The sequence below is a fragment of the Mercenaria mercenaria genome, chromosome 3 (assembly GCF_021730395.1).
Source record: "Mercenaria mercenaria strain notata chromosome 3, MADL_Memer_1, whole genome shotgun sequence".
In the NCBI taxonomy this organism is placed as follows: Eukaryota; Metazoa; Mollusca; class Bivalvia; order Venerida; family Veneridae; genus Mercenaria; species Mercenaria mercenaria.
In genome coordinates this window covers 48,084,689-48,218,048 of record NC_069363.1, presented here as the reverse complement: position 1 = coordinate 48,218,048, position 133,360 = coordinate 48,084,689, and the positions used below count along the sequence as shown (strand labels likewise).

Below are 133,360 nucleotides of genomic sequence, written 5' to 3'. Positions count from 1 at the left end.
TTGCTTGAAAAGTTGTAGTATTGGTTCTACACCGTTGCTATGTAAATTGTAGGAAGTAGAAGATAAAATAGTTACACATCACATGTATACAGTATCGGCCGAGTCACAGTTGCATCAAACGTTGCAAATTACTATCCTGCTGAAGCTGTCATCGGTCAAATTGGTTATATCTGGGTAAAGGTTTGTTTGAGAGAAAAATATAACGGACACTGTAGCTTTAAAAACAAAGTTCTTGAAATGTTATTAGTTTCGACTGACTAAGCAATTCCAGCAATAATTGCGATATTTTTGAGTTGCCAAAATGGGGAAAATAGGAACTTGATAGTTTAGTTCTTATATTTGAAAACATTGTGCAACGATAATAAAAAGGTAGTTACATTACTGTAATAAAGAAATGCAATAACAATAGTTTTGGATCTGCATCTGATTAATGTGGACTAGGAATATCGGTATTCTTACATGTAGGGAAGTGGTTAGGTCCTACTTGCAAAACTAAAATATCAAGACAACATGCAAGTGTATCAGAAATGGACCCTACAAGGTATAAACTTGCTAAAACAAGGACACAACCCGTGGACGTTGTAAGTGGCTTGACAGCCCTCCTCAATGCCCCAACCTCTAGATTTTCCTCTTTGGGTGTACAGAGTCAGTCACATCCCCGCTTTTCTTAATTTGGTTTCATTTGAAAGAAAGAAGAGGTTCAGTGCAACAGAGACCCTCTAATTTCAGCAAGTAAAAATCTTGGCAATGATACCTAAAACTGGGTAATTATACACCAAAACATTGGATAAGCCTCAACTGTTCATCAAATTTTGATCAAACTTGACAGAATTATATCCATCAAATACCATAACACCAAATAATGTAAGAAACAAAGTCTTTAGATATCATTGATGTCTAAATAACAGAAAATTTTCCGTTCAGAACATGTATACATATAGGACTCCTTTCCATACGTACGGCAAATTTACATACGTATATGAATATATTCATATTTTCCAGTCCACGTTTTCGGTACTATAAATGAGCAAACACTAGTCTATACAGACTCTCATAAAGGCAAGAATGCTCCTGGACAGAATATCCAGAGACCAATTAAACAACGTACCTAGAAAAGGAACTGACCGTCGTAAAACTTTCACATTGTTGGAAATTATTTTAAGGCAGTATTTTGCCGGAGAAAAAGCTCAGTCATTTGCACACATGCGAAAAATGTGCATACTGGCATACTGGTATGACTAATAGTACCTATAAATCATATATATGCCAAATACCATTACACCTGCACAACGGTTCGACTCAAAAAGTTGCAGGGAACATACTGGCGATAATAAAGCTTAGATCCCTTGTAATTGCCTGGCTGTTTAACCCCAACCCTCCCTCATTCTACATACACGCAAAATAAACAAGGCGGTCGGTTACACCAATAGATGCTTCCCGACATTCTTGCATAAAAACTATACTTTTTTTCACTGGATCTGCCCATGTATTAACGGGAGAAAAATCGTGTGCAAACAAGGCAATTCACGTGCTGTTAATACCCGATTCTTAGCTCGACTTTTCGAAGAAAAAGTAGAGCTATTGCACTCGCCCCGGCTTCGGTGTCGGCGTCGCCGTTGGTTAAAGTTTTTGATAAAATCAAATATCTCTGTTACTATCAAAGCTATTGACTTGAAACTTTAAATACTTATTTATCATCAAAGTCTACACCAGAAGAAACATTCCCCATAACTCTGATTTGAATTTTGACAGAATTACGCCCCTTTTTAACTTAAAAATGTTTGTTAAAATTTTTGATAAAGTCAAGTATCTCTGTTACTATTAAAGCTTTTGACTTGAAACTCAAAATAGTTATTGACTATCAAAGTCTACACCAGGAGACACTATTCCGATAACTTTGATTTGAATTTTGACAGAAATATGCCCCATTTTAACTTAGAATTTTTGGTTAAAGTTTTTGATAAAGTCAAGTATCTCTGTTACTATCAAAGCTTTTGACTTGAAACTTAAAATACTTATTTATCATCAAAGTCTCCACCAGGAGAAACAATCGCCATAACTCTGATTTGAATTTTGACAGAATTATGCCCTTTTTTAACTTAGAATTTTTTTTGTTAAATTTTTTGATAGTGAAATATCTCTGTTACTATTAAAGCTTTTGACTTGAAACTCAAAAGAGTTATTTACAATCAAAGTCTACACCAGGAGACACAATTCCCATAACTCTGATTTGAATTTTGACAGAGTTTAGTCCCTTTTTAACTTGGATTATTTTTACTGGCATAGCTTTAATTCAGAGTCAAGCACTGAGAAAAGTCGAGCACGCTGTCTTACGGACAGCTCTTGTTATTTTTGAAATGCTTTCCCAGTGACGTATATGTATTTTATGCGCAGATTGACATTTGGTATCTGCGTCTTTCTTTCATAAAAACCTCTTTTTGAAGCATAAAAGATGCAATCTAAACCATAGAATGTTTTGCTGTATCAGTAACTAACGCCAAATGCGCTGCCCCCAACAATGTTCGTACTCGTTTCTTCCCTTGTTTACTCCCCTTTTAGAACTCGGCGTCGAATCAGTTTTTGTAGACAACCGTGAATGTTAAAGAATCGCATGTAACCTGTGTGATTCTTTGTTTTTAGGAATCATATTTATGATTTTGGTAAGTATCAGTCGGTATGTTTTTTATCTAATTCCTGGAAGAATTTATATAAACAGCTTGGAAGCTTGACACTACGTTTGTACTCATTCGTTACTAATCCACCTGTATCCATACTCAATATAACTCGAATGTAAAGTTATTATTCTTGAAATTGTGCTCGAGTCCACCAATTTGTGAAGTGATATGAACAGTTATTGGTAATTTTATGTTTGTAATAACGAGAGATAAAAAAAATCGTTTAGAAACCTTCAGGAAACATGTGCTTTTGATAGTGTTGTTTATTTCTTGGCCCTATTTAAAACATGTTTACCGTTTCCAAGAACAACAGAATGGTAAATAAATAATGTACCGGAATCGTCAAGTCATCACATACGAAAACAATACATAAAGTCGCCGTGTAAGGTTTTCTTTATGCAAGAATAGCGGCAATACACGTTTGTTTTGTGTATTAACGTCCGCAGAAGCTCTTGTGATATGTTTGTGACCTCGTACCTCGGTCTCGGTCACAAACAATCCCGCGAGCTTCTTCAGACGTTAATACACAAAAAACGTGTATTATCCCTACATTACTATAGCATAAGGGGCTTTGCAGTCACGGAGGTTGTACCTGTGAGGTGGGAATATAAACAAATGAAGAACGTGTGGTTTATTTGATAAACGAATTTATTTATTGCAAAATAAAGCAGTACATTTGGTAATCGAGATAAAAGTGGGTATAATGTAATATATAAATGTCTCAAGTAAATTTAAAGCAAATATATACACTATCGAAAAAGAAATTTGATTTGTACCGTGAATAAAATCCATCAATTTGAAAGTGTAGTCAGGATAAGAGTCATGCTCTTAACAAAAAGTGAGATAATTCAAAGATGGGATCAGCAAGAGTTGTGGTTCTTTGATACCGCATCTTTGAATATGTAAAGTATCAAGTCAATACCTTACACAGTATTCGAGTTATGCTTTCAAAAAGGGAGATAACTAAAAAGTGGGACCACCTATAGAGTTATGTTTTTTGTCACTGCACTCCCTTTCACTGACCTCTACCAACATGTAAAGTATCAAGCCAATACCTCAATAGTAAGTCATGGCCCGGACAAGGTTTTCAAGAAAGGGAGATAATTCAAAAACGGGACCACCTAGAGTTATGGTTCCTTGTCACAGAACTCCTCTCACTGACCATGATTAACATATTAAGTATCAAGTCGATACATTACATAATATTCAGGTTATGCCCTGGACAAGGTTTTCAAAAAAGGGAGAAAATTCAAAAATGGGACCACCTAGAATTGTGGTTCTTTGTCACTATACTTCCTCTTACTGACCTCTATCAATGTGTAAAGTACCAAGTCAATATCTTGCATAGTATTCGAGTTATGTCCCGAACAAGGCTTTCAAAAAAGGGAAATAATAAAGAATGGAACCACATAGAGTTCCTGTCACTGCACTTAGCTTCCTCTCAATGAGCTCTATTATTGCATAAAGTTACAACTTGGTATCTTCAATACTTTTTGAGTTATCACCCGAACAAAGTGTGACAGACGGACGGACAAGGTGGCGACTAGCATGAAAAGAGTTTGACCTTTCCTCAAGTAAGAAGGAATACATGTATATTTTGACCAAGTTTGCTAAGCATTGAAAGATCGAAGCCGTATCCTACAAGATGATAAATGGAGGTCATGCCAGCCACTCAAAAATTAAAAACTGAAAAATTAATTTGCGTCCTACAGTATTGGCATATCACAGAAAACCTGCATCCTGGCATTGAACTTAAGAAATAGTTAAATATTGTGACATAACTTTTCACGTACACACATCCATATTATTGATTATTGCGATTTTTTTTTGTTTTCATAAAACATAATTATTTTTGTTTTAGAAAATTTAAGTTAAAAATGAAAATTCACCAGCAGCACGTGATCTAGTGATATCAAAGAAAACATGACATGGATGTTTATAAGAAATAGTATGAAGTTATTTTACGAGTCCCCAATAAAGTGGAGCAAGTCTAACATTTTTTTTTTTTTCAAATCACTTTGTATACCAAGGTTACAATGAATCTACGATCACAAATAGAAATCTACATCCATTACTGAATGAAAAAAGTTGCGGTCTCTTCGAAAATATCAGAACAGAACAGAACAGAACAGAACAGATAATGTGATTAGTAGGTGTCCACATACATCCGGCGGATCGCTGTGAAAACATTTTCATGATCACATACCAGCAGCACTGTAAATTTAAGTTATATCCAGCTTTTTATGTTATACACCAGAACTTTCTGTAATACTTTTGTAACTAACACTGACTGGAATATCTCTGTCAGTTAAGTAACTTGGAAGATTTGCTCGATTTTTGCCCGTGTGTATGTCCGAATTTTCTTCTCTTTTCCTAGAATTTCAAAATGAAGAAAAATGTTTTATAGCATTACAATAGTGATGTTGAAATAGACAAGCTACAATTTTTAATCACTTTCACATTACTTTTTTTAAATCTACATTTTTACATATTTTGTTATATTTTTAAGTAGCTATTTCAAAGCTACATGCCTCGCGTTTCCCTAAGGAACGAAACTTACAATAGTATTTAAAACAAAGATATCAATATCGGTAAAGATTATTTCGCTACGTCTTACCTAAGTTTGTCATGTATGGCTTGTTTAAGTTCCTTTCTCCGAGTTTCATTTATTGGGTAAGCCCACAGTGCTACCAGCGCTATGAGAGTAAATATAACAGGACCGGGTACCACCAACATCTGCAAAGCTAATGCCACGGATGCCGGTTGATTACATTCCCCAGTCTCGTAGCCACCAAATCTGAAAATAAAATCAACGCGTCAATGCAAGTTCCCCCTCGACAATGCGGCCAAGATTGGTTAAGAAGGATTAGGCCGTGCCATCATTCATGGTCGTTTGGGCCAGGTAACCATGACAGGGATGTTATGATCATTTTTGCCGTGTAATAATGACATGACTGTTATGGTCATTGAGGCCGTGTGGGCAATTATTACAGCTTAGTTATATTCGTTGAGGCAGTCCGGGCAGTCATGACATCGCGGTTATGGTCGTTGAGACAGTACGGGCAGTGATGACAGCGCGGTTATGGCCGTTGAGACAGTACGGGCAGTTATGACAGCGCTGTTATGGTCGTTGAGGCCGTCCGAGCAATCATGACAGCGCGGTTATGGCCGTTGAGACAGTACGGGCAGTCATGACAGCGCGGTTATGACCGTTGAGACAGTACGGGCAGTCATGACAGCGCGGTTATGGTCATTGAGACAGTGCGGGCAGTCATGACAGCGCGGTTGTGGCCGTTGAGACAGTACGGGCAGTCATGAATGCGCGGTTATGGTCGTTGGGGCTATGCAGGCAATTATGTTATTGAGGTTGGAAACGTACGGACAATCAATGGACAACGCGGTAAAGGTTGTTCACGCTGTAGGGACAATCGTGCCCTGTCGCTGAGACCTCGCAGGCAATTATTACAGCAAAGTTAAGGTTGTTAGGGTAGCACATAGAGGTCGCGCGGACAGTCAAGACAGCGCGGTTACTGAGGTTAATGTGGTAATGCGGGCAATTATGATAGCGCGGTTGAGGTTCTGGAAAGCATGTGGGCAGTCATGACAGCGTGGTTAAGATCGCCGAAAGCGATTAGATATCAATACTAAGATACAATGTATGTTTTTTTGGAATCAAAGAAAGTACAAGAATACGACAGTAAGCAGTTTTTCTTTTCAATTTTCTTTCCTTATCAAGTGTCTCGTGGAATACTGATTAATCCATTAGAAAAAGTCATAACCATCATCATCATCTTCTTCAAAAAAAGAATTAACACGATCCTACATCAACAACAATAGACATGAAAATCTTTCTCATCATCATCATCATCATCATTCTCATCACCTTCATCACCACCAAAACAACATTATAGCAACAACAACAAATATGAAAATCTTACTTACGCTAAAACCGCTTGAGATACACCAAGACCTACTCCCACTGCAAGTTTACTAAAGAACACATAAAATGAATAGAAGATAGATTCCTTCCTTGTCCCATATTTCAGAACAAATTCGTCTATGACATCTGGTAACATCGACCTGGAAAATTTATACATATTTCGTCAAAGTTCTATAGACAGAACTGAATAGGCAATTTATCCATTTAAGAATACTCTTTGCACATGTATAACAAGCAATCTAGAATATACATTCCTTTGTTTTGCTAATACAAGTAGGCCTAAGACTTTTTCAAGTGTGAAGCAAGGAAATTGTAGAATCATGATCAAGAATGGTAATTTTCTTCTTTTATTGTTGAACATGATGTCGTCTCCTACAGATATCGAAGCAATTTACGTACAACTCCATCTCTGATTAGAATCCAAACAGCTTCTAAGGTAACACCAGCTATTTGCAAAACACATATGCCCCCATGATGGCCTGTCGGAGGCAAGCTGGTAGGTAATTTTGTATTTTGTGACCTTTGACCAGATGACCTCAAAAACAAGAGGATTCATCTGCTGACTACAGACAACCGTATCCTATGAAGACATAAAGTTAAAGCATTCTTTAATTATTGAGCAGAAACTGTTTTCAGATTAAACGTCACTGTGACCTTGTCATTTTATATTGACCAAGCATTCTTTGGTTATTAATCAGCAACCAAATAGTCTACCGACCGTCGGACCAACGGCGACGCAGTTTTGAGGACATATGAACCTAACTTTGTCTCTACTGACTCATCTACTGATCACAGGCGATCATTCTATGAAGATCTACGACTGTAAGCCAAATCGTTCTACAGTTATTGAGCGGTTACCTTTTTTGTCTCGACGTCACTGCCATTTTGACCTCTGACCTATCCAGGAATGATTCAAAATGACAGCTTTCGATAGAAAGTACGGCTAAAGAACATCTGCCGAGGGAGAGTCACATCCATTTCTTCCAAGCAGAAGGATAGTCTTAATGGTTTCCCTCGTCACAAAAATTGGGGACCCTTTCATAATCATAATACAAACAGGCTAAATCATGTCCAGTGCCTAGATTCCCCTACTTACCACGGTAAAAGTAAGGCTACTGATATGCCAAGGCCAGCAACAACAACTACTGGATAATAAACATACACTTCTCCTTCTGGTATATACAGCTGAACAATCAACACTGGCACAAAAACCTAGAGTCAAAAGCCAAGAGTATTCAGTTAAAACTTGATAGGTAAAAACAGTTTATTCATATTTCTCGGAGTAATTACAATTACTAGTAATGCATTACACATTGATCAGTAGGTAAAACGGTTTGCCTGAGGTCCGACTACAGTTTTGACTATAAACCGGAAAGTCATTCTGTATATCAAATGACATCAGAGTTAAATTTAAATGTTTTTTCTCAAGCTGTGACTTTAGCAAGCAAATAATTAACGTAATAACTATACGTATCAACAAAGAACAAATAAAAAAAAAAAAAGTGTTTTTACACGAATTAGCATACGATTAAAATTCGCTATTTTTTATAACTATTATTAGCAAATATTTTATGATATGATATATAGTAACATACGATCATCCCGGTAGCAAATGTTGACTTTTTGCCGAACTTGACTATACATTTTTGCCAAAATGGCATGGCTAATATTGTTGACACCTGAAATATACAATGATCTAGACGTTACTCAGGTGAAGAAATAGTAAATAGATCGAGTTCAACATGAGTGGCATGAATTTTCTCCCAAACTTTAATTTTCATGACTTTAGAATAATTTACTGTAAGTGATATGTTTATTGTGTTATCAGCAGCTTCTTTAAACCTTTTCTCTGCTAAATTTCTGAAATGGACTGGTCCATCATTCAATTTGGGCAGCACCACTTATTATTCAAATATTCAAACATTAATATTCAAAGGGGTGTTCACTGACAATTTACTGTCTAAATAGCGAACAGTACACATTATGATCAGTCTGGTTGGATGTGCAGGTTGATCTTGGTCTGCAATGGTAGCAAAGACAAAATCACTAGGACCGCCAGTAGGCTATAGGTTAATACTGCCAACGGACGAAAATTATTACGAGTAACCTAAAATTCAGCTGTTGACGTGAGCACAACTTACCAGTAAAACTAATATAAAATATGAGAAGTCGTCCCCCATTTTCAAAGTATGTGTGCAAAATAAAGCCAGGTTTCCTTGTACAATCTGAAACCGAAAAAGAAAAGTTTTGAAATACGTTTTACGTATTGGAGCATTCTTAAACATACTAAATCAAATGATAATAAAAGAATGACACGGATTTCCTCACTGATATTTTAGTATAGGATAGACAACGAGTGCCGTTGTCTACGGGATATATACAACGAGCAAAGCGAGTTGTATATATCCCGTAGACAACGGCACGAGTTGTCTATCCGATTTAGACCACCAAGCGTTCTATAGAAATTAGGATTAACGTGTTTTTATAAGAGTGATATTATCTTTGTACCGTTAGCGCTTATTTGTCAGTAGGGCATATGAAAGAATGCAGGTTATTTGTATAAATTCAGTTTTACTCAAATACCGGTTTTACTAAGATTTAACGTTCATTAACACTTTGAGTCATCTGCAGTCACAAATGCTAAACAGTTAAATATGGATTTCTCAAAAATACTCAAAACTGAACTGCATGCTGAACAATTAGTTTTTGTGAGGAGCATGTTGGCGAAACACGATGACAGATACGTTGATTCAAGAAGATAGCCAGGTTCCGAAACTACAAAAAAAGGCTGACAGCAAATCGGAGGTAAACATGTTGGATAAAAAAAATATTGTTGTTTGAAGTAATCTGGTATTTTAAGTATGGACTAGTGCTTACTGGTAATATACATAATCACATACAAATTATCAGATTCTATTAGAAATCACTTTTCAACAATCGGTGTAAAGTGACAAAATAATTATGGTTATATTAATTTTTTGTTCTTATTTAAACAGAAACCAGTGACGGTGTTTATTTATCTATTTATTTAGTAAGTTAGTTAGATAGTTATTTAGTTATTTTTTTTTATTTATTCATTCTGTTTATCAGGATATAGTTTGTGTTCGTAGGACTACGAACACCTTTTACTATATCGTGCCCTTCTTGTAAGAATGATGTAGTTGTTCTACTTTCTAACTGGGCCAAGTTGTTCGAAACTTTAACGGGCTGTAATTTAGGTTAGTTTAGTTTATACTAATTTGTTTTAGCTCGATTGTGATTAAAGCTTTAAGCTTATTGTAACCACTCTCGAGTTCGTTTCCTATGAAAACCAGTACTGGGGTCATATGAGAAGTCATGGTCGTGACCCCAATGATGCTCGAACCCACGACCACTGCATTAAGCTGTTAAACAACCGCCTGCTAAATTTCTATTCAAGATACTGGTCTTGGTGGGTAGGAAACACTATGTATTATGTTTTAATTTTACTGTAAAGATGATTTAGTGTTTATAATCCTTAACAAGTACATTTGATTTTCTAAGTTTTCTAACTGCCGAAGTCTACTGATAAAGTTAATCGACCGTTAACTCAATCGCCTGTAAGGATCGTGCTGACATGTCTATTTTATAACAAGTGAACATAAAAAGTTACAACTGCTGGAAACGTTTCAGTGAATGTGTAAATTACGTTTTTACCCAATTGGTTCTACACTACAAATATGTAGTTTATTGTAATTCAACTTTATTGATATCCAATTTCATGGGGTCATTTTTACGATATTAATATTTAGACGTTGTCAACTGAATTTTCCTCCAAGTCAGTCATATTTTTTATCCCATTGATAACTGGTGAGAATATTGCAAGGTCATTTAACTCCGGCGTTAGCCTGTATTGTTAGATTGTAAATTGGCACGAAATTCACGCGTTTTTTGCCCAAGTTTCCCCCGATATATATACAACGCTACTGTTGTATATGAAATATAGACGGGTACAAGTCTGCTTTGCGATTGGCTATTTACGGATTATCGTGGTCTAATTTTCAGAAAGAGTTGACGTTACTATAGAGTTTATAACCCTGTATTGATACATAATTACATGTTTAGCGTAATACTGATTGTTGAACCAGTTTTCAACACGGCACAAATGCCGTTAGTCTAGTATTCATGACGACTGCAACAAAGTGCCATACCACTCGTATCACCAAATCTCAATTTAACTGAATCCGCAAAACTGTACGGTGCCCCGATGTGACAAGTTGCGTTTTTCATGCAATGGCGAAGAATGCATACTTATATGATGGATAACAGTTAAAAAGTCAGAACTATTGGCCCTCAGTCTGAAGGAGAAGAGTATGATGGTAATGGTATGTATACACTTAATAAACGACTTGCTGGTCAACAGTCAAAACAATTTGCCCGAGGTCCGAATGAACGTAAAGCCATTCAGAAGCGTTTTACATGGCATCACTGATAAATTTATAAGTTTTTCTCTCATCTTTTTTTTCAGTTTAGACCAGCAAACCTGTGTTTGAGCTATTGACCGGTCAACAGTACGATTTATGAACCGCCGACTTATATAATGAGAGTTATGCAATATAAACTTTATGATTAACAAGATCACAATTATAATAATTAAAAGTATATACGAAATCCTATATCGTAACGTCTACAAACTGACACACTCCTTCATGTTTCGACTTCCAGTTGCTAGTAGAACAAGAGGGCCAAGATGGCCCTAGGTCGCTCACCTGAGAAACACACCATAACACTACATAACAGTGTAAACATGTTTGACCTAGTGATTTCATGGAAAAAAAAATATTCTGACCAATTATCATTAAAATTGGAGCAAAACTCTTGAGTATAAGTAAGTATTTTCTTTAATTTGACCTAGTGACCTAGTTTTTGACCCCAGATGATCCATATTCGAACTTGACCTAGATTTCATCAAGGGTATCATTCTGACCAAATTTCATGAAGATCAATTGCAAAATACAGCCTCTATCGCATACACAAGGTTTTTCTTTGATTTGACCTAGTGACTTAGTTTTTGACCCCAGACTACTCATAATCGAACTTGACCTAGATTTCATCAAGGCAACCATTCTGACCATATTTTATGAAAATCCAGTGTAAAATGCAGCCCCTATTGCATACACAAGGTTTTTCCTTGATTTGACCTAGTGACCTAGTTTTTAACCCCAGATGACCCATATTCGAACTTGACCTAGATTTTATCAAGGCTATCATTCTGACAAAATTTCATGAAGATCAGTTGGAAAAAAAATAGCCTCTATCGCATACACAAGGTTTTCCTTTGATTTGACCTAGTGACCTACTTTTTGACCCAGATGACCCATATTCATAACTGACCTAGATTTCATCAAGGCAATCATTTTGACCAAATTTCATGAAGATCAATTGAAAAATACAGCCTCTATTGCATACAGAATGGTTTTCTTTGATTTGACTTAGTGACCTACTTTTAGACCCAAGATGACCCATAATCAAACTTAACGTAGATTTTATCAAGGCAATCATTTTGACCAAATTTCATGAAGATCAATTGAAAAATACAGCCTCTATCGCATACTCAAGGTTTTTCTTTGATTTGACCTAGTGACCTACTTTTTGACCCAAGATTTTCAAATTCCGCCTACATTTTATTAAGGTTATCATTTTGACTTAATTTCAGGAAGATCAATTGAAAAATACAGCCTCTATCGCATATACAAGCTTTTTCTTTGATTTGACCTAGTGACCTACTTTTGACCCCAGATAACCATATTCAATCTTGACCTAGATTTCATCAAGGCAATCATTCTGACCAAAATTCATGAAGATTAATTGAAAAATACAGCCTCTATCGCATACACAAGGTTTTTCTTTGATTTGACCTACTGACCTAGTTTTTAAACCCAGATAACCCATTTTCAAATTCGACCTAGATTTCATCAAGGTAATCATTCTGACTAAAATTCATGAAGATTAATTGAAAAATACAGCCTCTATCGCATACACAAGGTTTTGATTTGATTTGACCTACTGACCTAGTTTTTGACTCCAGACGACCCATTTTCGAATTCGGCCTAGATTTTATTAAAGTAATTATTCTGACCAAATGTCATGAAGATCAGTTGAAAAGTACAGCCTCTATCGCATACACAAGCTAAATATTGACAGACGACAGACGGACACCGGACATCGAGCGATCAGAAAAACTCACCTGAGCTAAAAATTAAATGATTCATACCGTCTGGGTAGCATTTATTTATAATATGTATAAGGTAGCTCTCTTATACGTTAGTCTAGCAGTAGAACATTGATATACATGTATATTCATGAATTATCACGTTGAACAATAATGACTGATGATATATTATATTTTATTACCATTTAGGCTATATATTTATTTTAGAAATGTAGATACATGATCATGCATAGAGGTTTGACCTTTTAAATGTTATGGAATAATGAAAAGTGGAATTACCGCGATGGCGAGTGACAAAAACAAGAATGAAGTACTCAGCAACACATATGGTCGGAACGTCAGAACTTGCTTGGCTCCAGAGAAAAATCCAACAGAGTCGACAGTTGTGAATCCTGAAGACAGCAGGATAAAACGATCCAAAATATTATTTAAAAAGAGCCGACTGAAGTAAGCCGTGCGTTCATTTACCATGGCCTATATAAAAAGTTGTTCGTAACTTTTGTGAAAACATGTGCTTACAAAATTTTATTTCAACAGAAATCAAAATGTTACGCTTTCTGATAATTGCAACTATGACAAAAACTGAAACGTATTCTTATTGTACAAATGTTAATTCGTTAAGTCTAAACACAAGGACTTTGGCTGAAGCATTTGGCTTGTCGGTCTTACAAGCATGTTCATTTGTAATGTTGCACACTTGAAATAAATATAAAAAAGTAGTCCGATATTATTCTGTTGAGCAAAGTAAACTACGAACGCTTGAAGTCCAGACGGATATGATATAAAGATAGTAATAATAATGATGATACAGCCATGCTTGGGCAACATTCCAATACGTGCAAAATTCGACATAATTATATGCTATTAAAGCTTACCATGTTTTTCTTTCGATCCGAAGAAAACTGTAAATGCACAAATCATGTAGGCACTCACAACAATTACCGCCCCCAAAATATAGGCGCCTTTCTATAATACAAAATAAAGTCAACATATACTCAAATGAAAGCTCTGAAGTCGTACTGTGCGCAAACATTTCTTCATGATGATAATTTAATTTCTCACTGGATTTTTTTTTATAAATCATTATACTAAAGTATCAGTTGGCATGCATTTAATGAAATGTCGATTATGTCTACAAAACATTTCTAACACCACTCTTGTTTTTTGTTGTTGTTGTTATCTTAACTAAGATTCAACGAAAATTAGACTTCATTGTAATATAAATAAACATATCATGATGTATACCACCTACACTTAGTTCATTTATGAATATTACAGTTACGACAGCAGGCATCTACGATCACATGATAGTCATACATTTATTAATGCTCGAACTGAGTTAGTGTGCACTAGTTACTTGGTTTCTGTTTGCAATACTTACGAATCTGTTTCTCAAGCATTCGTCTACAAATAAGACAGACAGTTATGTATAGTAACACAATGTAGTTAACGAACTAAATGAAAAGTTAATACAAAAAAACTGGCCAACCAACCTCTTTGGGAAAAATGATTTTACCTCGTTTTCAATTTGGTCGTCGGAGACTTCTCCATTGTCGGCACAGTCTCCAGTCTTTCTATATTTACCGACCAATTGTCCTTCAACAACAACTGCTAGCAACACACCAAACGCCTCAGACACCATTCCTGTAATGATAGTGGAATACCTGAATGCTATATGGTGGCTGATTTCTGCCATTTCGTTTGTTCGTGTCGGCGAGGCGAAATGGCGAAGTAACGTAAACACGAAAGGTCGAAATAATGCTTATTTGTTCGTGTCGGTGGGTCGAGATGTCGAAGACACGAAAACACGAAAGGTCGAAAACTGCTTATCTGTCGTGTGTTCGCCTTTCAACTTTCGAGGCGAACACACGACGACACGAAATAATGAAGGCGAAATAACGAAAATTCAAGGTCGAACACACGAACTTTCGAATCTTTCACTTTTCGTGTCGACGGGTGTTAAAACTTCGTGTTGTCGCCCTTCGTTTGTCGGAAGGCGAACACACGACAAATAAGCAGTTTTCGTGTTTTTGTGTCTTCGACCCGCCGACACGAACACACGACAAATGTGCAATTTCGTCCTTTCGTGTATTCGCCTTCCGGTAGACATGCGCATAACAATTACACAAAAGTCATATGCTGCTGAAATGAAATTTGCTATAAACAATGTCCGTAGAGGGAAGAGTTACATCCTTACTTGGTAATACGACCGCTGATAATATCCTTAAATTTTCTCTCAGCAGAATTAGATTTTTATGACGGACTTTTTCATAACTTCTTATACATTTATTTTGTGTGCAACCTACACGAAACATTTGTCGTGTGTTCGTGTCGGCGGGTCAAAGTAACGAAAGGTCGAAAACAGCTCAATTGTCGTGTGTTCGCCTTTCGCCTTTCGAGGCGAATACACGAAGACACGACAAAAGAAGGGCGACAACACGAAGTTTTAATACCCGCCGACACGAAAAGTGATTAATACAAAAGTTCGTGTGTTCGCCTCTGAAATTTCGTTATTTCGCCTTCAATGTTTCGTTACTTCGTGTATTCGCTTCGAAAGTCGAAAGGCAAACACACGAGAAATAAGCATTATTTCGACCTTTCGTGTTTTCGTTACTTCGGTGTTTCGCCTCGCCGACACGAACACACGATATGGCAGAAATCAGCCACCATGGTGGCTGATTTTGTTTAAGGTATCCGATCCACAAATAAACAAGTTTTATATAGCAATGCTATTAAAATATATCGAATATTGATGCCTGGTAAGCTAATAAAATGTTGGTATCATTTGAAAGTGAATTGTCTACTGAAAAAAAAATTATATGACAAAAATATGTCACATAGTATAGAAATTCTATTTTTTTACTTTATAGTTTTCAGTGATACTTCAATAGAAATCCAGTTATTACAGCGTAAGATTTACCATTTTGCGGTCAAAAACAGGACTGTAGATCTAGTAATTTGTGCATATTATTTATGGTCATCTTATTTTCTAATTCTTGTTCAGCAGGCACAACTTTTTAATGATACCAAAAAACATGGGGTCACCTGAGGCATCAAAATTTACCTATTTGTGGATCGGATACCATAAATATGAGTGTAGTTGTGCTACCATTTCGCTTTTACCAAATTAAATGACAATAGCATAGTTTGATCATACAGCCTACATTAAATTATAGATATCATCTTCAACTTGAAAAAAAAAATCTAAAACTGATCGTGCAGTCGTTAGTGAACGTTATGTAAATATTAGAAAGGATCCTGTATTGTGTATAGAGAAAGTGAATTTTCCATACTATATTTATATTCACTTACTGTAAGCTGTGACGGAATCCCTGTCTTTTTGTGAATTAGTGACCGTCATTGTCATAGAAGTATATGGTACGTGTAGACCCTTAAATAGATTTGAAATAAGTTCTCCACTGTAATTTAAACTGCGACGATAAAATTCAAATTTTCCAAAATGTTAAAAACAATATTCCAAAAGAGTATTTTTTCAGTCCGCATTAACTTTCAAAAGACTGTTATTTTCATAGTCAATTATTTAAAGTCATCAATCAAACATTACTGGAAATCAAGATATAATAATATTACCACTCAATCTTAAAGTATAGACATAGGTCAACGTGTTTGTGATTATTCCCAAAAAATCTTTGAACAGTTTTAAAACGTTTTTTGTTTTGAAATGATAAATACAAAAGTTTGAATGTTATTTTTTATCAAAACTATTTCACAGCAGATTTTATTTCTTTCGCCAATGGAGTTCAGATACGCATTTTATATTGCGTTTTCTAGTAAATACAGATACCAATATGTGAATGGTATCTTTAATTCTATTACTTAAAATGTCTCTGAAGCGCCACAATATCTCTATCATTGTTAGGACATTTTTCAATGTTTTATAAGCTTATTTAAAATATCATAACGCAACATTATAACATGAAAAGGGAATGGTCACTTACCGACAATAACATCTGAAACCCGCAGTAGAAACAGAAATACCAAACGAATTTTCCAGCATCTGAAATATCTGGCACATACCACAGGCAAAAGTATGCCCCGCATGCAAATGGTGCTGACAGTAATATCCTGGTGAATAATGAACAGTTGATATCTATATTTGTCTTAGATCTTGTACAAACTGTATCTGTTTTGCACACAAAACAAGCTTTCAAACCAGTCCAAATCGGATACAGTACAAGTGACATTGGATCAATTGTTTATGTTTTATACTTGTTTCTATCTAAGACGTGAGTAACGATTCTTTCCTGAGGGCAAGTGTGGGCTTGACTAGCTGTAAACTAGATAAAACCTCCAAGAAACAAGCTAATATTGTAATATTGACATTTGTTTTGCTGCGGATTCCTGCTTACAAGTTTATGTGCCATGTCCTTGGTGTATTCAAGGCCAACATGTTAAATGGTAATAAATATTAAAATAGATCTAGTGGTGATTTCAGAGAAAGTTTCATTAAAAGTGAAGTCGACGTAAAAGATTTTACTGAAAATGTTGTCAGAAGAGACCTTTTCACTAGAGATTATGTAGCCTTATTACAGAAACACCAGCCACGAAGATCTTACCATGGTCTAAACTTTCCAAATCTGGAATCAGTTTTGTGCACGAGATATCCGCACGTTGGGTCTGTGATGGCGTCCCAAGCCTTGCCAGCAAACAGAATAACAGATGCATACTCTGGTGGTATCTGGAAATAAGATATCATATGTACATGGGTTTAAAGATATTTATGTGTTTAAACATTTACCGGCGCATTTAGTTCCATATTGTCAATTCATCATATGAACTCAAATGATACAGAAGATAAATCGGAACATATTTTCACGTGAGTATCATATGCGCAGATGTTGCTAATGTGTTGACGATTTTTGACACATCTTCAAGTATATGTTATAAACCTACCTTTGCAACTTCCAGAAGAAATATCGATATAAAGAAATTGATGACTGTATTAGTCGTCTGGTAAGGAGCGCCACCTACGGCGAAACATATTTTCCTCCAAACTGGAAGTGGTTTAACTGCCTCATCACTAACTACGGACTGGTCGATTTCCACCAATGGGTTTTTGTCGTCATCATCTGCAGTGTCAGCCTAGACAAAAAGATCGAACTGATTCATAGTCTGTAAGACAACCCTTCCGAAGCATAGAACTCAACCAATGGTAGACACGGTTTGACTGAGTCTATTCATGAAAGGTAATTAAATGTGCAACACCCCTCACTAACCCCCCCCCCCCCCCCCCCCCCCCCCCACACACACACACTCCCCCTTCCCAAGCACCGTTTTAAGCGGAACTCCATTACTATAAAAAGAAACACGGAATGTAATCAATGGTCCCAAAAGCTTAAGCGGAATTCTTTAAAGAAATAAAGTAAAATTAAATAGGCTTCATCATTGAAAAGGTCGAGAAAACATAACAACACTGAACGGTCTCTTTTATAAATTTAAGGATTACCTATTATTGATTCAGTCGATGTGCAAGATCCATGCGTCTAAAAGTATTACAATGTGGAAATATCGGCCCTCCCAAAAGGAAAAGACAATATGGTTCATAAGAAACATCGTATATTTTAAGCAAATTATGCAATGAAGGGAACGCAAATGTCTTAAATGACTGGTATTCTATTCAACTGACCTTTGTAAATTATTATACATTTTTCTTCCATTCGAAATGCTGATCAATACCCAATTATCAACAAAATTTTGTATTCTACATTTTTTTTCATATTGCTGTATCACAATAATTAGAAAACGCCCTGTATAAATGAACTTAAATCGCGTAAACAAAGTAAAAGTATAAAGAGAAAAACTATATAAGTTTTCTTTCGTTCTAATCCCTTTCGTATTTGTAATGTTTTCCTATTTGTGAAATATAATTGTAATGCCATTTTCGAAATAAATACATGTATGCTTAAATTAAAGTAAACCTCACAGTCTGAAATGTTCACTTACCGATTCATAATGAGCAGCCATTTCTTTTTCAGAATTCCATGCTTGTAATATTCATTTTTTTCTAACTGATACAAATTTATACTTCCGTAATAATGTTGATGTACATGTATATAAATTGTGTTTGTAAATCTGTATTATTGTGTACATACACATGAACAATAATGAGGACTAAGTTTTTGATTATATATCGTAATTGTTATCATGTTCAAATAATCATTGCATACCTGTTGATAAACATCGGGCAAAACTGCATTTGTATCAATGCTGCTATCTAAACATATCGACATGTAATAAAGAAGTTTCAGTGCGGTTGAATTTAGAAAATGGGGGTTTCATTTTTTCCCAGTTACAGTCAAACTTGTGTGTTAAACGCACTTGTGAACTGAGAGGACCAGTAGCCCTACTTGCACTCCTATGTGGACCGTAAACTGGTCCACCAAGTATGTCGTTCTCTCAAAATAAAGTGGTTACCTATTTATTTACATGTATACTTTGACATGTAAATAAAGACCATTATGACAATAGAAACAACCGTCTGTCCATCCCGCACGTGCTCCTCGTACACAGGTTAGACTGTACACAATGTCCAAAGAGGTTTTCCGTATATATGCTGATGAAAGGATTTTTTACAATTTAACATTGAATATAAGCTACATACATATTTTTATGTGAAAGGCATGCAAACTTACAATTATTATTATTAAGTGTTTATATACACGCTCTGACCCTATCAAAGTTCACTGACGTGCAGTCATAAAATGATATATTAAGCCGTTCATAAAAAGACTAATTCAGAAGTGTTTTTTTGTGTGTAGTTTTGAAAGTTGACTTTGAAAAATACAACGGGAAAACCCTGGTTTAAAGCAATGCTTCTTGTCCATCGATTTTTGAAAAGCTGCACGTAAAAAATACATTGTGCTGAGACAACTGCATAGTCTTGAACGGTTACATTCCTCAACAAGCTGTAGTTTGTATCTTTCATTATGAAGTCATTCATGCCAATTTGCAAACACGCGGCTTGAATTCTGGACCAAGTCGTGCAAATCCCACAGTGCAGTTACAGCTACACGGTATCACTATGATGAACAAAAGCCATTTTATAGTTAACAAGTATAAACATCCAGCTACAAGATATTTTCAAATTTTTGACACTATCTCACTGGTTTATTGTGCTAGGTTACGAAATAGATCTACCTATAAAGTGAACCATTTAGTTGGCATATACGGGGGTTGCTCATGATTACCCTCAGTTGTACTTGTTAAACTAAAGATCACTCAATGACCTTCTAACGAATTAAGTTACTGTTTTCACTTCGCGGCGTTTCTTCACCGCAAAACTTAACTTCAGTAGGTCAATAAATGATTTATCATCTATATACTTATGTTACAGATCACTTATTGACCTTCTGATGAACACAAATGAACTAAGTGATAAGGCTTTGTGATTGAAACAAAGTGAAAACACGTACAATCAGAACCGGAATAAACACTACCACTTAATAAAAGGACCTTCATAATTTTCTGTAATATCTTCTACCTATATACCAAGTTTCATGATAAAATATATCATCACAGTTGGATAGATGAATAGTGGGGCAACTAAAATACTGTTAGCAGTCTGGCTTCAGCAGAGTCTTTGATCTTAGACTGGTGTGATAGAAACACTATGCAAGTTGTGATGAGAAGTGGGGTTAAGAAGATAAGGGCCAGACAGAAATCACAAGCTCAAATAAATGACCTTTAGTAGTAACCTTGACCTACATCAAATATTGACCTGCAGTTATGACCTTGAACTTTGGATGGCAAAATCAGAACACAAGATTTCTGCAAGTCTTCTTGATGAGTGGACCATTCTTACAACGTTGTATAAATATTCTTCAAGGGATTTGTTAGATATTGACTGGACTGACATCCACGGCTCAAGCATTTTGACCTTAAGTTTGGCTGGTGCAATTACAAAATAGGGTTGGCACTATCTGAACTTGACATGTTTCAAAAGATTTGACTTAAATTCAATAAGTATCCTTCACGGGGCTTAGAAGATATGGACTTTACAAGAATATATGGTTCAATCTTTTGATTTTTGACTTTTAGTGGCGACCTTATAACCTTGGATTGGTACAATCTGAATAAAACCTTCTGCACATCGTTTTTGTGAGATTAGCATTCATCAACAGGTTTTTCCATAACAGTGTTTTGAAGATGGACACAACTGGACACAACAGCTGGCACAACTTGAAAAACATTTTCATAAATATTTTTCGAGGGATACAGACTGGAAACAAGTTGAGTGACATGAACTGAGGGATAAACATTGTGAAAACTATATCTCCCTGTCTTTGACGAAAAGAGTTCTAGGGTAGGACTTATTTTGTTTTGGCTAATGGTTGTGTAAAAATTTGAATTATTGCTCCTAAAACATGTAAAAGGTCCTAATATAATGTAAGATTATCTGGTCAGACATGATTCTCTGTTTTAATTGCTTCTAAGTCACAACAACACACTGCAGGTAATATAGATATTCAAGGTAGAGAAATTTCCAAGGTTCCGCTTTGGGCTTCATTTCAGACTGGTTCAAACCACCAACTTTCTGCAAGTCAAATGGATGGCTTCCACAAAAGGCTAAAATTCTTAAAAGTGCTCAAGTGGCAAGTGATTCAGAGTCGAAAACCCTTTAAACCTTTTCTTCCATGAAGGTCTCCTGAGAGGGTTTTGCACAACTTACATTGGAATTTGCCTTTATGTTTATTTTTTAAATGACTCTTTGAATTTCATTTAAAAGGGTGGCAAGAAAAAAAAAGAGAGAGTGTATCACATAACTAAAGCAAATTTTTAAAATCAATCAAAACAAGCCAATATTAGACGAAAGTTTTTTACATCAATCGATTTTTCTGTAAAAAATGAAAAAATACAAAAAATTTATTAATTGTCAAATACTTTGTCCCAAAAATTTAACCAAAATTTTAAATGCAAGTGAGGCAAAAAAAGGTCTAAATCTTTTAAAACTCGTCAACTGTTATGCATGTATTTAATAGGGAATCAGATTCCTGAAGTAATACATTTCACAGTAAGTTTAGAACATTTTCAAACCAGAGCCTAATATTCAATCTATAATGTAAAATCCTGAATTCTAATCTGGTAATACATGCTCTTTCCTATACAAGCCAACTGTGTTGGATGACTTAAAACTATAAATGTACGGAATTTTTTTTCATTTTTAAAAAAGCATACCCTTTTAATTCCTTGAAAGTTATAAAGAAAAACAGTCAAAAAAATTAAAAAAAAAAAACAAAGTATAATCATATGGCTTTTGGCAGTTTAAATTAAAATTTCCTGCAAAAAACAATAGTAAATTTTCACTAAAAATAAAAATAAAAAAAATGCAAGTAAAATTTTTAAAAATCACCCTTCTATGATCAAGATAAGCAAAGGAATTAAAAATATTTGAAATAAAAAAACAATGTACCCCCTTTAATATACATAAGGCCCCCAAATAAAAGGAAAAAAAAACACAGTACTGTGTTAATTGACCAAAAATTTAAAAAATTTGCTACAAAGACCAAACTTTTACAAGAAAACTAAGTTGTGAACTGGGCTTTTTTTGTTAATACAAAATTTTTATTATTTAAAGTATTTTATTAATATTTCAATGGGGTTTATACAAATACTGATGGTCACTGGAGGTAATTCCGCAGTGCTATCTGCCTATAAAATAGTATAAAAAGAGGGACATGGTTTTCCAACTTCCCGCACTGCTTTTTTGGGGCAAGTCAAGGGCCTAACTCTGGTTGGCTGTGTAAAATCCAAATTAAAAAAAACCGGGGGCCACAGTTTCACAGGGTAAATTAACAATCCTATGAGGGCTGGTGGCTTAGGTTAAAAAAACTTTTGGGGGTGCACGAACAAAAAAACAGATGTAATTTTCTCCCTAGAAAAATTCGGTGGGGTGGGGGAGGGGGGTTGGGGGACACAAAAATGCAATTTATATTATAAATAGTGACATCAAAAGTCAGTTCCTAACTGTGTGAAAGTATCTCCATAGTGAGAAAGCTCAATCATGGGAAAGCATTTTATAATTGTGTATAAACACATCTTTATTGTGATAACACAAATTAATGCAACTATTTTTCAATTGATATGCAATTTCAACAACTAGTGATGAATTAAACCCCCACAATACAGGCTTGTCACAGAAGTAAGCCAATGGCAAAGTCGTACCTCAAAATCAATAAGGGTCATCTGCTGGTAATGATCAACCTCCCTATTAAGTTTAGTGATCCTAGGCCCAAACATTCTCACTTTATCGTCCATCAATGGTTTAACTGTTCAAGGTCACTGTGACCTTGACCTTTGACCTACTGACCTCAAAACCAATAGGTGTCATCTGCTGGTCATAACCAACCTTCCTATCAACTTTCATATCATAGGCCCATGCGTTCTCAAGTTATCATCCTGAAATTTTTTAACTGTTCCAGATCACTGTGACCTTGACCTTTGACCTACTGACCTCAAAATAAATAAGGGTCATCTGCTGGTCATGACCAACCTCCCTATCAACTTTCGTGATCATAGGTCCAAGTGTTCTCAAGTTATCATCCGGAAACTGTTTAACTGTTCTAAGTTATTGTGACCTTGACCCTTGATCTACGGACCTTAAAGTCGAATTTAACCTGTAATTTATAATGTTACACCTGTGTACCAAAATTTATGATCCTAAGCCCATGCATTCTCAAGTTATCATCCGGAAACTGTTCAACTGTTCTGGTTCATTGTGACCTTGACCTTTGACTTCAAAGTCGTACTTGACCTGTATTTTATGATGTTACACTGTGTACCAAAATTTATGATCTTGGCCCAAGTGTTTTCAAGTTATCATCCTGAAACCGTTTTAACTGTTTTGGGGTCATTGTGACCTTGACCTTTGACCTAAAAGTCAAACCTGACCTGTATTTTATGACGTTACACCTGTGTACCAAAATTTATTTAAATCTGTCAAGCCTTTCAGGGGTTATTGTCTGGAAATCATGAAAACCAATGGACCAACAGACCGACAAACTCACTCCTATATACCCCCTCAAACTTTGTTTGTGGGGGTATAATAAAGTTATCTTGTCTCCTTTCAAAATTTTTTATGAATATTTAAACACTTGCACATTCAAGTCTTTGACTACTTTGTAGCAAGATACACATAAACAAGTACCCTGAAATTGTTGCCAAGTTATCCCTAACACAGCTAAAACCCAGTTGTGTAATTTCTTGTAAAATATGACAAACTTAAAACTGGGTAATGTATCAGACTCCAAATTTCGACACCTTTGTTGTCACCTTTTTTTGAGTAAAATATCACACTTCACAGTGGCTTAAATAAACTTAACAACTAACAGTAATTGTAACTTTAACTAGAATCTCTGCATTCTAGCACCATTTTTCTAAACCTCTGTGCTGACCCAGGTCTCGGTGTTGTGGGTTTTGCTGAGGGTGGAGGGGAAGGTATAACATGAACATCAGTGGCATCACCTGTCTTTCCTTTTGATAATGTTACAACAGCCTCCAGCTTGGGCTTTGAATGACTCTGTTCAGTGTTAGACACTTTTCTATTGTTATCTCCACTAATATGCTCATTATGTTTTGTGATGCCTGAACTTGCACGATATTGCCGTAAACTTGAGCTAGCACTTCCACTTCCTGATCGTCTAGTGTTAACTGAACTTTCATTTGTTGTTTCTGGTGATTTTAGTCTGTCATTAATTTGATGCAGATGACGATGATTTTGAATTCCCTGCTGAGGCAAAGTTTTAGGCTTGCCTGCAGAGTCTGTTCTGATTGGTCCAAATTTTGGAGGTTCTGGAGAAACAAAAGCTTTCATTGGTCCAGATTTCACTGGCACTGAAAGCCCTGTTGATTGACTTGATGGAGTTTTCAGTTTACTACTAGGAGTGACACCTGAACCAAGTTTCCTGTAATAACAATACATTATGTAAATTAGACATACTGGTAACACAAAACAAAGATCTTTGATTGGCTCCACATTTATCATTATATATTTTGGATATTTATACTAACATAGAAGACCATGCAGCACTCAGGCTCCAGCATTTATCATTAATATATTTTGGATATTTATAAAAACATAGAAGACCAGGCAGCAATGGCTCCAACATTTATCATAATATATTTTGGATATTTATACTAACGTGCACTGGCTTCAAGTCTGTATATATATCAATATTATTAGGGTTAAATTAGAAATTATACTAGCATAGAAAAACTACACAAAAGCACCAAGTCTGAAAGTGTATTTTAAATGAAAATGTGACATCACTTGATGTGATATTAGACATGAAAACCAAAGAAGTAGAAGATCATTTAGTTTTAGCTATTACTGACAGGAAAAGACATGACAGATTATTTCAGTCAAACCTATGCTCACGACAACCAGGTTGTGTACAGAGAACAACTGGATTCAAAGACCAAGAGTTTCAATAATTTCATATCTAATATTAACCTTTACAGTATATTTCAACCATCTGAACAGTGTACTTTTCTCTCTTGCAAGCACAGTTCTGTATATACCAATATTGACAAATTTTACTGAAATTTACAAACTTTTTTTGTACAGGAACTTTTATCTGATATCATTGATAAGTGTAGTACTACAGGGCAGTGTATTATGGCAACTTCATTCTTAAGCTCTAATTTCTCTCACAAAACCCAACTTACTTGATCATAGATGCCGGAGTAAATGCAGGTTTCAGTAGTGGTGGTGAAGACTGAGATGTCATATTGGACAATAAATCTTTCTCCAGGGTACTCCGTTCTTCCTTCAATTCTAGATTAGTGAATAGATTAATATATTTTTCAGTTTCAGTGAGTCACTATTTCATGTAAAACAAACAGGGTCTTGATAAAGAACTGCATTTATACTGTGAAAATGTTAGCTTCAGATATGACTGATTAATGAAACTAGTTTGGGACCACCCTAAAAGTTGGTCCAATACCTATCAAATTCTTTCATATCATGAAACCATCTAGCTGACTTTACAATTATCATTGCTTCAACACAGTGTTTGATGTGTCTTCATCTACAGGAACTGACAAAAAGTCACTGTTTTGTGTGACTACAAATTCAACAAGAGGGCTAAGTTGGCCCTAAATCACACACCTGAATACCATTGCTCTTTATAACAACCTAAAGATCCCCCAAGACCAAATTTAAATACACCAGGGTCAAACACATCTTCAAGGGTTCTAGAAACATCAGTTTTCCACTTTGACATAGTCTTGTATGCAACTACTGTAAAATCATTTAATTTCGTGGGCATGAAATTTCATGGTTTTGGTCAAAATGGCAGTTTCATGGGGATATGAATTTGTGGATTTCAACTTTTCCACATAAAATGAATGGGAATTTTGCTTGTTCATTTGGATTAAATTTTGTGGATTGACTCAACCACGAAATCCACAAAAATGAGTCCCCAACGAATATTAATGATTTCACAGTATTGTCCTGTTTAGGTGAATGCTTGTGCAAAGTTATCTGAATATACATCCATGCAAAAAGAATGTTTTAAACGGACAAGAAATGTCTCTGTGAATGTGAATACTGTTGACATTTTCTGGTTTGATGATTTTCAGAAGTTATGGCCCTTGATTCATAGATTTTATGATGTTTTGTCCACTTCTCTTCTATTGTTAGGCAGATTTCCACCAAACCTTACAGAAGTTATCAGTGCCAAGCCTAGTTGTACATATTGTTGGCATATTCTGGTTCAGTGATTTTCAACAGAGTTATGGCCATTAATTTGACATATTTTACCTAGTTTGGGCAAGTGCTCATTGACAAGTACAACCTGGAGGAATTACAGTGAACTTCATATAGGTGATCACTGCCGAGCCTAGTTGTGCATATCTCGTGCATGTTCTGGCTCAGCATTTTTTCAGCAGAGTTACGGCCCTTTATTCATCAAAATTTATGATGTTTTAGTGATTTCTCTTTCATGATAGGATGGATTTCTACCTAACTTTACAGGAGTGATCAGTGCAATGTCCTATGATGCATATTTTCAGCATACTCTGGCTCACTGATTTTCAGGAGAGTTATGTGAGGAAGTTGTCAAGGTACTTGAAGAGACCAGGTTAGTACTGGTAAGAAATACAACACTGATAAGTCAACTGACAACTGTATATAAATAAAATATTAAATGGTGTAATAATGTGATCTCTTTAAAAATGATCATAATAATGTTGAATTGTTTCAAAATGAATGTACCTGAAAGAGTAGGCTCCCTTGATAGAGTACCAGTCGATTCAGCTCTAAACGTGGCTTCATCATCTAGACAACTTTGCAGGAAATTAATATCCCGTAATAACGTCTCAATTTCTTCCTCCATAGTGCTCCTGAAACATGCAAGTAATGCATAAATCTTGTACATTCTTGAAAGACTTTAACTAGTTTTGCTGCATTTCTTCCATTATATATTTTAGTTTTAGACAAATCATCCATGTCATTTACAAATGATCTTAATCAAAGGGTAACTGTGGTTATTATAAATAATAAACAACAGTTCAGTAAATAAGTAAATGTTTTCAAACTTCCAAAAGTGCAGTGGTCATAGTGATATAAAAATTTAATATAAAGTATATATTTCACTTCGCATTAACTATTTATCATATATAGTTACATGACAAACATAAGTTCACAAATTGACTTTTTCCATGTAATTTACATAATAACAGTAAATACTACAGCGATTTCTATATTTTACCAGTATTCAGAAAATCACATGTATATTAATTTTTCTATCTATACAAATAGCTTTATGTTACTATCTGTAAAAAAACACAACAAATTCTGATATGCTGATATTCTATCAATACAAAATGGTAAACTGAAGGAAATATTAATGAAATTATTCTTTGAAACAACACTTCAATCCAAAGGTGTATCAGTCTGAAGTGTGTGTCATATTTCATAGTACTTTGATGAAACATACTTTAATTAAGAAAATTTATATAACAGAACCATGTTTTAATATATTTAAACACGATGAAGAGGTTATACCCCTGTAGATTCGTTTCATGAGGGTGTAGCTCGTGAATTTTCTACCTGGCATAAAACAAAATTGGATGTTTAGATATATTAAAACATGCTTCTACTATTATATACTATTTAGATTTTCATATGTCATTGTGTAAACAAAAACGAATAGGGAAGTATAAACAATATGTCAATCTGAAAATGTTTAAAACTATTAGTTATTAAACACAGCTAAGACATAACACTTTCAGTGGAATAACTTACATACTACACAGACATCTAGTGAAATTATTCTGCCTAATTTTTCATATCAGAGCAGTATGTAATCTTGAAAGAATACATGTTACGAAAGTCTGATAAATGACTGTTTTACAGAAGGTAGAATTGCAAGAAAGTCTATGAGAAACTTTGTGTGATGAGTGTCATCACTTTGAAATCTATAGCCTTGCGGAACAAGGTTTTCATGCAGAACAAATGAGCCACACCATTAGAAAACCAACATAGTGCATTTGCGACCAGCATGGATCCAGACCAGCCTGCGCATCTGCGCAGTCTGGTCAGGATCCATGCTGTTCACTAACAGTTTCTCTAATTACAATAGGCTTTTGAAAGCGAACAGCATGGATCCTGACTGGACTGTGCGGATGCGCAGGCTGGTCTGGATCCATGCAGGTCGCAAATGCACTATGTTGGTTTTCTCATGGTGTGGCTCAAATATTCTCCTGAAAGAGGAATAAATTAAGATAGAATAAAAAACAAAAATTACACCAGTCAGTTCCTCTCTAACTAACCAGAATGCATAACTAACCTTAAGTGTGCCACTACCTCATCAAACTTGAGAATGTTGAGTTTTTCATTCATAGCTTCTACCTCTTCACTCAGAATAGACGCTTCGGATGTCCTGAAAAGAAATGTTACCCAATTTTTCCTCCATCTGGTATGCTATTACGTTGTTAATCAAGTATTTTTGTATTCATGCAATGTGAGTTTATTATCACTATCTGACCTACGATCCAGTTTGTTTAATCTATGCAGTTCAACAAGTTCAACAAAGTTCAGTTCATTAAATCTGACACTTCATCAATACCAGTTATCTATCATGATTTATAGCATGTTTGATACATACACATGCATTCTGATGTTATGTGCAGAGAAAACATAAACTATCAAAACTATATCCTTAATTAGGACTGATATAATTATAGAGAAAAACACTGTTGCTTTCAATCTGTTCATACTTTACCTTGTCTCAAAAAGTTTCAGGTTTGTAGAACTTAAACATAATGTTTTGGAAACTTATTTCCAAAGTAAGAATACTGATATCATTGATGGTCGATCTGGTTGAATAATCAGGATTAAAGAAGAGTATTTGTAGATTCTTGTGTGTCCCACATGTCAGTATTGTTGTATGACAGATAACAGATATAACATTAAATTTATATCACATGTTTGACGTGCAGGAGCATAATAAAGCCATTACATAAAAATGATAATACACTAGTGTAATAAAGCTTTGACGTCGGTCATTTACAATATAGGAGACGTTGGTCATACTGACTTGTTTACAATAGTTAAAGAAAGTAGAATTTTTGATGTTTTTACATGAAAAGCTAACATGTGATAAAAAGAATATTACATTTGTGATTTTCCACATCAAATTTATTAAACTTGTTGAATTTTATTCAACTCATTTAAAAAATTCAATATGGAAAGGCACTCATGTAATATCCTCTATGTAAGTAATGAACTATTATACTGACATGAAAGTACAGAATATTAGTCACATGTTAACCCTTATTCTGCTAAATTTCTATAATGAATTTGTCCATCTTTCAATCTGGACAGTACCACTGACTGTTAAAAGGGGTGCTTACCAAAAAGATATTGACTGAATAGAGAACAGTGCAGATCTTGATCAGACTGCATGGATGTGCAGGCTAATCAAGATCTACACTGGTTGCAAAGGCAGACTCTATCGAGTCCAGCATGATAAAGGTTAATTATGTATGCTAGGTGATATGTACCTGTCGCTACATGTTGGACTACAAATCATCGGAGTTTCTCTACCATCGTTCCCTCGTGCAGTCAGTCTGGAGGAAGGGCGGGCGCTATCAGGTCCTAGAAAATGTAAAAACTAGAGATGCTTTTGAGAAAAGCGCATGTCTCCCACAACTGCCCCTATGAAAAACGTTAGTTTCTCTAGATGTTTTAGACGAGTGGATCCAATTAGATGGTCTGGATGAGTGGATCCAATCAGTAATTCAAGGGCCATAAATCAAAAGTGCCTCGGCGGATTTGGCTAGTTATCGAACCTGGGTAAGGTCTTATGGCCAAACACATTTTGTTCAAGTTTGGTGAACATCGGATGAGAAATGTTCGACTTAGAGAGCGGACAAGAGTAAAAAGGCCGATTTTTCGATAATTCAAGGGCCGTAACTCTAAAATGCCTGGACCGACTTGGCTAGTTATCGAACTTGGCCGAGGTCTCATGGTCAAACACATTTTGTTCAAGTTTGGTGAAGATCGGATGAGAAATGTTCGACTTAGAGTGCAGACAAGAGTAAAAAGGCTGATTTTTGGATAATTCAAGGGCCGTAACTCCAAAATGCCTGGACCGATTTGGCTAGTTATAGAACTTGGCCAAGGTCTCATGGTCAAACACATTTTGTTCAAGTTTGGTGAAGATCGGATGAGAAATGTTTGACTAAGAGTGCAGACATGAGTAAAAAGGCCGATTTTTCGATAATTCAAGGGCTGTAACTCCAAAATGCCTGGACCGATTTGGCTAGTTATCGAACTTGGCCAAGGTCTTATGGTCAAACACATTTTGTTTAAGTTTGGTGAAAATCGGATGAGAAATGTTCGACTTAGAGTGCGGAAAAGCTTTGTGACAGACAGACACACACACACACACACACAGACAGACTGGAGTAAATCAATATGTCTCCCACACCACTGTGTGGTGGGAGACATAATAATGTATTGATAAGAAAAATGCTTAGTCTTGGCTTGTTTCAGTACAATCTTGGAATCAGCTACGACAACTGTGTAGATAAATTTATGTTTATCAGTTTCAGCAAGACCTATGTTTTGAACCTACACTACAAAGTGAACTTATATATATACATAATCAACATGAGCCTTAGACAGAAATATAGCCTGTAAATCTTCAAAAAAATGTTCCAAGTGGACTGGAATTTTAACATATTTCAACTAGAGTGATTGAACTTATGGGTGAACACATAAAAAATAAAAATGGGCCATGTAATCTCAATCTGAAACTATTCCAGCTTTTTAATCAAAGGCCTGAATGGCCTGAGTCGGCTAATGATTGATGTACTGACAGTATAGTCTACCAGTTTCAGTTTGTTTTTAGTTTTTTTCTTAAAATTTCATAACACAGCTCGATATTTACCCAAAATATTATATCCGGATACGATTACACTTTTCTCCAGTTTGAACAATATATTTTACAAATTGTGATGATACGAAGACATTTAGCAGCAATTGGCAGTATCTGATATTGAAGTTTACGGTTAAATTACCTCTTATTTAAATCTTTTCATAAAAAAGTTGTTTCGTTTCGCCAAACATAGACGATCTACTTTCGATTTCAAAAACTACAAAAAAATACAATTTAATGTTTCGCCGATTTGTTTATTTCTCGAAAAATAAGAATTAAAATCATTTTTAATATCAGTAGTAACTAAACAAACCAGTAAGAGCTTCTTCTTCCGATAATTTATCCGTTTACTGACTGCAAAATTCAACCCACGCAAAGTTTATAGAAATCATACGATGCGTGTTTACGTTCAATGTGGGAGAATTAAGGCTGATCGGCTATGTTACCTAACGCATCCAGATGATTCAGATTTTGTTTTTAAAAAAGCACTGTGTGCGTTTCTGTAATTTTATATACGTTTTTATACGCTTAGAAATTATTAGACATGCGTATTTGCATTATTTCTATACGTAATTTACGCTAATACGCATCTTATCTGGAGCCCTGCTGGAACTATTTTTTGTCTTTCGCTGGATGTTACCCAAGCTTTGTAAGCCTGCGCAATTCTTAAAATGCACATTTATGCTTAATGAGTTACATTCGAGAATTGCACAATTACAAGTCATAAATATGAAAGATTACATCGCATATTGGTCATAGCAAAGGGAATTGACACAACTTAACTTCATTCATGCAGTGAACTGTTTGAAGTTTGAGAAATCTAATGGAACTACATCCCTTCACTGTGTTATTTGGTCCATTTAGAGAATCGTTGGATAGCAAGGACTCGTCAAAAGGCTTTCAGCCTTTAGCCGACTCAAAAATGTTTTGTTTACTTTCACTTACTTAAGTTTTCTTAGCATTCCAGAAACTACAGTAAAAATGTTTAAATTCTTATTCAGGTTAACAAAATCAATTTTGAATATACCCGTGTTACCAAAAAAAATATTAAACTTTCGTAGCCATAATACAGCCCCATATCTTCAAGTGAACTCAAGAAGAAAACAACTGACATGCTTATACGATTTTAAATCAAATATAAATTATAAAACCACACTTACTGTAAGTGTCCAATGCATAATCAAGGATATCAGTATTGTGTCTCGATAATATCTTATCAGCATTTCTGAAATTAAGAGTAAGAAAACATAATCAAGACTACTTTTGCTGGAATATTAAAAACAAATCAGTGAGAATACTTAAACTTTCACGTAGGTTAATTTACTGCTTGTCATTGCTCACTTAACCATTTAAACTTACATTGTACCAACTTGCCATTATTTCTTCGCAAGGGAATTTATCTGGTGATATGTCAGGGGAATCCTTCAGACCACTGATGTGCATGTTGTCGGGCTGTGTTGATACATGATGCATGAGAGTGATTATGTTTTTACTTTCGAATAATCAAGAAATTATCCAAACTCCTTTTGAACGTTAGGACACGATGAATTGTGCTTGCATTAAAATTGGAATATTTTAATAGCACTTTTCTGTGTGCAAGTTCATTCATTTCATTATATACAACTTGATGTTGCGTCACTCTTGGATAGAGCGGCAAAGAACACTTTTTATAAGTTCCACGCCAACCAGTACACATACATACAATTTGTGTAATTTGTGTTGTTTGGTGACTTAAAAGTCTGTGGCTTAAATTTCCAAAAATTTAATAAATTTATCGATAAAATTAAGGTTATATTTAAAACTGTTAACCCATTTCTCTAATTTAATTGCAAAAACAGAACACAGCCATTGTTATGTGACCTATATATACTTACACCCCTTGATATTTAGCTTTTTCCTTCACACTATCTACAAAGAACTGTATTTCTTGAATTAATCTGTCCCTCAGACCAGGGGGCTCAGGAAGTTTAGACATAGGTTTAGCATGTTCCGTCTCCTCCCTATAGTCCCTCCAAATCTCCAGCAAGGTGTCAATCTGAAACATGAGTATGAAAGCTAATTATATACATGAGGGCCATGATGGCCCTATATTGCTCACCTGTTAAACTTGGCCTCATAATGGAATCTGGCCAGTTCAAGAAAGGAACCAAGATCTTGTGGTGATACAAGTTAATTGTGTGCAAAGTTTGGTTAAAATCAAATCATAAATGAAGCTGTTATTGTGCAGACAAGATCAAAATAGCTAATTTTGGCCCTTTCAGGGGCCATAACTCTGGAACCCATTATGGGATCTGGCCGGTTCAAGGAAAGAACTGAGATCTTATGGTGACACAAGTTTTGTGGAAGTTTGATTAAATTCAAATCAAAAAAGAAGCTGCTATTGTGCAGACAAGGTCAAAATAGCTAATTCTGGCCCTTTCAGGGGCCATCACTCTGGAACCCATAACGGAATCTGGCCAGTTAAAGAAAGGAACCAAGATCTTATGGTGATACAAGTTGTGTGCAAGTTTGGTTTAAATAAAATCATAAATGAAGCTGCTGTTGTGCAGACAAGGTCAAAATAGCTAATTCTGGCCCTTTAAGGGGCCATAACTCTGGAACCCATAAAGGAATCTGGCCAGTTCAAGAAAGAAACCAAGATCTTATGATGATACAAGTTGTGTGCAAGTTTGGTAAAATCAAATCATAAATAAAGCTGCTATTGTGCAGACAAGGTCAAAATAGCTAATTCTGGCCCTTTTAGGGGCCATAACTCTGGAACCCATAATGGGATCTGGCCAGTTCAAGAAAGGAACCAAGATCTTATGGTGATACAAGTTGTGTGCAAGTTTGGTAAAAATAAAATTATAAATGAAACCACTATCGTGCAGACAAGAAATTGTTGACGGATGGACAGACTGACGACGGATGATCACAAAAGCTCACCTTGTCACTATGTGACAGGTGAGCTAAAAAGACATCAAACCAACCTATTTCTACCAAAGAATGGACTCGTTGCCCAGTTATAATGTTCGATGATGTCAAGTGATAAAGACACTGGACTATGGAACTTGGATGCTAGGTTTGCTTCTAACACTAACAAGAGCTGTCACAGGAGACAGCGCGCTCGACTATTTCGATGCTGGATAGTGAAACTGGGCACATCTGAGGAAACTGCAGCTGTCACTGGAGTGTTTAATGACCCCAATGGTGGATGAAGATATTGCACAATAGCTCGAGTCTGTGTCAAAAATATTAAGTAATAAGAGAGGTAAAGATAAAGTGTATCAAAACACTATATAAGTATAATTCTAAGCAAAAAGGCGGCATAATTCATAAAATATTGGTGCAAGAGTTATGCACCTTGTGTCATAAGATGTGGGTGATGATGTGGAACAACTTCTTCAAGTTTGAATCAAATGCATTTCATAACAACTGAGATATAGTGAAAATGCATCAAAATTAATAACTGAGACATAGTGAAAGTGCATCAAAACTTTAACCTGAAATTCTAAGTAAAAGAGGGGGGGTGGGGGGTAATTCATTAAATATTGGTACCAGAGTTATGGGCCTTGTGTCATATGATGTGGGAGATGATGTGGAACAACTACTTTCAGTCTGAATCAAATCCATTTAGGAATAACTGAGATAGAGTGAAAGTGCATCAAAACTTTAACCAGAAATTCTAAGTAAAAAGGGGGGATAATTCATGAAATATTGGTGTGAGAGTTATGGCCCTTGTGCCATATGATGTGGGTGATGATGAGGACCAACTATTTTAAGTTTAAAGCAAATCCATCAAGTAATTACAGAGATAAGGAGAAAAAAGAGAAAGTGTAAAAAAACTTTAACCAAGGTGGGGTCGCGGAAAGACGCCGAAGCCGGGTTGAGTAGGATAGCTCTCCATATACTTCGTATAGTCGAGCTAAAAACGTACCTTTTTCGAGAGTCCTGGATGCTTTGCATATAAAAGAACCTGGGTGGCCTCTGCCCCATATGTAAATACCTACAACTACCTGCTACTAAAATTCTGAACTTATCCATACAGATCTATTACTTGTGACAACTATAAATATATAATCTTGAATACACACAAATGAAGGTACATGTACATGTACTTATGGTTCATATAAGCTCATTCCCAAAAGCCAAGTGAGTGGTTGACTCCTTAACAATATTTCACAACTGATATAATTATAAGGTTATTTCTCTCTTTAAGTCCATCCCAATATACTTATCTATAGGAGGATATCAAACATCAGAGCTTAACTATGATGTCTTTTTCAAATTATTCCTTTTTTTCTGTTATAAAGAAGTCACCTCTTCATGGAGCTCCATGCTCTGATCTATGAGAGATTCTCCCAGCATGCTCTTGATTTCCTCCCTCTCATGATCTGGTACATACTGTTTCACCAGTTTCCATAGTGATATTGGAGGCTGGTATGCCTGAAGATCAAATGGAGGGGATTCCATAGTTTGTACCATTCTTCCACTTCCAAAACACTGTTAGTGAGGAATTTTTGGTCAGTCAACTTCTCATCACATTTTCACTGTACTTTAGCCTAGAAATACAGAGACAGAACATTTCACTTTATATGATGTTGGATATAAAATTAAAATGAATGAATAAACAATTCATAATTTTAACATGTCCGAAACATTGCTAAACGATATTAATTTCACTCGGGTAAAGGTTACATTTTATGCAGACTTAAATATTATTCAATTTATTGACCCTCTATTTATAATCTCAAACTTTCAATTAAAACCAAAACATTAAATCAATATAACATTTAAATGAATCTTTGAAAGTTTTGTAGCATCCACTAGGGCAAGTGTGGTTAAAAACCTTAATTTGATTTCTGAGCTAGTGTGATATTTATTTCTAAAGTAACTTTAATATTATGTTCATTGTAAAAATGCTTCATTTTACCCAAGTTGAAATAGCTGGTACATGAAAATGCAGCTCCAGTCAGTTAGAATTCCTGATGTCATACCAAAATTATGAATAAACAAGCAAATCTAATGAACTGGTATCCCCCGCCGAATGGATTTGTGGTGAGGAATGGCAAAGAAATATATCCGGCAAAAAGTTAAGGATGTTACTAAGAAGCAAATAATTTCATTACATTTAAACTTAAAAGGAATGTCCTTAAGAGAGCACAATCAAGTAAGAAATCTAAGAATGTGGGTGGTGACAGGGAGTGGGGGTTACAACTTCACATGTTGATAAATATTCATGGAAGGTTTTGAAAAATTAAAACAAGAGGGCCATGAAGGCCCTGTATCGCTCACCTGACCTACTGACCTAAAGATCATCAAGATTAACATTCTGACCAAGTTTCATTAAAATATGGTCATAAATGTGGCCTCTAAAGTGTTAACTAGCTATTCCTTTGATTTGACCCCGTGACCTAGTTTTTGATCCGACATGACCCAGATTCGAACTTGATCTAAAGATCATCAAGTTTAACATTCTGACTAAGTTTCATGAAGATACAGTCATAAATGTGGCCTCTAGAGTGTTAACAAGCTTTTCCTTTGATATGACCTAGTTTTTGACCCCACCTGACCCAGATTTAAACTTGACCTAAAGATCATCAAGATTAACATTCTGACCAAGTTTCATTAAGATATGGTCATAATGTGGCCTCTAAAGTGTTAACTAGCTTTTTCCTTTGATTTGACCTGGTGACCTAGTTTTTGACCCGACATGACCCATATTCGAACCTGACCTAAAGATCATCAAGATTAACATTCTGACCAAGTTTCATGAAGATACAGTCATAAATATGGCCTCTAGAGTGTTAACAAGCTTTTCCTTTGATTTGACCTGGTGACCTAGTTTTTGACCCCGGATTACCCAATATCGAACTCGTCCAAGATTTTATTGAGGATAACACTCTGATCAAGTTTCATTAAGATTGGGCCAAAATTGTGACCTCTAGAGTGTTAAAAAGCTTTTCCTTTGATTTGACCTGGTGACCTAGTTTTTGACCCCAGATGACCCAATATCGAAGTTGTCTAAGATTTTATTAAGGGTAACATTCTGACCAAATTTCATTAAGATTGGGCCAAAATTGTGACCTCTAGAGTGTTAACAAGCTTTTCCTTTGATTTGATCTGGTGACCTAGTTTTTGACCCCAGATGACCCAATATCGAACTCGTCCAAAATTTTATTGAGGGTAACATTCTGACCAAGTTTCATTAAGATTGGGCCAAAATTGTGACCTCTAGAGTGTTAACAAGCTTTTCCTTTGATTTGACCTGGTGACCTAGTTTTTGACCCAAGATGACCCAATATCGAACTCGTCCAAGATTTTATTGCGGGTAACATTCTGACCAAGTTTCATTAAGATTGGGCCAAAATTGTGACCTCTAGGGTGTTAACAAGCTTTTCCATTGATTTGATCTGGTGACCTAGTTTTTGACCCCAGATGACCCAATATCAAACTAGTCCAAGATTTTATTGAGGGTAACATTCTGACCAAGTTTCATTATGATTGGGCCAAAATTGTGACCTCTAGAGTGTTAACAAGCTTTTCCTTTGATTTGACCTGGTGACCTAGTTTTTGATCCCAGATGACCCAATATCAAACTCGTCCAAGATTTTATTGAGGGTAACATTCTGACCAAGTTTCATTATGATTGGGCCAAAATTGTGACCTCTAGAGTGTTAACAAGCTTTTCCTTTGATTTGACCTGGTGACCTAGTTTTTGACCCCAGATGACCCAATATCGAACTCGTCCAAGATTTTATTGAGGGTAACATTCTGACCAAGTTTCATTAAGATTGGACCAAAAATGTGACCTCTAGAGTGTTAACAGTCAAATTGTTGACGACAGACGGACAGACGGACGACGGACACAGGGCGATCACTAAAGCTCACCTTTGAGCACTTTGTGCTCAGGTGAGCTAAAAAAGGAATGAATAAAAAAAAAATTTATGGTGGGGGAGGGGTGACCAGGTGAGGGTACAAAACTTCACATGCTGATAATAAATATTGATGGAAAATAAACAAGAGCTGTCCGTAAGACAGCATGCCCAACTTCTCTCAGTACCTGGCTCTGAATTAGAGTTTTGCCAGTAAAAACTTTATATAAAACTTTAACCGAAAAAATTCTAAGTTAAAAAGGGACATAACTCTGTCAAAATTCAAATCACAGTTATGTTGATTGTTTCTCTTGGTGTAGACTTTGATAGTTAATAACTGATTTAAGTTTCAAGTCAAAAGCTTTAAAAGTAACAGAGATATTTAGTTTAAACAAATTTTTATTCCGAAAAGCATGAAATATTTACAATACAACATTTCAGGAATTGGACAGAAAGCTATATTAGCTTACAGTTGTCCTCTCCTTAAACAGTGATATTTGACTTTACCAAAAACTTTAACCAAAAAATTCTAGATTAAAAAGAAGCATAACTCTGTCAAAATTAAAATCAGAGTTATGGGGATTGTTTCTTCTGGTGTAGACTTTGATAGTTAATAACTATTTTAAGTTTCAAGTCAAAAGCTTTGGTAGTAACAGAGATATTTGACTTTATCAAAACTTTAACCAACGTTGACGCCAAGGCGAGTGCAATAGCTGTACTATTTCTTTGAAAAGTCGAGCTAAAAATGAAAAAAAAAATTGTAGGGGGGGGGGGGGGGGGGGGGGGGGGGGGTACATGATGGGGGTGGGGGTGACTGGATGGAGAAGCGAGGTGAGGGAATGGTACAACTTTGCATGTTGATAAATATTCAGGGAAGGTTTAAGGTTTAAAAAAAAATGAGTGGGGTGACCAGGTGTGGGTACACAAGTTCACATGTTGATAATAAATGTTCATGAAAAAAAACGAAAGAAGTTTAATGAAATTTAAGTACAACTGGTTAGTTTTTTATGTACAAATATGTGGATTTTTAAACAATTAAAGGGCAATAACTCTGAAGTTACTAAAGAGATCCTTACAAAATTGTGTGTGTTCAATTTAAGTTTCATATATAAGCAGAAATTGCCATATTTATAGTACCCTATATAGTTTACGCTAGAAATTACTAACGGCCATAATTCTGGAGTTAATTGGGCAATCTGACTGAAACTTGATGGGCCACATTTCCCTAGTATAGTGGTGAACATGTATATGATTTTTTATTTAAATATTCAAAACCACTTCCTAGATATGGCTCCGGACGGACAGACAATGCCAAAATTATATCCCTCCACCTTTGCGGGGGATAACAAACTGATTACTGAAGGGATGAAAACCCTTTTTGGACATGCTACTGGCATCCAGTTACTAGACGGCTAGAATGCCTACTATATATAGGCATCCAGTAGTAACTTCCCAGCTATTAATGATTGGGTAGTCCCTAGTTTCCCAGATGTAAATGAAAAATGTTTGTCTGTAGTGCCATTTTCTGAAAGTGGGAGTATGCGCGGCAGTCTGCACTGGAGGCATATGCCTCCAACGGAGTCAATCTGTAGTTGGATAGTTGGAGTTATGGATATTTTGATAATACGAGATTATAACTGCACCCAGTAATTAAACTAGAAAAAGCAACAAGCCAACAAAAAATTGTGCATTGCTGCTGTAGTGATAGTAGGTTTATAGGTCACTCCCAACAGTCTTGCTGTTAGGTTACCCCTTTACTGACATTGTTAGAGTGCCCACCTAAGGTTTGGGGTTCGAAACAGCCCAACCACAACGCTGTTAAGTGGGATGACAATGAAAATTTCATAATGCAGGCCATTCTAATATGACAAAAGAATAAAGGTTCTAATCATTAGTTACCAATACAGTTTACTTTACCAAATTTAGCCGAACACGATGACCATATCCGAAATTAAAATCTGCCGCCATTTGTTTACATTGTTGTTAAGACAACAGAAACACTTAATTCCAATTTTAGCTCAGTATCAATTGTACAATTACACAAACCATCAATTAACTTAATATTAACGCACATTCAGTTGTTTAACTCACCGCCTTTTCTTTTGCAATGAACGCTGAAACATGAAAAAATGTCCTGGCAAAATTTCAACAATTTTTTTGTAAACGGTGCGAGTATAAATTTAAGCTTGTGAAATAAATCCAGGTGACGCACAGTAAATCCCCGAAGTTTATACAATTTATTTTTATAGCTCTTTGGTTTATATTACTAATTCTGTTATAAATACAAAAGTGTTATTCACGTAAAAACAACATTTTTTTCTCATATGTGGGATGGCGTTTGAGACTGGGGTCATCAATTACAAAACATTTTACAAATTAACCTAGCCATTCTGTAGGCCTACCATCTCCAACTCGGTTTCCGAGAAAAGATCCTGTGCTTGTAAATGACATTGTCAAATAAATGTACAACAACAACAGGTTGACCTGGTACTATTAGATTTTGGTAAAGTGAGCCATGAGAAAGTCCTGTTTAAAATGCATAAATTTTATGGTAGGCCCTATAGATCTAGGCCTACGTGGTGAAACCCTGAAATGGATTAAGAGCTTTCTCGACAACCGCGGCTTCAGTCATAATCATAAACGGTTCAAGCTCAGAGCCCATACCTGTCACTTCTGAAGTTATACAGGGGTCCGTGCTTGGGTCCCTGCTCTTCCTTGCGTATATAAATTACCTCCACCAAAATATCCATTCTAAAGTGCGTCTATTCGCAGATGACACTGCAATATACGTCACTTAACCTCTGTCAGGCAATCAAATACCTTCCAAAATGATCTTAAAACTCTAGAAAAGTGGGAGTTGGACTGGGATATGGAATTCAATCCATACAAGTGTCAAGTTACCCACGTCACAAGAAGGAAACATCATATTCCCTCACAATAGCCTAATACTTGCATAATACAGCTAACACCTTAAATTTGCATGGATATCTCAAATGATCTCTCGTGGGAGACATAAATAGGTCAATCAAAAAGGCAAATCAAACTCTAGGTTTTCTTCGCAGGAATATAAAGGTTAACTCCAAATCCCTGAAGTCCATGGCATATCAGACCCTCGTCAGACCTCGGCTGGATTAGGCTATAGCTCCGAAGTCTCCATACACACAAACCCAAATAGACCAAACAGAAGCTGTCAAAAGACGGGCAACGCGTTTGGCTATATCCGACTTTGGCCGCACCTCCATGCAGTGTCACTGACATGTTATACAGACTAAAATGGCACAGGCTAGATCTCAGGCGCATTGACTCCCGACTCTCTCTTACGTATAAAATTTCAAATCAACTAGTTGCAACCCCGTTGGAAGATTATCTCATCCCCCTAACAAGGCAATCACGCCATTATCATCCACTGTCTTACAAGTTAATCTCCACAACCACGTACTGACTACTACAAATATTCCTTTTTCCCCAGGACTAAAGTCCTATGGAATAATCTTCCACCTGACATTCCATTTCTTCCAACCCTTGAGCAGTTCAATGCCGCTGTTTGCAACATTGAACACACTTCACTAACACAATTTCCTTTCCCTTTTATTTTGGCCCGATTTTCTTTTTTTTTTCTACTAACAATCTTTGTGGCTTTACGCGCACGAAAGTGTGTACGTCCCTGTAACTGGAAGATAGATAGATAGATAGATAGATAGAAGAGGACTGACTTCCTAGTACGGTCTACTCCCGCGTCTACACTTGGGTATTCCGAATCGGCCACTCCAAACGTTTTACTGCTGATAACAAATTACTTCAGCGAAATTTAGAAAACGGTTATGTTTGTAACATTAAATAACCGTAGGTTATATAATTGATCTATTTTCTTTTCAAGCGATAAACATATAGTTTTTGCCAGCTGGTCTCTTCAAGAGTCAAGAGACTAATATTTTATTGTCAGGTGATGTACACAGATAAATATATAGAAATGATGTACAATATATATATATATATATATATCACACTATAGATATGTAAATATTTTAACCTGGTTATATTGAACAAATCACTATATGTTCTGTCTGTTCTGTTCTATAGCAAATAGTTGTTTATAGATCTATAAAATAAACTATTTACCAGTGTTACCTCATTCATTCAAAATTGCCTTGAACTCATGTCAATAGTTTACATGCTACTGTGTTTGTCTCCATGATGAAATCGGAACAATAAATATATACAGCTTTAATTACATGTCCTTTTTTTTTAATTCAAAACATTATTTTTGTGATCTACCGATCATAAAGTTTTTCAGATAAAAATGAGTAACGGCAATAGTGATTCGCATACACTAGTCATAGCTTTCGCAGAAGCAAGCGGTGGAAGCGGATTCGTCGCAGACAAGGTGGATAAATATGGCCGGGTGAGTGTATTTCCGCTGTCATCGGTAAGTTCTAATCAGTTTATCTTATCTTTTCACATTTGGCTGGAAACAACAAATGAGACAGGAGCCCACATATGTACTCTTCAAGCCCAAAAGACTTGTTCAGTGTAATTCTTTGCCATTAATGTAAACACTTCTGTACAGTTTGATGAGAGTCTAGTGATTTTGTAGAATTTCGATTTTTGTACAAAACGACAACTGATTACGGCATAATAGCGTAAGTATGGCACTATCAGACAACACTCATTTCCTTGTAATCGGTGAATTTCCAATGCAGGTATACTAGTATAAAAAAATCGACCAAAAATGGAAGCAACGCAGTTGGCGGTGGAAACAACTGCAACGCAGTACGGTGTGTCCGATTTTTTAAATGTCCGTTCTTGGCTTTAAACTTAAATAAACTGCTCCTTTCCGGGATTTGACTTGGTTACGACCATTACAATACTCCGACACTAGAAAGCCACAATAACATAACGTTTAGAAATGGTATATACTATAGATCAGGCGTGTCTGTACTTTTAGCTCATAACAATACTGGGTAAACGTCGAGGATAGCGGATAAGTCGAGCCTCACTAATTGTCATTGAATTATACATGTCCCTTTTTATAAATCACCGATCCATAGTTTATGCTATATGATCGGTCTATTTTCAACACATGTTTACTGGATAGATAAGTACAAAATTTAGATATTATACTATGCAGAGTAACTGGTAAGTTTTCAGAGCTAGTTGTGTAATACCTAATCATTTTAGTTTGAATTGGTTATTGCCTAAACTGAATTAAATAGGTATTCTAAAAATAAGTTACTCCATGATTTTTGCTTTAGAATTGGTATCCCTGTATTTTAGTGGGAATTTATTTTTTAAAAATATGCTTTCATCACGGTTGAAACTGTAGAACAAAGAAATAAACAGAGTAAAAGACATTCGATCACTATGGGTATTACGTACATAGTTTTTGAGCAGCCGTGGATACTTGCTTGTCCATTCGCTTAAAACCTTCGTGAAATTTCTTTCCGACACAGAGCATAGAGCAGTCTTTTAGTGCATTATTTATATAAGATCAATAAACTTTGATATTTTCGGACTGCATCGCGGTTAGCGACTGTCCGACCTGTTAAATTCTGTGGGGGACATAAACAATATTATTCTGTCAAATAAAAACGCTCAAAACCTTTTGAAAATTGGTATTTTTCAACTATTTTTATTTCTGAATTTAACGAGTTAATGTAGAATCAATGTGAAAGTGTCATACTTTCGCTATGATGCAAACGTAATCAAGGGTCGTTTTGTACAAAATCTATAATTTTAATTGAAATTCTACAGAAAACGGTAGTCCCTCATACAACTGTTCAGAAGTGTTTACATTAATGGCAAGGAATTGCACTGAACAAGTGTTTGTGACTGGAAGAGTACATATGTGGGCTCCTGTCTCACTTGTTGTTTCCAGGTAAACGTGAAAAAATCAGGCAAAACTCATAAAAATACTTACCGATTACATTCACTCGGCCATATTTATCCACCGTTTCTGCGATGAATCCTCCACCGTTGCGGCGTTGGAACCACTACATCTGCGAAAACTATGACCAGTACAAGCGAACACCGTCGTTTATAAGACCTAAAATTGTTGAAATAGACGCTAAACCCTAACACACACACATGCACACGCACACGCACGCACGCGCGTGCGCGCACACAGCAAATTGTTTTACCAAACAAGTATTATGTTTCAGGCAACACGGAAATATATATCCTCATTTGCGAAGCACTGTTTTTTGGGGAAACAAATGATTATCGAAAGCTGCTATAATATTAGTATTTTTGGAAGTGTAAATGTGTACGAAGGACAACAAACGTTTTGAGAATTAAAGTCTACATACAAATATATCGTGTCTTGTGAATATCTGAAATATGAATTCTATTTGTCTTTTTACAAAAAAGCCCAGTAAATTGCAGTTAAGGATGCACGAGTTTTTTAAGGATATCAGCCGTTTTGAAAAAATGTTTCTTCGAATGTTTCTTTCTAACAAAATTTATGCAAAAAACAAATGCTTAATAATTTAAATACGACTAATAATGCACCATTTTTAAAAGCAAACATGCAGATTCTACTTGTTGCGAAAAAAAAATCACCCTTAGTTTTGGTCGACCTCTGCCTTAAATTGATGTAAGATGTACAATAGGGTAGGGGTTAGTAATTTCAAAGATCAGGTGTGGTTCTGATATTTATTTTTTTGACTGATATATGTATTATCTAGGATCTAAATATATCTCTTAGATACACGGTGACCCAAACTTTTTGTCTTTCCGTTTTGAAGCATGTTGTGTATTTAACGCAGCAAACACTTTTTTTTAAATCTTAACTACAGAACTTGTTTTTGTAGATGCAAATACGTTTTCTCCATTGAAAACAGTGGGTGGGGTAATCATCTCAACGTGGAAAAAAGAGATTTTTAGTGACACTTATGCTTATATAATACTAATATCACATTATATTCATTGTAACCTGTAAGACCTGAAATCCCAAATAAATTAAGTGGAATATAATATGTTTTATAATGTACCATCATTATTTAATTTTACTTTATTTCATAAATGCTTAAACAGTGGATGAAGAAAATGCCCCTAAATGAAAACGATCGAGTTTGGTGACCTGTGCTATTTTCTGCTCTAATTTGTCTTAAAAACTAATGTTCGTCAAGCTCACAGAGTATGAAATTATTCTTAATCGTAGAAAAAATCACTGTACATCCTAAATCAACATAGATCAAATTAAGATCATAGAAGGTTCGAAATATTGCTGCCTGATAAATATATACCGTAAAATCATTTCGCGTGACCTTTAATTATCGGTTGCATCAATCCACGAAATCAAATTCAATCTAACAGATAAAATTTTCATTCATTTTATCTTTAAAAGTGTAAACCATAAATTCATGTATCGATGCATTTTCATGGTAACAACCAAGCATTTTAAAAAGTATAATTCTCGCGCAACTTGCTGAGTTCTTTGTGTGAATGGGAAATCCCTCCACAGGTTATTATTATCCAATGAGAAATGAAATTTGTAAGACACATTATATCTGTACAATATGTATCAAAATGCGTCCAACTGTGCGAGGGCTAAGCAAAATAGACTTCTCGTTTCGCTGGATTTCTATTCCGCTTAGACGAACCAATTCATGATCTATCCTATAGATACGTAATGAAAGTAGAAGCTGGAAGCCATGCACTTCCTGCAGTGGTTTTGGAAATATTCGGAGTTGTAAAATCCTATCGTATAAAATTTAGGCGAGGCGTATTACCAGTGTTATAATTTATTACAGGACAGCGATGACTATTTTTGATATCGCCGCATGTGACTACAAATCGCCCGATTGCATGATTTTTCAGTGTGCTTTTTATTGACCTATATACTGTGCCAATTTATGACCTAAAATTTACATTTATATACTGTGATTTCTGCAACGAAGTAAGGTTTTATGTTTCTACGTTTTATCTGCTGAAAACATGGGAAAAGGAAGGGACATTTCCATAAAGGATCTAACAGAAGATGACATTAAACAGGTAAGGTTTTACTTGAATACCAGCTATTGTCATTGTATATCATCGGGGGTTTTCTCAAATGCATTTATATATGCGTAATCTAGATACAGGGCAGTAGCAAGCGGTTACTTATTTGCGGGGAACAGAAAGATTCGTTACTATATCTAATTGAAAACATAGCATTATTTCTCTTCTTCTAATTATTTGCGTCTGCAAACTAGAGAAACATGCATTTTACTGTTTCTAAGGTGCCTCAAAACATGTCATATGTTTTAATAACTTTGTATAAGAACATCCGTATGTTTTAATGACCTTTCACCTTTTGTATTATTATCTTCCCTTAAGAATTGAAATATTTGTAAGTCGAATTCATTTTTTTTAAATTTCAACATATTGTATGTTCTACTCTTTTATTTGACAGTGATTAGGCTACTGAAATAATTCACATTTTCATATACATTTTGTAACAGCTTCTGATTTCAAAGTTAAGTTTTATTCTATCTTTCTTAGTTCAGCGCAACCAAGATAGCCTAAAGGAGGCATTAGAATATTAAGCTATTCTTATTTTCTTTTATAAGTACTGAGAAATATATTCTTTATTATATTCGGGAAGTTTGTAATCAGACCGAAGAGCAAACTAGAAAATTCATTTACTCCAAAGTCCGAGTAACTTTAGACTTACTGAATTCAAATTTCGACTTAATATCTCGAAATTTCTTCGTTTATTAAAACTTCAACCACTTAGATTCTTCTCGAATTTTCTACTTACGAAATTCGAAATTTTGCCTTACTTACTCGAAATGTTGAGTTACTTGTCTAAGTTTTGACTTACTAACAATTGAATATCAAGATATAAAGATTGACAGAGATATGGTGTGTGATTTTTGCTTTTCAGTTTATTTCGTTCTGTTGCAGCGACAAACGTCGTCAAGGCGCCTCACCGAACGTCGTTATGTCATCCCGCCAAACTGCCCCGACAAACGCCACCCCGCTGAACGTCGTCCCGCCAAACGTCGTCTTTTCGCCTTCCGGAATGACATGATACTCATAGTATATATTAAATTCGAGATATAAGGAAGTAACATTTTAATATTGATGGAATACCGGTATTTGTAAGCCGAATAATTGTAAGTCCCTAATGAAATGTTATCGGAGAATATCGCTCACTCTCACCCCTATCGCCTTACATACACACCCCACCCCGAGATCTAAAATACACGATATAGATAGAGGGCAATGCGTATGCGTCTGTGGCTGCGTGCATGCGTGAGTGCGTGCTTTCTCCGTCCGTCCGCACACTCTCCCGTCTAGTGTTTATAGCCAGATAACAAATGTGTCGAACATTAGAAAAAGCACCTTATCATTGCGTCAGTGAGATAGACTGTCGTGCGAGCAAACACAGATCCCTATCTGAAAGGTCCATACCACACTTGGGTGAGGGGGTTGACTTGGGTGAGGGGGTTGGGCAAGTGTTCGTCATAAAAGATCTTATCTCAGCAGGAATTTAACACTCATAGAGAAATCTGTTTTAACTTCCTCGATTATGCGGCTAGTGCCATGCAAATACAGGTCCAAAAGTCAGACTAGGCGACGTTTTATAGGGCGATGTTCGGCGGGGAGACACCCGGCAGGCGACATTCAGCGGGGCGCCATAACGACGCTTGGCGGGGCGACATTCAGCGAGACACATTTGGCCGGGCGACATTCGGTGGGGCGACGTTTGTCGGGGCGACGTTCGGCGAGGCGACATTTGGTGGAGCGCCATAACGACTTTCGGCGGGGAGACATTTGGCGGGGTGCCATAACGACTACAACTAGTGCTAGACTATTGGTTTTTACAAATAGTCGAATAGAAAACGAAACCTATGCTTTGGTTGCATTCATTCATTGATAAATGAAGCATTCGTTGATAAATAATCTCACAGAGTAGTAGGTGAGACTTTTCAGCACGAGAGAAAACACCTGAAAGTTCCATACACATGAAAAATGATTCTGTCAAGATTTATTTTAACTCGTTTACTACTGATATTTCAATAAAAAGTAACTCATTATATATTGTTGTATGAGCTACTTACTCTCTATTACAGGCATTATCTTAACACATCCTACGAAGGGCAAATAGCCAGACTTATATTTAAAATTTTGCATGAAATTTTGTGTTCACATTTTATTTTCCAGGCATTTGAAAAGACACAAAGCAAGTTTGAGAAGATTCAAGGCTTTAAGTTGATAAGAATTACTGAAGAATACTACGATAAAGCATTGCAGTTGTGTCGAGAACATTTCGTACCTCAAGAGCCTCTAATGAAATCCGTAGGTGCCCCATGGTGCGAGGTAATAGAATCGTTCTGGTTAGATGCTTTGAAACTCAACCTTTCGCTGATGCTTATAGACGAAGAGACGGACGAAGCTGTTGGTTTTCGGACGATACGATACGCTTTCAAAGATGAGAAGTTAGATCTTAAAGGTACCATACCAGAACCATTACAAGTGCTCATGCAGTACCTTCTTTACTGTGAAGAAAAAGCTAGTTTCTTTGATCACTATGGTATTCAAGAGACAATACATTTTCTGTCGCTTGTGGTTGCTGCCAAATACCAGAGGCGTGGTTATGCTACAAAAATATTCCATGCAGCGACAGATATGGTGCGAAACCTTGGTTTAGACCAAGTTTATATCAAAGGTGAAGGCACGTCCAATTTTTCCAAGAAGATTTATGAAAAAGAGGGTTTTGACATTTTGTACGAACATGTGTATAACGACTGGGAGGTCGACGGAGAGAAACCGTTTAGTAATACGGGTGAACACAAATCAATAAAAATATATGGACGGAAAATTACACAGAGTTAATAAAATAAATATTGTGAAGCAGGCAGTAAATATATCTTAATTATCTTAGACAGAAGGATATCCATATAATCACCGTTTTACATTTACTTCTGCATGAATAAGAATAATTATACGGGAAATCTTATTTTTTTTTCGTTTTTAGTTTGCCTTATTGCCACAATGCCGTAGGTCTATTTTTGGGCAAAATTGAGATTTTAGTGTCTCTATGACATTCGTATGATGGTGAATTTGTGGCCTTGTAGAACTAATATAAACAGGCTAAATTTTAGTTCAACAAGGCTGTAAGTAAAGTCACTGACACTATCATATCTTTAAATGTCGTTTCCCAAAACTATCAAAAAGCTAGTTACTGCATTGTGGAAACAAGGCGGCTGCGTGTATAGGCTTATACATTAAATTAGTCGGTATAGGACAGTCCAACTAGTAGACTGACCCTAGCGTGATGCGCACCGACAATATTTACCAGATTCTATTACCAGTACTCGTGTGTATGTTTTACTGTACATAATGATGTTTGTAAGATACGAGTTGAAATCATTACTGAAATAATCTGTGGGACATAATTTGATAAAATAATACTGTTTGCTATACCAGCCTTTTGTATTTATGTATATACATATATTTGATTATGACTATAGTGATGAGAATGATGATGGTGGTGGTGGCGTTGTTATAACACAACGATAGTATTTTTTTTACTGAAAATATCCCATAAAGTAACTGTGCCAGCACAGTTTCTACACCTCCATTAAATTGTAACCAGCCTTAGGCAAACTGGCTTTAAGATAGATTGGAGTGTATAAGTCCGTCCACATTAAAACCTACATTAGTGAAAGAAAATCCATTAGTGAATGAAAATCAAAACTGAAAAAAATAATTGATGACATTTCAAATATTTTATTTGAAACTTTGATGAAATCACAGGAGTCTGAAATTCTATCAATAATACCATAGACGCCTATCTTTACAAAAAATACCCCCTATATATATAAAATATATAGAGGGTATTTTTTATAAAGACAGACTTCTATGGTCTTATTGATAGAATTTCAGACTCCTGTGATGAAATTATCTTCACTATTTTGAGGGTTAAGATGTTTTTAAGTTAGTCACCGAACTCATTTAGAGATGTGTCAAGAGAATGTCGTGCAAGCAGTATGACACCGAAAGCAGTATGACACCATCGTGCATGGCATGTTAGAACATGAATATAGTTCATCATATAAATATTTGGTATACTACTACAGCTTACGCGTGTAAATGGATTTCTTTTTCAAATACATGTTTGTGTTCTTTAGGTAGTTCTGCATAGTTGTGACAGCGTAAGGAAATTTTATCCGGAAAACTTAGAGTAATGAGAAATCTGTTATACAGTTAGCATAAATGTTGCCTAGAAATTACTTTATCCTTTATATCAATATTTAGTCAGCAGTACTGTCTTTTTGAAGTAATTCAATTCAAAATAATAATAGGAAATAAACAGCAATGAACAGACTATAGTTGATATTTGGCGAGTTGTGAAAAATAAAGCGCACATATTTATACATTTTATTTGGCCGTGTGATTCATGATACAGTAGGTAAATCTTAAGGATATTTGTTGTTGAATTTCCTTCAGATACAATGTTGCTTTAAGAATATATGTTGTCAATGAATAAAGTTTTGTATTCAATTTGTCGCATTTGTTGTTGTTATTGTTAGATTTGTTCTTCTTTATACATCATGATTTTAACCAAATAATACCAATATTATCCGTGCAGTGTCCTATGCATTGCATCACGACGTCAAGTTGTTGTGACGTCACGATATTATGTTGTAACAGTGGGTGATCGTATCACAACAATAGAAAAATCGAAGTACCAAGTTCTAACGATTGATTTAAATACATCTTCTGAAATTTAACATGAAAGAACATGCTATTTTGGAAAAACTTGTTAAATCATTCGGAATTGTACACTTATTTTCGAAACTTATAACGAGACAGTCTTAAGGTCAGTGCTCTTTGATGTACACCTGTAATTCAATGTTCAACTTCAACTTCAACTATCTACTGCCGAACAATCGTCTAGCGATTATGACTGGCAGGCGCTGTCAGGAAACAGTGTTTTAGTAAAAATGTTATGTGCAAAATTAAAAAGATAAAAGACCCAAAGTATACAGTTTAAAATCAGCGGATTATAGTATTTAGAGAGACTGCGAGTCCAGCCCGCTGACAAATGTCTGCAAATTGGGACTGGACCGGATATATATTGGTAAACTGTTCCATAGTCTGATAGTCCTGGGGAAAAAGGAATTTGCATGGTACGACGTTTTGGACTGTGGAATTAAGTAATTTAAATTTCGTGTCTGTGTGAGATGATGATGGTCCACAGCCACTAATTCATTTCTTATCTTATAGAAAATAACCAGGGAGGAATGATTTCTTCTTTGTTCTAGGGTCTTCCAATTTAGTTCTGATAACATATCTGAGACGCTACTGGTATACTGGTAGTCATTAAAAACATAGCGGGCTGCAGATCTTTGTACCATTTCTACTTTATGAGTGAAATATTTTTGCCAGGGGTGCCAGACCGTGGAACAGTACTCGACCTGGGGGGCGGACATAGGTTTTGTAGGCCATTTCTTTAACCTGTCTGTTGGTAGTCTTTACATTCCTTTTGATGAAGCGAAGGGTATTACTGGCCTTGGATGTTATGTTATTTATGTGATTTGACCAGGTCAAGTTATTGTTTAGGGTAACACCAAGGTATTTTGCATGGTCAGTGGACTGAAGTTGGACATTATGTAGGGTGTAAGGATCTATAACAGGATTTCTTTTACGATATATTCTAAGAACTTCACATTTATCGGGATTAAATTCCATTGACCATTCTTTTTCCCATTTTTCTAAACAGTAGAGGTCTTGCTGTAAGCTTTCTGCAGAGGATTCAGATTTGATGGTAAGGTAGACAATGGTGTCATCAGCAAAGAGACGGGCTCGACTTTTGATACTATTGGGCAAGTCATTTATGTAGGCGAGAAATAGGCAGGGGCCAAGGACTGAGCCTTGGGGGACCCCTGATAGGACAGGTAACCTTTCAGAGACTTTACCCTCAACGACTTGCTGAGATCTGTTACTGAGAAATGACTTAACCCATGCGGTGACCTTATTATTGATACCTAGGTATTTGGGTTTGTGAATCAGTTTATGATGATCTACTTTGTCGAAGGCTTTACTAAAATCCATAATAATTACATCAGTTTGTTGACCTTTTTCAAGATTATCTGCTATTTCTTGGGTAAAACCTATGAGTTGGGTCTCACAACTATGTTTTGACCTGAAACCATGTTGTTGTGGGCTAAGGACGTTGTTCTTGTCGAAGTATGACATTATTTTGGAGACTAGTATATGCTCTAATAATTTGGATGCTATACAAGTCAGGGAGATGGGCCTATAATTACTGGGTTTAGATTTCTGACCTTTTTTGAAAACTGGTGTTATGACCGCATGTTTCCAGTCGTTCGGAATAATGCCAGTTTCAAGTGACCGCTGGAAGATGACTGTTAGAAGAGGGGCAATTTCATTATATAGTTCTTTAAGTAACCTAGGTGAGATTTCATCTGGCCCTGATGCCTTATGAGGGTTTAAACCTAGAAGTAGTTTGTCTACACCTTCGACACTTATACTTATTGGAGACATAGGCTGGTTGGTAGGAGTGGAGGCTGCACTTTTCGATAGTTGCTTAAGGCTGAGTGGTTGTGGACGGGAAAAAACAGATTCAAACTGACTGTTGAGTATGTTGGCCTTGGTGACTGGGTCTGGATGTATCTGACCATTGCTACTAAGTGGAGCTATACCAAAGTTTTCAGTTTTGTTGTGCTTAATAAAAGAGTAGAATTTTTTCTTTTGACCTTCACCAGAGTTGTCTGTAAAAATTACGGATTCGAGGTATGACCAATAAGCACTTCTGATTTGTTTTTGGATGCTAGACCTGAGGGCTTTAAACTTTTGGACTTTAGTGGGGTCTTTGGAGGGTGACCTTTTAAGTTTGGAATAAAGTTTATCCCTTTTCCTAATGTTCCTGACAATGTCCTGTGATATCCAAGGGAGGTCAGCACGTGACTTGCATAACCTACTGGGTATATGGATAGATGATAACCTGTTTATTTCGGCTTTCAGGCTGTCCCAAGAGGTGTTTGGATCAGCATGGTCTAACAAGTTAAGTAGGAGTATAGGTTGTTTTGATCTTTAATTTTTTTAATAGGCATTGAAGAAAGTCATTTTGAAGGAAGACTTTCGCTAATTTGATCAGTGTATCATGCGGGAGTCCTTAGGGCGCTTTTGTTTGTAACAAACTCAGTTCGGTTTCAAACCGGTTTGCCAAACTTTCGATTTATTTTGTAAAACTGGTTTTGATCTCGAAAAGGTTTGTGTCATTTGTTTTGAAAAACCGCTAACCGGTTTGTCAAACCGACCAAACTGCCCCCGGAGGCGGTTTGTTCGGTTTGTTGTATCCGAAATTTATTGCAGTTCGGGAAAAAATGGCGGAACGTGTGGACCAAAATGGAAACGGGTAAAGAAAAAAAAATAAGAATTGGTTCATTTCTGGTAATCTTTATGCTCAGCCGAATTCATTTGTCAATAATTTGTCAATAATTACTTCTGAAAACATTCTCTTTGGTTGGCATGTATACATCGTTATAATCAGTTTCTCTAACCATCGAAATATTCCATTCATTTCGTTCCAAGATTATTCGACCTCCAACAGTCCAAAATCCAACTACTGTTATTTAGCCCACCATCATCAGATGGTGGGCTATGCAAATCACTCTGCGTCCTTGGTCCGTCGTCCTTCCGTCTCGTTATCGCATCTCATCAGAAACTACCACGGGGATTTTGACCAAACTTTGTCAGAATGATGTATTGGTACCCTAGTTGTGTCCCTCTGAAAATCAGACTTGTTTAACAATTTTTTAGTGAATTATGGCCCTTTGTTTATTTCTATAATTTACATACATTTGTAGATTTATATAGGGAAAAACTTTGAAAATCTTCTTGTACGAAACCACAGAGCCTAGGGCTTTGATATTTGGTATGAAGCATCATCTAGTGGTCCTCTACCAAGGTAATTCAAATTATTTTCCCTGGAGTCTAATATGGCCCCGTCCCGGGGGTCACGTGGTTATAGACTTATATTGGGAAAAACTTTGAAAAACCTCTTGTTCAAAACCACAGGGCCTAGGGCCTTGATATTTTATATGTGACATCATCTAGTGGTATTCTACTAAGATTGTTCAAATTATCCCCCTAGGGTCAAATATGGCCCCGCCCCAGGGGTCACATGGTCACATGGTTTACATAGACATATATAGGGAAAAACTTTGAAAATCTTCTTGTCCAAACCACAAAGCCCAGGGCTTTGGCATTTGTAATGTAGCATCATCTAGTGGTTCTCTACCAAGTTTGTTAAAATTATCCCCCTAGGGTTAAATATGGCCCTGCCCTAGGGGTCACATGGTTCATATAGACTTATATAGGGAAAAGCTTTTAAAGTCTTCTTGTCAATAACCTACAACATTCAAATTTGGACCACATGTATGGTTTTGAGTGGCAAGGTGAACCTTGACATTAGTTGACCTTGATTTTGACCTAGTGACCTACTTTCACATTTCTGTAGCTACAGCCTTCAAATTTGGACCACATGTGTAGTTTTGTGCACTGAAAAAAACTTTGACCTTGACATTGACCTAGTGACCTACTTTCACATTTTTGAAGGTACAGGCTTCAAATTTGGACCACATGCATAGTTTCGTGCTACGAAATGAATTTTACCTTGATTTTGACTAGTGACCTACTTTCACATTTCTCAAGTTACAGCCTTCAAATTTGGACCACAGCATAGTTTGTGTACTGAAACAAACATTGACCTTACATTAATCTAGTGACCTACTTTCACATGTTTGAAGGTACAGGCTTCAAATTTGGACCACATGCACAGTTCTGTGTTCTGAAATAAAATTTGACCATGATTTTGAACTAGTGACCTACTTTCACATTTCCCGAGCTACAGCCTTCAAACTTGATGCACATGCATAGTTTTGTGTAACAAAGAACTTTGTCCTTGAAATTGATCTAGTGACCTACTTTCACATTTCTCAAGCTACAGCTTTCAAATTTTGACCACGTGCACAGTGTTGTGTGCGGAAATGAAATTTGACCTTGAGCTAGTCAGTAAGTCTTGAAATTTGGAACACTCAAAAATGGCACATTGGTGGGCGCCAAGATCACTCTGTGATCTCTTGTAGTATAAAGTTTTAATTTATAGTAAATATGTCTGTTTCTGAAGGATAACATACATATGCAATATTTTGTATTTAAATAAATGTCTCTGTTGCTAAGCAAGGGATCACTTCTTGTAGTGTAAAGAAACACACTTACTTTTGTAAGAATTCTAGGTTTAAGTCCTAGCAAGAAGCCCTATGCACATTGACATAACTTTATATGCACATAAACATCATTAGTATATAAATACATATACAAAGCAGTTCCCTAGTCTGACTAAATTTTAAGAGCAAAATCAGTATTTTTTTTATTTTCATGCATACAACTATTCATATCAATGAACATTTCAATTTCCAAATAAATTTCCATTTTTTTTATCCCTGACAAGATATTAATTGAAAATAACTTGACTGACAGCTCTATGACCTGTTAACATATGCAGAAAAATGGCCGTAAAACACTGCAAAGTCATAAATACTTGTGGAGGACTAATTTTCATGGATTTCATAGTTGTGTAATTAATTTCTAACAAGCCATGAATACCATCGTTTTTATCTTCAAAAGTTGAGATCTATAAAATCGTGTCCTCATGAAATAGCCATTTTAATATAGACAAAGCAGTTATCAACAACAAAAATAAAATGACTATTAAGTCTGTAAAAAGAGCTGATCCATGTTGTCAAATGTTGTACAATTTATTACAATGCTAACTTCGAAAACAAGTTTGCACAAGTTTGTTTCAATTGATAATGCATTGTCTCATTAGTGTCTTGATGATGGTGATTTTCCCCTTGTGACTCACAGGTTCTGTTGGTTGTTCTGACTGAGCTCCTAACTTAGCCAGTTTGTCTGCCTCTCCATTGCCTGCAAGTCCACAATGGGATGGAATCCACTGAAGTGCTACTTTGCAGGTTATACTCAGGCGCTGCATTCTCCTGGCTAGCTGCGGAGCTTTATTGTTGATCAGAGCTTCCATGACAGACAGTGCATCTGTAAGAAAGACGACTGAGGAACTTTCTTCTGCCGAGTCTTCAATCATTGAGACGGCCTTCATGAGTGCTTCAGTCTCTGCCTTGTCATTGCTGCTCATTGTGTTTTCCTGTGGCTGCGTGTAGTGTAGAGAAATTTCAATTCACCGAAATACATATAATTATATACATAAGTATCAATTATGTTTAATAATGTATATCCATGGTTTCTGAACCCCCCCCCCCCCCCCCCTTAATACAGTGACATAAAAGTTCAAAGTATTAAGTATTATCTGATCAAGTCAGGGGTGTCATTGGATGCCATCAAACTCATTGTTGCCAGATTTTGAATGTACAATGCGTCATCAGAAAAAATGTCAGAGATTAAATATGTCAACCATTTTGAAGAATCTTAATTAATATTTATTTAAACAAGTTTTTCTGAGATAAGATGCATCTCGCTGGCCTAAAATTACAACTGGTTACTTAAATCAGTCCAGCACCAGTGTCAGAGTATATGTGCTTTGCTTGAACCTTGAGTAGTATAACATCATCTATTTTTGCACATTAACTCCATCACAACTGTCAAACTTTGCTGAGTGTGTTCAAAACAAGGAAACAGCAATGATTTCAATTTAGGAGTTATCCCTGTTACAAAACACTTAATCTCTAATTTTCATCAAATTGAAATAAAAAAAAAGTCTGCTGGATAGTGGATACTGTTATATGATTACATCTCAGTCTTAGTCTTTGTGGCCGGATGGTTAGGGTAGTTGATTTTAAATTATTTGTCCTTCACTGATGTGTGTCCGAAACCTTGCTCAGGGTGTAGAATTCTTTCATGTGTGGATTTTTAAGTAATCCAGCTGACTTAAAGGACAGTGGCTTAACCTAGCTGCCCGCCGATGCCTTAAATAATGCATTGAAAGTTGAGATATGACCTATAATTCTGTCAGTCTGACATTAAACTTAACAAAAACTATCATTTGTATTCACTCAATTGGTCTAATGTTGTTGAGTGCAAAAGGCAGTGACTCAACTGTCTATGCCATAATTAGCCTTGCTATGTACACATGTTAAATAGTGTCGGCACATGAGGAGTGGTAATAGTAGTACATGTTATTTAATATGTTTGGCTCTTAGATACAAAATCTGTCATTTATCTCCATTTAGAATAAATTTAATCACCATTTTTACTAGATTCGTCATTTTGTTCATACAAACCGCCTGTTTGTTCAAGAACTCATTTTAACTGAAACCAGTTTAAGTTTATCATTATTTTTTATCCAAACCAAAACCTAAAACCCAAACCGGATTTTTGCAAACAAAAGCGCCCTTAATTAAACGAAATGCTTTAATAATTAGAGGAAAGAGCTTCCGCACTAAGTAAAAGCAAGGAGTTTATCTAATCTAACGGACCGATAACTGCCGATCATTTGCGGCTTACCTACGGCAATGAAATTCGATAATTTTGGGTTGCAAAATCCTATCTATTTATGTCCCTGATTGCACTTTATTACTTCGAATACGCTGGTGATATTTGTCAAAACTGTCTTTCGGTACTTCTGTTTATTTAAAACTTCCCTTTTTATAGCATTCTATTGCTCTTACTTGTTGTTCCTGAAAGAGGTCGATTAACTTTGAGTTGGAATGACGTCAGCAGCCTTGTTCATAAGAGGATATTTAAATGAACTTATTTTAACAATCAGTTTTCTTTTTTATGGAATGTACTTGTTGTCAATGGCTTCTTCTGATCTTGACGTACATGTTATGGGAGTTTTTCATTCTGAAGTCTGAAATCTGCCCTTTAAATACACCCATCTGGAACGAAACCAAACGTTAAGATATGACAATATTGCCTTCATTATAATTAATAAAAATAAACAGAATGTATAACGATTCAAAATTGTGCAATATAATCTTATGAAATCATTATATCAATACTAAGAAAATCAATACACATGCATGTTCAATAACGTAAATCTGTAAGTCTACAAATTTTGTTATTTAAAAAAAGACCACAGTGACTAAACTTAATATTAAACAAATTGTACGAATTCAAACGATGTTAGCGCATGCAGACAGAGCTATCTCCGTAGCGACATGACTATTTCCTTCACGACAGAGCTGTCTCTCACAATAAAAGGTAAATATTTCTACACCAAAAGGATTTTCGGTACACACTTTTATTCCAACTTAGGGCTACCTCATGCCTAGTCGGTTTGCTTTTTAATACCAGTTTTATGACAATGAATATGCTTTCTTTATACGAAATGGCCCAGATTACCGCTATATCAACTATTTGGTAAACATCACCACGACCACAAATCAGAAATTAATTTGTCAATTTTAAATTGTCTGTTAAGTTAAATCAAATCTACATCGCCTACCATTCCCCAATTTTTCATATTCGATACAATGCTTAGAAAAATGCCAAAAAATATGATGACAGTCACCTTTGTTGACGTTTTTTTCGCGATATGTACTAGCTCGGAAGTTGCGACAGAGCGATTTACCGTATACCTCTGTGAATATCTGAAATATGAATTCTATTTGTCTTTTCACAAAAGAGCCCAGTAAATCGCAGATTTATATATATTTTAGTTGAAGCTTATCATTATACATATACTGAAATAAAAGTTTTCAACATAGCACATTTTATTATGTAAGATGCTCGGTGACCCCAACTTTTTTTCTTTCCATTTTGAAGCATTTTGTGTATTAACGCAGCAAACACTTTTTTAAAACTTAACTACAGACCTTGTTTTTGTAGATGCAAATACGTTTTCTCCATTGAAAAAAGTGGGTGGGGTAATTATATCATCATGTTAAAAAAAGAGATTTTTAGTGACACTTATGGTTATATTATACTAATATCACCATGTATTCATTGTAATCTGTAAGACCTTAAATCCCGATAAAATTAAGTGGAATATAATACGTTTTATAAAGTACTATCATTCTTCAATTTTACTTTAGTTAAAAAATGCTTAAATAGTGGAGGAAGAAAATGCTCTTTAAATGAAAAAAAAAAAAACGAGTTTGGTGAACTGTGCTTTTTCTGCTCTGATAGGTCTTAGAAACTAATGGTCTTCAAGCTCACAGAGTATGAAAATATTCTTAATCGTAGAAAAAAATGACTGTACATCCTTAATCGACATAGATCAAATTAAGACCATAGAAGGTTGGAAATATTGCTGCCTTATAAATATATACCGTGAAATCATTTCCCGGACGTTTATTGGTTGCATCAATTCACGAAATCAAATTCAAACTAACAGATAAAATTTTCATTCATTTTATCTTTAAAAGTGTAAAACCACAAATTCATTTTCCAACGAAATAACCGAAATTTCATGCCCACGGAAACAAATAACGTAAGAATTTTAAAAAGGTATAGTGCAACTCGCTGCGTTCTTTGTGTGAATGGGAAATCCCTCCACAGGTTATTATTATCCAACGAGAAATGAAATTTCTCACGAAATTTCTAAGACACATTATAACTGTACAAAATGAAATATATTGCGTCCAATCTGTCAAAAAGAATTGTGCGCGGGATTTCTGCTTTTTCAAAAACTGTTTGTCCATGTTTTCCGTGGTCTAGGACAGATAGATAGACTCATTGTTTCGTCTAAGCAAAATAGATCGCTTGATTTCTATTCCGCTTAGACGAACCAATTCATGATGTATCATATACGTAATGATAGCCATGCACTTCCTAGTTTTGGAAATATTCGGAGTTCTAGCTGGTTTTCATTGTAAAATCATATCGTATTTATAACGTTTCGGCGAGGCGTATTATCAGTGTAATAATTTATTACAGCCTGAGGCCAGCATTTTTTAATTTTCTGGTTTACGGGAGCGCCGACCCTATTTTTGGACAAAACAAAATAAAAATAAAAGTAATTTTCAGTACTTTTATTTTCATTTTACCCGCCGACCGTCCGTAATTGTTGCTGCCAAAAATAAAAGTTTAACTGTATGGTAGAGGTTTTTAATCTTGATCAGTAGACGCATGAAAAATGGCTGCCTGCATGAATGTAAATTGTGTGAAATTAAATTGGAAAAATGTACAAGTTTACAGACAATTATCTTTGGAATGAGTTGGCAGAGATAACAAGTATTGTAAACAAATTGTCTCTGAGTAGAAATTAAAGCACCTAAAGCTCAACATTAGGAGTAATCACCTACGAAATATAACCTTCAGTAAGGCTTCACTATCAACGCTGTCCAGATGTTGAAAAATCTGGCGTATCACATGTACAAGATTTGTTGTCTGTATATTAATATGAAATTAGGTGCTACCTAAATGGCAGAGCTCCCTTGAAAAATCACAGTGCCCCTTAAAAAATAAAGGAGTGGTGTTGGAATTGTCTGGAATTATGGATTCGTTTAGGAAGTTTATGTTCTATTAGATCTATTAAAATTATAAGTATTAATGATAATTCATGATTTCTGAATGCATGTTTTCGACTGCATCAAATTTAATTCTTGACATGTGAAATACTCGAAAGATATTCTGTATATAATTAAAAGAAAGTTCGATACTGTATAGATTAAAATCTGCACCAAGATAAAGAGAAAAACAGGTATTTGAATAACTTCTGTTATTGTTATTAAAACGCACTGCATCAACAATTTTACATAAATTATTATCATACTGGAAACCAGTCACAAATGATAACCCCTTCAAATTGAAAAGCTTCAAACCTAACAGAATCTCATTAGTCCAATAGCCAAAGGAGTTCTGTATCTTTGCTCGTGAATGTTTGGCAATGAGGACTTAATGTAAAAAGTTAATGTTTCAATTCCAAAGTTGTTAAAAATTAGAATTTACGTAATACTGGAAATGACTATTGTAATTCTTCTAAATGTCATTATTGTCAAATTTTGGTTCTTTCTGAAAGGAAGAATGATTGTGTCCAACTTTCAGTCAAAAATACAGCTATAATAGACGCCTGGTATGGGAAAATTACAATCATTTACATTACTGTACAAAGCTTGTTTTAAACCCAAAAGACTAGCAATTTTTAAAAATTAATGATCAGAATTTTACATAGAGAAAAACAGTGTTTGCCGAAAATCTCAGAAAACCCTGTTTATTTACTGAAGTTCTAAGTTAACATTTCTATGGGTTTTTTTATGGTTAACCTTTTAGCACTAATGAAATATATGCGAACGGGGAGAAGAGCATTATTTGCTTCTCACAGTTCAATGCCTGTATATTTTGATCCTAAAGCTGTTGGAACCTGACATCAAAACTAAATACTTGTTAAATTTCACATGAATGACTTTAGTTATACAATATTTTCAAAACTCATAATAATACCAAAAAAAATGAAATAAAAAAAAAGGAATAGAAAAAAAAAATCTGGTCCAGGTGAGGTTCGATCTCACGACCTCTAGTTTTCAACGCGAACTCGCTAACCACTAAGCCACTGTGGAGTTATGACGTCATCATGACAAACATAAGCATATATTAGAAAGTTCGGTAATGGCAGCGTGACGAAAGTGGTTTCAAAATGAAAGTATTGTATTTTATTTCTTTTTTCTTCGTAGAAAATGTATTTAGCACTAATTTTTTATTATCAAACGCGCATTTACATTTTTTATTCAATATTCAAAGCAGTAAGCGAGACGCTTTTGTCAACCGTAAACAGTAAGCGTCTACTGACGTCTTTACTGATTAATTACTATGTGCATAGTGCACATGGAAAAATCCGAACAACACCGATTCCAAAAAGTACCACGAATTTTCAACTCGATGGTATACACAGTTAGATCTCTCTATTCGTTTTCTTGTTCATACGTCTAACCGTAATGCGACGTTGTCGGCGCCGCTTCGCGGCGCCGGTAGCTCTGCTATAACTGGACAACGATCGAATTCATGTGGGACTGTCAGAAAAATACCACAATTGATAAAAAGGAAAGAAACCAAAGAAATGGCAAAATGGAAGAGCAAAAGTGAGTATCAACTTGCTAAACATATTTTTTTTTTTACTCAAGTCTTGTTTGTTTGTTTGTTTTGGGTTTAACGCCGTTTTTCAACAGTATTTCAGTCATATAACGGCGGGCAATTTACCTAACCAGTGTTCCTGGATTCTGTACCAGTACAAACCTGTTCTCCGCAAGTAACTGCCAACTTCCCCACATTAATTATCAGAGGTGGAGGACTAATGATTTCAGACACAATGTCGTTTACCAAATAGTCACGGAGAACATACGCCCCGCCCGAGGATCGAACTCGCGACCCCGCGATCCGTAGACCAACGCTCTTACCTACTGAGCTAAGCGGGCGGGCTACTCAAGTCTTGAGCAAGTTGAGGGTTAGAGAAGAAAAAATAACTAATGCCACAATTTTCAGTAGTTTTGTTCAAATCAAAGTGCAATTTCAATGTAAAATGACTTGTCCCTGCAAATGCTTGACAATGGTAAATGTGATAAAAGATTCAAACTAGTCAAAATAATTGGACTGTCAGATTAACGGTTGTTTAATATTTTTGACGGGCAATCTAATCCGAGTGGAGATATTGGCCACATATAAAAGATTATCTCAATATTTCCTAGGATCAAGTTCTAGCCAGGTACCGTAACTACAAAGATAATTATGAAACATGAAACTCCAAGCAGTATTGTCATGTTCACTTAATTAAGTATACTGACAAAATCTGTAAGAAGACCCTTTGAAAGTATATTTGGGACAAACATTCAGGCACTATATGCCACATGTGCCTTTGACACTGAGGAACACATAATGACATATCCAGTAATAAATGTTTTTTCGGACTCATAACTTACTCATTCCAAGACCCATCTCGGCATGCTCAGTGAAGAGTTATAAATCTCCGATAATGTTCAACAGTTGTCTGAACATCAGCCGTTAAGGTTTAGCTGAAGCAAAATTCAGATTTTTTTGGCTTGTCGTACAATATAGGTGGCACTGACAGTCGGCAAAATATAAAACAATATTCAAGCCACTGAAACTTAACCAAAGCAATTTAATTTTAAAGCCAGTGTGCATAATATTTATCAGTTCGTAATTTTTCATTTCTAGTATGACAATGTCTGACTCCATCTCCAGCCAATCAATATGCATGTATGCAGGATGCAGACCTAAAGTAGTCATTTCATATCCCAATTTTAAAGCAGTTTTTATTCATGTTTAAATAATAAACATTATGCAGTGGTTTTATGATATGATAATGTCAACTGTGGTTACAGGTACATGTATATTTCAGAATGAAAAATGTTTCCACAAGTCTATTTTTACTACAAAATAGATACTTACAAAAACACAAATAGTGCATATCCTTGGTGACTTTGAAAATGGCATTATTTATACAAGTTACACATAAAGAAAACAACAGTATACTGAGATGATGAGCTATAAACCAGTTCAGAATAGTTCATTTTTTAGTGTGTATGCAATTTAAGCTTGCAAGCTTTTGTTTTCTGTGGTTTACAAAAAATAAAAAAATTGTATCCTTTTGGATGTTTTATTTTTATTTATTTGGTCGACTGCTCAAAATTGGGACTTTTATTTTTATTTTTATTTGTCCCCCCCCCCCCCCCCCCCGACCCAAATTTTTTGAAAAATCTCCCGTAAACCAGAAAATAAAAAAATGTTGGCCTGATCTGAATACATATCATTCCATTGATTTTTCAGTGTGCTTTTTATTGACCTGTATACTGTGCCATTTTATGACCTAAAATTTACATTTATATACTGTGATGTTTTAAACGAAGCGCATAACATTTTCTACGTTTTATCTGCAGAAACATGGGAAAAGGAAGCGACATATCCATTAAGAATTTAACAGAAGATGACATTAAACAGGTAAGGTTTTACTTGCATACTATTAGATAAATTGTTGAATGTCATTGTATATCATTAATTATCTTCAATACAAACATATATAACTTAGATTTAAGCGAAAATTATTCGAATTCTATATGGGTACAGATACGAACAGGATTTAAATATAATTTTTCATAGTTCATTGCGTTGTCAGATTTTAGAACATACTTTTTAAGTTTTCTCCTGTTTATAAAGCTGCTTCATAATATGCTGGCTGATTGGTGCCATTTCTGCGCGGGGCGAAATGTCGATATTTTAGAATTCATAAGGCACTTGCCTCTTAATTCTCGTAATTTCTCCCTGCCGAGTAACCACTTAACAATTTATCGAGAACCGCCTAGACTATCGTTTTTTTTAATAGTCGAATAGAACTTAAACGAAACCTATGCTTTGCATTAAGCTCTTTCTTTTCTTAAATTTTACGCATTCATTCATTGATAAATGAAGCATTCGTTCATTAAAATTCTCACATATGTCGTACAAATGACGTCATTTACAGCACCAGAGTAGTGTACACATGGAGTAAGACGAGACTTTTCAGCACGAGAGAAAACACCTAAAAGTCCCATACACATGAAAAATGATTCTGTCAAGATTTCTTTTAACTCGTTTACTACTGATATTTCAATAAAAATAAACTCATTTACTACTGTTGTGTAAGCTACTTACTCTTTATTACAGGCATTATCTTAACAGATCCTACGAAGGGCAAATAGCCAGACTAATATTTAAAATATTGCACGAGATTCTGTGTTCACGTTTTATTTTCCAGGCATTTGAAAAGACACAAAGCAAGTTTGAGAAGATTCCCGGCTTTAAGTTGATAAGAATTACTGAAGAATACTACGATAAAGCATTGCAGTTGTGTCGAGAACATTTCGTACCACAAGAGCCTCTGATGAAATCCGTAGGTGCCCCATGGTGCGAGGCAATAGAATCATACTGGCTAGCTGCTCTAAAACTCAACCTTTCGCTGATGCTTATAGACGAAGACACGGACGAAGCTGTTGGTTTTCGGACGATAAGATACGCATTCAAAGATGAGGAGTTAGATCTTAAAGGTACCATACCAGAACCATCACAAGTACTCCTGCAGTACCTTCTCTACTGTGAAGAAAAAGCTAGTTTCTTTGATCACTATGGTATACAAGAGACAATACATTTTCTGTCGCTTGTGGTTGCTGCCAAATACCAGAGGCGTGGTTATGCTACAAAGATATTCCACGCAGCGATAGATATGGTACGAAACCTTGGTTTAGACCAAGTTTATATCAAAGGTGAAGGCACGTCCAATTTCTCCAAGAAGATTTATGAAAAAGAGGGTTTTGACATTTTGTACGAACATGTGTATAACGACTGGGAGGTCGACGGAGAGAAACCGTTTATTAATACTGGTGAACACAAATCAATGAAAATATATGGACGGAAAATTACACAAAGTTAATAAAATAAATATTGTGAGGCAGGCAGTAAACATTTCTTAATTATCGTAGACAGAAGAATATCCATCTTATCACCATTTTATATATTTACTTCTGCATGAATGAAAATAATTATACGGGAAATCCTATCTTTTTCGTCTTTAGTTCGCCTTATTGCCACAATGCCGTAGGTCCATTTTTGGCAAAATTAAGATTTTAGTGTCACTAGGTATGTCTCTATGACATACGTATGATGGTGAATTTGTGGCCTTGTAGAACTAACATAAACAGGCTAAATTTTAGTTCAACAAGGCAGTAAGTAAAGTCATTGACACTCTTATATCTTTAAATGTCGTTTCCCAAAACTATCAAAATCTAGTTACGGCATTGTGGAAACAAGGCGGCTGCGTGTACAGGCCTATACATTAAATTAGTCGGTATAGGACAGTCCAACTAGTAGACTGACCCTAGCGTGATGCGCACCGACAATATTTACCAGATTATATTACCAGTACTCGTGTGTATGTTTTACTGTTACAGTGTACATAATGATGTTTGTGAGATAGTTGGAATCATTATTGAAAAAACCTGTGAGACACAATATGATAAAACAATACTGTTTGCTATAGCCTTTTGTATTTATGTATATACATGTATTTGATTATGACTATACTGATGAGAATGGTGATGGTGGTGGTGTCGTTATTATAACACAACGATATTAATTTTTACTGAAAATATCCCATAAAGTAACTGCGTTAAATTGTAACCTGCCTGAAGCGACCACTCTGACCATTTCCATTGGTTTGACTGGCTTTAAGATCGACTGGAGTGTATAAGTCCAGTCCTTCCACGTTAAAACCTACATTAGTGATTGAAAAAAAATTAGTGAATGAAAATCAAAATGGAAAAAAAAGTGATGACATTTCGAATATTTTATTTGAAACTTTGATGAAATTATCTTCGCTATTTTGAGGGTTAAGATGTTTTTAAGTTAGTCACCGAACTCATTTAGAGACGTGTCAAGAATATTGTGCATTGCCAAGCAGCATGACAAGTTGAAAACAGTAAACATGAATGGCATGTTAGAACATGAATATAGTTCATCATATAAATCTCTGATATACTACTACAGCTTACGCGTGTCAATGGATTTCTTTTTCAAATACATGTTTGATTAACCGGAAGTGACAGCGTAAGGAAATTCTATCCGGAAAACTTAGAGTAATGACAAATCTATTATAGGCCTACAGTTAGCATAAATGTTGCCTAGAAACTATTTTATCCCTTATATCAATATTTAGTCAGCAGTACTGTCTTTTTGAAGTAATTCAGTTCAAAATACAGGAAATAAACAGCAATGAACAGACTATAGTTGATATTTGGCGAGTGGTGAAAAATAAAGTGCACAGATTTATACATTTTATTTGGCCATGTGATTCATGCTAGGTAAATCTTAAAAACATTTGTTGTTGAATTTCCTTCAGATACAATGTTGCTTTAAGAATATATGTTGTCAATGAATAAAGTTTTGTATTGTCACATTTGTTGTTGTTATTGTTAGATTTGTTCTTCTTTATATATTATGATTTTAACCAAATTATACCAATATTATCCGTGCAATGTCCTGTGCATTGCATCATGACGTCAAATTATTGTGACGTCAGGATATTATGTTGTAACAGTGGGTGATCGTATCACAACAATAGAAAAATCGAAGTACCAAGTTCTAATGATTGATTTAAATACATCTTCTGAAATTTAACATGAAAGAACATGCTATTTTGGAAAAACTTGTTAAATCATTCGGAATTGTACACTTATTTTCGAAACTTATAATGAGACAGTCTTAAGGTCAGTGTTCTTTGATGTACACCTGTAATTCAATGTTAAGTAGGAGTATAGGTTGTTTTGATCTTTAAATTTTTTAATAAGCATTGACGAATACAGTCATTTTGAAGGAAGACATTCGCTAATTTGATCAGTGTATCATGCGGGAGTCCTTAATTAAACGAAATGCTTTAATAATTAGAGGAAAGAGCTTCCGCACTAAGTAAAAGCAAGGAGTTTATCTAATCTAACGGACCGATAATTGCCGATCATTTGCGGCTTTCCTACGGCAATGAAATTCGATAATTTCGGCTGCTGTATAGCGCGTTGCATATTTATTTCCCTGATTGCACTTTATTACTTCGAATACGCTGGTGATATTTGTCAAAACTGTCTTTCGGTACTTCTGTTTATTTAAAACTTCCCTTTTTATAGCATTCTATTGCTCCTACTTGTTGTTCCTGAAAGAGGTCGATTAACTTTGAATGGGAATGACGTCAGCAGCCTTGTTTTGTTTCATAAGAGGATATTTAAATGAACTTATTTATAAATCAATCAGTTTTCTTTTTTATGTAATGTACTTGTTGTCAATGGCTTCTTCTGATCTTGCCGTACATGTTATGGGAGTTTTTCATTCTGAAGTCTGAATTCTGCCCTTTAAATACACCCATCTGGAACGAAACCAAACGTTAAGAAATGACAAAAAGCGCCATCCAGTCACACTTTTCTTATGTAATCACTTATACATACACGCACATTCTGTTACAGTCAGTACTTTCATTCAAACATACATATCTTCTCAACTGTTGCCTCTACTCCTCATAATCTCTGGAAATGTACAACCACATCCTGGACCCAATAGTACAATTTCATCAGACAACTCATCTTTATCCGCATACAGTGAAATACTGCAAAGTGGTCTTTCTGTTATGCATCTAAATATTCAAAGTCTCAAGCCTAAAATTGACATTTTAGGAAAAGAAGCTCAGCCTTATGATATTCTTATCTTCACAGAATCCTGGCTATCTCCTGCAATATCAAATGACGATCTTCTCATACCTAACTTTCAAACACCGTTTCGCTGTGATTGTAATGCTCGCATAGGTGGAGGAGTCACTATCTATATTCGAGATGGCCTTCTCGCCAAACATCGTGACGACCTTTCTGTTGCTGGATTAGAGGCTCTCTGGCTTGAAATAAATTTCAGACATCGTGTCATCCTTGTAGGAGGCATCTATCGTCCTCCAGATTCAAATAATCAGCAATGGCTTCTTCTTGAACAGTCCATAGACCAAGCTTTTAACCAACCTTGTGATAATATCCTAGTTGCTGGTGACTTTAACATCAATATCCTAAACACTCAAACAAACAAGATATCAAATCTAATTTCCTCTTACCAGGCAGAACAACTAATTTCATCACCAACACATTTTACAGAAAACTCATCCTCTCTTATTGATCTCATTTTTGTTATTAACAAGCTTTGTTGCCGATCCATTTATTCCTGACATGATTCGATTTCACTGCCCTATTGTTGCTGTCCTTAAACTAGACAAACCTATAAACACTACATTCAAAAGAAAAGTATGGTTGTACGATAAAGGTTACTATGATCAATACCAAACAATACTGCATAATACTACCTGGGACACCATAATAGAAAACACTGACCTTAACAAAGCCACTGAAGACATCAAACACGCAATATTAACTGCAGCACAATAATCAATTCCAAATAAAACAGTCACAATAAGACCAAACGACATTCCTTGGCTAAATAACACGATAAGAAATGCTATTAGGAAGCGCAAGAAGTTACACAAAACAGCAAAACGACTTAACACTGAACAAGCTTGGACAAAGTTTAAAACAATACGTAACGAGGTTACAAAACTAATACGAATATCAAAACAAAACTACCAAAATAAACTCATTGAACAAGTAAACTCAAACACAATAACAGCGAAACTCTGGGTCAAAACTGCTAAAAAACTAACAAATAAAACAACAGCTCAGACAATTCCAAAGCTACAAGACCAAAATACACAAGCATCTACAGACCAAGAAAAGACAGAACTCCTTAACCACTTCTTTTGCTCACAATCCATCAAAGAATGACATTAATGAAAATTTGCCACCATGCCCATCCTCTACTACAGCTACCCTAACGAATATTCTTATTACACCAACAGACATCTCTGATGCTATATCCCTCATTGATCCATCTAAAGCATGTGGTCCTGATCTCATCAGCCCTAAACTTCTTCGAGAAGGTAAGGCAGAACTTTCTGAACCTCTTTCCAAGTTTTTCAATAAGTTATTGCCGCATGCCTTCTTCCCCTCGTCCTGGAAACTAGCAAACGTTACTCCAGTTTTTAAAAAATCAGATCCCTCTAAACCTTCGAACTATCGACCAATCTCCCTTCTAAGCTGCATAGGCAAACTTATGGAACGATGTATTTACAAATATCTCTACAACTATCTCACTCAAAACAATCTTCTCACTTCTCTTCAATCAGGCTTTATCAAAGGTGACTCTACAGTGAACCAACTGGTATATCTTCATAACGACATCTGCAATGCTCTCGATAACGGCAAAGAAGTTCGAGCCGTGTTTCGTGACGTGTCGAAGGCCTTCGACAGGGTGTGGCATCGCTACATAAGCTATCCTCTCTAGGTATTAAGGGCTTACTTCTGGACTGGATAACCTCATACCTTTCCTCGCGTAAGCAGCGAGTTGTGTACGCAAATGCATTTTCCTCTTGGTCGACCATCAACTCTGGTGTCCCGCAAGGATCTATTCTAGGACCTTTGTTATTCCTAACATACATTAACGACATTGTTTCAAACATCGGTTCTAAAATTCGTCTTTTTGCAGATGATACTAGTCTTTATATCATCGTAGATGATCCAGCTTTAGCCAGTACCACTCTGAACACTGATCTTGAAACTATACACTCTTGGTCCAAAGCATGGCTTATGACATTTAACCCATCAAAAACAGAATCCATGATCTTTTCAAGAAAACTCTTTAAACCCAATCATCCTCAATTATATATGAACAATATACCTATCACTGAAGTGACTGAACACAAACATCTCGGTCTCACCTTTTCCTCGGATCTAAAATGGTCCTCACATATATCTATTACTTTGAAAAAAGCTTGGCAACGAATTGGAATAATGAGATCTCTTAAATTTCTATTAAATCGACAAAGTCTCGAACGAATGTACTTTTCATTTATTCGTTCAATCCTGGAATATTCTGATGTTGTTTGGGACAACTGTACAGAAGCTCTAAAGAATGAAATCGAGGCCGTCCAGAACGAGGCTGCTCGTATAGTCACCGGTGCCACTAAACTCTGTAACATCCAGAAACTCTTACTCGATCTCGGCTGGGAACCTCTGACAGAACGACGAAAAAAACATCGCCTTGTTTTATTCTATAAAATGGTCAATGGTCTATCACCCGCCTACCTGTCTTCACTAATTCCTGAAAACCAACATAATACCAATACTAGATTTAACCAAAGAAACATCAGAAATATCCTTTGCCAGTCACATTCATACAAATCTTCCTTTCTTCCTAACACAATAACCGACTGGAACTTACTTCCTCAACATATCAAATCATCCCCTTCAGTCAATGCCTTCAAATCAAATCTGAATAAAAACCTACCGAAATCAAATCCTATATTTAATGCAGGATCCAGAAAAGGCCAAATTCTTCATGCTCGATTACGTCTAGGTTGTAGCTCCCTTAACTATGACCTCAACCGCCGAGGAATCACAAACACCGATAGATGTGATTGTGGTGAAATAGAAACTGTCGACCATTATCTGCTTCATTGTCGAAAATACCAAAATCTTCGAATCGACATATTTTGCAACCTCCAATGCGCTCTAACTCTTAACAATGTACTGTATGGTGATGAGCATCTGTCTTATCAACATAATATTTCCCTATTCACTGACGTTCAACGATTTATCATCTCAACAAATAGATTCAATACATAAGCTGCGACAATCAACATCTCCCTTCTCCCACCCCCAAACGACGACGAGAGACAATAGCATAAACATGTTCGTAAATTCTTCACTCATCATTAAAACACTAACACACACACACACACACGCGCACACGCACGCACACACACACACACACACACACACACACACACGCAAAACCACAAAAACTTTGTATTATACATATACTTTTCACATTCATATTCCGATTAATACAACATGATATACATACTTACACTCTTCATCTAACCTCTGTTTTTCTTATAGAGCGGAATTCATATAAGTTTTAAAGAGAATTCCTATAGTTTTTTTCCTTTCATAGAATTTTTTTAAATTCACATATATGATAGGAAAATTTGTGCTGAAAACAATGAACAAATAAAAACGATATGTCACCAGGCTTGTTTTTGTGAAAAATTGTTTTGAACACACCCACTGTTGCTGAAACTGCCAGCGATTTTTCAACATTTTCATAATTTTCTGCTTTTTTATAAATACCAACCAAAATATACATCCAGGCAGCACAATACGGTTTTTTCTTTTTACAGATTTTATTATATACTTAATTGATATCATAGTCATATTTGTAATACTCTATCCTTACAATAATGGGTACAAATGAAGAAAAATATTGTTTCATATTTACTTTTGTGAACTTTTTTCAATGAAAACTACCCATAATGAAGAATATATTTTTTAAATTTTGAAAAAACTCTTTCATAGAATTTTTTCTTTTTCTTCTTGTGTATAGATAATTGTATTGTGAGCATAAAAATGGGTAAAAATGTATGGGTCACCAGGCTAAATTTTATGTTAAGACCGCTAGAATACAACACCTGTTCGGACGGAAATGGCACGAACCTGACCAAATTGATTACATGTATGTCTGCTAAAAGTTAAAAAAAACGTTTTATTTTTTTTTAATTCTTTCTATAATTGAATACTAAATAATCTGAAAGGTGATATTGTCTTATCAGTACTAAGTCAATTATCTTACATTATATGAACAACACTGTCTTTGTACTAAAATGCGATGTGAAAACACAACCACAAAAATAGCAAGATACCTGTCAGGCATGATACTTGTCAATACAACATAAACCAGTATCAACATTTGATTACTGATAAAACTTATCAAAAATGTTATTTCATTCAAAATTCCTCATATTTAAGATTGTCTGTAACATGTTTCAACAAATGTTGACTTCAGTTCAGTTTTCCATAGAAAGTGTCGGCTGCGCAGAAAGATGCGCATAAAAAACTATAAGAATTCCCTTTAAGTAGCTTGTTTTCCAGTCCATTCGATTAAACATTTCTTTGTTTGTTTGTACTATTTTGATTGATGTATGTCTTTTTATCAAACTTTGTTAATTTGAATATAGTACTCATGTTTGTATATACAATTTGTGGAAATAAATACAGTTTATACTAAGAAATGACAATATTGCCTTCATTATAATTAATAAAAATAAACAGAATGTATAACGATTCAAAATTGTGCAATATAATCTTATGAAATCATTATATCAATACTAAGAAAATCAATACACATGCATGTTCAATAACGTAAATCTGTAAGTCTACAAATTTTGTTATTTAAAAAAAGACCACAGTGACTAAACTTAATATTAAACAAATTGTACGAATTCAAACGATGTTAGCGCATGCAGACAGAGCTATCTCCGTAGCGACATGACTATCTCCTTCACGACAGAGCTGTCTCTCACAATAAAAAGTAAATATTTCTACGCCAAAAGGATTTTCAGTACATACTTTTATTCCAACTTAGGGCTACCTCATGCCTAGTCGGTTTGCTTTTTAATACCAGTTATATGACAATGAATATGCTTTCATTTATACGAAATGGTCCAGTTTACCGCTAGATTAACTATTTGGTAAACATCGCCACGACCACAAATCAGAAATGAATTTATCAATTTTAAATTGTCTGTTAAGTTAAATCAAATCTACATCGCCTACCATTCCCCAATTTTTCATATTCGATACAATGCTTAGAAAAATGCCAAAAAATATGATGACAGTCACCTTTGTTGACGTTTTTTTCGCGATATGTACTAGCTCGGAAGTTGCGACAGAGCGATTTACCGTATACCTCTGTGAATATCTGAACTATGAATTCTATTTGTCTTTTCACAAAAGAGCCCAGTAAATCGCAGATTTATATATATTTTAGTTGAAGCTTATCATTATACATATACTGAAATAAAAGTTTTCAACATAGCACATTTTATTATGTAAGATGCTCGGTGACCCCAACTTTTTTTCTTTCCATTTTGAAGCATTTTGTGTATTAACGCAGCAAACACTTTTTTAAAACTTAACTACAGACCTTGTTTTTGTAGATGCAAATACGTTTTCTCCATTGAAAAAAGTGGGTGGGGTAATTATATCATCATGTTAAAAAAAGAGATTTTTAGTGACACTTATGGTTATATAATACTAATATCACCATGTATTCATTGTAATCTGTAAGACCTTAAATCCCGATAAAATTAAGTGGAATATAATACGTTTTATAAAGTACTATCATTCTTCAATTTTACTTTAGTTCAAAAATGCTTAAATAGTGGAGGAAGAAAATGCTCTTTAAAAAAAAAAAAAACGAGTTTGGTGAACTGTGCTTTTTCTGCTCTGATAGGTCTTAGAAACTAATGGTCTTCAAGCTCACAGAGTATGAAAATATTCTTAATCGTAGAAAAAAATGACTGTACATCCTTAATCGACATAGATCAAATTAAGACCATAGAAGGTTGGAAATATTGCTGCCTTATAAATATATACCGTGAAATCATTTCCCGGACGTTTATTGGTTGCATCAATTCACGAAATCAAATTCAAACTAACAGATAAAATTTTCATTCATTTTATCTTTAAAAGTGTAAAACCACAAATTCATTTTCCAACGAAATAACCGAAATTTCATGCCCACGGAAACAAATAACGTAAGAATTTTAAAAAGGTATAGTGCAACTCGCTGCGTTCTTTGTGTGAATGGGAAATCCCTCCACAGGTTATTATTATCCTCCAATGAGAAATGAAATTTCTCACGAAATTTCTAAGACACATTGTAACTGTACAAAATGAAATATATTGCGTCCAATCTGTCAAAAAGAATTGTGCGCGGGATTTCTGCTTTTTCAAAAACTGTTTGTCCATGTTTTCCGTGGTCTAGGACAGATAGATAGACTCATTGTTTCGTCTAAGCAAAATAGATCGCTTGATTTCTATTCCGCTTAGACGAACCAATTCATGATGTATCCTATACGTAATGATAGCCATGCACTTCCTAGTTTTGGAAATATTCGGAGTTCTAGCTGGTTTTCATTGTAAAATCATATCGTATTTATAACGTTTCGGCGAGGCGTATTATCAGTGTAATAATTTATTACAGCCTCATCTGACTACATATCATTCGATTGATTTTTCAGTGTGCTTTTTATTGACCTGTATACTGTGCCATTTTATGACCTAACATTTACATTTATATACTGTGATGTTTTAAACGAAGCGCATAACATTTTCTACGTTTTATCTGCAGAAACATGGGAAAAGGAAGCGACATATCCATTAAGAATTTAACAGAAGATGACATTAAACAGGTAAAGTTTTACTTGCATACTATTAGATAAATTGTTGAATGTCATTGTATATCATTAACTATCTTCAATACAAACATATATAACTTAGATTTAAGCGAAAATTATTCGAATTCTATATGGGTACAGATACGAACAGGATTTAAATATAATTTTTCATAGTTCATTGCGTTGTCAGATTTTAGAACATACTTTTTAAGTTTTTTTCTCCTGTTTATAAAGCTGCTTCATAATATGGTGGCTGATTGGTGCCATTTCTGCGCGGGGCGAAATGTCGATATTTTAGAATTCATAAGGCACTTGCCCCTTAAATCTCGTATTTTCTCCCTGCCGAGTAACCACTTAACAATTTATCGAGAACCGCCTAGACTATCGTTTTTTTTAATAGTCGAATAGAACTTAAACGAAACCTATGCTTTGCATTAAGCTCTTTCTTTTCTTAAATTTTACACATTCATTCATTGATAAATGAAGCATTCGTTCATAAATACTCTCACGTATGTCGTACAAATGACGTCATTTACAGCACCAGAGTAGTGTACACATGGTGTAAGACGAGACTTTTCAGCACGAGAGAAAACACCTAAAAGTCCCATACACATGAAAAATGATTCTGGCAAGATTTCTTTTAACTCGTTTACTACTGATATTTCAATAAAAATAAACTCATTTACTACTGTTGTGTAAGCTACTTACTCTTTATTACAGGCATTATCTTAACAGATCCTACGAAGGGCAAATAGCCAGACTTATATTTAAAATATTGCACGAGATTCTGTGTTCACGTTTTATTTTCCAGGCATTTGAAAAGACACAAAGCAAGTTTGAGAAGATTCCTGGCTTTAAGTTGATAAGAATTACTGAAGAATACTACGATAAAGCATTGCAGTTGTGTCGAGAACATTTCGTACCACAAGAGCCTCTGATGAAATCCGTAGGTGCCCCATGGTGCGAGGCAATAGAATCATACTGGCTAGCTGCTCTAAAACTCAACCTTTCGCTGATGCTTATAGACGAAGACACGGACGAAGCTGTTGGTTTTCGGACGATAAGATACGCATTCAAAGATGAGGAGTTAGATTTTAAAGGTACCATACCAGAACCATCACAAGTACTCCTGCAGTACCTTCTCTACTGTGAAGAAAAAGCTAGTTTCTTTGATCACTATGGTATACAAGAGACAATACATTTTCTGTCGCTTGTAGTTGCTGCCAAATACCAGAGGCGTGGTTATGCTACAAAGATATTCCATGCAGCGATAGATATGGTACGAAACCTTGGTTTAGACCAAGTTTATATCAAAGGTGAAGGCACGTCCAATTTCTCCAAGAAGATTTATGAAAAAGAGGGTTTTGCCATTTTGTATGAACATATGTATAAAGACTGGGAGGTCGACGGAGAGAAACCGTTTAGTAATACGGGTGAACACAAATCAATGAAAATATATGGACGGAAAATTACACAAAGTTAATAAAATAAATATTGTGAGGCAGGCAGTAAACATTTCTTAATTATCTTAGACAGAAGAATATCCATCTTATCACCATTTTATATATTTACTTCTGCATGAATAAAAATAATTATACGGGAAATCCTATCTTTTTCGTCTTTAGTTCGCCTTATTGCCACAATGCCGTAGGTCCATTTTTTGGCAAAATTGAGATTTTAGTGTCACTAGGTATGTCTCTATGACATACGTATGATGGTAAATTTGTGGCCTTGTAGAACTAACATAAACAGGCTAAATTTTAGTTCAACAAGGTTGTAAGTAAAGTCATTGACACTCTTATATTTTTAAATGTCGTTTTCCAAAACTATCAAAAAGCTAGTTACGGCATTGTGGAAACAAGGCGGCTACGTGTATAGGCCTATACATTAAATTAGTCGGTATAGGACAGTCCAACTAGTAGACTGACCCTAGCATGATGCGCACCGACAATATTTACCAGATTATATTACCAGTACTCGTGTGTATGTTTTACTGTTACAGTGTACATAATGATGTTTGTAAGATACGAGTTGAAATCATTACTGAAATAAGCTGTGGGACATAATTTGATAAAACAATACTGTTTGCTATAGCCTTTTGTATTTATGTATATACATGTATTTGATTATGACTATACTGATGAGAATGGTGATGGTGGTGGTGTCGTTATTATAACACAACGATATTAATTTTTACTGAAAATACTAGTATCCCATAAAGTAACTGCAGTTTCTACACCTCCGTTAAATTGTAACATGCCTTAGGCAACCACTCTGACCATTTCCCTTGGTTTGACTGGCTTTAAGATGGATTGGAGTGTATAAGTCCTTCCACGTTAAAACCTACATTAGTGAATGAAAATCAATTAGTGAATGAAAATCAAAATTGAAAAAAAAATTGATGACATTTCGAATATTTTATTTGAAACTTTGATGAACTTATCTTCACTATTTTGAGGGTTAAGATGTTTTTAAGTTAGTCACCTAACTCATTTAGAGACGTGTCAAGAATATTGTCCATTGCCAAGCAGCATGACAAGTTGAAAATAGTAAGCATGCATGGCATGTTAGAACATGAATAAAGTTCATCATATAAATCTCTGATATACTACTACAGCTTAACGCGTGTCAATGGATTTCTTTTTCAAATACATGTTTGTGTTCCTTAGGTAGTTCTACATGTTTGATTAACCGGAAGTGACAGCGTAAGGAAATTCTATCCGGAAAACTTAGAGTAATGGCAAATCTATTATAGGCCTACAGTTAGCATAAATGTTGCCTAGAAACTATTTTATCCCTTATATCAATATTTAGTCAGCAGTACTGTACTGTCTTTTTGAAGTAATTCAGTTCAAAATAATAACAGGAAATAAACAGCAATGAACAGACTATAGTTGATATTTGGCGAGTTGTGAAAAATAAAGCACACAGATTTATACATTTTATTTGGCCGTTTGATTCATGCTAGGTAAATCTTAAGGATATTTGTTGAATTTCCTTCAGATACAATGTTGCTTTAAGAATATATGTTGACAATGAATAAAGTTTTGTATTGTCACATTTGTTGTTGTTATTGTTAGATTTGTTCTTCTTTATACATTATGATTTTAACCAAATAATACCAATATTACCCGTGCAGTGTACTGTGCATTGCATCATGACGTCAAGTTGTTGTGACGTCACGATATTATGTTGTAACAGTGGGTGATCGTATCACAACAATAGGAAATTCGAAGTACCAAGTACCGGCCATTTTGGATAGGGGGTATAGATAAATATGTTAATATTTTTCAGTTGGTTTACTTTGAAACTGACCAAAATCTGGTTTTGATTACTCAGTAATAGTCAGAGACTTGATTAACAAGAAGAAATAGTGTAAACATTATTTTTATGAAATTCTGTAGCTCTTTTTACAATTAAGGTCCTTGTCGACTGATGGGTCAAAATCGGAAGGTTAGCCGAGTTAATAAAAATTGTAATAATTTTCAAAATATACGGTAAATTTTCTTAAAATTTTGAAATCAACTTACCTTTTGGGTTCAGATACTAGAAATATAGGGTTTATGCAGATTTTTAATATTGACTATTAGTGTGCTAATACCTTAAATACATCTTCTGAAGTTTAACATGAAAGAACATGTTATTTTGGAAAAAACTTGTTAAATCATTCGGAATTGTACACTTATTTTCGAAACTTAAAATGAGACAGTCTTAAGGAGTGCTCTTTGATGTACACCTTTAATTCAATGTTAAGTAGGAGTATAGATTGTTTTCATCTTTAAATATTTTAATAGGCATTGAAGAATACAGTCATTTCGAAGGAAAACATTCGCTAATTTGATCAGTGTATCATACGGGAGTCCTTAATTAACCGAATTTGTGTATGTATATACTATTTTGTTAAATCTTGAAAACCGTTGTTTAATCCCAAGATTCCCTAAAAGCTTTTAGTAGCAATAACTTTAGCAAAGAGGTACACAAAATGTGTTTATCAATTAAGATAATCAGTTTTGCTGTAGTATGTAGCTTGAATCTAATATATATGCGGGGGCCTCCATGGTCGAGTGGTTAAGGTCACTGACTTCAAATCACTTGCCCCTTATCGATGTGGGTTCGAGCCGCTCTCGGGGTGTTGAATTCTTAATGTGAGGAAGACATCCAGTTGGCTTACGGAAGGTCGGTGGTTCTACCCAGGTGCCCGCTCATGATAAAATAATGTACGGAGGGGCATCTGAGGTCTTCCTTCACCGTGAACAGCTGGAAAGTTGCCATATGACCTATAATTGTGCCGACGTAAAACCCAACAAAAATATGTTATATATGTTTACATTATAAACACTGTAAACGGACAATTGTGCATGTACTCCTGTTAATCTCGTTTAATAGCCCTGCTTCCCGGCTATTCAAATTCTTTTGTGTGTATGCAACCCATGGTTACAATAGGTAACAGTTAACGGCCACGTGCCACACTTTAGCACGCAAAACCACAGGTATTTCATATAGAATTTTGTATAGGATAGACAACGAGTGCCGTTGTCTATCCGACTTAGACCACGTGACATAAAAACTGCAATTATTGAAAACTGTCCCACGCGTTCTATAGAAATTAGGATTAACGTGTTTTTATAAGAGTTATATTATCTTTGTACCGTTAGCGCTCATTTTTCAGTAGGGCATGTGAAAGAATGCAGGTTACTTTGTATAAATTCTGTTTTACTTAAATACCGGATTTACTAAAATTTGACGTTCATTAACACTTTGAGTCATTTGCAATCGCAAATGCTAAACAGTTAAATGTGGATTTCTCAAAAATACTCAAAATTGAACAACTGAACAATTAGTTTTTGTGAGGAGTTTGCATGTTGGCGAAACACGATGACAGATACGTTGATTCAAGAAAATAGCAAGGTTCCGAAACTACAAAAAAGGCTGACAGCAAACCGGAGGTAAACAAATGTTGACTAGTGCTTACTGGTAATATACATAATCACGTAAAATTATCAGATTCTATTAGAAATCACTTTTCAACAATTGGTATAAAGTGACAAAATAATTATGGTTATATTCATTTTTGTTCTTATAGAAACAGGAACCAGTGTCGGTGTTTATTTATTTCATTTATTTATTTTGTTTATCAGAATATAGTTAGTTCGTAGATACTCATAGGACACTTTGAACTATATCGTGCCTTTCTTGTAAGAATGATGTAGTTGTTCTACTTTCTAACAGGGTCCAGCTGTTCGAAACTTTAACGGGTTGTTAGTTTAGTTTAGTTTAGTTTGTACTAATTTACTTTAGCTCGATTGTGATGAAAGCTTCAAGCTTATTGTAACCACTTTCGAGTCCGTTGCCTGGGAAAACCAGTACTGGTGCCATATGAGAAGTCATGGTCGTGACCCCAGTGATGCTCGAACCCAAGACCCCTGCATTAAGCTGTTAAACTAACCGCCTGTTAAATTTCTATTCAAGATACTAGTCTTGGTGGGTGGGAAACACTAGTATGATGTTTTAATTTTACTGTAAAGATGATTTAGTGTTTGTAATACTTAACAAGTACATTTGTTTTTCTAAGTTTTCTGTCGAAATATACTAATAAAGTTAATCGACCGTTAGCTCAATCGTCTGTTAAAGTTTCGAACAACTGGATCCAGTTGTTTGCAAATGTAAGGCTCAACTGTTGGAAACGTTTCAGTGAATATATAAATTACGTATTTACCCAGTTGGTTCTACAGTGCAAATATGGAGTTTCTTGTAATTCAAATTGATTTTATATAATTATAACTATTACTCAATTCATAGATTTGCGCATTTCTGGATCTGTTTATATTCGGTCTAGGTCACAAACAATCCCGCGGGCTTCTGCAGACGTTAATACACACAAAAAAAACGTGTATTATCCCTACATTAATATTTAGACGTTGTCAACCGAATTTACCTCTTCTTATCTTATTTTTTATCCCATTGATAACTGGTGAGAAAATTGCAAGGTCATTTAACTCCGGCGTTAGCCTGTATTGTTAGATGGTAAACTGACACGAAATTCACGCGTTTTTTGCCCAAGTTTCCCCCGATATATATACAACGCTACTGTTGTATATGAAATATAGACGGGTACAAATCTGCTTTGCGATTGGCTATTTACGGATTATCGTGGTCTAAATATAAGATAGACTCTAATTTGACAGGCGTCACAGTTCATACTCAGGATTTTCATGCTTTTTCAGTGACAATTCAAGGTTAAAAGGTAGAACGGGAGCAGGGCTTTAAGAGAGCTGATTTATTTTGTGATTAATTAGCATATTAATCATTCAAAGATGTTTCTTTTGTGGAAAGAAAATTGGTTCGTGTGCATGGATCTACTAAATAAGTCAGTGTGTGACCAGGATGTTATTTTCATTCTCACATTATTTCTTTCCTTGCACGAGTTCTGATTTCAATGATCAGTTATTTTAGTCTGGAATCTTCAGTTTAATTTATTGAACATGCATAATGTTTTATAAATGTATCTAGATGAATTTTATGTAACAAACTTGATAATAAAACTAGTAGTGTCATTGAGATATGTTAATATGTAAGGACTTCGGACACTATCATATGCTTCTAGCCTACATTTTGAATGCAAAATATTTAAACAATATCCAAATCGTTTCAAATCCCATACAAACCAATGTGTCAGATAACATATTACAGCAGAAACTGGTTTGTATCCGTTCTTATCAAGATGTGTTTTTTTAATTTAATCTAGGCCAGGGTATATTTTTTTGAAAAAATAAAATGTTTAATTCCGTAAAAATGCAAGTTTCTTTTTACTCGAGCACAGTACATGTAATAACGAAGCAAACGGATTCCACCCACACCAGATTTGAAGTGAAAGGTTAATTTTCTTGTTCCTCAAGTTTGAACGTACAAAACTGAAGAATATTTGCAATTTATCTTTCACACATACATATCTAGATTATGAACGTAATTAACGAGTACAAACCTCTACATTTGAAATCCCATGCTTCGTCCGTAGGTGACCACTTAACCCCGATATAGAAACATACTTCTTGCCACAGTTGTCGCATTGATATATCTTATTTGCCACGTTATCATCATCAGAATTCTCTATTTCGCTACTAGTGAATTCACCAAGTAAGTCGTCTAAATCAAGATCACTGAAGTCCTATTTGCCAGAAGCTATTTTTAATCACAACTCCGATGTAATCTCGCGGAATTAACGAACACAAAATGATTGACAAAGTAATGTTTTATGAGTAACATACCCTTTAGTTTTCACATATATATATATATATATATATACATATATATATACATATATATAATAAATAATGTTTTCAAATTAATACAAAACATTTTATATATATTTACAAAACATTTCAAGTGATAAAACATTTACAGTCTTTAAAATAATTAACAAATTATTTCAAATATAAAAATAAAAAAAAATAAAACAGAAAAAAAGAAATACAAAATCTAAAATAATACAAAGCACAAAGTTCAAAATAAACAATTTTTTTTCAAAACTGAAAACGAACCATAATTGTCAAATTTACAAACTCATATAAATATAAATTTTCAAAATGAATTCAAAACCTTTCCAAAATAAGTTTTAAACTTTATACAACATTTTGAATGAAATACACATTTCAAAATTGAAATAAAAATTTCACTATACGTTTTATGATAACATGTCCCCTAAATCCTGTTCCGAAAGTTCGTCTATCAAATCCTCTACCTCCATGGGTTCTGGACCGTTAGACGTTTTCTCTTTTTTAGGTCACAGAACAATGTCTAAAGGTACGGTGTGAATACCATTGTCCAGGACTCTCCGCTTACAATAAAAGTACGAGAATCCGCACCAGGTCTGTTGATAAGAATAGACCCCCTTATTGCTTACGCGGAACCTCTTGTTTTGACCGGATGCGGGCTTTCCGGTACGCAGCACCTCTTTAGGTCAGAGACCACCAATTCAAAAAAGTACAGGGAACTTACTGGGTATGAGGTAAGTGTATACCTGGGAATAAGGTAACGTCTGTGCGTTCTGATTGGTCAGTCATGTAAACAAACCCAGGAAGTGATTATTTTTTCAAAATTGATATTTTTTTTCACTGCATTTACAGTATTTTATTATACATTTTGACAAAATTTGCTACATTTTATGTGTATTGAAAAAAGTTTTATCAAACGAATTTCTCCCGCCATGTCAGTGATGTAAACAGGGGGTCATCTCATTCACACGAAAATTACTTAAATAAAGTATCACTATTCATATGTTTTTCGTCCGATATTTTGGTAGAACTAGGATACTTCTTGAAAAACTTGTAATTAGATATACATGTTTCGATGTATAGAAGGCCGTGCACGCCATAATGTTACAATGTAAGTCTATGGGAAAACAATTGGTGGTCTCTAACCTATAATAGAGCTAAAACATGACTTTCGTCGGAAGCCATCACAGGTAATGTAAATGGCCACAAATATGTTGTAAATGATGTAGAAAGACGTTTTCGTGCAAAAATAAACGTGAAATTTGATTTTTGTTAAATTTTGGCCTCTTTTTTAACAGGTGTGCCCATTTTTATCTGAGCTTTTGGGCGAAAAAGGATCATTTTTATCTCTGTAATGTTAGAGAATGATCAAAATTATTAGACCTTATTTCTATTTTTTACGGAATGAATCGTATTTCAGCTTCCAAGTGAAATCAAATGTAGATAAGTGAAATTTTCACGAAAAATTGCAATCTGACGACGACAGGGACCGAGTCTGGGCATATAAATCGACACGGGGTGACCTCAGTAAACTGTCCATATCTTTCTTAAAACTGAACATTTCTTGATAAAACTTTGTAAGACATCTGGTATTGGATCATGTTTCACAATGTCACTGTAAAATTGGAAAATGTGACACGAAACATTCATCTATAGGTCAGAGACCACCAATTCAAAAAAGTACAGGGAACTTACTGGGAATGAGGTAAGTGTATACCTGGGAATAAGGTAACGTCTGTGCGTTCTGATTGGTCAGTCATGTAAACAAACCCAGGAAGTGATTATTTTTTCAAAATTGATATTTTTTTTTCACTGCATTTACAGTATTTTATTATACATTTTGACAAAATTTGCTACATTTTATGTGTATTGAAAAAAAGTTTTATCAAACGAATTTCTCCCGCCATGTCAATGATGTAAACAGGGGGTCATTTCATTCACACGAAAATTACTTAAATAAAGTATCACTATTCATATGTTTTTCGTCCGATATTTTGGTAGAACTAGGATAGTTCTTGAAAAACTTGTAATTAGATATACATGTTTCGATGTATGGAAGGCCGTACACGCCATAATGTTACAATGTAAGTCTATAGGAAAACAATTGGTGGTCTCTAACCTTTAATGATATTTAGAATTTCTTCAACCAGGCGCTTAGACACACCCTTAGAACTGAATTTATAATCCTGCTCTGTGCTTTTTACGATGTAGGTCTTAGAGCAGAGACCTATCATCTCCTCGCCTTCGTATTCCGTTTAGAAGAGTCCAGACACTCTTTTGTCATATTTGGCGTGCTTGTCGCAGCATTCGCGGGGAAACCAGCGGTCTCCAACGGGATTGTACTTATTGTCGCACAGTCCCGTGAGTCCATGCTGGTATTCCGCCAGCTTTTCGGGCTTTACGATCTCCTGGATACTCGACGCTGATAAAGCCATGTAGACAGAGTCCTGAAATGAGAAAATAATTATCCGTGAAACAAATCGAAACAATAACATTTTGCGTTCATATGCCTAACGAATCATTTCGATTGAAAAATGGTGTCCATCTCCATATATTCAAAGTCGGAGCGGTCCACGTATTTGTCCAAAAGGTCGTAATAAAACTGCAGCATCCTTAGTTTGGCGTACTGCAGAATAAAGAAACCCAGATGCACGGGGAGGTCGAGTTTGATTTTTTGCTTAGCCGCCTCCACTTCGTAATATTGATCGTCGTCGTCCAGACAAATAGTTTGTCTGAACTGCGGTTTGTTGACCTCGAAGCACGCCCTGTTCTCCCTTTCCACGTAAAACACATTGCGGTGTTTGGTTTTATCCATTATCATTGAACCGTAACTGAAAACATTTATTAAATGATGAAAAAGTAATATGTAAATAAAGTTCTTTTAAATAATAATAAAAGAAATCTATATAGATAAAAATACAAATAAATTACCATGAAAAGTAACTAGCAAACTAAATAAATGAATAAATAGATACACTTACCCGCTATTGCCTATGAGCTTCATGGTGTCGGCGATGATAGTCATGTCTTTGCACGCGTCCCCGGCACGCCTGGCGTCGCTGACTTCCTCCACGAAACTCTCGAAGCAAGCTTTCTTCCTGAATTCAACCACCTGATAGATTTTAGACACTTGAAGTCCATTATCTAAGTACCATTTAAGGAGTGGTGTTGCGAGCAGGATTTGGCGAGCTTTAGTACCACCCACCAGAAGTCGTCTTGGTTTGTCACTCAGCTGGTATTCCCAGACGTGGGCTCTCATATGCTCCCCGATATCGTTAAACCCAACTTCCGTATTGCAGAAAATGGGGCACATTTCCTCGAAATATTGCTGGGGAGATAAAGATATGTGGGACTTTTCACAACCCCATTCTTCCGGGACCTCGATGTCGCACTCTACCATGCCAAAAAACTCGCCAGTTCGAACCCCGTTTAAAATTTGGTTTTCGGTCACTTTACCGCGGTGTTTTTGACAAAATGTAGGGCGACACTGATTCCGAATCCAGTAGATTTTGGGATGGGTTTTACAATAATCCCGGAACTCGCACTCCCACATCTCCACGACGTTGAAGCCCATGCGGCGCAGTTGAGCCACCTTTTTTCCGTCCTTTCCATCAAAGCGTCTTTGATTTTATACCATCTTTCGTTGGTGACGTTTTTGGTGACGTCACATTGGTGTCCGTGGTGGTAACAACCCTAAGGGAGACAATAAAAGGGGAGATAATAAGAGGGGAGATAATTATGATAATAAAAGTGATATTACTATGCATGGTAATATAAATAATTATTTTAATAGAGATAATGAATAAGGATAATTACCTGAAATTCGTAGATGGTCTTGGTCTCGGAGTCATAACCATCTACGGGGTATTTTCCGAAGCGGATCTCCTTGCCGTGATTCCTTTGGTGGAGGATATGGGTCCCTTCGTACAAGTTTAAATAATTCAGCCAGTTAAACGCCTACATGTACTGATCCCTATGTTCCGGTTTAAAAGCGTTTTCGACTCTACGACGCACGAACATGCCTTCTGGCATAGCCTGTTCAATTGCCCACAGGTACAAGGCATTAGCGTCGTACCCCACCACCTTTTCACAAGGTTTACCTCCCCTGATTTTCGTCTATCCTGATTGGTGGTGACGGGGATAGAAAATGATGGAAGGACATAAAATGATATAATAGATATATTATTACACTAAATAAGAAAGAAAGCCAACAACAATAATAAAAAATAAATGAATAAATAAGAATGAATAAATAAATAAATAAATAAACCTACCTCCGACGATGTTATTTTTGATGGTGGCATGGAGGTCGGCGTTCTTCCAATCAATCAATGAAAATTCGGCTCCCTTTTCTGTCGCTGATTTAAAAAGGAGCTGTCGGGCTATACCTGGCACACTCATGGCCGTCTTGAGCACGTCGATGCCTTTATCGAAATAAAACTTTTGTAGACGTTCCACTGCCGTAACGAAGGGACCCACATCCAGGTTATTATACCAGACAAGAAAATCTTTAAATGTGGACATGTTTAATTCCGCCCACACTTTCTGGCAAAAGGTATAATCCACCTCTGAGATATTCTCATTTTTAAGGGCGCTGTAAAAGGCCTCGTGATGCGGTAACTCAGTATGCTCCAGCTTGGCCGGGTCATCGAACCATTCGTAGGGGAAGAAACCTTTAGCTTCCTCGACCCTATAGGCTTTCAGGAACCCGGCGTAAGATGTCCCAGGAACCAAAAAGTGTCTAATATCCAGGAACCGGAAGCGGTCGGTCGTCAGACACGCGTATGAATTGGCTTTTTTGACCATGAACCCGTACTCTTGCTCGTGCATGCGCAGATATTTGGCCAGCTTTTGTTTTACTAAATTCAGGTCGTATTTGGCGCTGAAAATAATCAATTAAATAATAATAGTCCTAAACACTACTAGTAAATATTTTTTTACAAATGCTTTCGGTGCTTTGGTTTTTAAATGAAGACCTACGTGTTATAAGTACTTTCGGTACTTTGATTTTATAGTAAACATTTATGCAATTTTCGGCGCCTAGCGGCTTTTACGATTGAATTTAAAAAGTGTTTTCAGTACTTTGATTAAGCTAAATGAATAGTTACCTGTTAAAGCCGAGTACGGGCAACGAGGACATGTACGCTTTCAGTTTGCCGTAAAGAAGTTTCGTCTTTTCGACTTCTTTCGCGCCTTCCACGCCATCTTCATGAGATTTAGAGTCTTTAGAGACTCCAAATATTTTTTCAGTTTTTCTAAATATTGGCCCCAATTTTAGTCGGCGTACTTGGCGGCCGCTGATTGTATTTTGGTTAAGGCTTCCACCATTTCATTCAGTAATTCGTCTTGCTCCGCGTTGACGATACACACGGGTTCCTTGTGAGAGGGGACGTTTGAGCAGACGCTGACGCTGATGGATGCGTGCTGGTGGGTCCATTCCAGTTTCTCCGTGGCGTCACTTTCTAGTTTAAGCAGCATGGATTCGAAATCGAATACGGCGAACCACGGATACGTACGATCGTCTTTGGGCACGACGATGCCGATCTCCACCAGTTCATCGAACACGGTGCGCTGCTCCTTGTAGAATCCACCCGGGTATTCGAACTCGGTCTTTTTGTCGCAGATTTTGGCGTGCTGCTTAAAGTTACCATGGTGATCGAACATCCGGTCGCATAGTTCGCACTGAAATGTCTTGGCGTAGTTGGCGAATTGCATAACGTACGAGCAGTGGTTTTCGTACTGGTTCACGTACATGGTGTCCGCGTATCTGTCCGTAGACTTAAAGACGGGTATCACGACCCCGTCTTCGTGCAGACAGTACATGTGTACGTTCAACTTGAAACGCTGCTCGAACTCAGGGAGGTCTCGCAGTTGAAGTCCTTTAAATTGGGAGGTCGGAGTTACATGGACTGAAGTTCGACCGCCTAGAAAATCTTCGTATTCTCGTTGATTATGCGACGTTTTCCACTGGTGATAAAGCTCTAACACTTTGGCTTTGTCCACTGACCCGTAGCGGTGTAAACACAGACACCGGAAGAGGCATAAGTTGTCTGTGTAGGGGTGAAATGTGACGGGGTCCTTGTATAGTGGCACGATTGACATGTTTCTGGTAATGTAAACCGGAAGCCCAGCATTTTCAACGGCGCCCAGTGAAAAGTTGGTGTTGAAGACTTTGACCCTAATATTGGTCGGAAGTACGAGCCTCGATACTCCCGTTCTCGTGTATCCAGGGTTCCCGACCTTGGGCAAACGGTTCCGGGTGCATGCCGGCGCCAACTTGGTAATGTCATTCGATCGTATGAGTGCAAGGCCCAACGATCTGGAAAATGGGCAGGACACCGACGACATTTATAGGTACTGGGTCCGGCTCCGGGATTCGAGCCGCCAGCTGATAGGCCGCCGCCGTGCTGCCTGGCGTTATGCGCTTGTAATTGTTTCTGGTGCTGGAATTTGGCGTCGCAGCGCTGACAGTTGTAAGTAGAAGGTCCGGTCTGCGGGCTTCTGGTTGTTGTTGTTTTCCGAGCCGTCGGCTTGACTTTGTGTTTAAGTTTCTGATGAAACGCTAGTTGCCTTGCCCTTTTCAATACTTCGGGACATTTGTCGCAAGGGAAGGTCACAGACCCGCGACATTTCGACTCGTGCTCTAGGCGCTTGGCATTTCTGGTATAGGCTTTACCGCATTTGCGGCAGGAAAGTAACGCTTTTTCGTGTACGCCTTTCATGTGCTGATTTAAATTGCGTTGTTGGCTAAACTGTTTTCCGCACTGAACGCAAACAAAAGGGGTTTGTTTACCCGCCCCTATTTGACCTCCCGAAGTTCCAGGCAGAACATTGGAGTCTATCTCCCTCCTGAAATAGATAAATGATGTTATAAACTTGAGGGGGAAAAAGTCAGTTTTATGCTTTGAAAAAAAATGAATGAATGAATGAATAATGAGTGAGTGAGTGAGTGAGTGAGTGAGTGAATGAATGAATGAATGAATGAATGAATGAATGAATGAATGAATGAATAATGAATGAGTGAGTGAGTGAGTGAGTGAGTGAGTGAGTGAGTGAATGAATGAATGAATGAATGAATGAATGAATGAATGAAGCGCGTTTATTTTGATGATCAGAAGATTTTTCCGAGGATTTTGATAATTCCAATAAATTATCGGCATCGTCCGTAGTCCGTTGTGTTGGAGATCCGGGTAATACTTCGGGACATTTGTCGCAAGGATAGGCCACAGACCCTCGACATTTCGGCTCGTGCTCTAGGCGCTTAGCGTGTCTGGTATAGGTTTTACCGCATTTGCGGCACGAACGTAACGCTTTTTCGTGTACGCCTTTCATGTGCTGATTTAAATTGCGTTGTTGGCTTAACTGTTTCAAGCACTGGACGCAAGTAAAAGGGGTTTGTTTAAGAACTTTGATTTTAACGCACCTTTAAATTACTTCAGTACGTTTAGCGCTTTGATTTGTTAACGTATAACATTTTCAGTTAATTCAGTATCCTTCAGCGCTTTTATTGTTTACTCTTTTCGTTTTGATTTAGTATAATACTTATACATAATTTGGGGGGTTTCGTTCTACCATTATAACTTTGTAAAGTTTTTACTTGTATTTACACTTTGATCCCCTCTATAGCCAATTCTGCCAGTCTTCGGGATTGCATTAGGGCAACGAAGGGCACCGAGCTGGTTATAATGATCTTCCATTTTGTAACAAGGAAAGTCTTCTCCGACTGAAAAAATAAAAGTACTTTCAACGCTTTGATTACAGCCACTCAAATGTTGAGTTTTACAATTTAAAGAACATTAATTTTAACGTTCTTTTACATTACTTCAGTACGTTTAGCGCTTTGATTTTTTAACGTATATCATTTTCAATTATTGTTTTTTCTACAACAGAGATTAGTTTTCGTTACTCCGATGACAATTCTTAATTTAATCCCGATTGTCAACGATTGCGCATTGAAGGGGATTAAGTATCTTGAAATAAATGTAAATGAAACGAAAATCCGTGTATTTATAAAATTGAATACAAAAACAAAACATTAATTGTTTGACCCTCTGGATGTTTCCGTATTATTGTACGAATCTGAGATATTGGGTATCTATAACCATAAAGATGTTGTTAAACTACATTTAAGATTTCATATAGGTAATGGTATTTGGTGGAACGGAACAGAACCAACCTTTTTACTTTTCTGATGAAGCTGCCAAAGATTTGAATGTTGTCTACATAGTGGAAAATATTAGTGAATTTATTGTTTGCGATTACCTCCTTTTATCGCTATAACTAAGAAGTCCATGTGTGATATTGAAGGTAGAGATTTTCTGTTCGTGTAATTATGTATTTCATCTAAACAGGCATTTGATTTATCTGATTTTTGAACATTTAACTTTCAAATTCATTTTTAAATTTGCACCGGTTGACTGGATATTGTTGAAGAATAAACGCACATGTTAGTGCTATGTATCATACTGTTAAATCTGGTAAATAAGCGTATACGCTTATAATAATTTTAGTGACACTTTTATGCGCCTATTTTTGATATGCGCTTATACTTAAGCCATAACTATGCGCTTAATTTTGATATGCGCTTATAGACAAGCCATGTGCGCCTACTTATGATATATTGGGAATATTGCTTACCATGGTTGAGAAAACGAAGATAAAACATGGTCATGAACGTGCACAGTGAACTACTTCCTTTTATTGCATAGGCCTACAGTATTTATACATAATGAAAGCAAAATGAACTTCATAATTTGCAAAATATGTCCAATCTCTCGGACCATTCAATAATTGTTTAACACTAAGATTGTAGCATTGTATCCATACATTTTTCAAAAATTTACAAAAGAATGACAAACTGTTATGACAACGCAAACAACTTTTCTGGTATTCAAACTTTTACTTTAGTTTGCTGAAAACATTTGCTATTCTAAAAGCATGATTATCATAAACAGTTATCGTTTATCAGACAATAGACGTTATAATCTTTTAACAGGTAAGAAAACTTGTCACCTGTATTTATAATAAACAATTATCACGGTATAATACCACGAATTACGTCTTTTTTCTGCATCTGTTGTTTGTTTACCTGTAATCGGATATGCGCCTACTTTTGAAACAAAATTATGGTAAGGGCATGACATGCGCTAATTATCCAATACGGAATAACGGTAAGGCCGTATGCGCTTACTTTTGATATGCGCTTATATTCGAATATGCGCTTATTTACCAGATTCTACAGTAGTCGTAAAATGAAAAGAAAAAGATATAAACATCACCTTGCATTTGTAAAATCGGTTGAGGGTGTTATGTTTTAGGTAAGCTTTCTAAACACTGAAAAAATCGTACAAAATAACCTTGAACAACGCAATATAAAATGTTTTCGTCCTCTAAGGTTACAGATAGTGGTTTATTGTTTGATTTTTGACTGCTATTACTTGTACTATATCATAGTAATACAGGTTAATTGTTCGATATTAAAGTATAGATACATAGAACACGTGTTAAAGGTTCGCCTTAGAGTGAAAATATTATATTATAAAAGTTTTGTGACAACATTGTGAAAAATTGTCGTTTATTAATTTATTAGTTTATTGTCTCTTTTGAAAATTATTATGTACTCTCTCTGCTCCATATTATATAATGCTTTCACTTGCTGTAGGCATTGTATTTATGCAATAAATCGAAACTGAATTGAACTTAATGTACGCACAGCTAATCTCAAGCAGGTATAGCACGCGCTAAAAAATATGAAAAATCTGTAATCCCTTGTTCATATAGTAAATGGCAGTGGCTAGGTAGCCGGTTCCGGCCACCTAGACCTTTAGTCTACGTAGCCGGTTCCGGCTACCTAGACTAAAGGTCTAGGTAGCCGGCTCTATATATACATATCATATATGAACATGTAAGTAAAGGTAGCCGGCTTTAATAAACTGTATCTATAAAGGATTATAAGGATCATTATATTAGTTAAATAAAATACATTTCTTCTGATTTATTATTATTTATTGTTTGTGTTTTACCTGTTTATTTTGCCGTATTTACGCACTCATATCGGCGAACATTTTGTTATGTTAGAATGTACTCGATACATATTCGAGATACAGCGATTCATTCCTAAAAGAACCCGCCCGCTTAGCTCAGTAGGTAGAGCGTCGGTCTACGGATCGCGGGGTCGTGAGTTCGATCCTCGGGCGGGGCGTATGTTCTCCGTGACTATTTGATAAACGACATTGTGTCTGAAATCATTAGTCCTCCACCTCTGATTTATGTGGGGAAGTTGGCAGTTACTTGCGGAGAACAGGTTTGTACTGGTACAGAATCCAGGAACACTGGTTAGGTTAACTGCCCGCCGTTACATGACTGAAATACTGTTGAAAAACGGCGTTAAACCCAAAACAAACAAACAAACAAACATTCCTAAAAGAAAACAAAACAAACAGTTTTAAAAAGGCAAAACAAAGAGCATCATCGTATATTAAATGATGCGACTCTACTGAACATAACGACGTTGGATAATTTCGTGTGCCTTTTTAAGTGAACATTTTAAGTGATCATTACTTTCGCACTTCTATGTGCGCCTTTAATTAATTAACTAATTACTTACTAATTTCTCCTCCGATTTGTCTACAATTCAATGATCTTTATTGGTTCTAATTGTTTGTTTGAACATATGAGCTCTTTATTCTAAGGTAGCGTGATAAATGTGAAATGTAAAATTACATAATTACATGTATATATCAAAAGACCTAATTCTAAAGGATCGCCGACAATTGAAATCATCGATCAAAACTGGTGTTTTTTTTTACATTTATAACAAACTACAAAAATTCATTTAAAATTTTACTTTTAATTATAAACATGCCATTTAAACACGCCGATGACGATAACGACACTTTGATCATTTGTTGATAACATAACAAAATATCGGCCGATATGATACGAGTGCATAAATACGGCGAAATAAACAGGTAAATCACAAATAGTAAATAATAAGTCACAAAAATGTAATTAATTTAACTAATATAATGATCCTTTATAACAAAAGTTATTAAAGCCGGCTACCTTGACTTACGTGTTAATATATGATATGTATATATATAGAGCCGGCTACCTAGACCTTTAGTCTAGGTAGCCGGAACCGGCTACCTAGCCACTGCCATAGTAAAAATATTCGTGATAAATTATGAATAACATTTCCAATACATTAGTAACACGTTATCCTAAATCTTTTCTAAAAGACTTCTTATATGATGAGCTTGTTTTGTTCTTAAGTTTTCCACTTTTTATTTTAAAAATCTGAGTCCCTTTGAGAAAACTTGAGAAGTCATAATTCGCATATACTTTACTACACAATGACTGGCTCGGGGGCAAATAGGTCACACTTCCAATTAACAGGCTCTGGTGTCATAAAAAGATACCTTTGTTTTTCTGTTTAGTGTGACAATATGTTTTTCAAATGTTATTACATAGCAAAATTATTTTTTGACAAGTTAAATTTCCATTGAATGTAATAAAAAAAACGTATTTCACATCTATTTATAATTACCAGAGTCCGGCGGTTCAGAAGACTGTCAAAAATTGGTGAAATTGTTGTGTAAGGACTTGTTAAAACTTGAAGATGCAGAAACATTTGTGTTTGAAAGGGTTCATAGACTTGGCAAGCGAAATGACACAAGGATACGTCCAATACTTGCAAAATTTCGGTTCATGGAACAGCGGGACCGGGTTCGAGCCACATCATTTGACCTAGCGGATGACCTCAAGAGATCTGAGCGGGGTGTAGGAGTGCAACTGCCACGATCTGTACGAGAGGCGAGGAGACCACTTTATTCAGTCATGGAAAAAGCCAAAAAGGATGGAAAATCTGTGAAATTTATCGGTAAAAAACTCTTAATAGACAATGTAGAATACAAACCAGGCACGGTTGATATGGAACATTAGGGGGGTCAGGAAGAGTCACCCCTGAAAGTACTGTCGTGGAATGTTCACGGATTAAAACAAAACATTGTAGATCCTGACTTTTTACAGTATATATCGGAATTCGATCTAATTTTCTTTAATGAAACGTGGATATCACGAAACGAACTCTTGACATTTGACATTGAAAATTATACATGTGTTCAAATTCCAGGTAAAAAATCAGTGAACACTGTCAAAGGTAGAACTAGCGGTGGAATCTCATTTTACTACAAAAACAATTTAAAACATTATGTAAAAATTGTACAGACAAACCAGTTTGGTATCATTTGGGTAAAATTAGATCAGCAGTTATTCTCTTTTGATGAACACGTTTATATTTGCCACATGTATATACCTCCGTACAATTCAAATGTATTACAAACTCAGGATTTTGATTTTTTTGATAACCTAGAGCTTGACATTATTAAATACAATGATTTGGGCAAGGTGTATGTTACTGGTGATATAAATAGCCGCACGTCTAGTTTTTTAGATTACTTCATTTTTGATAAATATATTGATCAAAATCTATCATTTGAAAGCAGAGTTAAAATCCCAGATCGTGTAAACAAAGACCACGTGGTCGACAATAATGGGCGTCGCCTATTGGATACATGTATAACTACTGGGTTAGTTAGAGCCAATGGACGCGTTTCACGTGACCGCGACATAGGTGATTTTACATACTGCTCCGTAAGAGGGCAAAGCACGTTAGATTACTTGATTGGTAACTACGAAGATTTAGAAGTACTTAGTATTTTCGAGATTTTAGAGTTTAATGAGTTTTCAGACCATGCCCCTATATCGTTTAGTTGGCCAAGAAAAACAAAAAATTCTCATTCTGACATATCCTACGCTAATACACCGGTAAAGAAGGAAAGAAGGCTGGTTTGGGATAGTGATAAAGTTTTTGATTATAAAAACAAACTCATGAATAATAATGAGCAACTACAACATTTCACTACCGATATAGTTACCGAACCAATTGATCACGTGGTAAACGGATTTTCGAAACTATTGTATTCAGTGGCGAATGAGATTTTCGGTAAAACCAGTAATAGTAAAAATAGCCAAAGCGGCGGACAGAAAAGGCAGAATAAAAAATGGTTCGACGAAGACTGTTATTTAGCTAAACGCCAATTTAAACGCGCGCGTAATAGTTTTAGTAGAAATAAGGACGAAATTTCGCGAGAAAATTTTATCTCATCTCGTACAAATTATAACAGAACGAAGAAAAAGGCGAAAAGAAAATACAAAAGGGAAGAGGGGAAACGTATAAATGATATGGCGGCATCAAACCCACGCATGTTTTAGAAAAATATTAAAAAGTCCTTAAAAAAAAACAGGAAGTAAACCGGATTCACTCTTAATAAATGATCTATTGCAGCATTTTAAAACTTTATCTGGGGAATCACGAAATGATGAGGGCACGCATACATATGAGGATATGCCAAATATTACAAAGATAGATCTAGATAAGGATTTTTCTGAGCAAGAAATTAGAGCGGCAGTCTTTTCACAGAAAAACAATAAAAGTCCTGGTATTGATGACATCTCAGCAGAAATGATTAGAAGTTCTTTTGAAATTATATCCCCATTACTACTGAATTTATACAATCGTATTTTTTCAACGGGAAATTATCCTCGTACATGGGGTGAAGGTATCATATCGCCAATCTTTAAAAAGGGAGATCCAAACGATGCAAGTAACTACAGAGGAGTCACATTGATTAATGTTCTTGCTAAAATATATTCGCAACTTTTATTGAACAGATTAACGAAATGGTCAACGGAATATGAGAAAATATCTAATAACCAGTTTGGTTTCCAAAAGGGTAAATCTATTGACGACTGTATTTTTATTCTTCATTCTGTTATATCGAAAGTGCTCGCCTCTGGCCAAAAGTTATACTGCATTTTTATTGATTACCAGCAATGTTTTGATAGAGTTGATAGAGCATTTCTTTGGCAGAAACTCATAAATGAAAATATTAGTAGCAAACTAGTTCAAGCAATTAAGTCAATGTATGCCATGGTAAAATCATGTGTCCGGTATAATTCAGAATATTCCGAATTCTTCACGTCCGAAATAGGCTTAAAACAGGGATATCCGAGTTCTCCTCTACTCTTCATGCTATTCGTGAACGATATCTCAGATAATATTAATTCTGATCTATATGATATTTTCACTTATAATGAAATAAAGTTTTTCCATCTGTTATATGCTGATGACAAAGCACTTTTTGCGAAGTCACTAGAAACGCTACAACTCATGCTTACAGATGTTGAAATGTTTTGTAATGTTTGGGGTCTTAAAATAAATACAACGAAAACCAAAGCAATGATATTCGAGAAAGGGCGACATACAACATTTGATTTTTACATATATAATTCAAAAATAGAGATAGTGAATTCATTTAAATACTTGGGAATTACTCTGTTTAAAAATGGTTACTGGTCTAGAACCCAAAAAAGTATTGCTCAGCATGCATCATTTGCATTGTACAATTTATTGAAAGTATTCAGAAATATAGAATTACCTGTGTCACAGGAATTTAAGCTATTTGACACCCTAGTTGCATCAGTTTTAAATTTTGGAGCTGAAATATGGGGTTTTCATACTGCAAAAGAGGTAGAATTAATACACACAAAATTTTTTGTGTTGATCATATTTTCATATACCATGCAAAATTTTAATAAATAACGTAGTATCTTCTTTTTCCGTTCTGTATTTTACATTATTGAAAAACAGAATTAAACCAAGTTGTTACTCTGTATGTAACCTGATAAATATAAAGATGACTATATTTGTTGTTGTTGTTTTACCGGTACTAAAATTAGTGCAAAATAAATAACCCTTCCCACGTTTTTGCAGTAGATCTCTGATCTTTAATCCTTGTTTTTTTATGATCGGCACCTCCCGTGATACGATAAGAGGAAATAGCCGAACCATAACGATCTGCAACACTGGCTAAAAAATATCCGATAGTGACCGATAATTAGCTAGACGGTCTAAGGGAGACAACAATTTATAGCGTTGATCTCGATAAACCAGGAAAGATAATAGAATCGATTTTTGCCCAGTTCTTCAGTATGTATGCAGTACATGACTTTGTAACTTTGTGTTAGATTTTATAAATTCTTAGACAGGAAAACCGAAAAAATTGCAGACGGCCCGTCGGAGGTAAGTTCTTTCACAATTCTTAAAATTATGGGGAATAAATAAGATAATGATAAACATGTAGATAATAATAAAGTAAATGCGCTTACCGCTATATCTCGTTTTTATTATACAAAATAATCCGTGTTGTATTTTTTTTTTATTTTCAAATTCGCGTTGTCTTTGCAATTTAAGACCTCAATAAATCACGACACAAACTAATAGGAAGGTTTGTCTTTTCGTCTTGGAAACGTTTTGCAGAATGTTCCTCGCTGTCAATGCGGTTTGCTAATAAATACAGACCGCGATAGAGTCACCGGCTTAGGGATAAAGTCGGATTAGAGTCAAAAGGCAATTCCTGAATCATTCTTATGTCCTACTTACGTAAATCCCGCTGCCCCGCTGCTCCATTGCACCATTGCCCCGATTACGAGGGGATTAATTCGGATTAGGGATTATGGCGGCTTAGGGATTAAGTCGGATTAAAATGCCCCGCTGCCCCGCTGCCCCAACTCTGTAATACTCATTGTTATCTGCTACTGTTGTTTGATTTTTTTTCTCAAAACATAAGGCTAAACGTTAAGGCTTTGAATTGATCATTTTGAGCATGTTGTTTTAAATTTTTTAATTTCCACGTAGCCGCTCCTGCAGATAGTTCTACCTATCAAGCTATTGATAAATATTTCATCCCGATTATTGCGGGAATAGCTTCTCTCAATGACGGAAAATTGTAAGATACATGCATATTGTATGATATCAGAAAATGTTATAAGTCTAATAAAATAAATTCAGATCCACTATTTAATTTGAAATTTAGATATAATGTTATTCGAACCATATCATGTATCATTTATAAAAGAGATATAGAAAGAATTCAAGAAACCGATATGTAAGAATATTTAAATACTGGTTTAAAGTAATTAAAGCTAGTAATTGCATTATAAGCACTGTATATGAACGGTTGAAAACCGATATGTATAATAATAAAGTAAACTGGTGTTGTTATGTAAAGGGCATGTTATACGTAAATGGTTTTGGCTATGTATGGGAAATGTCTGCTGTAATAAATGTTAAACAGTTTATACCGTTGTTCAGGCAAAAGCTTATTGACAATTTCATACAAACCTGGAGAAACAGTGTACAAAATAACCAGGTGCTAATTGATTATAAGCATCTGAAATAATACTATGAATATGCAAGTTACCTCAGTATCGAAAGTGATAAAAGATACCGAACATTTTTAACCAAATTCATAATCTCTGCACATTATTTAAAAGTTGAAGCTGGACGTTATGGTCAAACAGAATTGACAGAAATGAACGAACCTGTGATGTCTGTGACATCCAGAGACATAGAAGATGAGTTTCAAATGATATGTGTTTGCCCGCGTTATAAAATGTTGAGAAAACGTTATATTGACAGATATTACTATGAACGACCAAATATGTGGAAATTTATTAAATTTTTGTCATGTACACTTAATACACTTAATAATTTAGCCTGTTTTATTAACTGTGCATTGAAACTAAGAAGAAATACGTTAGAACATTAAATAAGTATTTCAAAATGTATATATTCAAGTACATATTATTTATCAATACCTTATACTGATGATACCTTTATTTTACAATTGGTGAATGTTTTATGTTTTGTATTATAACACAATTAATTGACACTTATAGCGATTACTATATTTTAAATGTTCTGTAAATATGTTTAAATATTTGATGACTTTGCTTAATATGTATATGTTGTAGGGATGAGGAGCTCATGGCTCAAATCTGAATAAAGCTTTCTGTATTCTGTATAAAAACAAGAAAAAAGTATTCAGTATTTACCAAGAAAATTAACATTACATTGAAATTTATTTTCACTAAGCTATGACATACAGATGTATGGATGAATGCAAGGTAGGGTTATTAACTGAGTCATTGATTGTTGTGGTCTCTCGGGTAAGTTCGACCGTACTTAAAATTAAAAATCTGAATATAGCACTAAAGGCTACCTTCCGCCCTACTACCCTATCATATTCTTACTGAAGTTTAATTTGTACAGTGAGTGATTTTCAACAAATGATGTTACAACTATAACAATAAATTGATGTCAGGTTGACATATTAAGATATCATTTCATGATTCAGATACGCAAGTAAAGAAAAGAATTTTTAATAATCTTCAAACGATTTACCAAATATAATACTAAATCAAGTTTTGCAGTCACACTTTAATCGTAATCTAAATCCGTTAAATGAAATAATATATACAATACTGTGGAAAAAATGATCTTAAAATGTATGAAGCGTAATGAATGCCGCAAAGTAAGTTGTTGTTTGGATCTCATTACTTGGTAATATGGGCATAAGTTGCAGTGTCATTGAATTTGTGAAATACAATAGGAATAAAAGCACCTGATAACTCCGTTCGAATAATAGGCAGCAGCCTCATACTGTAAATGAAATGATTTAATGGAAGATATGAAATTCAAAAGATTGCCGTCTTGTTGAAATGGGAAACGCATTTAGCTACTTATATACCACAAAGAATAGCGAAACAATTTTCCGATTCAAACTTTAAACTTCTTTCGGTCACTGATGTGGAGTCTAATTACACGCTTACCATTGCTACGTTAAATACAATACATTGTTCAAGATTGTACGATTAATTTAAACGAATTTATCATACTTGAAAAGTATATACGCGTAAAGCACTTTTAGTTTTCATAGCTTTAAATATGTCCATAATATTTGTGTCAAACAAATTAAGTAATTCATTGTAGATACCAAATTCAAACTTTGATCTTCCCCTTTCATTTTCAAATATGCTCCTTAATTGTAGCATCAGGGCCAAGGATGAGGGCACATGGTGTTGCCCATATATGAAAACAATATTGAAGTACTTTCCATTCAAAAACAAGAGTTTTTAGCAAACAAAGTCAAATGGACCTATAGCAAACCTATCTTAGGCAGCCATCAAAGGGAGCGTGAGCGTGAGCGTGACTGCTTAAGAAAGATGGCTGCTGAAATTAGTTTGTTGATTAGCTACTTAATACAGTTGATCGCTAAGGCAGGATTTACTCTATACCTCTATTGCGGTTTAAAAGATTATATTTTTATCAAATGTGTGCAAAATGTCTCCCTAAATCTTCATTTTAGCTCGACTGTTTGAAGAATAAGGAGAGCTATCCTACTCACAACAGCGTCGTCGTCACACCTTGGTGAAGTTTTTCGTATCAGTTCACATTTTGACAAATTCTTTTTGTCATATAGCTTTGAAACTTTCATCACTTGTGTACAATCACCTTGTCAAGTTTAAGGCTAGAGTACACAACTCTGTCAAGGATTTTGACTGAATTATGGCCGATTTTAACGTACGCATCTTGGTGTTAAGTTTTTCGTACCAGTTCATATTTAGTGTAAACTGTTTTACATATATAGCTTTGAAACTGTGACAAAGCCTAAAAACAAAAAGGGTAAAATATCGAATATTTAGCCTTTATTGCAGCCTCATTACAGGTACAACATGTTTAAACATCAGTATACAGTCATTAAATACATTAGAACTATAAGACACTTTTATATTCTACACTATGTCTACCTCTCACATGTACATGTAATTACGGTGTTAAAACCGAAATGTTGTAAAAGTTGCTAATCGTTAATTAAAAACTGATATAAAATTACATTAAAGCTCAATAAAACAAGAGCTCTCCGTAAGACAGCAAAGACAGCACGCTCGACTTTCCTCAGCTAGAGCTGGGCTTAATTCTATCAAATATCGAAAGAAGCAATAAAACAGATCAGGCGAGGGTATGAGGCTATAGTGCCAATGTTTGCATATATTAGTAAACTGTATTTTTGTAGATTTGTATTTGAGAAGAAAATATAGGACCGTAGCCAGGTTGATTTTTTGGTCTTAAACACCACATACCCCCGCCTCCTCTCCTTCATAAAAACTGTTACAAATCATTTGCGCAAATTATTTAGATTGCATTTTTTTGGTCTCCTACTTACGAGGACATGTTTGTGAAGAATCATCAGACCTCGACGTTTAAGTCGTTCAATTAAGACGTTCCTTTTTTTAATGAAATTTATTAGCAAGTTGAGTGATTGATAAAACACTTCTGTTGCATATGCAAATCTGAAACTCTGGGATACGGTCATAATAGATGTACTTGCATATAGATTTCAAATTTGCTTAATGCAGATTTTGGTACTCCTAGTCCTACAGCTAAGTAAATATTTCACAACTCTCATTCATTTAAGAATTTCTACTGTAGACGCGCACTTTTATTTCACTGTAAATGTTCATCTTGCTTAAATGTAGATGATACCATACTGGTTAATACCAACAAAAGTTTTACCACTATTACAAGAAGTGGATGTCAAGTTAAGATAATTTGGTATCCTTTTATGACTCCAACACTCAAGTAAAGAAATTTTAGTAATCTTCAAAAGATTTATAAGATATAATACTGAATCAAGTTACCGGTCAAAAATGTTTACTGTATCAAAATAACAGAATATGATATCAGATACATTTGCGTCATAATCTAAATGCCGCTAAATGCAAACTAAAAGTACCTAAAATATTATGAAAATATGGTGAAACTGCTTTTAAATGTAAATAGCGAAATGCATACCTATGACAAGGTAAGAGTTTTGCCCTTTTAGTTGCTTGGATTTCGTTACTTGGTCATATGGGCATAAGTTGCAGTGTCATTGCATTTGTAAAACAAAATGAGAGAAAAAGCTCCTAATAACTGCGTTCGAATAATATAAACAGAAAAAACATAATACTGTATATGTAAGGTAATTAAAAAAAAATAGCAGGGACAAACAGCGTATTTTACCAATGGGAGACGTAAGAGAAAAGCTCCTAACTGCGTTCGAATAATATAAACAGAAAAAACGCTAATACTGTAAATGTAAGGTAATTAAAAAAATAGCAGGTAAAAAACACTGTCTTTTATCAATGGGAGACGTACACGTATTTAGCTATTTTTATTCCTAAGAGCGTGGCAGAATAAGTTTCCCGTCAAATTTAGAATTTAAATGATCAATAGCAAAACTCTTCCGGTCGGATGTGTTGAACCCAAAGATAACTTCTTCTTACACGTTTACCCTTACCATTGCTTCAAAATTGTACTCGTGAGTATTTCATACGACTAAAAATTTATATATTTATCATGCTAGAAAAAGTATATTCGTGGAGTACACTTTAAGTCTTACAGCTTTAAATATATCCATAGTGTCTGTCTAAAACAAATTATGTCAAACATTGTAGATACCAGTTTAAACTTTGATCTAACCTAGTATTCAGTTTCAAATAAGCTTCTGTATTGTAGCATCAGCCAAAGTGTTGCCTGCAAGTATATCCAAACAATGTCTTAGTATTTTTTATGCGGCACAATAGAATAGTCAGTTTTGGAAGTTTCTTGACTTGCTACTTAATGTTTAATACCTGTAATTGACCGCTAAGGCTGTATGTACTGTATACTTCTATCACAGATCAACATAAATGTCCTATATATGTAATAAAATAGGTCTGTTAAACCAACCAAATAGCTATTTCCAAATATTCACAAAGGTTGCAGTTTTCATGCGTGTAACATTCGGATCCCGAATTAAAATTCGCATCCCTCCCATCGCCATTTCGTACTTGGGCACTAATTGCCGGAGCAATGATTTACGGAACCTTGGGATCGGGAGGTAGGGGCACTAGAAAAGTTTACATACCTACATTGTCTAACTACTTTATGTCTAATTTCCTACAATATATATATTTTTTTCAAACCTAATTTATTTCAAAGTATGGTTATCATTATAGTTTAATATGTATTTCATTTTTATCAAAATATCATTGACTGAGAACGGCGCGGTTTATTTTTTATTTATTTTGAAGAATATTAAGCGCGAAATTCTTGTTGAAGCAGGCGATAGGTAGAACATGTGGTATCGTGATCAGTTGATGCAACTCCATTTATGCTGTAATCATTAATTGATATGGATTTGAATGTTCTTTTCAACCTAATGAAGTTTTATTTTAATTTCATTTCGCAAACAATTTGTTAAAACGCATTTTCTCTTACCTCTGAAGTGAGTTATACTGATATCAAGTCTTTGTAGCAACATCCTTGTCATTGTATGAAAGAAGAACTTTTTATAGAAAACTAATGTCCTTTTCAGCATGAAGGCAACATCAGACGGAACTTTGATTTTAGGGAAAAGTGTGGTTTTCATTATATCATATATCCTATTTTTGGAGAGCTCCCAGACACCCTCCTATGGAGGAGAGTGGGACACAACCTTCCAAATGAATGCCTGTCGGGGCTTTGCCTTTACTATTCAAATTTACCTAACAAACACGAACAAACGCACATACTCGTTTGCTTCGGTAAAATTTAGTCTCTTGCTACGGCCATGTATAATGTAATTATTCGTGATATTAAAAAATTGGCGGAAAATAGTTTAACAAAACAAAATGAAATAATAGTGCCTCAGTTCGGTTATGCCTTTTAAGATGGTGACTCAAAACATATCCTTTTTTACCTCATAATCTTGGCAGATAAAGAGGGAAGCACCGGCCTCCCTGTGCCTCAGTGTAGCTACGGGCCAGGTGACCTGTGCCATTTTCTGCCCAAATTTGTCTTAGAAACTATGAAAACATTTTTAATCGTAGAAAAAATCATTGTACATCATTAATCAACATAGCTCAAATTAATGCGGAAGAGCATTAGTGCTAGGTGCGTTTTTTTAATTAACTCAAAATTTCGAGTAAGTAACTCGAAATTTTGACTTACGTATGTCGAATTTCGAGTTACTAACCCGAAATGTTGACTAAGTAACTCGAATTTTCCACTTACGTAACTCGAAATTTCGAGTTACTATCTTGCCCTTTTATCCGCAAAATTTGAACATCTGTCCGTCTGTCAAAGGCCAAAAATGTAATGGACGACTTTTGACTCTTCGAAGTGGAATCCATATATTTTACCGAACATGTAGGGACTTGAACATATACTACCATACATCAATGTATGACCTACCATAGCCTCTAGAGCTACTCTAGATTTCAAGGATATATACCCCCATTTACATGTATAGTATGTTCATGTGGTAGGGGCTCGAACTAGGTCGAAAACCTTCCAGATATGGTCAAAATAGTGAAATATTCTAAGTTTGAATACTTCCCGGTCACCTTCTATGATCTCTCCTCAAAATCTAGATGTGTCCAGGTACCCAGTCTTGATCAGACTCATAACTACACTTTCATTTAGGGTATGTCTATATTTCATTGACATATGGGCTCAAACTAGGTCGAAAACCTTCCAGATTTAAACATGGTTTAGGCATCTGAGGTCTTCCTCCAACATAAAAGCTCGGAAGTCGCCATATGAACTATAATTGTGTCGGTGCGACGTTAAGGTGGAATGCGCCTTATTTAAGTTCTTGGGTTCCGTCTCGAAATTTTGTTTAATATAAAATTCAGCATGTTCCTCATATAATGCGTATTTTACATTTTTGATATTTCTGTAAATATTTCCCCTACAAACCTTCAAACACGACCGTTGACGTCCATTTTTGATGAACCATGATTTCACGTCCGTCAGACTGTTTTCGTAAATCATTCTATTCAGTCAACAAGTATCCATTTGCTTGTTACTCATCATATTTTCATTCAAAAATGTCTTTATAATGGTGTATAATTTGTGGAGATCATTTTAATGTTGAAGTCGATACTTACGTTAAAGTAACGTCAGAGCGACAAATATGACGTTGAGTTTTGAATTAAATTTTCTCTTTAATCTTGTCTCATGTAAAACACAAACGATAGAATTTGAGGAAAAACTAACATGATGATGGAAATTTTATTTTCTATCGATTGAAGGAATAAGATTATGGGGGCACCGAATTCATTTTCGCTTAAAATTACGTTACGCTAACCCTGCCCCCAAATAACAACATAGCGCAATTGAACATCTTTTTCCAGTATCTCCTCTTTTCTTCTATAAATCTACTATTTTATTTTTCCTAGTACATTTAAATCAAAATACTCTTTAAAACTCTGCTACCTTCAGCAAAATCATTTCAGCGTAGAACTCAGATTTTAATGTTTAGATTATATTCAATTTAAGAAAAAGCCGCATTACTGTTGTCCTGAATTACATTACTCTACCCCTATCCCAGACTAAAACGTTCAATGGATTTTCTTATGTCTTGTGATAAAGACAAATTCATAACTCATTTTGAGTCCTTTACAACTGTGCAATGATTTCATACAGCATTAAGATTGAAATGATTTATCTCGCAAGTTAATGGTAATACATTAACAGTCCTGTATCAATGCACATTTACAAAAATAAATAAGAAAACGAACGATATAATTAAAATCCTTTATTTGAATTATCTCAGTCTTTTAATTTTATCAATTACCTGTACAGAATTCCATCACATGTGCAGGCCGCTATTTCCGTGCGTAAAACTGGTTACATAAAAAATGAAATTTTATGCATGTAATAGCATAGAGGCAAACAAATAGAATACAACCTTAGAAAATTGAAAAAGCCCCAAGGTAATTTATATCATCATGTTTGAATAAAATTTATTAATTTATTTAACTTTACTACAAATTTTACGTTTGGGAAATATTTCGATTGTTTGGAGAGTAGCCGAACACCCCGATTTCGAATAAAGTGCACCCTCTGTGAATACCCGAGGAGAAACAGAGTACAATTTGTTATACGGAGGCTGTTGCTCTGAAAAGGTTAATTTTTAGTAACTTGGCTAGAACAGAAACACCATCCTTCCCAAAGAAGTTTTAGGCGTAAAGAAGGTTATCCTTGTATTCATAGACACGTAATAAAAACATATTCCATATATAATACTTTTTCCTAACAGTAGAAGCCTATCAAACACCACAAGTATTAGTAAACATTCTGCTAAAACTGTTAAATATTCCACGAAATTAAAAAAAAAAGTTTGCTGTTTTCTATGTTACGGCGGGCAGTTAACCAAGCCAGTGTTCCTGGATTCTGTATTCTCAGCACGTAACGTCCAACTTCACCACATAAATCAGAGTTGGAGGACGAATGAAATCGGACACGTGCCTTCTATCAAGTCGTCATGCCTACCCAGGGATAGAACTCACGGTTCATAGATCTGCGCTCCTTCTACTGAGCTCAGCGGGTGGGGTAAAAGGAAAAAAGAAAATAGCGGTTGTGACTGAGGCTCGCTGTAATTCAACAGCTGTTGATTGTTAAACATGTGTAATTGACGTTGCGTACGTTGTTGGCGAACATCGGAAATTTTTCAGTTTCGTTCACTTCAATGTTTCATGAAATTCGTTTTAGAAATACGGTTGTTTATCTTCTTATATCTCAAGAAAGGAAAAACAATCTCCCTGTTAGTAAATGTGATCGCACTTATGTTTAACAATTAGTAAAAATTTAATTCGACATAAAAACATAGAAAACAACACAAAAACTTCATGTAAGATGTAACAGAATTCACCAATGCGCATTATTTAACGGCTTGGTAAATTCATAAAATTATTTTTTTCCGTCAAATAAGAAGACTCGGTGACGTGACGTTAACTATATTTGACGTCATTGCAGTCATTTGCTGTTCAAAACTTCTTGTAACAAACAGGAAGCAAAAGACAGGTCCAACTTAAAACGTAAGATTTAATGTCTTTCCTCGACAGGATTTGTTAAAATTTCTGTATTTTCTTTAACTATTGTATGCTTTCTACAATATCTATTTTGACAAAAAGTACATAAATTCTACTTTTGAATTAGTAAGTTTTTGTCGTATTTTGACTTTGATAATGACGTATAATATATGTATACTTTAATCTAGCCGCGATGTCACACGTGCCAAAAATGCAAAAAATAAAATTACAAAGTTGTTACGTGCCGAAATATTTAAAGAAATATGTATTTGTTTAAAAAACAGCGACTACAGTCTGAAAGTACATACAATTTAACACATGAAAATTGCAAAATCTAGCCGAGATGTCACAGCCGTGAAATTAATGTAACGTCGACGTTACTTTTGAAAACTAAATGATGTATATGTATTACAATTGTATCTGAACACCGCAATATAATTCACTGTCTGATAAATAATTTGATTGAATAAATATTATAAGTAAATCTATATCAAATATTTCTTTAAATATCGGAACGACATGATTTATGAAAACTGTAGTCCAACCACCCCACGTAATCCCTGTAACGTCTAAACGGCTAAAAACGACGATAACGTCAGTTACGCTAATGTACGCCAACAATGAGCGTAAAGTCAATTCTATGTTGCCATTATCTACATGTGCGACTCAAGAATCGTAACTTTGTACGGAGGACTGGAGGCTCAAACTTGCAACCCCTGCTTTCATATTTACGAGATATTAGCATTTGTACGGGCACGTGTATATGTGTATGGTTTCACTTTTTATTTTTATAAGCGTCTTAGGCGTAAAAATTTAGAATGTAACAATTTTCAACATTCATCGGAAGTTTATAAGGATACGTTAACGCTTATGTGTAACCTAGGGATAGTACGAGGATTGTTCAAATATGAATGCATCTAGAACGTTATCTCGCTCAATAATGCGAAAATCACGAGGAAATTAAGATTATTGGGTAGATAAACATGTTAGCTTTACATTGATACCACACCCATTAAAATCCGTTCACTTTAGCTGTGTCTATCGCTCGCTAAACATTGCCTACTCGTGTATACTAATACATAAATGGTTGGAAGTGTCAGCGTACGCCGTTGAAATACGGTCCTATATTAAGAATCGTTGTATTCTTGGCATAGGGTGTAAAGACATTTTTGATGAAATATGTTCTGTTTATGGACGTAATGAAATGTTTTTTTCGACAGTTCTTCGTTGGTTTAAGAAATTCAAGTGTGGGTTAGTTTCAACAGAAGATGCACCACATGACCGATGGCCAAAAACAGCAACGTCTGCCAAGATGGTTGCTAGAGTGAAAGAAATAGTTGCTACTGATGCAAGATACACCGCTAGGCAAATACATTTTGTAGCTAGTATGGTTAGCATCTCATTAGGAGCAGCTCATACAATTCTGAAACGTAATTTGAAAATGAGAAAGATCTGTGCTAGATGGATTCCCCCATCTGTTGACAGATGAGCAGAAAAAGGCACGCGTGCAATGCGCAAAATTGTTGCCTAAACAGTTTCCAAATTACAATGCACGGTCTTTCGGAAATGTCGTCACTGGTGACGAGACATGGGTTCACTTTTTTGAGCCCAAACGAAAGATTCAGAACAAAATATGGGCAACAAAGTCTGGCAAAAGACCATGCATTGCACAGCGGATCATGAGTGTCAAGAAGGTAATGTATGCCATATTCTTCACAACTCAGGGTCCTGCCATTCAAGTTGCTGTACCTAAAGGCAAATCCGTAAATGCGAAGTTTTACAAGACTAAAAGTGAAGAAATATTTCAAACATCGAAGACCCGCAACTGGTTTGGCCAATGTCAGATTGCTACATGACAATGCGTCATCGCACAGGCGTCTATTGTACAAGACTTTCTGAAGCAGGAAAAGGTTGTTGTGCTCCCTCATCCTCCTTATTCGCCTGACCTTGCCCCGTGTGACTTCTTTTTTGTTCCCAAGGCTCAAAAAATACCTTTCTGGTCCAAAATTTGTGCAGCGCAAACACCTCGGTTCTGCAATATTCCAGTGTCTTCATAGTATACCTAGAAAAGACTATAAAAATGCCTTCAAGGATTGGATTAGAAGACTGAAACTTTGCATATCTGTTGGAGGTGGATACTTCGAGGGGACCAAATAAAATTTTCATTGAAATCTATCAAGGATACATTTATATGTGCTTTTATATGTGCTTAGATGCATTCATATTTGAACAATCCTCGTATCTCTTACATCCTGATTATGGAAATTATAGAAGTTATGATTTATTTCAAATAGCGCCTGTGGTATAAAATATGAATTGAATGAAAAATAAACACTGACCTATAAAAGCGAATTCTGTCGTCAATATATATGAACATTTGCGATTTTCAAAATAACATGATCTGAGTATTTTACACAAAGTTGTCGCATTGGCGTTATGTAAAATATTCTGCATTGAAACCATTTCGCACTGGTCGCCAGTTTTACAGTTATAAAGACCTCTTTTGAAAAGAAAACTGTCTGTTTTTTACGTACCAAGATTCGTTTCACGTCTGTAGTGAGCCTCTGTTGAATGAGAGTGTAAAATACAAAGATTTGAAAAGAGATATATCAGAAAAACACGTAAACTAAGCTATGTTGTTATTTGGGGGTAGGGGTAGCATAATGTAATTTTACGCGAAAATGAATTCGGTGACCCCATAATTTTATTCCTTCAATCGACAGAAAATCAAATTTTCATGAAAATCTGATGAGTAGCAAGCAAATCGATTTTTTTTGTAGAATGAACAGAACGATTAACAAAAATCGTCTGATGGACGTGAAATCGCGGTTCATCAAAAGAGGACGTCAATAATCTTTTGAAGGTTTGCAGAGAAAAAAGTTTCAGAAATATCAAAAAAGTAAAATGCGCAGTCTGTGAGGAATATACTGAATTTTATATTAATCAAACTGTCGAAACGAAACCCAATAATTTCAAATTAGGCGCATTCCATTTTAAACCCAACAAAATCAATAAATAAATAAACATGGTTTAAATAGTGATATTTTCTAAGAGCAAACGCTGCCCGGTCATCTTGATTATATGACCATGTAGGGCTACCCAATGGATACACCAGGTACCTAATCTTGGCCAGGACCTATACATCAACGTAAACTATTGTAGTAATTTAACTCGAAATTTCAAGATAAGTAACTCGAAATTTCAAGTTAATAAATAACACACACCTGGCACTAATGCTCTTCCGTAAATTAAGACCATAGAAGGTTGGAAATATTGCTGCCTTATCAAAACATATCGTGAAATCATTTTGCGTGACCATTTATAATTTATTGGTTGCGTCAATTCACGAAATTAGAAGAAGCGAAATATAGAAATCCAGCAAAACGAGAAGTCTATTTTGCTTAGACGAAACAGTCTTTGAAAAGCTGAACTCCCTTGCACAATTCACTTTGACAGGTTGGACGCAGTATATATTTCATTTGTTTTGATACATATTCTCCTTTCGCTGTATTTCTATAATTCGCTTCTTCTAATGATATGAAAGTAGAAGCTGGAAGTCATGCACTTCCTGACTTTGGAAATATTCTAGCAGTTTTTTTTGTATCGTATTTAGGCGAGGCATATTATCAGTGTTATATTTTATTACAGGACAGCGATGACTATTTTTGATATCGCCACATCTGAGGTAGCAGGGTACACTTAGATGCGAAAATTTTGGGCATAGCCGGTCTTACATGTAGCGAGTCGCAATATTGCACTTCCCTTATGAGCAAAATCAGGGTGGCCACTTTATAAATTGCGTGCATGTTTTGTGCTTTTAATTAATGGCAAGATCAGGATTCTCATACAAGAATAAAGAAAGTTATCAAAACGAAAGTTTTACACCATCCATGAAAAATAACATGCCAAAATCATCAATTTTGCACTTTCTGAACAGCCTGCAATGATCCCGCTGCAAGAACAATGCCCAAGTTTATTTCATTTCTCAATTTAATAGTCCTTACTGAACGTCAGGATATAAACGGAATGGGGGCCCATCCAGCTCGTTTTTTTTTCTCACAAAATAGCGAAAATGTTCCTGAGTATCAATCAACAAGCACAGAACCCTTCCGTGATTTGAATTTTTCCGCGAAAAAGGTGTCTCATTGATCATACAAAGCTACCAGCAGTTAGTTTTCCAACTGACATCAGAATTTTAAATGTATCGGCTGTATAAATTTTCTAAAGAATTAATAATCATTATCTCTCACCTTAATTTACAGACATCCAAAATCACGAAGTTCTTTTTATTACAAATATTGACGGGGGCCAAAATTCGAAGTGTACCCTGCTACCTGACTACAAATCATCCGACTGATTTTTCAGTGTGCTTTTTATTGACCTACATATACCGTGCCAATTTATGTCCTAAACTTTACATTTATATACTGTGATTTCTGCAGCGAAGTAACAATTTATGTTTCAATTTATGTTTCTACGTTTTATCTGCTGAAAACATGGGAAAAGGAAGGGACATTTCCATATAGGATCTAACAGAAGATGACATTAAACAGGTAAAGTTTTACTTGCATACTATTATGTCGTTGTATACTGGTACTGATGATAAACCCGGACAGATGATAAAGTCGACCACCTTGGAAAATATTCGATTGCAATCGGTTATTTATAAAATTGAACATACCATCTAATAGTTTCCACTTACAACACCAACTGGTGTAAACAAAAACAAAATTGGTAAATATTCTGTATAAATAAATGACTTACATTTATTTATATAAAAACTATTTATCCAAAATTACTGGGGAAGAGGGTGTTTTTTGCGCATGATCACTGTCGAAACATGAAAGCCTGACATTGGGTCACTTTTCATTACATGATCGGAAAAATTTTGTAAATGACAAAGTGGTCGAATTTATCATCAGTCAACGTTCATACAGTCCCCATTTTACAAACCCCTTTCAGGGCCTTACTTCGTGTGGGTTTGCTTACTAAATATAAATTTGAATTATGTAAAGATTTCAGTAAATGTTATGCTTTTTTTTGATACAGACCATTAATTACAATTTGCAGAAATAAAAAAGTTACAGTTAAAAAACCTCATTATCATCAGTACCAGTACATATCATTGGGTTTTTTCTCAAATGCGTTATATTATATATACGTAATACAGGGCGGTAACAAGCGGTTACTTATTTGCGGGGAACACAAATATTTGTTACTAATTACTTAATTGAAAATACAGCATTATTTCTCTTCTTCTAATTGTTTGTGTCTGCAAACAAGAGAAACATACTCGTTTACTGAAATTATTTACTGTTGTTTATTGTTCTTTGAAATGTCTAGTACAATTAAAATATAGAGTAAAACCTGATTCAGGCTAACTACCTTTAATTGTTGATATATTTTGTGTGTTGTACTGTGTGTCCATATCATTCTGTGATATGTAGTTTGTACGGCGCTTTTGAACGTTTATTTTATAGATGAAAAGAGCGCTATAAGAATCTGGGAAAAAATAATAATAATAAAATAATAATACTGCTTCTAATTAAGGTGCATCAAACCATGTCATCATATGTTTTAATAATTTTGTACATACATTGTGGTGTTCAAATACAAAGAGATCTATATAAGAACATTTAAATGACCTTTCACCTTTTATATTATTATCTTCCGTTAAGAACTGAAATATTTGTAAGTCGAATTCAATTCTTTTTGATTTCAATCTATTGCATGTTCTACTCTTTCATTAGTTCAACTAATTTGACGCGATCCTAGGAAATATTGAGATAATTCTTTTCATATGGGCAATATCCCCACTCGTTTAGATTGTCCGTAACAAATATAAAACAATCTGAACGTCGAATTATTTGACTACTCTTTTATTTGACAGTGATTTGGCTACTGAAATAAGTCACATTTTCACAGCTTCTGGCTCTTCTATCATTTTTAGTTCAGCGCAACCTAGACAGACCAAAAAGGGCAATAGAAAATTAAGCTATCCTTACTTTCTTTTCTAAGTACTGAGAAATATATTCTTTATTATATTCGGGAAATTTGTGATCCTACCGAAAAGAAATTAGAAAATTCATTTACTGCTTAGTCCGAGTAACGTTAAACTTACTGAATTGAAATTTCGACTAAATATCTCGAAATTTCTTCGTTTGTTAAAACTTCAACATCTTAGATTCTACTCAATTTTCTACTTACGACATTCGAAATTTTGCCTTACTTACTCGAAATGTTGACTTACTTGTCAAAGTTTTGACTTATTAACAAAGGAATATCAAGGTATAAAGATTGACATAGATGTGGTGTGTGATTTTTGCTTTTCAGTTATTTTGTTCTGTTGCAGCTACAAATGTCGTCAAGGCGCCTCACCGAACGTCGACATGTCACCACACCAAACTGCCCCCGAACGTTGCCCGACAAACGTCATCCTGCTGAATGTTGTCCCGCCAAATGTCGTCTTTTCGCCTTCCGGAATGACATGATACTCATAGCATAGATTAAATTCGAGACATAAGGAATTAACATTTTAATATTGGTGAAATACCGGTATTTGTAAGCCGAATATTTGTAGGCCCCTAATGAAATGTTATCAGAGAATATCGCTCACTCTCACCTCTATAGCCCTCGCTACACAACCAACCCCGAGATCTAAAATATACGATATAGATAGAGGGCAATGCGTATGCGTTTGTGGCTGCGTGCGTGCGTAAGTGCGTGCTTACTCTGTCCATCCGCATACTCTTCCGTCTAGTGTTTAGCCAGATAACAAATTTGTCGATCATTAGAAAAAATACCTTATCATTGCGTCAGTGAGACAGACTGTCGTGCGAGCAAACACAGATCCTTATCTGAATGGTCCATACCAAACTATGGAGAGGGGGTTGGGCAAGTGAATACCATAGAATATCTTATCTCAGCAGGAATTAAACATTCGTAGAGAAATCTGTTTTATTTTCTCCATTATGCGGCTAGTTCCATGCAAATACGGGCCCAAAAGTTAGACTGGGCGACGTTTTATAGGGCGATGTTCGGCGGGGAGACACCCGGCAGGCGACATTCAGCGGGTCACCATAACGACGCTTGGCGAGGCCACATTCAGCGAAGCGAGATTAGGTGGGTCGTCGTTTGTCGGGGCGACGTCCGGCGAGGCGACATTTTCAGCACGAGAGTAAACACCGGAAAGTCCCAAACACAAGCCAGTCCACTAGTTCTATTATTTTCACTCGTTTACTACTGATATTTCAATAAAAATAAACTCATTTTATATTGTTGTATAAGCTAATTACTCTCTATTACAGGCATTATCTTAACACATCCTACGAAAGGAAAATAACCAGACTTATATTTAAAATATTGCACGAGATTATGTGTTCACGTTTTATTTTCCAGGCATTTGAAAAGACACAAAGCAAGTTTGAGAAGATTCCTGGCTTTAAGTTGGTAAGAATTACTGAAGAGTACTACGATAAAGCATTGCAGTTGTGTCGAGAGCATTTCGTACCTCAAGAGCCTTTGATGAAATCGGTAGGTGCCCCATGGTGCGAGACAATAGAATCATACTGGTTAGCTGCGCTTAAACTCAACCTTTCGCTGATGCTTATAGACGAAGACACGGACGAAGCTGTTGGTTTTCGGACGATAAGATACGCATTCAAAGATGAGGAGTTAGATCTTAAAGGTACCATACCAGAACCATTACAAGTGCTCCTGCAGTATATTCTCTACTGTGAAGAAAAAGCTAGTTTCTTTGATCACTATAATATACAAGAGACAATACATTTTCTGTCGCTTGTACTTGCTGCCAAATACCAGAGGTGTGGTTATGCTACAAAAATATTCCATGCAGCGATAGATATGGTGCGAAACCTTGGTTTAGAACAAGTTTATATCAAAGGTGAAGGCACGTCCAATTTCTCCAAGAAGATTTATGAAAAAGAGGGTTTTGACATTTTGTACGAACATGTGTATAACGATTGGGAGGTCGACGGAGAGAAACCGTTTAGTAATACTGGTGAACACAAATCAATGAAAATATATGGACGGAAAATAACACAAAGTTAATAAAATAAATATTGTGAGGCAGGCAGTAAACATATCTTAACTTTCTTGCATACCAGACGGGGATTTCCGGTATCTTTTCCGGTGCTGGAAAAATCCATCTTACACCCCGGGGTGTAAGATGACTCTCGTGCTGTAAATGACGTATTACGAACTACATATATGTAGAAGATTTATGTAGTAATATATATTTTATTCCAAAAACGGAATCAAAATTCAATACCTTGACAGCTCCTACTGGTTCCTGAAAGTATATTTCTCGATTCAAATCACGTTATTTTATCAAAAATTCATAACGTTACGCTGCAACCGATAAAACAAAACCGGAACTAAACATTGTTATTTGTTTTGAAACGTCATGACGTCTTTCCTGTTTACGGACGTTGGTTTCCTGCGCTTTGTTTAAATACACTGCCATAACAAATAGTTCTAAAAGGAAAGCCGTTCGATTGATTTTATTTTTGTTATTATTTCTTGAAATCGGTATGCAAGAAAAAGATTCTGTCACTGGTTATAGGTGCAAATGGAAATATCCGGCTCTCGGGTAACTGTTTAGGCGGTAACTCGGCAGGGAGCCTCGTTACCGCCTTAACAGTTACCCTCGAGGCCGGATATTCCCATCTGCACCTACAACCAGTGAAAGAATCTTATAATCTTAGACAGAAGGATATCCATCTTATCACCATTTTATATATTTAGAATCTACTTCTGCATGAATAAAAATAATTATACGGGGAATCTTATTTTTTCGTCTTTAGTTCGCCTTATTGCCACAATGCCGTTGGTCCATTTTTGGCAAAATTAAGATTTTAGTGTCACAAGGTATGTCTCTATTACATTTGTATGATAGTGAATTTAGTCCTTTACACTCAAATCTTTGAATTTCGTTTCCCAATGCTTGTAACGGCATTATGGAAATAAGGCGACGGCGTGTGTAGGCCTATACATTAAAGACAGTCCAACTAGTATTGATTATGACTATAGTGTTGAGAATGATGATGGTGGTGGTGGCGTTGTTATAACACAAAGATATTGATACTGAATAAGTTGGAGGTGTACCATTTTCATCTTTTCTTCTTTAAAAAAATTCTGCCCGATTTTTAATCAAAGAGTATGTAAGAGATCACCAACAAAAGATCATAAATTTATCAATAATTTCCTTTACAACATCCCGAATTTCAGTACTCAACTTTGTATCTTCTGTTATCCTGTAGAAACTAGTTTAGAGAACATCATTTGTGTTACTATATCACTGGAATTTGCATTTTCAAAACCTTTCTAGAAATACGGACGCTGTTTATGTTCAGAGTTGTTTTTATGTCAGAACTAAGTGATACTTTCTTTGTAGTGTCAACAATTAATTTGCCAGCGCCTGTGTAGCTTTCCCTCTGAGGAGGTTATTTTTGCATGGAATAAGACACTGTGTAAATGAATTTTCAAAACAACAAAACAACAACAAGAAAACACCATGAGGTCAGATTCATCAAGACCAAATTGTTTTTGCTCCCTTTCTGTCTTAAGCTTGTTATCGTGTCTGTATTCAGAAATTAAAAGAAAATAACTGTATATAAATGATGCTTAATATAGGCATTGCGGAAATTATAAATTACAGTAATAGCAGTTCATAAGTGAAATGTATAATTTTCAAAATAATATGATAAATATACAAAACGTCTTTGTATATCGTGACTTTATCAAATTATACCAATATTACCCGTGCAGTGCCCTGTGCATTGCATCGCTTTGTTGTGACGTCATCAAGGTCACTGAAGTCTCTACACCTTCCTAGTATCGATACTCCTTATAGAAAATTCGAATGAATCAAGTTCTGAATGATTGATTTAAATACATCATCTGAAGTTTTAAAAAGTAAGAGCATTTTATTTTGGAAAAACTTTTAAAATTATATTCGGAATTGTACACGTATTTTCGAAAATGACGATGAGACAGTATTACAGTATTAATGAGTGCTCTTTGATGTAAACCTGTGATTCAAAGTTAAGCGAAGTATAGGTTGTTTTGATCTTTTTTTTTTTTTTGATAGACTTTGAATAATACAGTCTTTTTATTTGACCAGTGATTAAGCGGCAGTCCTTAATTAAACGGATTTGTCTATATAAATATATATACTATTTCGTTAATCTTGAAAACCGTCGTTTGATCCTAAGGTTCCTTTAAGGCTGTCAGTAGCAATAACTTTAGAAAGAGGTACACAAAATATGTTTATCAATTAAGATCATCAATTTTGCTGTTAAAGTTGTATGTAGTTTGAATCTAAACGGACAACTGTTCATGTACTCTTGTTAAACGCTGATTTATCATTGAAATTTGATGTTCCTTTCAAAAAAATTGGTTCATGTACACGTGTCTACTAGATAAATTCTTTTACTTAAGTCAGTGTGTAATCAGGATGTTCCTTTTTTACATTCTTGTTTTATTTCTTTCCTTGCACGAGTTCTGTTTTCAATGATCAATTATTCCAGTCTGGAATCTTTTTACTTTACTGAACATGCATACATGTATTTTTAAATGTATATAGATGAATTTAATATCACAAACTTGATACTAAAACTTGTGGTGTCATTGAATGATTCTAAACAGAAGTAATATCGAAGCGAATTGATTACACCGACACCAGATTTGAAGTGGTCTTGTTCCTCAAGTTTGCACATATAAAACTGAAGAATATTTGCAAATAACTTATAAATATTCATCTTTCACGCATACATATCTATATTATGAACGTACGAACCTCTAACATTTGAAATCCCATGCTTCGTCCGCAGGTGACTGATTAACCCCGATATAGAAGCATACTTCTTGTCACAGTTGTCGCACTGATATATCTTATTTGCGGCATTCTTTGGTTTAAGTTTAGATGTTGGATTGAGCTCCGTTGAATTATATTCACCAGAATCCTCTATTTCACTACTAGTGAATTCACCAAGCAAGTCGTCTAAATCAAGATCACGGAAATCTATACAGTCCTCTTTGTCATGAGCCATTTTTAATCATGAAACTTCACTACAACTACAGTGTAATTTCTCGTAACTGAACGAACACAAAATGATTGACAAATTCATGTTTTATGAGTAACATACACTTTAATTTTCAGTTATATATATACATATATTTAGAAAAGAACAGAACAGAACAGAACATATATCATCAGTTTATTTGAACTTTACAGCTCTCCATACAGTTACCAGGCACGAGAAAAGCTGATGTTATAACGTATTCTCTTAGACCCGTGGTGATTAATTGTAAAAAAGAGATTAGAAAACTAATTATAAAAAAATAGCTAGTGGCAAAAGATTAAAACGTATATCAAACCTTTAAATGAAATTTCATTGAAATTCAGCTGATCAAAACATAAAAAATAAACAAATCAAATTACGAGATGTACTCGTGCTTAGTCGGTTTGCTTCTTGATACCAGTTAAAAGGCAAGTATGTGACAATGAATATGATTTCATAATGAAATCGCCCATTTTATAGTATTTATATTTTTGGTAATTCAAGGGCCATAATTTTGAAGTACCTCGCACGATTTGGCTAGTTAAATAACTTGGCCGAGGAGTTATAGTAAAAAACATTTGGTTCAAATCTGGTGAAAATCGGATGAGAAATGTTGGACTTAGAGCGCGGACAAGAGTGAAAAGGCCAATTTTCGGTAATTCGAGGGCCATAATTCCAAAGTGCCTTGGCCGATTTGGCTAGTTATCGAACTTGGCCGAGGACTTATGGTCAAACATATTTTGTTCAAGTTGGTGAAGATCGGATGAGAAATGTTTAACTTAGAGCGCGGAAAAGTGTAAAAAGGCCGATTTTAGGTAATTCAAAGGCCAAAACGCCGAAGTCCCTGGATCGATTTGGCTAGTTATCGAACATGGCCGAGGTATTATGGTTAAGTACATTTTTGTCAAGTTTGGTGAAGAATGGATGAGAAATCTTTGACTTAAGAGTGCGGACAAGATTCTTGACAGACAGAAACACACATAGACACACAGACAGGAGTAAATCAACATGTCTACCGCACCACTGTGCGGTGGGAGACATAATGACTGTACATTCTTAATTGACATAGTTGAAATTAAGACCACAGAAGGTTGCAAATATTGCTGCCTTACAAATAGATACCGTGAAATCATTTCATGTGGCCTTTATTGATTGCGTCAATTCACGAAATCAAATTCAAGCTAACAGATAAAATTTTCATTCATTTTATCTTTAAAAGTGTAAAACCACGAATACATTTTCCCACGAAACAACCGAATTAATTTTCGTGCCCACGAAAACAAATAACGTAAGCATTTTAAAAAGGTAGAGTGCAACTCGCTGCGTTCTTTGTGTGAATGGGAAATCCCTCCAAAGGTTGTTATTATCCAATGAGAAATGAAATTTCATAACACACATTATAACTGTACAAAAACTGTTGCGCTAATCTGTCAAAATGAATTGTGCGCGGTCTTTTTTTTTTTTGCTTTTTCACAAACTGTCTGTTTTCCGTGGTCTAGGACAGATATATAGACTCACTGGACATCCTTAGGCGCTTTGTGCTTCTTGTTCTTCTGTGTCCGAATCGAGATAAAATCGCCCTTATGACACGAACAAGTCCAAAGAACATTGTTCTCGGGTAAAAATTTGACACCACGTCCTAATCGTGGGTGGGGGGGGGGGGGGGGGGGGGACCGCGAACAATTCGAGAACAATATGGCGGAATGGGAAAGTGAGGACGATTCCTGCATGATTTGCACGCAATACCAATGATAAATATGACCAAATCATATTGAATGAAGAATTACACATTCTTAAAATGTTGGTTTATCCCTCGTATGTAAACAGCCGAAAACAGCTGTAAAACTCCACTTCCGTTCCTGTTAGACGTTTAATTCGTGCTACTGATCCGACTCGACTCATTCCCCTGGAAATAACCCAAGACGCCGATGTTCTAAGCAAAATAGACCATTTGCTTGATTTCTATTCCGCTTAGACGAACCAATTCGTGATCTATCCTGTGCGCGATTAAAGCCATGCACTTCCTAGTTTTGGAAATATTCGGTATTCTAGCTGGTTTTCATTGTATCTACAAGGCGTATTATCAGTGTAATCATTTATTACATCCTCTTCTGACTACATATCATCCGGTGCTTTTTATTGACCTGTATACTGTGCCAATTTATGACCTAAAATTTACATTTTTATACTGTGATGTTTTAACGAAGCGCATAACATTTTATATGCTTTATCTGCAGAAAACATGGGAAAAGGAAGGGACATTTCCATAAAGAATTTAACAGAAGATGACATAAAACAGGTAAGGTTTTACTTGCATACTATTAGATAAATTGTTGAATCATTAATTATCTTCAATACAATCTTGCACACCTTAGATTTAGGTCAAATGTTGTTATTGTTTGCCGGTTTCGGATTGGTTGAAAAATGTGTAGGGAAACCCCGTAGCATTCAATGAGACTTCAGCTGATTGGTTAAAAATGTGTTGCCTTGAATCATGAAAATATCCTTAAAATCTTGGAATGTAATGTTTTCTGTGCATTTTGAAGTATTTTATAGCTGTCGGCTATATATTTAACTCTGAAATTAGCAGTTTAGTGAAGCAAGTACTTGTTGGAATTCACCACTAAATTCCATGCACAGTTGAGGGTGGTTGTCTTTGAATGGAAATAGAAAAAATAGATCGGGCATGTCCATGTAAAAATGTTATTTTTTGGTGTCTGGAAGGCTATTTGACAGGGCAAATGGCACCTCATGTGTCAACAAAGGTTCTGAGGGGGTCCTGCAGAGTCATTTCTTACAATGTAAGCCTATAGAAAAAATAAAAGCAGTGTCTGACCTTTAAGCGAAAATTATTCGAATTCTGTATGGGTACAGATACGAACAGGATTTATATAATTTTCATAGTTCATTGCATTGTCAGATTTTAGAACATACTTTTTAAATGTTATCTTGTTTATAATGCTGCTTGATAATATGGTGTCTGATTAGTGTCATTTCTACTTCTTCGATATATCCCCACAAGCGAAAATACGAAATTTAAGATCTTTATACTGAGGGGGCGCTATGCGAAAATTCGCGTAAGGATGTGGTATCAGAACGATTCAATTAAATATGGCGGGGAAGGGTGTGGGGGGGGGGGTGCGAAAAGTCGATATTTTAGAACTCATAAGTTAAGGCACCTACCATTATGCCTCTTAAATCTCGTAAATTCTCCCTGACGAGTACCCATTTAGCAATTTATCGAGAACCGTTACTACAACTAGTGCTAGACTATCGCTATTTCACAAATAGTCGAATAGAACTTAAACGAAACCTATCTTTTGCATTAAACGCCTTTTTTCTTAAATATTACATATTCATTCATTGATAAATGAAGCATTCGTTCATATATAATCTCACATATGTCGTAAAAATGACGTCATTTACAGAACCAGAGTAGAGTACAAATGGTGTTAGACGAGACTTTTCAGAACGAGAGAAAAGTCATATACAAATGAAAAATGATTCTGTCAAGATTTCGTTTACTTCTGATATTTCAATAAAAAATAAACTCATTTAATACTGTTGTGTAAGCTACAGGCATTATCTTAATACATCCTACGAAGGGCAAATAACTAGACTAATATTTAAAATATTGCACGAGATTATGTGTTCACGTCTTATTTTTCAGGCATTTGAAAAGACACAAAGCAAGTTTGAGAAGATTCAAGGCTTCAAGTTGATTAGAATTACTGAAGAGTACTACGATAAAGCATTGCAGTTGTGTCGAGAGCATTTCGTACCTCAAGAGCCTCTGATGAAATCCGTAGGTGCACCATGGTGCGAGACAATAGAATCATACTGGTTAGCTGCTCTAAAACTCAACCTTTCGCTTATGCTTATAGACAAAGACACGGACGAAGCTGTTGGTTTCCGGACGATAAGATACGAATTCAAAGATGAGGAGTTAGATCTTAAAGGTACCATACCAGAACCATTACAAGTGCTCCTGCAATATATTCTCTACTGTGAAGAAAAAGCGAGTTTCTTTGATCACTATAATATACAAGAGACAACACATTTTCTGTCGCTTGTAGTTGCTGCCAAATACCAGAGGCGTGGTTATGCTACAAAGATATTCCATGCAGCGATAGATATGGTGCGAAACCTTGGTTTAGACCAAGTGTATATCAAAGGTAAAGGCACGTCCAATTTCTCCAAGAAGATTTATGAAAAAGAGGGTTTTGACATTCTGTATGAACATATGTATAACGACTGGGTTGTCGACGGAGAGAAACCGTTTAGTAATACTGGTGAACACAAATCAATGAAAATATATGGACGGAAAATTACACAAAGTTAATAAAATAAATATTTCAAGCTCCGCCCACAGCTCCCGAGTATAGAGGGTGTTCACCATGATAGTGCCAGTCACTCTGTTCGCTGCAGACAGGACTGACGAACAAGAGTGGGTAATATCATTAGTAAGTTGACCAAATTTATAGAATGTAATAATAATAATGATAATAATATTAATAATAATAATAATGAAAAAAAACCCTCAATATTCCGGACTTATGTATTATCCCATAAGCGCACATGTTTAACAGTTTAAAATTAAGGTAATCTGTATAACGGATAATACTGTTCTAAATATCACTATTAGATCATTATATAGAAATATTGTGAAGCAGTATTTTTGCAAATATTTCATCACAGTTGAATCTGTTAAATTATAATTCGCTCAAACGTTTCCTTTCTGTCCGGAGCCAAACTGGAGAAATTCGTAGAAAGATACAATAACTTACTTGTGCGTCAGTTTTATTTAACAGTTAGAAAGTTCTGATGTTTGACCATTCTACATGTTATGTTCTAACTCAGTTCACCGATTAAGGGGAAGTAACTCGAACAACCAATAGCAAGGTGTGATAAAGAGTTACACGTAGTGAAACAGGAGATACAGGCTCCTGGGTCCCTCACTCATCGCAAGATGACTTAACAGTTGTCTTATCCAATACTTATGTACGAGGAACCTTCGGAGCTTGAAATAATATACTATAAAAAGGGAAGTTTTAAATAAACAGAAGTACCGAAAGACAGTTTTGACAAATTATTTCTCCAATTATTAACGCATTTGCTCTTCCAGAGATAATAGGAATTCTTAAAATGATGGTTACAGAACATCTCGTAATTTGATTTGTTTATTTTTTATGTTTTGGTCAGCTGAATTTCAATGAAATTACATTTAAAGATTTGATATACCTTTTAATCTTTTGCCACTAATTTTTTTTATAATTAGTTTTCTAATCTTTTTTTTTACAAATAATCGCCACGGGTCTAAGAGAAAACGTTCTGATATCAGCTTTTCTCGTGCCTGGTAACTGTATGGAGGAGCTGTAAAGTTCAAATAAACTGATGATATATGTTATGTTCTGTTCTGTTCTGTTCTTTTCTAAATACATGTATATACATAATTAAATATTAAAGGTTATGTTACGCATAAAACATGAATTTGTCAATCATTTTTTGTTTGTTCAGTGACGAGAAATTACACTGTAGTTGTTGTGAAGTTTCATGGTTAAAAATGGCTTATGACAAAGAGGACTGTATAGATTTACGTGATCTTGATTTAGACGACTTGCTTGGTGAATTCACTAGTAGTGAAATAGAGGATTCTGATGATGATTATTCCACGGAGCCCAGACCAACATCTAAACTTAGACCAAAGAATGTCGCAAATAAGATATATCAGTGCGACAACTGTGACAAGAAGTATGCTTCTATATCGGGGATAATTAGTCACCTGCGGACGAAGCATGGGATTTCAAATGTTAGAGGTTCGAACTCGTTAATTACGTTCATAATATAGATATGTATGCGTGAGAGATAAATATTTATAAGTTATTTGCAAATATTCTTCAGTTTTAAATGTGCAAACTTGAGGAACAAGACCACTTCAAATCTGGTGTCGGTGTAATCAATTCGCTTCGATATTACTTCTATTTAGAATCATTCAATGACACTACACGTTTCATTATCAAGTTTGTGATATAAAATTCATCTATATACATTTATAAAAAACATGTATGCATGTTCAGTAAATTAAAAAGATTCCAGACTAGAATAACTGATCATTGAAAACAGAACTCGTGCAAGGAAAGAAATAAAGCAAGAATGCAAAAAAGGCACATCCTGATTACACACTGACTTAAGTAAAATAATTTATATAGTAGACACATGCACACGAAACAATTTTTTTTAAAGGAACATCAAATTTCAATGATAAATCAGCGTTTAACAGGAATACATGTACATCAACAGTTGTCCGTTTAGATTCAAACTACATACAACTGTAACAGCAAAAATGATGATCTTAATTAATTAACATATTTTGTGTACCTCTTTCTAAAGTTATTGCTACTGAAAGCCTTTAAGGAATCTTAGGATCAAGCGACGGTTTTCAAGATTAACGAAATAGTATATATATAGACAAATCCGTTTAATTAAGGACTCCTGCCTGATACACTGGTCAAATCAGCGAGTGTTTTTCTTCAAAAAGACTGTATTATTCAATGCCTGTTAAAAACAAATAAAGATCAAAACAGCCTATACTTCGCTTAACTTTGAATCACAGGTGTACATCAAAGAGCACTCATTAATACTGTAATACTGTCTCATCATCATTTTCGAAAATAAGTATACAATCCCGAATATAATTTTAAAAGTTTTTCCAAAATAAAATGCTCTTTCATGTTAAACTTCAAAAGATTTATTTAAATCAATCATTCAGAACTTAATTCATTCGAATTTTCTATAAGGAGTATCGAAACTAGGAAGGTGTCATGTCCTAGATTTGACACGTCACAAAATTCTGATTATTTAGGATGAAAACACAAATTTTCACACTGTTTATAACACCTAAACCTACGATGGCACAGAGGTGACATCCGCAACACTTTACTTATATTGTGGCCACAACTTAGTAAATCGTGGCCTCAACTTAGTAACTTGTGGCCACAACTAAGTAAATTGTGGCCACAACTTAGTAAATCGTGGCCTCAACTTAGTAACTTGTGGCCACAACTTAGTAACTTGTGGCCACAAGTTACTAAGTTGTGGCCACAACTTGGTAAATTGTGGCCACAATTAAGTAATTCCTGGCCACAATTTAGTAAATTGTGGCTACACAACATATTAAATCGTGGCCTCAACTTAGTAAATTGTGGCCACAACTTAGAAAATTGTGACCACAATTTGATAAGTTGTGACCACAATATAATAACTCGTGACCAAGACTTATATCAGCCAATCGAAACTATAAAATGATGGATAGACGGACGGACAGATGAATAGATTGGATGGTACCTACGTACCTACCTACTTATTTATTTGTCTGTACTTCCGTCCGTCTCTCTATCTTCCATTCCTGTATCACACTTTGCAGTGACGTAGACATTTTTGTGCGTCCATTTCGTATGGTTGCTGATTTCTGCCATTTTGCGTTATCTCCCCGCAACACTGTCGAGCGAAAACACGAGATTTAACAAGTTAAACTGCGGGGACGCAGGTTGAAAACTCTCTTTTTTAGCAGGGACGCAGAGCGAAAACACGATAATTACAAGAGTGTGAGAATAAGTAACTGGTATGTCGGGGAATGGGAAGCGAAAACACTATGATTAGCGCTGCTTAAACGTAGTGTTCTCGAACCGCGCCCCGACATTCCAGTTGCTAAATCTCACCCCGCGATCTTGCTAATTATCATGTTTCCGCTCCTCGCCTCGCTAAATAGCGAGTAACCGCCCCGAACCCCTGCCATTATAAGTTGTAAATTTCACGTGTTTTCGCTCGGCGGGGTCACCAGGCGAAAACTAGCTATTAAACGTTTAAGCAGCTCTAATTATCGTGTTCTCGCCCCGTGTCTAAGACATACCAGTTACTAAATCTCCCTGGCGGGGTTTCGACCTGCTTTCTGGACATCTGAACTTGTTAATTCTCGTGTTTTCTCTCGACGGGGCCGCGGGACGAAAATATAATTTAATAGGGCTAAAACGCGGAATGACAGAATTAGCCAATCGAAAAGACTTTTTTCTTCGCTGCTGTATAGGAGTGCAAAATAGGAGCGCACAAAAGTGTCTACGTACCAGCAAATGTTAAACCGGAATAAAAGATAGATAGATGGATGGATCGAAGGAGGGACGGACTGATGGGCGGATGGGTTGACGGACGGATGGATTGGATGGTACCTACCTTTCTACCTATTTATTTGTCTTTCTGTCCGTCTATCTATCTTTCATTCCTGTCTAACCCGTTGCAGGGACGTAGACACTTTTATGCACGTCCATTTTGTAAGGATGCTAAATTCTGCCAATTCGCGTTTTAGCCCAATTAAATTATATTTTCACCCCGGGGCCCCGTCGAGCGAAAACACGAGAATTAACAAGTTAAAATGTCGAGAACGCAGGCCGAAACCCCGCAAGGGCGATTTAGTAACTGGTATGTCTGGGGCGCGGGGCAAAAATACGATAATTACCACTGCTTAAACGTTTAATAACGAGTTTTCGCCTGGTGACCGCGCCGAGCGAAAACACATGCAATTTACAAGTTAAAATTATGGGGGTTCGGGGTATAACTCGCTATTTAGTGGGAGGAAGGAGCGGAAACATGATGATTAACAAGATCGCGGTGTGAAATTGGTAACTAGATGTCGGGGCGCGGTTCGGAAACACTACGTTTAAGCAGCGCTAATTATTGTGTTTTCGCTCCCCACCCCTGATATACCAGCTACTAATTCTCACCCCGTGACCCCGGTAATTATCGTGTTTTCGCTCCGCTTCCCCACTCAATAGAGAGTTTTCAGCCTGCATCCCCGCATTTTAACTTGTTAAATCTCGTGTTTTCGCTCGAAAGGGTCGCAGGGAGATAACGCAAAATGGCAGAAATCAGCAACCATACGAAATGGACGCGTAAAAATGTCTACGTCACTGCAAAGGGTAAGACAGGAATGGAAGATAGATAGACGGCCGGAAGTGCAGACAAATAAATAAGTAGGTAGGTACATAGGTACCATCCAATCTATTCATCTGTCCGTCCGTCTATGCATCTATTCATAGTTTCGATTGGCTGATATAAGTCTTGGACACGTGTTATTATATTGTGGCCACAACTTATCAAATTGTGGCCACAATTTACTAAGTTGAGGCCACAATTTACTAAGTTGTGGCCACAATTTAATAAGTTGCGGACACAATTTACTAACTTGTGGACACAATTTACTAAATTGTGGCCACGATTTACTAAGTTGTGGCCACAATTTACTAAGCTGTGGTCACAAGTTACTAAATTGTGGCCACAATATAAATAAAGTGTTGCGGATGTCACCTCTGTGCCACCGTAAGGTGTAGAGACTTCAGTGATCTTGATGACGTCACAACAACGCGATGCAATGCACAGGGCACTGCACGGGTAATATTGGTATAATTTGGTAAAGTCATGATATATAAAGACGTTTTGTATATTTATCTTATTAAATTGAAAATTATATATTTCACTTATGAACTGCTATTACGGTAATTTATAATTTCCGCAAATCCTATAAGTATCATTTATATACAGTTATTTTCTTTTAATTTCTGAATACAGACAGGATAACAAGCTTAAGACAGAATGGCAGCAAAAACAATTTGGTCTTGATGAATCTAAGATCATGGTCTTTTGTTGTTGTTGTTATTGTTGTTTTGAAAATTCATTTACACAGTGTCTTATTCCATGCAAAATAAGCTCCTCAGACAGAAAGCTACACAGGCGCTGGCAAATTAATTGTTGACACTACAAAGAAAGTATCACTTAATTCTGGCATAAAAACAACTCTGAACATAAACAGCGTACGTATTTCTTGATAGTTTTTGAAAATGCAAATTCCAGTGATATAGTAACACAAATGAAAATCACGACACTAGTTTCTACAGGTCGACAGAAGATACAAAGTTGAGTACTGAAATTCGGGATGTTGTAAAGGAAATTATTGATGAATTTATGATCTTTTGTTGGTGTTCTCTTACATACTCTTATGCGCTCTTTGATTAAAAATCGGCAGAAATTTTTGAAAGAAGAAAAGATGAAAACGGTAAACCTCCAACTTGTTCAGTATCAATATCTTTGTGTTATAACAACACCACCACCACCATCATCATTCTCATCACTATAGTCATAATAAAATATATACATAAATACAAAAGGTTATAGCAAACAGTGTTATTTAATTATTTTATGCCTCACAGATTTTTTTCAATAATGATTCCAATTGGTATCTTACAAACATCATTATGTACAGTAAAACATACACGAGTACTGGTAATATAATCTGGTAAATATTGTCAGTGCGCATCACGCTAGTATAGGGCAAGTATACTAGCTGGACTGTCTTTAATGTATAGGCCTATACACGCCGTCGCCTTATTTCCACAATGCTATAACAAGCATTTTGATAGTTTTGGGAAACGAAATTTAAAGATTTGAGTGTAAAGGACTAAATTCACTATCATACAAATGTAATAGAGCCATACCTAGTGACACTTAAATCTTAATTTTGCCAAAAATGGACCAACGGCATTGTGGCAATAAGGCGAACTAAAGACGAAAAAATAAGATTCCCCGTATAATTATTCTTATTCATGCAGAAGTAAATGTAAAACGGTGATTATATGGATATCCTTCTGTCTAAGATAATTAAGATATATTTACTGCCTGTCTCACAATAGTATATTATTTCAAGCTCCGAAAGTCCCTCGTATATAAGTATTGGATAAGACAACTTTTAAGTCGACTACCGATGTCATCAAAATCAAGGACCATAAGATAACGAAATACATTATACAACAAAACAAATCATTTGCATGGGTTACAATATCTATTTAATGCCCATTAACCACAGAATATTTTATACCCTCCTATCCAATACTCATCAGCAACAGGTATTGTGCATTCATTGCTATACATTCTATTGCTCCTACTTGTTGTTCCTGAAAGAGGTCGATTAACTTTGAGTGGGAATGACGTCAGCAGCCTGGTTTTTTTTCATAAGAGGATATTTAAATGAACTTATTTTAACAATCAATTTTCTTTTTTATGGAATGTACTCGTTGTTAATGGCTTCTTCTGGATCTTGCCGTACATGTTATGGGAGTTTTTCATTCTGAAGTCTGAATTCTGCCCATTAAATACACTCATCTGGAACGAAACCAAACGTTAAAAAATTACAATATTGCCTTCATTATAATTAATAAAAATAAACAGAATGTATAACGATTCAAAATTGTGCAATATAATCTTATGAAATCATTATATCAATACTAAGAAAATCAATACACATTCATGTTCAATAACGTAAATCAGTACGTCTACAAATTTTGTTATTTAAAAAAAAAGACCACAGTGACTAAACTTAATATTAAACAAATTGTACGAATTCAAACGATGTTAACGCATGCAGACAGAGCTATCTCCTTAGCGACATGACTATCTCCTTCACGACAGAGCTGTCTCTCACAATAAAAGGTAAATATTTCTACGCCAAAAGGATTTTTGGTACACACTTTTATTCCAACTTAGGGCTACCTCATGCCTAGTCGGTTTGCTTTTTAATACCAGTTTTATGACAATGAATATGCTTTCTTTATACGAAATGGCCCAGATTACCGCTATATCAACTATTTGGTAAACATCACCACGACCACAAATCAGAAATTAATTTGTCAATTTTAAATTGTCTGTTAAGTTAAATCAAATCTACATCGCCTACCATTCCCCAATTTTTCATATTCGATACAACGCTTAGAAAAATGCCAAAAAATATGATGACAGTCACCTTTGTTGACGTTTTTTTCGCGATATGTACTAGTTCGGAAGTTGCGACAGAGCGATTTACCGTATACCTCTGTGAATATCTGAAATATGAATTCTATTTGTCTTTTCACAAAAGAGCCCATTAAACCGTAGATTTATATATATTTTAGTTGAAGCTTATCATTATACATATACTGAAATAAAAGTTTTCAACAAAGCACATTTTATTATGTAAGATGCACGGTGACCAACAACTTTTCTTTCTATTTTGAAGCATTTTGTGTTTCAACGCAGCAAACACTTCAAAAAAAAAACTTAATTACAGAACTTGTTTTTGTAGATGCAAATACGTTTTTTCTCCATTTTTAAAAAAAGTGGTTGGGGTAATTATGTCATCATGTAGAAAAAAGAGATTTTTAGTGACACTTAGGCTTGTATAATACTAATATCACCATGTATTCATTGTAACCTGTAAGACCTTAAATCCCGGTAATATTAAGTGGAATATAATATGTTTTATAAAGTAACATCATTCTTCAATTTTACTTTAGTTCAAAAATGCTTCAACAGTGGATGAAGAAAATGCCCTTTAAATGAAAAAACAAAACGAGTTTGGTGACCTGTGCTTTTCTGCTCTTATTGGTCTCAGAAACTAATTTTCTTCAAGCTCACAGAGTATGAAAATATTCTTAATCGTAGAAAAAAATGACTGTACATCCTTAATCGCGACACAGATCAAATTAAGACCATAGAAGATTGGAAATATTGCTGTCTTATAAATATATACCGTGGGACGTTTATTGGTTGCGTCAATTCACGAAATCAAATTCAAACTAACAGTTAAAATTTTCATTCATTTCATCTTTAAAAGTGTAAAACCACGAATTCATTTTCTCACGAAATAACCGAAATTTCATGAGCACGAAAACAAATAACGTAAGAATTTTAAAAAGGTATAGTGAAACTCGCTGCGTTCTTTGTGTGAATGGGAAATCCCTCCACAGGTTATTATTATCCTATGAGAAATGACCAATCTCACGAAATTAATAAGACACATTATAACTGTACAAAATGAAATATATATTGCGTCCAATCTGTCAAAAAGTAATAATTTATTATAGCCTCGTCTGACTACATATCATGCGATTGATTTTTTCATTGTGCTTTTTATTGACCTGAATACTGTGCCAATTTATGACCTAAAATTTACATTTATATACTGTGATGTTTTAAACGAAGCGCATAACATTTTCTATGTTTTATCTGCAGAAAACATGGGAAAAGGAAAGGACATTTCCATGGAGGATTTAACAGAAGATGACATTAAACAGGTAAGTTTTTACTTGCATACTATTAGATAAATTGTTAAATGTTATTGTTTATCATTAATTATCCTCGATACAAACATGTATACCTTAGATTTATGCGAAAATTATTCGAATTCTGTATGGGTACAGATACGAACAGGATTTATATAAATTTTTCATAGTTCATTGCGTTGTCAGATTTTAGAACATACTTTTGAAATGTCAATGTCCTGTTTATAAAGCTGCTTGATAATATGGTGGCTGATTAGTGCCATTTCTTCTTCTTCCATGCAACCCCGCCATGCAACCCCGAAAATACGATATTTCAGATCTTTAAACTGAGGGGGCGCTTTGCGAAAATTCGCTAAAGGGTGTGGTACCATAAAGAATCAGCTAATTAGTGGGGAGGGGGTGGGGGGGGGGGGGGACGAAAAGTCAATATTTTAGAACTCATAAGGCACCTGCCAATATGCCACTTAAATATCGTAATTTCTCCCTGCCGAGTAACCACTTAACAAATTTATCGAGAACCGCCTAGACTATCGTTTACTTTACATATAGTCGAATAGAACTTAAACGAAACCTATGCTTTGCATTAAGCTCTTTCTTTTCTTAAATTTTACACATTCATTCATTGATAAATGAAGCATTCGTTCATAAATAATCTCACATATGTCGTAAAAATAACGTCATTTACAGCATCAGATCAGTGTACAAATGGTGTAAGACGAGACTTTTCAGCAGGAGAGAAAACACCTAAAAGTCCCATACACATGAAAAATGATTCTGTCAAGACTTCTTTTAACTCGTTTACTACTGATATTTGAAAAAAAAAATTAACTCATTTAATATTGTTGTGTAAGCTACTTACTCCCTATTACAGGCATAATCTTAACACATCCTACGAAGGGCAAATAGCCAGACTTATATTTAAAATTTTGCACGAAATTCTGTATTCACGTTTAATTTTCCAGGCATTTGAAAAGACACAAAGCAAGTTTGAGAAGATTACTGGCTTTAAGTTGATAAGAATTACAGAAGAATACTACGATAAAGCATTACAGTTGTGTCAAGAGCATTTCGTACCACAAGAGCCTCTGATGAAATCCGTGGGTGCACCATGGTGCGAGGCAATAGAATCATACTGGCTAGCTGCTCTAAAACTCAACCTTTCGCTGATGCTTATAGACGAAGACACGGACGAAGCTGTTGGTTTTCGGACGATAAGATACGCATTCAAAGATGAGGAGTTAGATCTTAAAGGTACCATACCAGAACCATCACAAGTACTCCTGCAGTACCTTCTCTACTGTGAAGAAAAAGCTAGTTTCTTTGATCACTATGGTATACAAGAGACAATACATTTTCTGTCGCTTGTAGTTGCTGCCAAATACCAGAGGCGTGGTTATGCTACAAAGATATTCCATGCAGCGATAGATATGGTACGAAACCTTGGTTTAGACCAAATTTTTATTAAAGGTGAAGGCACGTCCAATTTCTCCAAGAAGATTAATGAAAAAAGAGGGTTTTGCCATTTTGTATGAACATGTGTATAACGACTGGGAGGTCAACGGAGAGAAGCCGTTTAGTAATACGGGTGAACATAAATCAATGAAAACATATGGACGGAAAATTACACAAAGTTAATAAAATAAATATTGTGAGGCAGGCAGTAAACATATCTTAACTATCTTAGACAGAAGGATATCCACAAAATCACCGTTTTATATATTTACTTCTGCATAAGTAAGAATAATTATACGGGAAATCCTTTCGTCTTATTATAGTTAATATATACGACGTGTAGGCTTATATACATGTATTAAATAAATCGGTATAGGACAGTCCAGCTAGTATACTTGCCCTAGCGTGATGCACACCGACAATATTTACAAGATTATATCAGTGCACGTGTATATGTTTTAATTTTGAAAGAATCTCAGTTAGAATCATTATTGAAAAAATCTATTAGGCATAATATAATAAAACAATACTGTTTGCTATAGCCTTTTGTATTTATGTTTATACATATATTTGATTATGACTATAGTGATGAGAATGATGATGGTGGTGTCGTTGTTATAACACAACGATATTGTTTTTTACTGAAAATACTCCTTAAAGTAACTGGTATAAGATGGGTTGAGTATATAAGTTGATCTACGTCAAAGCCTACATTAGTGACTAAAATCCATAAGTGAATGAAAATCAAAATTGAGAAAACAAAGTATTCATGACA

General features: G+C 35.4%; 4 protein-coding genes and 1 pseudogene across 7 annotated transcripts; 3 read left to right on the top strand and 2 right to left on the bottom strand.

The window, feature by feature from the left end:
• Positions 1-3,321: 3,321 nt before the first annotated feature.
• Positions 3,322-40,306, bottom strand: LOC123525787 (uncharacterized). The gene is made up of 22 exons (XM_053539684.1): positions 40,155-40,306; positions 35,509-35,750; positions 33,084-33,244; positions 32,370-32,434; positions 29,831-29,924; positions 28,615-28,707; positions 27,039-27,166; positions 25,490-25,598; positions 24,168-24,726; positions 17,720-17,908; positions 17,383-17,504; positions 16,765-16,891; positions 16,118-16,196; positions 14,322-14,449; positions 13,681-13,771; positions 13,085-13,197; positions 8,757-8,840; positions 8,211-8,294; positions 7,712-7,827; positions 6,618-6,755; positions 5,293-5,472; positions 3,322-5,048 (listed from the first exon to the last, which is right to left on the bottom strand). Exons 2-22 carry the CDS (start codon positions 35,671-35,673, stop codon positions 4,922-4,924), a joined length of 2,952 nt encoding a protein of 983 aa, XP_053395659.1. The 5' UTR covers positions 35,674-35,750; positions 40,155-40,306; the 3' UTR covers positions 3,322-4,921.
• Positions 40,307-45,655: 5,349 nt separating this feature from the next.
• Positions 45,656-77,911, top strand: LOC123524830 (uncharacterized). Of its 3 annotated transcripts, none has more exons than XM_045303335.2 (2): positions 45,656-46,055; positions 75,665-77,911. In XM_045303335.2, the coding sequence occupies exons 1-2, from the start codon at positions 45,999-46,001 to the stop codon at positions 76,334-76,336; spliced, it is 729 nt and encodes a 242-aa protein (XP_045159270.2). In that variant the 5' UTR covers positions 45,656-45,998; the 3' UTR covers positions 76,337-77,911. The 3 variants fall into 3 exon arrangements, with proteins under 3 accessions (XP_045159270.2, XP_053394374.1, XP_045159269.2); XM_053538399.1 differs by lacking the exon at positions 75,665-77,911 and adding an exon at positions 48,213-50,560 and having other exon boundaries at positions 45,705-46,055; XM_045303334.2 differs by lacking the exon at positions 45,656-46,055 and adding an exon at positions 74,589-74,868.
• On the top strand, positions 63,816-66,818 carry LOC128555603 (uncharacterized). Its single transcript, XM_053538400.1, has 2 exons — positions 63,816-63,950; positions 64,744-66,818. The coding sequence occupies exons 1-2, from the start codon at positions 63,894-63,896 to the stop codon at positions 65,413-65,415; spliced, it is 729 nt and encodes a 242-aa protein (XP_053394375.1). The 5' UTR covers positions 63,816-63,893; the 3' UTR covers positions 65,416-66,818.
• Positions 77,912-85,974: 8,063 nt separating the features above from the next.
• On the bottom strand, positions 85,975-88,939 carry LOC128555887 (uncharacterized; annotated as a pseudogene).
• Positions 88,940-97,154: 8,215 nt separating this feature from the next.
• On the top strand, positions 97,155-133,139 carry LOC123524827 (uncharacterized). 2 transcript variants are annotated; one of them, XM_045303329.2, is made up of 3 exons: positions 97,155-97,269; positions 120,232-120,293; positions 121,665-123,653. In XM_045303329.2, the coding sequence occupies exons 2-3, from the start codon at positions 120,237-120,239 to the stop codon at positions 122,334-122,336; spliced, it is 729 nt and encodes a 242-aa protein (XP_045159264.2). In that variant the 5' UTR covers positions 97,155-97,269; positions 120,232-120,236; the 3' UTR covers positions 122,337-123,653. The 2 variants fall into 2 exon arrangements, with proteins under 2 accessions (XP_045159264.2, XP_053394373.1); XM_053538398.1 differs by lacking the exons at positions 120,232-120,293; positions 121,665-123,653 and adding exons at positions 131,084-131,145; positions 132,096-133,139 and having other exon boundaries at positions 97,177-97,269.
• Positions 133,140-133,360: the final 221 nt, after the last annotated feature.

Coding starts and splice junctions, on each gene's coding strand:
- LOC128555603 (XM_053538400.1), top strand. CDS start 63,894: ATGGGAAAAGGAAGCGACATATCCATTAAGAATTTAACAGAAGATGAC. Junction 63,951..64,743: donor CAGAAGATGACATTAAACAG/GTAAGGTTTTAC, acceptor TTTATTTTCCAG/GCATTTGAAAAGACACAAAG.
- LOC123524827 (XM_045303329.2), top strand. CDS start 120,237: ATGGGAAAAGGAAGGGACATTTCCATAAAGAATTTAACAGAAGATGAC. Junction 120,294..121,664: donor CAGAAGATGACATAAAACAG/GTAAGGTTTTAC, acceptor CTTATTTTTCAG/GCATTTGAAAAGACACAAAG.
- LOC123524830 (XM_045303335.2), top strand. CDS start 45,999: ATGGGAAAAGGAAGGGACATTTCCATAAAGGATCTAACAGAAGATGAC. Junction 46,056..75,664: donor CAGAAGATGACATTAAACAG/GTAAGGTTTTAC, acceptor TTTATTTTCCAG/GCATTTGAAAAGACACAAAG.
- LOC123525787 (XM_053539684.1), bottom strand. CDS start 35,673: ATGGTACAAACTATGGAATCCCCTCCATTTGATCTTCAGGCATACCAG. Junction 27,167..28,614: donor GAGGTAGTGGCACACTTAAG/GTTAGTTATGCA, acceptor TGCATGTTTCAG/GAGCACTATGGAGGAAGAAA. Junction 7,828..8,210: donor CATTTGCTACCGGGATGATC/GTATGTTACTAT, acceptor TTTTGACTCTAG/GTTTTTGTGCCAGTGTTGAT.